At 35.8% G+C, this 144,179-nt stretch overlaps 4 protein-coding genes across 4 annotated transcripts in view; 1 reads left to right on the top strand and 3 right to left on the bottom strand.

Moving 5' to 3' along the window:
- LOC121415238 (28S ribosomal protein S36, mitochondrial-like) overlaps window positions 1-3,642 on the top strand; it is a 17,216-nt gene extending 13,574 nt beyond the window's left edge. Inside the window, exon 4 of the mRNA XM_041608420.1 lies at window positions 1,953-3,642. Within this exon, the coding sequence (XP_041464354.1) occupies window positions 1,953-1,970 (18 nt within the window). The 3' untranslated portion in view covers window positions 1,971-3,642. The remainder of the gene's footprint in view (window positions 1-1,952) is intronic.
- Window positions 3,643-73,772: 70,130 nt separating this feature from the next.
- On the bottom strand, window positions 73,773-76,678 carry LOC121415237 (adenosine receptor A2b-like). The gene has a single exon (XM_041608419.1). It carries the CDS (start codon window positions 75,598-75,600, stop codon window positions 74,239-74,241), a length of 1,362 nt encoding a protein of 453 aa, XP_041464353.1. The 5' UTR covers window positions 75,601-76,678; the 3' UTR covers window positions 73,773-74,238.
- A 12,176-nt stretch (window positions 76,679-88,854) lies between these two features.
- LOC121415234 (protein SpAN-like) lies at window positions 88,855-93,684 on the bottom strand. Its single transcript, XM_041608416.1, has 7 exons — window positions 93,369-93,684; window positions 92,411-92,648; window positions 91,920-92,134; window positions 91,483-91,686; window positions 90,756-91,106; window positions 89,981-90,501; window positions 88,855-89,072 (listed from the first exon to the last, which is right to left on the bottom strand). Exons 1-7 carry the CDS (start codon window positions 93,453-93,455, stop codon window positions 88,943-88,945), a joined length of 1,746 nt encoding a protein of 581 aa, XP_041464350.1. The 5' UTR covers window positions 93,456-93,684; the 3' UTR covers window positions 88,855-88,942.
- A 4,938-nt stretch (window positions 93,685-98,622) lies between these two features.
- LOC121414863 (protein SpAN-like) lies at window positions 98,623-137,861 on the bottom strand. The gene is made up of 14 exons (XM_041607915.1): window positions 137,556-137,861; window positions 135,997-136,252; window positions 135,305-135,510; window positions 134,216-134,419; window positions 133,183-133,536; window positions 132,247-132,812; window positions 130,845-130,888; window positions 125,522-125,583; window positions 124,547-124,784; window positions 124,055-124,269; window positions 122,956-123,159; window positions 122,265-122,615; window positions 121,483-122,003; window positions 98,623-98,773 (listed from the first exon to the last, which is right to left on the bottom strand). The coding sequence occupies exons 1-14, from the start codon at window positions 137,643-137,645 to the stop codon at window positions 98,644-98,646; spliced, it is 3,441 nt and encodes a 1,146-aa protein (XP_041463849.1). The 5' UTR covers window positions 137,646-137,861; the 3' UTR covers window positions 98,623-98,643.
- Between the last annotated feature and the right edge of the window lie 6,318 nt (window positions 137,862-144,179).

Genomic DNA, 144,179 nt, shown 5'->3' with positions numbered 1-144,179 from the left:
AGAAATCAGGGAATTTCAGGGTTTTCTTGAAAAGGTGGGATTCCTGAGTGGATCCTGGAGCATTTCACAAAGCAAATAGTGATTTCCACTGACAGCTTTGCTCAGAGCCAATCAGACGCAAGAACTTCAGTAGCTTGTAACAAATAGTTAATGAATATCACTGACTATTTGTCTCATGAAGTACCTCCTTGGTACCCCTTGCATACACCTGTCTGCACAGAGGATATTATGTTGCATGAAAGGTCTTGAGAGTGAAATCTTGGTGTGAAGTTCACTTTTTCGACATGTCAGGTACCCTCAATAAATCCCATGTCTACTGGCCGTAACTATTAATATTCTTAGGGCAAACCATTTTTCTGGGGAACACATTCTGTATTATGGAACAAATGAAAGAAAGAAAAAAAAGGCATTACATATCTACAGCCAATGAGAGGGGCAAGGCTTGGGCATTCAAGATCATGTCCCTTGATGTTTGTGGCTAAATTTAAGCTGTGCCATTCAACACTAGTGCCGGAACATTCTGTGATCCGTTTCATGGAATTTGTTCTAATAAAATACAATTCAATTACCGGTACAGTTAAAAGCTACTGAAATCCTTCAATTTGATTGGCTGGTGGTAAATTTGTTATAAAAGTTGTGCCTCTGTTATAACAAGTCTTTTATGAACAGGAACCAGATCAGACAAAGGTTTGGAGGGGTGTGATTTATTGGAACTGGTAACTCTGTTCATCACACTGAGCATCAGGGTTTTGTTTCATATAGACTTACTAGTGTAACAAATTTATGCAAAATACCTTTAACCAGTTTACTATCAACTGATCACATTAAATGATTTCAGTAGCTTTAGATTATTATTGCATATTTGTTATTTTAAAAAGTTTGATTGAGCTTGCCCATGGGCCCGTTTTATAAAGATACAAAAAAAGTATAAAACATTGTATGTATATAATGGTTACTTGGGTTACTAGTTACCATGAAAATCTTGACTGTTTAAATGTTGAACCTTGCGTGTGATGTATTTGTTTTCAGAGATTACATGTTACATTCATGTAATCCAGCCTTTTGGCTGTTAATTGGATTTAATTAAAATAAATACCCTTTATTTTCATTTCATTCATATCCACTGTGAAAATCACAATGTTTTGAAAAGCTCTTTAGATATCTATGTGGTTTGTATGTATGTACATGCAGTGTGACTAAAGGAAGGTATAAGCCACAACCTTTAAGAAAATTCTATCCCCCTTCCCAGGGGATATTTATATGATATTGACTGGCCTTGAGGGGAACATCAAATATATTGCCAGCAAAAGAATCATATTGGCCCGAGTCTTTAGACGAGGGCAATATGGGCCATTAAAGGGCAATATATTTGATGTTCCCCGAAAGAATAGCTGGTCAATATTTTTATTATCATCCAAATCAGATATCTAGAGCAAAAATCATAATGGGGATATTTCTTTTGAAAATAGAGTCCTATTGTGTCATGTTAATATCGGTCTAGGCTCTGCATCTTACCATTATGACGTTCTTGCAAGCGCTCGGATCTAGCGTTGTCTTTATTATGACGTACATGTATATTTTTGGTGCACAGATCCTTATGAAGCGTATCTCTTTATACGCATCCTCCAATGCCCGGATGTGAGACTAGGGAAAATACAAAGCTATATTTTGCATCGTCTGCATGCAAAGTAAATTTGCGCATTGAGACTGATAAAAGTACGAACAATATACCTACCCTTCCCAATATTCAGAAAATGTAGGGCAATACGGTTTTGTTAATGACAAGCTCAGATGTCTGATACGGGTGATAATGAGTTTTAGAGTTTGGGACTCAATCTCTTTCTTCATATTCTGCACGATACACTGACAGTAATATTCAGTACATATTTTGTAGTCATATTATGTTTATTTATTCATATTCTCTCTCTTTTTTTCTCTCTCTCCATATACAGAGAGGTGGACCTGACTGAAAAGCAAATGCCACCATATGCCAGTCAGACTTCCCCTCACCAGATTTATCATCTTCATGTGTAATATCAGAGAGTTATATCTCCTATTTTAATGAAATCAATTGTTACATCCATAGGCATATTTTTATCTGCATTATGCAACAGTGAATAAGGTCACATGAATCCATTTATAATTTTTGTGATGGGTACTAGAAGAAATTTTAAGAGTATGGAATGCTGATCGAGGGCTCATTAAAATGAGTATATTATTTGTAGGAGGTTGCATGAATGGGGGGGGGGGGTCAGCAGCAGGCACTGATTCTCATAGGCCTTGTACAGGGATTACCTGGTTCTAATGGGCAATGGGTTAACATGGGTTGACTGCTGAATTCTGCTAGTCTCATAGACTTCATACAACAGCTCGCCCAACTTTGTTGTCCTAATTGATTTCAAAGGATATCAAACAATATTGTATGTTTTCTTAAAACTGATGATCTTTATGATAAGGATCTTATGTGATGTAGTATCTACCAATTGTTGTGTAGTTCATAATTGTGTGATACATGTTGTTGCTTTTGTGTTTATTCCTTTCATCTCTCGTCTTCAAAGAATTCATCATTATCACTTGTGAACGGTCATATTTCAGTAAGTGTTGCAATTTATGAAGCACTGTGATAATGACTATTCATGATACAACAAGATATATATCTATTATTTGTAATTTACTTGTACTTAAGGACTAGGAAGTACATTACCATGCTATTGGACATGCGAGGCCAGTAAAATTGTTTGCTCTATGAATTATTTCCAGTGACACCACGGTTGCAACTCCAAGCTGACCGATCGTTAGAAGATTGGGTATAATGTAACAGATTTGGTCGGTCTGGAGTCCATATTGTTTGTGTGACTGGCACATTAATGTTATGTTAGCAGTGTAGTATATCATAGTGTAGTAGGTTTCACGGTTACACCACGTATCTTTCTTGCATTGGGCAGGTGTTGGTCCTGAAAAGTGTACTATATCATATTGCAACTTGTGTAATTGTTTCTCTGATACACGAATATCTTAGCAGTTGAAAAAAAAGAGGATGGAATAGTCAAAATGATGTGATGTAGTTGGCAAGTATTCTTTCGCCAGAGTTATGTCTTATATCCGATGTCGACCCAAATGTTGCACTGGTCGTATGTTTTCATCATTATTATGCATGTAAATAGAATTTAATATATTCAGTTGTATCTGTGGACGATAGATTTATTAGAGTAATGCCACCAAATGAAGCATGCGGGACCGAGTGTGATGCATGTTTTCTATGTATGCTCTGTTGTACATAATCTTTCCTAGCTAGGTTTCAACCTAAAGAAGCTGAGAAATGAAGGGTAGAAAATATTATTAAGATTTTCATTGTTTGCGATCAAAGAAACAGTTCTGGATTGCATATTTTATGTTTTTATACATTGCAAATGGTGTGATGTGGTCATGATATATGACTTGTTTTTTCTTTTGCCCATTGTTATGGGATTAATGCCCATTCATACAAGTTTTATACCTTGTTCTATATGATTATATGATTGTATGTGAAATTTGAGCAATTTAGTTTCAAATATTACTCTGTGTACAGTTATCCTGCTTAGTTTGAAAGGTTAAACTGTATGCTGAGCCTGAACTTGAATTAAATCTTCTATGAAAACCTTAGAAAGACTGTTCTGTAGATATTCCATGTGATGGCTTAGAACAAATTAAATGCAGATGTGAGATTAAATACCCTGGTCTGTGATAATATATGATGCCAATATGATGAGAGCTCTTTGAGTTGATTGAGTTTCTCTTGAATCAAGTCGGGACTAAGGCCAGTGGCATTGTTGATTTTGTGTTGCAGTTGCCCATCATCCTAACCTGTGGTAGTGGTGGTGTGTGTCCTTAAAAGATGTTAGTTGTGCTGGCGATAGCCTTTATTGTGGTGGTGGTGGTCTTCGTGGTTGAGGCCATCGGTAGTACTAATGGTTGTTGAGATGGTATTGATGAAGTGATCAAGTGGTTCTTGGATAAGTGGTGCTTGGAGGGAGGGAGATAATATTATGTTGCAGTGGTAGTGGTTATCGTGTTTTAGAGATGGTAGAAATGTTGTTGGCAGTGGTAGCTATGATTGCGGTAGTATGGTGTCAGAGGTGATGTCTTTAATGGCGATGGTGGTTGTAACAATATCCAAGTTTTACTGTTTGATTTACCAAGGCCTTCTGTTGTAATATTTTAAAGATTTTGTCATGCTCTGATTTTTCTCCATGTCTCATCTCTCGATATTGATATACATCTATGTACTTCATTATTGTAATTGTTCTTTCATATTTTTTTCCAATACCAGGGCCCCGTTGCATAAAAGTTACTATTATGGTAAGTTTGTCATCCAATGGTAACTACCATGGTAACGCTGATCAACAGCCAATCAAAATCAAGGATTCCATGGTAGTTAACATTGGATGGCAAAGTTACCATAATGGTAAATTATGTGCGACGGGTTCCAGGAAAAACTTCAAGATGCGAAACAGCATTTGTTATTTTGACGTTGTAAACCTGTTCAGATATGTATGAATGAGTAACTAACTAAATAAATAAACAATGAATAAATAAATATTCAGAGATGAGTAGCTGGGACTGAAAGACGAGTGATTTAACTTCAATAGCTCCCTCTCTTGACCCAATCACTGAAAACAAGCTGTTGAGTGTTCTAGGTCTAGTACACTGAGATAAGTTTCCTTTTATTTCCGTGGTCTAGTATAACAAATCGTTGGTTTTGGTGTTAATGGACGGTTTAGGGTTTCCCCTATTTCCTCAATCGGGGGCATTGGGAAATGCTGTTCCAATTAATGCTTAAGATTTAGCTCTAAGGAAGTGATTAATGACGTAGTTAGTAGCTCTTTTAATGATTATATGGTCGAAATATTATGATATATACCCTTACTTTACAACTTTACATGTTGTTGCTGAAATTCGTTCTTTTTATTATCCGTAAGAATTTTTGAAGATCTTATATTTCTGTCATAAGAGACAGTACCGGGGTATTCTGATAGGAGGGGGGGGGGGGGTGCAATCGAAAGATGACGTCACTTGTTTTCCTCAATTTAAGAAGAGGTTACCACACCCACACACTTTACAGTTTATACTCTTAGTTCTTCTGTCATTTGCTTCCTCATTTTCTCCTTTACTCATAATAATAATAATATTAATAATAACGATGATAATAATGATTATAACAATAATAAAATAATAATAATAAAAATCCCAAGGAGTGCGGGCCGAGGTAAAACTTGCCCCCTCGTAACTCCGCATCCCTTCCAAGTATGAGCGGCGCAACTGGTGTGGGTGCACTTTTGTTATATTAACATGTAATTAAATGTCCATCAATTTGTAATTTTTCTGTTTCTGTTATTGTAACTCCCGAGGGAACTCGACAGGACAGTCTTAGCTGGTGAAATGCCAAGCTGGTAATTAACGAATTACGTACACAGGAAATATTAGTTAATCAGGCATATATGGGGTGGCTCTATTTTATCCCTGTTTACCCCCCCCCCTTTCAAAAATTGTATCGCGACCCCTGTGCACCCTCAGTATAATATGGTATTGAGAGCTGTCATAAAGGTATTCTTAAAGGACAAGTCCACCCCAACAAAAAGTGTATGTGAACAAAAAGATAATAATCCAACAAGCATAATACTGAAAATTTCATCAAAATCGGATGTAAAATAAGAAAGTTATGACATTTTAAAATTTCGCTTAATTTCACAAAACAGTTATATAAACATCCTGGCTGGTATGCAAATGAGGAGACTATGACGTCATCCACTCACTATTTCTTTTGTATTTTATTATAATTATGAAATATTAAATATTCTAATTTTCTCCTCATTGTCAAGTGAAACAACGATTAATTCCTCCCTGAACATGTGGAATTAGCATTGTTTAATACTATATGGTTCAGTAAAGTTGGTCCTTATTGTCAAATCTATAAAAAATGAAATATTGTATAATTCAAACAATAAAATAACAAAAGAAAAAGTGAGTGAGGGACTTCATCGACTGACTCACCTAGTTGTGCATATCACTGTTTTATGAAAAATAAGCAAGAATTTAAAATGTCATAACATTCTTATTTTACATCCGACTTTGATGAAATTTTCAGCACTATGCTAGTTTGATTTTTCTCTTTTTATTTAAGTCAGCATTTTACTGGGGTGGACTTGACCTTTGATAACTGTTTGTCATACCTCTTTGAGATGAAACACTGCTGTGATTGGAATATATTGGGAATTCTGAAGGACTGTTTCTTCTCTGTCATGATCCGCAATTTGAACCCCTGAAAACTGGTACTCGGGGCATGCATTTGAAATGAGTCAAAGGACTTAAAACATGAAATTGTGGAAGAATAAGTTTGACAAGCACGGCGACACAGATTTTCACAAACTACAAACATACCGTCATGACTTTGTATCCGTGTATCTTTATTTCAAAGTGTTCGTGCTTTATTACCCTATAGTCATGATAGTATACAGCAAAAACTGTGGTGTTAACCGGTGTACATAGAGGACCACACCAGTTATTTAACACCGGTGTTAAATTGGTAGTGTTAGTTTTACACCTACATGTGTTATTATAACACCTATGGTTGTTATATTTACACTCTTTCGCGTTATGTTCAATCTCTAGGGTGTTATTTTAACACCTCAGGGTGTGGTCCTCTATTAACACCAATTGGTGTCAGTTTTAACACCACAGTTTTTTCAGTGTACATGCTTGGTATGCTTTCGGATATTCAAACGTGTATGACGCACTCAATTAGACTCAGATGTGGCTTAACTATATTCTTATTATCATAATAAGGTCTCAACATTAATTAGTTTTATTGTTTTAAATCGTTGCTAGGCAACCATGTATTGCCAATGACGTTAAGCGGAGTAATGAGATGGAAAGTTTAAAAGGATGAGACTTTGGTCCATTAATTGCTTGCATTATTTTGTAAATTGTCAATTTTCCGAATTACCTACATAAAGTTGCACATGTAAATCTCCTTGAATTTTGTTCCTAATAAAATTAGATCTTCATTCTCAGCCTTCCAAAGGTTCTTAGCGAAAGAAATGGTGTAACCACGGAAATAATCTTTTAATCTTTTTCTATTGGGTATAACATTTAATTCTCAACTTGCATATATAGGTCGCAATCATATTGAGGCTCAAATTTGGCTTTAAATTTATTTTTAGTACGAGTTATAATATTTTATGATACCATTTTTTTAATCCACCTTTCTTAAGAGTGAGTTATTTATCTTCCAGTTAGCATGGTTAGGAGCACCACGAAAGGCATTGCGCAATTAGTGTATTGTCTTATTAATACCACAATGATCTGGACACATTGAGACCGATTTAATGGACATGTTCTTGAACGAGCCAGAAATATATCCTCGGGGATATGACATTCTCAGATACTTACCTTATATTGTTGTTTGGTTTGATTATTTTTTTTCTCCAACATGAACCATCTTGAGCTTTTTATAACGAAATAGCTCTTTGGTTTCTTTAAACTGTTTCGTTACCTATCACGTCTACGCTCGGATCGTTTACACAGATAAAAATATCTCATATAATTCAAACATTTGAACCAGAAGGCTTAAAATCATACAGAATCATACAGATGTAATTTGTAAGGAAGAAATATAAAATTTTCAGGGAAAACATAAAAAAAAAAAATCAACGTTGTTATTTCATAGATGATAAGTAAATGGGCATGAATTTGTTCAGATCTAAAATGTAGAGACATCATAGGCCAATTAAAAATGTATTTAAAATCGTGGGCTCGGTAACACAAAGATTAGCGATCAATCGCTAAATGAACTGACCAATCAAGATCAATGTTACACACGCATTTGACGCAAAATGCTGACTAGGAACAAATCAGAATTGTTCTTTCATAGTTGCTATTCATCGCAAACCTTTGTGTGACGGACCCAGTGTTTCACCAACGTTGACATTGATTTTGATTGGCTGAAAAGTACTGTTACTATGGTAACTGTCAGATAAAACAGGGGCCCGTTTCATAAAGGACTTACAACTGTTGCCATATTGGCAAATACCATGGTAACAGGGCTCAGCAGCCAATCAGAATCAAGCTTTCCATGGTAGTTGCCATAATGGCAAAGTTACAACAGTTGCAAGTCCTTTATACCCCTTTTCCACTAGGGCCAGGACAGCGTCATGACAAGGCGCGGAATGTACTAATTGCAATCCGCGACCCTTCCGCAACCATGGCAACCTGTCCGGACATTCCTAGGAGTGTCCGCACGCTGTCCTAAACCCTTCCTGGTGTTCGGGAAATCAAAATTTGCCCGCATCCAAATTTTGGTCGAGACCAAAATTTGGACGCGGATATTGAATTCCTGACACCTTCGGGACCCTGTCCTGACGATGTCCTGCCCTTCCTGAACCCTTCCGCGTCTTCCCGAAACCAACCGCAATCAGGTAAGCTTCAAGAAGGAAAGAAGAAGCAATGCGGAATGTTTCAGGAACACGCGGATTGGAATAAGAAGGCAAGCGGACAGTTTCAGGAACGTGCGGACAGGAATAGGAAGGCAAGCGGAATGATTCAGGAATGTGTGGATCCAATGCTAATATGTATGGAACGAGTACACAAGTAGCAAAAACCATTTGCAAAAGCACTACAGGGGGGCAACGGGATGATACAAGACAAGAAAATAACAAAAAGTAGTACGGGGTCAAGGGGCCTAATTAGTATTTACTAAACAAACCAGAGAACCTAATATTTCAAGCAGTGTTTTAAACATAATTACGCGAGCGCAAAGCACGAGTTGACTTTTTTTTTTTGGGGGGGTTACAGACTTGAAGGAGGAATATTTCAAGCATTTTCTACTGATCTAAAAAGTGGACTTTTCAAATATTTCTTGCAATAGTTAAGCTGACAATGATGCGCGCAGATTATTTTGTTCTGTACTGAACAAAAAAAAGATGTCTCATGCAACGTTTGATTATGAACTTGATTATTTTAATGTACTCGACTGCAAAAAAAGGACCGTATAGGCAGCGCTTGACTTTACAAATAGGACAAATATCATAACAAAATTAATAATACATACAGGTGTAGATTTCAAACTGAAATTCAAGTTTATGTTCCTATTATATTTTAAGCACTTTGTTTGATCATGAATGAGGTGTCATTAAAAAGAAATGATAACAATAAACGAGAGCAAGTTTATAAATATCGCTTTTCTCAGAACGGCAAAAACGATTTAAAGCAGGGGCAAAACGATTTACCCCAGGATTCATTTCAATCCCGCATGAAAAGTGCACAGTTTCAACACCCTGGGAAGCATTCTTTGCATTCATCCAAGCCTAAAAATGGCGCTGGCAAATTCAAGCATACAATATCTTTCGCTTCCAACCGGGTACCCATTTAGCACCTGGGTGGAGAGTGGCAAGGTATGCAATACGTCTTGCCAAAGGACTAATTAGACCGCGGTGAGAATCGAACGCACGACTCTCCGTTTACAAGGCGGGAGTCAGAACCACTACACCACGACTCTTTACAAAAAAAATAGGCCTTCCTGAAAAAAGTCGTGCACAGAGCATGTTTCTCATAAACATAGAATATGAGCGCGAAGCGCGAACTTACTTCTTTTAAACATCAAGGACGAAAAAAAAGACGAAAAGACCTAAGTATTTTTCGTAAAAAATGAACAGCATGCACAATCTTCTTATGATTAAACTATATTGAATGTATGAAGCGCGAAATGGACCATTAGTTTTTACAAATTGAACTAGCTGAAACGCTGATATTCTCCCCGTCTGCAGGTCTGTCAATTTCTTCACTCTTCTTCCTTTTTTCCCCTCTTCTTTGGTTGCTCCATTTTTCCTATTTTTACGCAGTCAATAGGGCGTAGCGATCGCATTCGGCCTCCTGGAATTGCCCATTTACATTTTCTTTCTTAGTCTATTTCAATTGGTACAAGAGGAGGCAAAGGCGATTAGACACTGGATTCACATTTTCGTCTAAAAATTAAAACTGATATTTCTAATCTTACACTTTCATAATCTCGATTAATTATTTTCTGTTCATTATCGCGATTTCCTTTTCCTCGATTCTATTTCACCTTATTTCTTTTCATCTCCTTTGTTTATTCCTATTTCTTTTGTGCTGTTTTGTATATATCTTTAATACTGGGAGGGGTAAGCCAGCAGCAGGTAGAGGAGGGCCGTATCAGCACGGCACCCCTTTTTCTTTTCCCCCACATCATTTTTTTAAGTTTCCCTTTCCATTTCACTTATTTTTGTTCTGTTTGTACTTTTTTAAAGGGGGAGCAAGACCACCTCACCCCTTGATCCGCATGTGCCTGTCGAATGCAATTTGCATCCTAACTCCCTGTTTTCTTCCTCTGTTGTAATATATGATTATGTATTAATTTGTAGAAAAATTATAAGAAAGTAATGTTATAAACAGAGCCCCAAATTTGCTATTATAGTATTAGGGGACATGAATATTTGCCTTTCGAAAAAGTCTCCTTTATCCCAGATATATGATAATATACTTAATCTAAGTGGTTTAAGCCAACTTGTAAAGCTGCCCACACGTACAACTCAGACATCTTCCTCCCTGATAGATCACATATTATGTAATAAAGTAGAGCATATTAGTCAAAGTGGTGTTATTGACCTAGGTATAAGCGATCATTCATTAATTTACAGTTCAAGAAAGATTGTAAGGCCCGTATTTGGGCACCACAGAACTGTATCCATCAGGAGATTAAAAGGTTATAATGTAAACGATTTCAACTTAAATTTATCCCGATCAGACTGGTCCATGTAAATATGGCTTGGACAAATTTTAAATCTATGTTCTTATCAATTATAGATATGAGCGCACCTCTGAAAGAGGTAAGAATTAAGCAATCAACTGAAAAATGGATGAACCATGAAATTATTGTTTTAATTAAAGAGAGAAATGTAGCTTATAAAAGTATGAAAAGGAATCTTGGCAATTTAGACCTTGAAAGAAAATATAAAGTTTTAAGGAATTTAGTTCAAAGGAAGGTAAGAAGTGCCAAAAACGAATACTTTCAAGAAAAAATTGAAGAAAACAAACATGACTCGAGAAAATTGTGGAAGAATTTGAAAGGCTTAGGTCTAAAAAGTAAAAGGAAATCTGACAAAAAAAACGGTTATTAACGTGCAAGGTGAATTAAGTCATGATAAGGCTAAAATTGCAAATGAGTTTAATCGTTACTTTACGACTGTGGCCGACAAGCTAGTTTGTAAATTATCAGTAAATACAAACAAATTTCATGCAGAAAGTGACCAATTTCAAAAGTTTTATGAGGAAAAGGGTATTTCAAAAAGTAGGGTTTTGATTTTTCCCCTGTTGCAGGAAAATTTGTTTTAGACGAACTAAATAGGTTGAAAATATCAAAAAGTACTGGTCTAGATATGATACCCGCAAGATTTCTAAAAGATGGGGCAAGAAATTTGTACAAACCTTTGAATTATGTTATTAATTTATCTCTTATGTCTTCTACCTTTCCTGATGATATGAAATTTGCAAAAGTTACCCCGCTACATAAAAAGAAAGATAAAACTGACGTTAGTAATTATAGGCCTATAAGTGTATTAAGTGTAGTGTCGAAAATCTTGGAAAAATCTGTTCATGCTCAAGTGGAGAAATACTTTCAAGAAACCAAGCTAATATATAAATTTCAGTCCGGCTTTCGTAACGGATATTCCACTGAAACTTGTTTGATACATTTAACAGATTTTATCAGGAACGAAATTTCACATGGGCGCATGGTTGGAATGGTTCTCCTAGACTTACAAAAAGCCTTTGATACTGTAAATCATAACAAACTTTTAAAGAAATTAGAAGTGATGGGTTTAGACTCTGCATGTGTGACATGGTTTAGATCATATCTATCTAACCGTCATCAAGTAGTTACCATGCAGACGGTTCTTTCTGATTCACTGCCTATCAAATGCGGAGTCCCTCAAGGAAGCATTTTAGGCCCCATTCTTTTTATGTCTTACATCAATGATATGTGTACTTGTATTAACGAATCTAAATTAATTTTATATGCTGATGATAGTGTCTTGCTATATTCGGATACAAATCCCAAGATAATTGATAAAAAACTTAGTGCAGATTTGGCAAATTGCATTGAATGGATGTCTGACAACAAGCTTAGTTTACACGTTGGGAAAACAGAAAGCATTTTATTTTGTTCGAAACGAAAGTTAAGATATACACACGGTTTCAAAGTTTCATATAATAATCAGGTAATTGACAGAAAAGATTCAGTGAAATATATGGGAATTAATTTAACAAGTAACCTATCATGGACGGGTTTGGTAGACTCAATCGTCAAAAAAGCAAATTCGCGCTTGAATTTTTTGTATAGATATCAAACCTGTTTGAATATGAAGTCTAGACGTATTTTATGCTTTGCTTTAATACAATGTCTATTTGACTATGCTAATGCGGCTTGGTACGGCAGCCTGGGTGTTACGGATAAGAAAAAAATAAGAATAATCCAAAATAAAATTGTGAGATACATAAATGTTTTAGGACCAAGAGCACATGTCGGATGTAATGAACTTGAAAGGGCAGGATTACTTCATGTAGATCACAGATCACAACAATTAGTATTACACCACGTGCATAAAATATTCTATTCGGATACATTAGATCATTATATAGCAAATAATTTCACCCGTGTATCAAATGTCCATAGGTACGGTACTCGAAATAGTAATTTTAATTTTATATTGCCAAAACGTGAAGGACATATAGGGAACACTTTTTATTTTAATGGCATCCAATCTTGGAATGCTCTTCCCAATAAAGTAAAAGCAGTTAAAATATTTCCTCAGTTTAAGAGTGCATTAAAGAAGCACCTAAAACTGGAAGCTACTCGGGAGCAATATTACCATTAAAAACCACACATTTTGTACTGTTGGTTTCTACTATTTTAGATAATGTATACATTAGGCATGTTAAAATATGATCTTGTTTCACATATCAGGAGGATTGTTGTTTGCTTCAGATGTTTGCATATTATTTGACTGATGGATATGTATGTATGTATGTATTTTATTATTTTTTTACCATATTCCAGTTTTGTTACAATATGTTAATGTTTTATACTAACTATAGGACCCCATTGGAAATAAGCCTTTCGGCTTTCATGGGCTATCCTGTCAAGGTATTCTTCAATTTCATTGTAATCTCTTGTGATATTCTTGACGAATAAATCAATCAATAAAATCAATCAATCAATCAATGAACATATGCAGTCTTTTTAAAGTTTCCTTAGTTGAAAATAATCAAGATCTGAGATAATTTATTGCTTTGTATAAAAATGCACAAAATCTGCTTTCAAAAAGTGAAAACTACGTTACACCGCTAACACACTTTCCTTTATCCTACATATTTCAACTATCAAATAATGCGCACGCGAAGCGCGAGCTGAACATTTTGTTACATTTCGGCCTAAAGACTGGGCATTATAAGCACCTTTTAAAAGCATGGCAGGAAAGGAGTATGACTATACACTTGATGTGAGCGCGAAGCGCGAGCCGAAACGAAATTCGACATCTCACGTTTTGTAAATCAGGAAAAGGATGGATAATATTCCTACATTAATAATAATATTTGGTAATCTGATCTGAAACTGGCACAAGATTCGTATCTAAATAAACATGCGTGCGTGTGTTTAGATCCAGACCTAGAATCTGGACATTCTAATTACATTCTTTATTGTAATATCAATAATAAGAGCGCGATGAGCGAGCTAAAGATATTTGATATTTCGATCTAAAAAAATAATAATTTAAGCGCAGTTACGAATTGGATATGGATCTCGCTTAATAAATGATGCGAGTGCGAAGCTCAAGTTTATATTTTTATCACTATCATCATTATTTTATCATTACTTATATTTTGAGTTGCGACCGGGACATTTTAAGGACATTTTTTGTCCGGAAAATGTTCATATTTAGACCATAAAATCTAATTATTTTTACAGAAAACTATAAAATCTATTTGTAAATCAAACAAATTGAAAACTTAATGTCCGAGAAATGTTTTGTATTTTTACTTCAAAACTTGATATTTTAAGCTCAAAATTAAGTCTATTGAGCAAGTTATGTATCTCATAGATTAGGCAATGCGAGCACAAAGCTTGAGCGAAAATTTAACGTAGTGACATAACATACTCCCCCCCCCCCCCTCATCTTATTTAATTCACTCGTCTCAAATGCCCCCCCCCCCCTTCCAAAAAGTGAGGGGACGCGTCGCCCCTGTACCACTGGGATGTCCACCAATGTATGCAATTTGATTTGAAATAAAAGAAAATCCTATATAGTCTTTGTAGTCGAAGAAAACCCAAATAACATCCCTAAATTCATTAAGAAAAAACATGAATGATAATTTTTATGGAGTATTCGCAAGTTGTCCGATTGTCCTAGTCCTTGAATTTACCACTCGTGACGTTGTCCTAAATGTCTCCGGTTCTGTCCTAATACGATCTGCATGCTGTCCTCACCGAACGCCGACAAATTTATTTAGATAATCTTGTCCTAGGATAGTCCCAGGAGTGTCCTACGACAATACGCGGACAGTCCTGGTTGTGTCCTAGGACAAGATCATTTGCATAATCTTTTACGGAATTTGGTTGCGGACAGCATGCCGAAATGACAAAAGTAGCTTCCGCAACCCTTCCTGGTCTTGTCCGCGCCCTAGTGGAAAACCGCCTTTATGAACGGGCCCCAGGACTTGCAGCTAGGTTGTGGGATAAATCTTCCGACAACTCCTTTCTTTCATGAAAAATTCAGGAATGATTTTTTTTGTAAACCCCCGTAGGAACTAGCTGTCAACTGTCGAATTCATAACACAATTACACTGCAAACACTCCAGAGAAGTGTTAAACAACACCAGTTTCGTTTTAGTCTTACATCAGATAGGTGTTTATACAACACCAGTTAGTATTAAAACAGCATCGGTTTGATTCCAAACTGATGTTTCAATACTTCTCTGGTGTGGACATATAGATTCCGGGCTGGTGTTAAATCAACACCAGAGTTTTTGCAGTGTAATTATTAATTTTATATCAAATATATCATTTTGGTGGTCGCTCGCTTCCTTTATTCCAAAAATTGTTTCGAAAGAAGATTAAGAAATAGATGAGATGGATAGCCATTATCTGCTTCCATTCCATAAAATCGATGAAGCATGGTTTCGTTCATTTTGATGAGTGCTCAAATAATAATTGAATTTTCCATCAAGCTGCTATAATACCCCCACGCATATTTATTTTTCTGGTTTCTCTTTCCTGAGATTTTACTCTGTTTTGCGTTCATTGAGTGATCCAATTACAGGAGGCAATTCCGGTCAGTTTAATGGCTCAGACGTTGAGTATTTGGTGTTATACCGTCATCATGACGTTAGATATTATTGTTTTCTTGCCATCTAGCCCAATTGAAAATTTGTTGTTTGCATTCATCCCCTATGATAATGACACTAATTACAGGGGGTGAGCGCGGTCACTTTTATGGCAAATTTGTTCTATATCTTTTATAGCATGTTCATTGTGACGTTTGATACACGATTGTTTTTTCATCAAGACAATTCAAAATTTATTGTTTCCCTTCACCGTGTTGTTCATGCCCTGAAATAATGGTTACACTTCGTAATTCCGAAGGTTCGTAATTCCAAAAACAAGTAAATTGCCTATACCTCGATGTTCGTTAATCCGAAAACCTAAAAGGGTTCGTTAATCCGAATATTTGTGGCGTTATTCCGAAGGTTCGATAATCCGAAAACGAAATAAGGTTCGTTGTTACGAAGGCTCGTTAGTCCGAAAACGAAATAAGGTTTGTTAATCATTTAGTTTTCGGACTAACGAACCATCGGAATTACGAACCTCATTTCTTTTTCGGACTAACGAACCTTCGGAATAACGAAACTTAGGAATTACGAATGTATGCGGAAATAATCTGGTGCCTTTCTCTTCATCTTACCGCAAATGTGGACATCAGTCACGTAGGATTTCGATCCATTTAAATCCTGGTTTATTTCGAAACATCTTCATATAATAAGTAGGCCTAATCGATGTTGTACATGACTGTGTCTGATCTTTTTTTTTTACAGAAATTGGGACAATGACTTCAAGTCCACTGCTGAAACCAGTTCATTTCGTGGCTTTATGATTGGAGTCACTTTCACATTTAATAATTTACGACGTTGCACTTTTTTCATCCGCACAATGACCCGGCACAATGCAAACTTATAGCTGCTATATATCGAAATCGGATGATATCCCCCATGAATAATTAATCGGCTCACAAAGCAATGTTCGCGCGCCTGCCAGGGATTGATTGATACGGTTAATTTCACATTCAATTATCCATTGACACAAACTTACAAATGAATTGATATCTGGTTCGAAGAAATCTCCATTATCCCTTTGTGCATAAAAGTTGATCATATTAGTCGAGAAATTCTAGTTTGCTTTGGGTTTTTTTTTCTTACAATTCATAGCGTCATTTTGAAATATGAACAAGCAAGCTCATTTCTACAATCATGTAAAAATTGAAAGCCAGTTAGCATGATTGCTTTTTCCATAGTTAATTTCAGATTACCATGATGGGGCCAAAAATGTCATAGAAGTAATTAAAAGTTTGAAACTTTATTGGATTCTCCTACACGAAATAGGCGTTTTTATTTTTTTTGTTTTACCTTCATTTTTTTTTTGGGGGGGGTGGGGGTGCATGTCATAGTAAAAATTAGCCATAAGTCATGGGCTTGGCTTATAAGGTATAAATAAAAGGGAAGATTGCTTATTCGTGTTACTATATCCGGCCATATGTTGGTATTAAGAACGGTGATCTCATTGCCCGACCTAGCTCCGACGCTCGATAAGGATCTAAGGATCAAAAATGGTATCGATAAAAATGTTGTTGGCTTAAAACCTGGTGATGTTAATCCTAGCACCAACTTTAGTTCACGTTCATTGTTCTACCTGGCATTGTGTTGATAGAGAGTTTTGGCCACCACTGGGCAGGTGCTTTCTGGAACGTTGAGAATCAGTTGTCAAAAGCCCTCCATGACAAACATGACGAAGGAGCCTTTGTCGAAACAAAACGGCTGTGTCGTCCTGCACTACGGACAAATGGCATATTTGCATTTTTGTCAGCTCCGAATCTTCAGACGTTCTTCAGTCCTGGTTCACCCACATTCGACAAAGACCTCGAAGCTGTTCATAGTGATTTTATTTATTTATTTCGTTTTATTAACCCAGGTAACCCCATCAGTGGACTAACACTGTTTTTCTTGGGGGCCCTGCATACAAGTAACAAATACATACATATAATAAATACAAACAATAAAAAAGTATTTTAAACAAGGAAGAAAATATGTTCAAAGAGACAAGCAACCTGCAGGACATACACCCTGATATACTGAAATACATGTGTGTATGTAAAACAAAAGTCAAGATCTATATTGTGCATATGCAAATCCATAAGTATATATTCCCTATGATCATATGTTTATTGATTAATTTTGTGTTTACTTCATTTGACGGGCATTTTAAATAGATTTATACTATGTTGGAGAATATGTCCCCGTTGGAATTGCGAAAACTCGTTAGTGACTAAGCGAAACCTCCGACCAATAACGAACGTCATAATGTTAACACCGAATCTAAAGGGACACATTATTCGTATTGCTGATGAACTGGAATCTATGATTACTGATTATTTTGTACGGGGCAACAATCTGATGAACATTTTGGGTCCCGTATCATAAAAAATTTGTTATTAACTATCGGCCAATCAAATTGAAGGATTTTAGTAGCCGTTAACTATTATCATGATTATTGCAAGTTAGTTATTAGAACAAGGTTTGTGAAACGGGCCATGATCTATAGTAGATGTTAACATACCTGAAAATCCGAAATAAATTCGTTTTATCAGCCCCCTCCCCCATCTCATCTCCCCCCTCTGTCTGTCATTCTCTATCTTCACTCATTTATTATGCCACAGTCACACAAGATAAACCGGTTCGAAACCGATCAAATCCTTTGCGTTGTTTCGAACGGGCATCGGTCGGTTTGGAGTCGGATTCATTTTGCCTGACCGAGACAGATTTCAGATTTCTCGCCCCTCGGATGCCATGTTGATTTTCTGATCTCTCTATGCGCTATCATCACAGTTTGATAAGGACTCTGTAGCCAGCTGAAATAATAAAGTGTATGATTATTAAGTCCCTTCTGAAACGTCGTCGAATATTCCCTACTATTTTATAAGCTACTTTTGTTGCGACTCCCTAAAACCAGAGGACGAAGATCTTTAAAGTTTTGTTGATTGCATATGTCCGATTGATGCGTCCGATTTGAAGTGTAGTGCAGTATTATAAGCTCAGTAGATCAATCTACACTGTAAAAACTGCGGTGTTAAAACTGACACCAATTGGTGTTAATAGAGGACCACACCCTGAGGTGTTAAAATTACACCCTAGAGATTAAACACCACACCAAAGAGTGTAAATGTAACAACAAAAGGTGTTGTGATAACACCTATAGGTGTAAAACTAACACCATCAATTTAACACCGGTGTAAAATAACTGGTGTGGTCCTCTATGTACACCGGTTAACACCACATTTTTTGCTGTGTATGAATTCTAGAAAAGGATTGACTTTGAAATCTTAGAGATTAGGATGTTTAGCATTTGAATTATCCGGTCTATACATTATAAGAATGACGGCTTATGACATGAACGGCCCGTCATAGTTGCCAACTTCATCAATAAATGGAGAGATCCCCCTACTGCAGACATCATGAAAATCACAAGGGTAAAACTAATAGGTGTCACTTTATCAACAAACCAAATGACATTTACGCACGACCGATATCGCTGAGAAGTCTATAAATAGAATTTCCATATTTTCGTCATCAGTTTAATCTGCCCTGTCTATAATCATGGAAATGGCTACGTCTATGGATAGACAGAACAGATCTCTTATTTTTTATTATTTCACTTCCGTGTTTATGATATGTTTTGTCTCTCTCTTAGAAATTAGAAATCCGACAAGGTGCCTAAAAATAAAATACTGAAGACAGTGATATTTTTATCGGGTTTTGTTAATCATTTGGTTTCGGCAACACATTATTTATTTGTACTTTTCACCGTTTTAATCATTACCTAGGATTTGTTTTTGTTGTTTTTACTTTGTACTTTTGTTTTATATTTCTCTCCAATGAAACATGGTCGAGAAACAATTTATTTATGAGACAGAATATAACGATTCTTGATCATTTATACATAATTATAGTTCTTATTAAATAATTTACTTCGTATTATTTCAAAATTGCATTTAATTATTTCTGTCTACTAAGTATTAATATTTTTAATCCATGTAATTATTTCTATTAAAAAATAATGCATCTTTTGTATTCTCTCAAGTCTAAACAAATCTGGGGATCTAAGGTGGTGTATCGAAAAAGAAACTTGCCGTTTATACCTATTTTTTACCTTTGCCATTTTTACCTCTGCCACTTCTACCTCTGCCATGTTTACCTATCCCACTATTACTCTGCAATTTCAAACCGAACCACTCCCCCCCCCCCCCCGCAGCCATCCCGCATCCTATGCTCATGCCTACCAAAATGAATATCTGAAATATCATTGTTAGGGATAATTGGAGTCCGGAGAAAGGAGATAATTGCTTTTGACAAATTTGGCAAGCAAGACAACAACAAACGAAAAACGGAAGTATTTTGAGAAAATAAGAGGCACGTGTCCCTTGTAACACCCCCTTCCTCCCCCTTAATTAACCGGCCCCCTCCAACCATGCACGGACTCTTTTTTTAGTCGATGTTCATTAGCAAAATGACACTAATGCGAGTTTGATTATTTACCCTGGCTGATATTAAAATGAAGCTGGTATGGAATGAAGCATTGGTATGTCAGTCATGTTAAGCTGCTCAGTATAGACATGTTATATCTATGGGCAGATAATGGTGTGTCTACCCTAGGTAAAATATGGCGTTATTATCATCATCATTATTAGTAGTAGTAGTAGTAGTAGTAGTAGTAGTAGTAGTAGTAGTAGTAGTAGTAGTAGTAGTAGTAGTAGTAGTAGTAGTAGTAGTAGTAGTAGTGGTGGTAGTAGTAGTAGTAGTAGTAGTAGTAGTAGTAGTAGTAGTAGTAGTAGTAGTAGTAGTAGTAGTAGTAGTAGTAGTGGTAGTAGTAGTAGCAGCATTAGTAGCATCATTATCATCGTTATTATTATTATTATGATTATTATGATTATTATTATCATTATTATTATTATTATTATCATCATCATCATCATCATTGTACTACACGAATCCATCAAGGGCCTCGGAACTGGGGGTGGCTCTAGTGGAAATAACACACTGTCACACAGTGTGACCACGGTGTGTTCACAGAGTGAAATGTGTGAAAATATTGTTCGCACTGTTAAAATGCTCAAATTCAACAGTGTGAAGATATTTTCACACTGTGGACACCTCAACAGTGTGTTCACACGGTCGAACATATGAATATGTGATTCACACTGTTGAAATGCTCAAATTTGACAGTGTGAAGGTGATTTCACATTGTGTTCCGCACTGTGAATACACTGTGGTAATTGAACACTGTGACCTTTCCAGTAAGTGGGGGGGGGGCGGCTTCAGTGTACATATACGTAAAAATAACCATCTTATTGTGATGGGCACCCCTCCCCCACTTAAAAATAAAGAAACGTTCCGCGGCCCCTGCCCACGAAGAGTTTTATGGAGCATTCATGATTTTCACTAATTCGTTCTATGCAGGATAGAAGGAATTCATTCGTTAAATAATAGTCAGTGAGAATCGCTGACTGATTGTTTTATGAAAGCTCCACATGCAGTAGTCTTTGATGTACATGCATAAACTATACTATCAATATCACTTTAAAGCCTATCTTTTGTGGTTAATCTAAAAAAATTGCGTAGCACTATTCCAATTTTCATTACTAGGTTAATGCTTGTGCCCTTAAAACGATGATGGTGTGAAGGATGATTAAAACCAAAATGTGTTTTAATATCCGATTTCACATCAAAATGTATTTTGATCGATTGCCCGATCCAGTATATATCGGTATATTCATGTCTTATTTATATAAAAACAGCTCTTTTTTGCAGGATATAATCCTCCTCAGCAGCTTTCTAGTATATTTCCTAAAACAACAGGGACCAAAATTTATATTACTAAGAGAAAAAAAAATATTGTATTGTGATGATGATGATGATGATGACGATGGCGATGATGATGATGATGATGATGGTGATGATGGTGATGATGATGATGATGATGATGATGATGATGTGTTTGAGAAAAAAAAATGCAGCACCAACTATTTTGTTAAGAATTTGAACATGAATGTCGTTGCAAAAGAAAATATTAAGGTTGCTTTATATATTAACGATTTCACATCAAAATGTATTTTGATCGATTTCCCGATCCAGTATATATTAGTGTATTCATGTCTTTTTGATATAAAACAGCTCTTTATTTCAGGATATAATCCTCGTCAGCAGCTTTCTAATATTTTTTTTTATGATGATGATGATGATGATGATATTATGACAATGACGATGGCGATGATGATTATGATGATGATATGTTTGAGAACAAAAATGCAGCACCAACTATTTTGTTAAGAATTTGAACATGAATGTCGTTGCAAAAGAAAATATTAAGGTTGCTTTATATAATAAATAGAACGGGTTGAATAGGTCAGATCCTGCAAATAAGCCCAATATAACGCCACTTAATAACCTTTTAAGATAAATGTATACCCTATGGTGGGGGCCTGCCCTAAATTCAACACTCAATCTACGTCCCTCGCGATTTCCTAAAATGAGTTCACTGATAATACACTAATTAGCAAGCAGGCGTTTTCGAACACTTTCCCGTGTCAACTAATTTATTTCTCCGGCCAATCCAATATAAGGAGAGATATTTTCTCTGATTGCTCCGACGGAATTGTTTTCTTCTCATCAGTGGCTTGGCAATTAGTTTCCGGTATTGTGTAAAACGATACGATGGGGTTGACTGTACCACCATAAGGGGTGTTAGTCATACGCGCTACTAGCAAAAAAAAAGGTGTTCACCTTCTTTTTTTTGGGGGGGGGGTGTCTACGTAATGTATTTACATTTTCTCATGTTAATTTCACTGTGTATAACGAGATATATTGAGATTGTTTTTATATGCAGGACCCCAAGGAGGGCAATTTTTATGTTGATCCTGTTAAAATATTGTTAATAAATTAATTAATACCATTTCTCTTGATATTGTTCGATTTCATATAAAATAAATATCTGAGGGAGGGGGTAGAGTTGATGGAGGGTCTTCAGAAAAGGATTGTTAATGGCTTCATTTCATCTAGGTTAACTGTTTGTTTTTTATTTATTTGGGAAAATCACCTTTTAAAATCATATTTGTTACTCGAAAAGAGCAGGAGTATGTTGAGATTGTAAGTATAGAGTTTAATGTAGCACGCTTTACTTGGGGAGCTACAGACACTTGGTATACATACATATTTAAAAAAAAATAAGTAGCAAGTTTTTTTTTTAATTCTTTATTATCTGATTAAAGTGCTTCCAAAGAGAAAGAACATTAAATGTATATTGCTAAGTATTTTATTAGTTGTCAATTATATTTACTAATTTATAAAAATATAATTTCAAATTTATATGGTTTTTCATTTTTCTTTATGTCAAGGAATGGAAGTTATTGAAAAAATAAAAACCACTAGATACAAGAAATATGCAACGATATTAACAGTATATACATTCTGATCTTTAGTAGATGTTAACATACCCGTAATTCCTCCCCTTCCCACCCTCTCTCCCCCTTTCTCTCCCCCCCCCCCTGTATGTGTTTCTAGCTCTGTCTGCCTCTCTCTCTCTCTCTCTCACACACACACAAACACACACACACTTTACCCACACAAACCCACACACGCCGACTTGCCATTCCCCTCCTCTCTCTCCATCTTTTATGTCACCCCTCTTCTCTCTGTCTATCTATCATTTTATTTCCCTTCCCCTCCCCCCTTTCCTCCCCCAAGATTCCCCCACACTCCATCCCTCCCTCAATCGTTCCCAACCATCCCTCCCTACTAGCACATTCAATTGCGACTGTAATAGACCCACAGTCAATAATTACAACTTTTCTAATTAAAATATTGATCTTTATAATGACCCTTGTGTAATAATACAAAGCAGCAGTCACATCAACGAAACCGAATCCAAAGCGACAGACGATTTGCCAATCTAAATATAACGCAATGCCTTTGATCGGTCAGGAGTCGTGAGTGTCGGTGTAACCGTGATATTAGCTGTGACTTGTGACCTCTGGATGATGAAATGAATGTTATTTTTATTTTTAATTATTCTCGTGATGGTGTAAATAGAATGGACTCGGTACAACATTCGATCAATAGATTTCAATATTGTTCATAGCTTCTCGTGAGGTACACAGTGCCTCAACTGTCATTCGGTATATACTTTATAGGGACCTTAGGCTGGGGGCTCTGGACCCCAAAAATGTTGTACGACAAAAGAGAGGGATAAAAAGATGAAGAAAATGGAAATTGAAAAGCGTAAAATATGGTATTATTTTCTGAGTAGCATGTCAAAAGCTGTACAATAAAAGTTCCATTTTAAAAAGGTCATTTTTTTGTGCTTGCTTCGCTCGCTCCATTACGCCATGTTATGCCCCTCAAAAACTTTAGTTCATTACGCCATTGGTAATGATAGACGCAGAATGGTTATTGTAATCGTCAATGTGTGTGGTGTCATTAATTTGTGATGTCAAGCTGACTACTTTATTCTGGAAATGATTGAAGTCTTATCCCAAAAGGCGACCTCATCAAATCATGATGAATTCCATAAAAGCTCCCCAAATCACACTGGGATTTTTTTTCCAAGGACGCCATTATTCGAAGGAAAAAATGAATCGGCAAGTTATGGCGCGTCTCATAAAATCACTTTATTTTTTAAAATCACCTCATTGGTCATGTGCAAATATTGGATAGACTCATTACGTAAGTAGATTACTTACACTGACGTGTGAAATGGAATAGGGTTCTTTAATTAAACTTATACTTCGGAGGTAGTTGCTATCGCTAATAAAGTTTTCGATCATTAATAGCGACATTCGAATTCAGTGATTTTTTTTTCGCTATCAGTTTAAGCAAAAACGGTTACATACGTTTTAGGAATTAGGGAAAAACGCAAAGTTTATCATATTGATAATTTCATACCTTGACAGAAGTGGTTGTTTACTTTTGTTTCCATTTAATAGTTAAAACCAATTCATTATAGCTGTCTATCCATAACAATGTATAAAGTATGTAGTTCCATATAAACTTATAGTAATATAATATAATATATAGTACTCATGAGGCACCAATTATTCAGTTGCTTATCATGACTGTGACGAATCTGACATTCATTTGCTGGTATAGGGTGTCTTTCTACGGAAACTTTGAAATGTTTGGCTGAAAATTCCATCCAAATCGGATGTAAAATGAGAAAATTATGACATTTTAAACTTTCACACAACAGCTGCACCTCCTGGTCGGTATGCAAATGATGGGTCTGATGACGTCACCCACTCACTATTTTTTTGGTATTCTATTATATGAAATATGAAGTATTTTTAATTTCACCCCCCCCCCCCCCCTTGTCATGTGAAATCGAGTTTTGTTCCTCCCTAATCATCTTGAATTAAGATTAATATGTAGTTTTAGTCAAATTTTTACATCATTGCCAATTCTGTAAAAATTTGAATATTGTATAATTCAAACAATGAAAAACAAAAGAAACAGTGAGTGATGGACGTCATAGACTCTCTCATTTGCATATCACTGAGTTGTGCATATAAGTGTTTTGGGAAAATTTTGAAATGTCATAACTTTCTTATTTTACATCTGATTGTGATGGAATTTTCAGCGTTAGGCTTGTTAGATTTTTCTCTGTTGATTCAAATGATCATTTTCCTGGGTTGGACACTTCACCTACACAAGAAATGATCACCAGTCGTTCGTAAAGTCGTTCGTAACTTACGAACAGCTCTATGAAACACCCATCCGGTATAAATGTCACAAGGTTTATATAAAGTCTAAATATTTACATTGACCTTTTTCGTTTCGTCAACCTGAGGTGACGATAAAACCACTAGATCATGATCGTAAGGAGCTAAACCGGATTTTAATGACACAGTGACAATCTGTTGTTGCGTGAATGAGAGATATATTGTAGTGTGTCTTGTTACTATGATCTCGGCATGAAAGATTTCGACATGAATAAAAGCCTATAAAACATTTAGTTTATTTTCTTAAAGCCTGTCTACAGATTTGGTTAAACAAAATGAAAACGAAAATCCACGTTTTATTGTTCGAAATAGAAACAGTAATCTTGAATAATTCGAAAAATAATGTTTGCCCAATTATTGATCCAGACAGCCACTGTGCAGCGCCAGATCGACGTTTGTTCTATTCCCTAAATCGTTAAAACTCTAATTTTTAACGTCTCTTGGTCTGACGCGATCGGGGCTTGAGTGTCGGTCCCGACCTCCCGATAAGACAGACGCTCAAATAAAAATTGAGCCAACACACGGGACAGTTTGATAGTCATTTATGTAAATCGAACGCGGAAATATTACACAAGCGGAGCAGTTATTGAATGCATTTTATACCTATTCGAATTTAAATATCGTGTTTTTCCTGTCGTTGGGATTTAGACATAAATCTAGCACCCTCTTTTGATAATATTTTATTCAAAATAGCCATTTGAGCAATTGCTTTGCATTGTATTAGGATAATAGAAAGCTCTTGCAAAAGGAAATTCATACACTGATATTTTCAGCCCACTCCATTCTTGACGCACATATTTTATTTTGATCGGGTGGGCAACCTAACGAATTAAATTTTGATGTAAAATCGGTAAATGTATTCGATGAAGCACTATCTTAGTTTATATTCTTCAGACCACAACCGATTTTGAAAACAGATATGGATCAATTTAATCGTAATTTTCATGGAGACATATGAAATGTTTCTTACAGGTTCTTTCCCAGTCGATACTAGTATAATCTGCTTTTTTATTTTCAATGCGACAAAATGACATGATTCGTGGGTTCTTTTATGTCAGAAAAGACACACCATACATTAGCTAATCATGGTGAATTCATCTACATGTACCCTGCATTATTTTGGATAATTATGAAAGAATTCTGCCAATTACACGATAACGCTAATGGATATCTTTCATTAACGTCACAATCTGGACCTGCTTTTGGTATAGCCACATAATTTGTGCGGCCTACATTATTCTATTAGTATTGACAAAGAAGACAAGGTATCGCATTAGATAAGCAATTTTGTTAAACATGAAAGTAAATGTTCCTCCTTATTGATTTTTACAAGCAGGATGCCGTATTTTATTAATTAATGTGTCATAGAATCAAGCCCTATTACATTAATTTCCATCTCTGGCACTCAAGCCCGTTGGCTCTCTCTCTCGTGAATTACTCTGGATTTAGCAGGTCTGCAGCTGTAATCCACTTAAAGGACAAGTCCACCCCAACAAAAACTTGATTTGATTAAAAAGAGAAAAATTCAACAAGCATAACACTGAAAATTTCATCTAAATCGGATGTAAGATAAGAAAGTTATGGCATTTTAAAGTTTCGCCTATTTTCAACAAAATAGTTATATGAACGAGCCAGTTACATCCAAATGAGAGAGTTGATGACATCACTCACTCACTATTTCTTTTGTATTTTATTATATGAAATATGAAATATTCTTATTTTCTCGTCATTGTCATGTGAAATGAAGTTTCATTCCTCCCTGAACACGTGGAATTCCATTATTCTAACATTTTGTGCTTCAGGCAAGGAGGTCCTAATCGTCAAATTCATAAAAATTGAAATATTGTATAATTCAAACAATAATCATCGACTCTCATTTGGATGTAACTGGCTCGTTCATATAACTATTTTGTTGAAAATAAGCGAAACTTTGAAATGTCATAACTTTCTTATTTTACATCCGATTTTGATGAATTTTCAGCATTGTGCTTGTTTGATTTTTCTCTATTGATTCAAATCAAAATTTTTCTGACGTGGACTTGACCTTTAAGCGTTTCAAATAAAATACATTCCAGTAACCGATTTACCTCACCAGAGTCGAGGGAGTCAAAAGTAAATAGATATCTTGCCATGATTTGTGTTTAGCTGATATGCCATTCATTCTGTTCGAAAACGGTAACCGAGTTAGGCCTCAGTCACGTCAGCGATTAATGCGCTCATCATCACCTGTTTGGTTTAAATTCTGAACTCAAGTATATAACTAAACCATCAGTGGCGTATCTAGCGGGGGGGAGCAAGGGGGCACGTGGCCCGAGCGCCACTTTCAGGGGGCGCAAAAAGGGGAGAGGGGCGCGAATAAAGAAAATGAAAAGAAAAGGCAAAGGAATAAAGGGGCAGAAAAGGATACCACCAAAGGTGATTAATACATACCACAGTCCTGTGCTATTACCATGATAATTCATTTGCTTACACATTAAAAGATATAATATTGCATGTCTTTGCCCAGGTATGAATATTCGCGCCCAATTTTAATAAGTGATATACTTATTCTTTTCCAAAATTCCAACAAACACTCCTTATAAAAGATCTTCACCTCTAGCTGCGGGTTTACATTTTGATACGTTACTCTTCATTAACTCTTACAAGCAGTTCTGAAATGCATATTTTGTTTTGTTTTATAAAAAAAATGTTAAAGCCTTCCATTACGCGCTGATTTTAAAAGGGAGATACAGATCTCTTTCGTTAATTTTACAAACAATCATTAACATGATATAAGGATATAAAAAAGCTCGCGCTTCGTGCTAGCATTACGCCGATACCTATCTTTTTAATGAATTCCTGTAAATTGTCCTTAAATCTATTCCTTTTTAGGTAAGTATATTACAATCGTCATTGTCAAAGACTTGTGCAACAATTGGCTCTCCATATAGTTAAACCACAACTTTAGAAAAGCGTTTTAATTAAATCCGAGTTCAGAATACGGGGAACTGAGTTCACACACAAACCACACACCCATCCATCAAAACAGCAAAAACTGCGTATATCTAATTGCATTAATGACTGAAGAAAAATAATAAATAGACCAACAAATTAATAAATGACCTTAACGCCTCTCTGATCTATTATTATGGGAATATAATCTACATGTTCTTGGATTCGTAGTATTCAAGCGTATAAATAGTGTGCATGCGTGGGTGTATGTACGTTTGTACGAGAGTCTATGACTTAATTTCCAAAAGCTGACCGACGCAGCGCCAACCATGACCTTTTTAAAATTTTCTTTATCATTCTAAATCCTCCTACTTACATATACGGAAATCAATCATCCATCATTTGGGATAATGATAATTTATAAATTGACTCAAGTCAATAAACAATCTTAATTTGATGCCCAAATTCAGGCGGTTTTCATTTAGAACTTTTTCAAGTGAGTTTGGAAATTTAATTTCGATAAGTATTTATTCCAGCGTCAATGAATATAAACCATAGTGCAAAATGCGATTGCGTAGTATATTTCCGATATGTAAACTATGATGGGCGGGAGATATTGAAATGTAAATGATCATTTCAACGTTTGGTCTTTTTAAATGGCATAGAGCATGTTCAATGGGTTTCAATTCATTCAGTTTTTGTGATTATTATTTAACTGTGCCTATGTGAGTTTGTTGTGAAATTAATATCAACATTAAAATGTAACATGATGCAGTTATATATCCTTGTATAGTACATTGAAACAAAATAAATGTAATTCTCTTTCCTTTTGACCACTAGAATGCATGTTTGCGAAAAAGACTTCTTCCTCTTTCATGACCATTTTATATTTAAATGAATAACACATATTAAGATTCTGATTAGAATCACTACGTAATACAGTTATTCTAATCCATATTTCTTTAAATTTTCGTTTAGAACAGACTACTGATGCAATATTAAAATGTTAACTATAAACATTTGTACTTACGTTTTTGTAAAGAATTTCGAATTCTGGGCAAGCCCACATTAAATCTGTATAAAAACGAGACTGGTCCTTTTAATTCTACGCTGTTGGTCAGTATAAGAAAATAAATAAATAAATAGATAAGTAAATAAATAAGTATATAAATAACAGTAGATAGAGTGACCTAATGAATAAAAATGTTGTGAATATGAGAACATAATCGGCGCACAAACTAGGACGGGATAAAGACATATTAAACTCAAAGCTAATTTTGTAATGCACAGTAAATAACAGCTACTGTAGCAATGAATTTTGTCACCTTCTCGCGTACTCAAACTTGCCTTGAAAGCTACACGACCTCTCAAGATTAAGTAGAGTAGACTGTTACTTAAGGATGTAATATGATATAATAACTAATGGTTTGAAGGCTGACAGACACCATTTAAATGAAAAGATACTGGTAGCTAATCTATGAGACCATATACTGTGCGATGTGCAATGTGTCTATATAATCAAATATTATTTTATTATGTACATATTGTATTTATGCGTAAATACATTGTGGTTTACATGCACGGGGCCCTTCATATTCAATAGTAGCGAAGATCAAAATGAAAATGAGAGGGGGTAAGTGCAAGATTTATACAAGATGTTTCGGACGTCTACTATTCATCAAGATCTCAACTAATAAAAGTGACAAAAGTATGTATTAATAAACTGTGGTATAATGATATCAAAATTAGCTAACCAAATTATATAAGTGATACAAAATATATATAGTTGCAAAATAATATAGGGGCAATAATATAGAAAACGCTTGGAATGGCATAGAGACGTTATAATCATAAAGTGATTATGAATTTTACGAAAGAATTGTTAATTATTATTCTGTTATTATTATCATTAATATTATTATTATTATTATTATTAAATAGTCACTAAATAATAGATAATAGTAATAATAATCAAGTAGGAAGAGATGTTGTCTCCTTGGCTTACCTCATAGATTACAAAATTGTCTTTTATGGTCAGCTCTTTTGGAATAGAATCGCTTATACTATCTTTATACCCAGTCATTCCCAGTAATGGAGCCAACAAGTTCGTAAAACTATCTATCTTGGACGGTCGCAATGATTACCATGTGACATTTATGACCTTGTTCAATAAAGAAGGCCGTGATTAAAGACTGCAATCTTGGAACCTTGGTAGAGTTTGCTCTGTATCTCATTTTTTTAAACTCGATACAAACGCAGCGTTTAAGATTTCATTTAGGACAAATTATTTGAAACCTTACATGATTATCTGTTATTTTTCAGTTAAACATTCGTAGATTTCCTTCATTGTTGCACTTTCCTTGAATATTTATACAGTAGAAATAAACACAGATCAAACAATAAGAAAATAAACAATTTGTATATTTCTATATATTTGCCTTACTGAAATAAAAAGGACTTTTTAGTTTGTGAAGGAGTTCACGCGAGCGCGCATGAACATGATGTATTTTGATGCGAGCACGAAGCGCTAGCGACAATTTTTGAAGTACTGACGTGGAAAAGGGACATTTAATGCCGCTTCTAGCTCATCAAAATGCGAGTGCGATTTTTTTTTTCATATTCACACCTGAAAATTTTGATATTCAAACAGGTTAGTTTAAGCACGTTTTACAATCATGATCAGGACGTGTATTTTAATAAACAATTAAGACGACGGCCGTGATCTGGCAAAACTACGTATCTCCTTTTTTGCCATTCCGAGATATTCGAGCTTGAATATTTTACATTGCTTCTTTTGCTTTTCTTGGAAAAGTGGAAAATGGTATATCGATTTTTTTTTGTTTTCCTTTGATCTGCAGAACTTATATAAGCTATTGGCACCAAAAACTAGTTGATTTACTCATTTAATCTTCTAATTTTCCACTTTTTTTAAAACATACGCACTTTTGCTTGATAAAATCGATGACACACTCCGAGCTTTTTATCAGGCAAAACTACGTATGTTCTAACTTATCAGGCAAAACTACGTATGTCACAAGGTACGCGGCCGCGTGGCAAATGTTTATCAGGCAAAACTACGTATGTCACAAGGTACGCGGCCGCGTGGCAAATGTTTATCAGGCATGGCAAAGTTAGAAATACGTAGTTTTGCCGGATAAATCACCTTCTTTTGCGGCTATATTGTTCTGGCAAAACTACGTAAGTAGACTTACATAGTTTTGCCTTTTAATTCTCGTCAAAGCTTGAAAAACTACTTTTGTAAGTCGACTTACGTAGTTCTGCTTTTTAAATTTAGTGATTTTTTTAGAGAATTTTACAAAAACTGCATGGTTTCGAATCTCCCAAAATAATTGGAATTAGAATTTGAAATTTTGACAGATGAAAGACCGTATTCAATATCATAAGAAACACTAAAAAACTGAAAAACGCCAAAAAAATGACTTACGTAGTTTTGCCAGATCACGGCCGACGAGCGCGAAGCACGAGCTGAAAATTGTTATCGGCCAAATCCCCTTCCTCTCAATTTATGACGTTTCTTTTTTCTTTTAGATTATCTCCTTTTATTTATCCCTTCCTTTTCCTCTTTTTCTATTCATTCTCTTTTTCCTATCCCCTATCCAATCATGCCAATAGGGGACCGCTTTTCCTCTTGTTTTTTTTCCTTCCCATTTCCCTCCCACTACGTTTCCTTCTCTTTTTCATTTTTAGAGGGAGGGGGTGGGTTAAGGTCCTCTCGCCCCCTGGAAGCTCAGCAAGATTTCTCTTTATATCGAGTCAACCGCCCTTTCCCCCTTTTTCTTTTTACCCCCATTTCCATTTCCCTTCTCATGCTTCTCTTTCTCTCTTTTTCTCCACTTTCTTTTACAACTCCCTTTCTTTCTCCTTTGTTTTATAAAGTGGTAGAGATAAAGGCTCTAGCTTTTACCCCCCCCCTCCCTGCCCCTTGCCACGTTTGTAATGTCGGGTTTTAAAGGCTTCAACAGTTCAGAGGCACGAGTCAGTGTAATTTACCCCACGATATGGAAGCTCAGAATAAGTGAAACTTTCATTCCTTACATCGGCTTAATCAAACTAATTGGTTCGACTTAATCAAAGGATATATATCGAGCGTCATTATGTAAAAAAAAATGAATGAGGATCGCAAAACCCATTAAAAGCAATCTATTAACAAGGGTGGACATTGTGGAGCTCAGAATAACGATGTACTCGATGTCCATGTTTCGATTTATGTATTAGTATAGTACGTGTACATCATGTGAACTGTTTCGCATTTTTCATTTATGGTTGGATTCGTACCACTGGCGGATCCAGGAGGGGGGGCACAGCCGGCATGGACCTGGGAAGAGGGGTGCTGGGGGTGAAATTTTCCAGGGGGTGCTGCGTGTATTATTTTCCATAGGCAGCACCCCCACGAAATCAGGTTCCCCTCTGTATTTTTTTTCTAATATGTTATAATGTACATAATTATCACATCCGACAATCACGAATAATTTACTACCGTCTTTCACAAATTCCAATTCCAACATATACACAACAAAAAAAGTAAGTCCCCCCTAAATCAAATTGCTGTAACTATTGAACCAAATCATTTTGAGATATGATATTTCATGGGTAGTTTTATACACTCAATAAGCAACTCCTGGGGAAAAATGAGATTGATCGGTTGAGTCATGCATGAGTAATTAAAGATTGAATTAAAAATGACCATTTTTGAAAGTCACAAGAGTCGTTTTTCAGATTGTGCAAATACAAAGTTGGGCAAAAATTGTATTTAGGTGAATTTTATGGTGTTATGCTGTTTTACTATCCATCATTTAACCACATCAGACTAAATTTTGATATCGTATGTTCATGGTTTAGTGAGCACGATGTATTGCAGGGGCCGCAGAAGCGGGGGGCTGGGGGACTTCAGCCCCCCCCCCCACTATTTTCCATAAGCAAGTACAAAAATGTAATACGATTGTGATTTTTGGCATGGTCAGCCCCCCCCCCCCCCCCCACACTTTGAAAACTGCTCTGCGGCCCCTGTATTGTGACGTATCATCATAGGGATTTTGGGGTAGTATCTTCTACAACTTGTTAGATCATGTTGAAATTTGAAAATGTTGATGGCTCCCCCGATTATAGGCCCCTCCCCCATCTAAATTCTGGATCCACCACTGATCTGTCCATACATTGAACTGATCCTGAGAAATTGTTAGGAAAAGAACACATTTATGCAGTATAAAGAGTATTCATTCCTAAATTTTCGAATGTGATCGCTCAACCATGAATTTTTAAAGTTCGGAAAGTGTTTGGTGATAGAAATGATGGATCATAAAAACAACAGCAATTAAAGACACATTTAAAACCAAATTTTCCCCCAATATTCACTTTATTACCCTTTAAAATGAGTTTGTGACATTGAAAATACCAATTTTCCCACTTTGATGCGTGCTCGCTCATCCATAAATAAACAAATCGATTTCATTTTTGCACAGAATTCTGCCCATAAGTTGATAAACATTACTGCCAAACGACATTGCTAAAGACAGCCTTGAAAAAAAGTTCCACCATATTGAATAAGGGGTTACGTATGCTTAAACATTATGTACCCATAATGTACACAAGTCTATGAGAGAGGAAGTCAAAATTTTAACAAATATGAAATGAGGGTTTGTTTCATGGACGGTTTTTGTTACTTCTGCCAACAGTTATTTCATGAAACTTCGCACATGGCTTCAGAGTAGCACTATGCAAAAGGTGCGCACACAAAAATAACCATTCGATACGGTACAGAGTGGGGCCAAGGCCTTGAACTTTCTTCTCATTTGCATAATTTTTTAATATTGTGTGCTCACTGATGCATTAAACATCGGGATTTTCATAAAAATCAAATCAAATGAACTGTGCAAGGAGTTGTGTGACAGATATCCATAGTTACAAAATTGCATTTTTTCCAATAACGTAAAAAAGAGCTAATCACATTCCATATGTTCATTCAAGCGTAAATGTTTAATTTGACACCTTTGAATCATTGAAGCATGTTCATTGGTCATGAACATAACGAAAAAGTTGAGAAAAGATCATTTTCAGTTACCAAAATGAAGCAATACTTGCCTACGATATTTGAAAATCGCATTTTTTGTTTCCAATAAATGTTCATTGAACCGTGAAACGGTGAATATTGTTGGAGATAGTCTTCCCCAAAATAACTGTCATCATATTCTAGCATTTTTATTGAAATAAATGTGTAAAAATCCAATTATAGCAAATTTGGACTTGAGTTTATTCAACCGTGAAATTTAGCTAAAAAAGTTGTATCGTCTTTTAGAAAGTACCTTTTACAAGCCTTCTGACTATTTTTCATGATGAAAATGTGGAATTAGTTCCAATAAAATGGAATCAAAGTCATGATATTTTGCTTGTGACTTTTGAAAAGTGACATTTTTGCCTTCTGACGGTGCTCACTGAAGCATGACGTAAGATACGTCCACAACATTTACTCAGAGGGTAGCTTATAAAATTACCTACACGCTCATGTAAAAATATATCAAAAACTCGCCTTGGTTCGGAAATTATTGATGTTTGTTTAGGGGGGGACTTACTTTTTTGTTGTGTATATATCCCGCCTATCGCGACTCAATCAAGCTCCGGACTCCGATATAGACGTGGTCGCGCGCAGTATGTGATAATCATACTCACTATAGCAGTGAGGGACACGGGTGTGGTTGGACTTGATTTTTTTTGCATGATCAGCCACCAACCTTTGGATCAGCACCCCCCCCCCTTCCCTACACACACACACTTTCAAAAACAAATCCAAGAGCCCTGCTATATGAGACATTCAAATATTTAAGTAAACTATTTGATTGTATTTGTTACTTCCTTCTTATTTTTTTTCCTATTCATCATAAACGACTAATCTGGTAGACTACGTAAGGTAAGCTTTTTTTTTTAATTTTCAATCTGTCCCTTCATCTGATGTTCAATCTGTTCAATCTAAATAGGTCATTTTGGTGCAAACAGATATTTTCGCCATGAGATTACCATCTACGTGAAGAAGTGTGTTTTGTGGTAATTAAGTTGAGCAAAGATTTTTGAAGTGATTACTGATTGATAAGATTTAAAAAAATAACGCGAGCGCGAAGCTCGAGCTGAAATTTTGAATATACTGACAAGAAGAAGAACCTTTTAAAGACTGCATTTAGTGACTCATGAATAGGATACGGGCTATATATCTCACCAAGCGAATAATGCGAGCGCGAAGTGCGAGCTAAAAATTTGTGATATTCAAACCAGACAAATGGACATTCATAGGAATTTTATTTTGCCAGGAACAGAATGACTTCCTTAATAAACAATAATTGGTGCGAGCAAAAAACACGAGGCAAAAATGTGTGATATTCCAACCTATAAACTATACTATTTTGTATGAACAGGATATCTTACTAAATTATGCGAGCCGGCGAAGTGCGAGCCAGAAAATTTTCTCACCTGAAAATTGGAGAATGAGTACTTTAATAAGCAATAATTGATGCGAGCGTGAAACACAAGCCCAAAATGTCTGATAGGCCTATTCCAACCTGAAAACAGGGCATGCTATGCATTATTGTAACCATGAACAGAACGAATACCTAATACTAAACAATAATTGATGCGAGCACGAAGCGCGAGCCAAAAAAATTGTGAATTTATAACATAAAATGTATTGTTTCCCTTCAAAAAGAGTATTTCATTTTTAAAAAAGGCATTTTCTTCCTAAGGGGATTTTTGGAGGGAGGGGGTACTCCCCCCCCCCCTGCCCCCTCCCCAATTCCACCGCCTCTGGTTTAGGCCACTCCCTTACTGAACCGAACTGGTTAATCAATTGCACTCTTACAACTTAAAATCTTCTACCAGCGTGCAGTGACTCTTCACTTTGCTGGCTTGCAGCGCCCAGCTGCTGTAGGCGTATTTCGCCAAGAGCTCAGTTCAGACAGATTTTACTGAAAAATAATGCTAAATATTTTTGCATAAGAGGTTCGTTATGTTGTTGAAGTTAATTGTTGTCTCTTTTTCTCTCATTATTCTTGTACCTTTGTTGCTTTTATTTTCAATTTCGAACGCGTTCTGATTCTCACATCCACCTATTTGACTCAATTTGTAGCTTTTTTTTTCTTTTTTGAAATATTCTATTTCCCTCTGTCTCGGGGAGGATGATCAATCTGTAACATTAATTGCTGCTTATTTTTAAAGATATTATGCCTTTCATTTTATTAAATGGGAAATCTTCACCAACAAAATGCTGATTTGAATAAAAAGATTGTTAAAATCAGACAAGCACAATGAAGCCGAAATTTTATAAAAAGCTAAGACAATTTATATTTCATAGGTGGGGGAAACGATGGCATCACTTATTCACTATTTTTTGTCTTTTATTCTATGAGCAAACATCTATTTAAATACTAGAGGGGTCTATTCTTTTTTGTTGTTGTTGATGGAAACAAAGTTTGATTCACCCCTGAACATTGATGTAACTACCTTGATTTGGCAATCATATTATTGTCAAAATAATGTGCAGAAATTAAATACTGTATGATGAAAATAATGAAAGGAAATATAGGGGAAAAGTCATATCTCCGTTATGTACACAGTTGCTTATTGCCTCTTTTCTAATTTCTTCATTACCAAATATATTCCCTTTTCCTTATCTTACTTGTTTCTCTATACTATACCTCCTTTATATACCTTCCTCCCTTCTACTTTTGGTCACAGTAGTAATATTTGATAATATTCAAAAGAAATGAAAGCCTCATTAAACAAGAGATGATGAAACTTCATGGACCTTTTATCACCATTATCCTTCCCCATTGGAAAGTCTGCTAATTGAGCAATATGAGACTTTTCAGAAAACCAAAAGTCTCGTAACTACTCCATTAAGTCTTCGCGCGGTCATAACGCGTACTATTGCAAGTGCGCGCAACCCACCCCTGCCAAATAAGGAAAGGGTCACTTAAGTGACTTTTTCAAAATACTAAAATACTAATTGAGCGCTAATTGACTGCTAATTGAGCTTAAACCCAAGGGTTTAAGCGTAAGGTCTTGTAACTCATAAGATTTTTAAGCACAAGGTTTTGGTCAAACAAAAGGTTTTGGTTAAAAATAAGGTTATTAAGCTTAATTTTTTAAGGATAAGGATTTGATTAAGTATAAGGTTGTGATTAAGTATAAGGTTTCAAAGCACAAGGTGTTGGTTAAGGTTATTAAGCTTTATTTTTTAAGGATAAGGATTTGATTAAGTATAAGGTTGTGATTAAGTATAAGGTTTCAAAGCACAAGGTGTTGGTTAAGCATAATGTTTGATAAGGCATAAGGTTTTGGTTTGGTCAAGCACAAGGTTTTGGTCAAGCACAAGGTTTTGTTAATTATAAGTCTTCGATTAGGTATAAGTTTCTTAAGCACAAGGTTTTGATTGAGTGTAAGGGTTTTAAGCGTAAGGTTTTGATTAAGTATATGGTTTTTAAGCATAAGGCTTTGATGAAGTATAAGGGGTTTTGGTTAAGTTTAAGGTTTGATCAAGCATAAGGTTTTGGTAAAGCATAGAGTTTGGTCAAGCATTAGGTTTTGGTCAAGCATAAGATTTTGGTTAGTTACAAGGTTTTGAAGCATAAGATTTTGATTAATTATAAGGTTGCATAAGGTTTTGGTTAGTTAAAAGGTTTTGAAGCATAAGATTTTGATTAAGTATAAGGTCTTAAGCATACGGGTCTGATTAAGTATAAGGTTTTTAAGCATAAGGTTTTTAATCATAAGGTTTTTTAAGCATAAGTTTTTGAAGCATAAGGTTTTTAAGTATAAGTTTTTTTAAGTATAAGGTTTTTAAGCATAAGGTTTTTTAAGTATAAGGTTTTGAAGCATAAGGTTTTTAAGCATAAGGTTTTTAAGCATAAGGTTTTTAAGCATAAGGTTTTTAAGCATAAGGTTTTTAAGCATAAGGTTTTTAAGCATAAGGTTTTTAAGCATAAGGTTTTTAAGCATAAGGTTTTTAAGCATAAGGTTTTTAAGCATAAGGTTTGGTTAAGCATAAGGTTCGATCAAGCATTAGGGTTTGATGAAGCAAAAGTTTTTGGTAAAGCATAGATTTGGTCAAGCATTAAGTTTTGATCAAGCATGAGATTTTGGTTAGTTATAAGGTTTTGAAGCATAAGGTTTTAATTAAGTATAGGGTCTTTAAAGTATAAGATTGTAATTAAGTATAAGGTTTCAAATCACAAAATGTTGGTTAAGCATAAAGTTTGATCAGGCATAAGGTTTTGGTTTGGTCAAGCACGAGGTTTTTGTTAATTATAAGTCTTTGATTAGGTATAAGTTTCTCAAGCACAAGGTTTTGATTGAGTGTAAGGGTTTTAAGCATAAGGTTTTGATGAAGTATATGGTTTTTAAGCATAAGGCTTTGATAAAGGATAAGGGGTTTTGGTTAGGCATAAGGTTTGATCAAGCATAAGGTTTTGGTAAAGCATAAAGTTTGGTCAAGCATTACGTTTTGGTCAAGCATAAGATTTTGGTTAGTTATAAGGTTTTGAAGCATAAGGTTTTGATTGAGTATAACTTCTTTAAGCATAATGTTTTGGTTAAGTATAAGGTTTTTATGCATAAGGTTTTGGTTTAGCGTAAGGTTCGGTCAAGCATTAGGTTTTGGTCAAGCATAAGTAAGGTTTTGGCTGGTTATAAGGATTTTTAAGGTTTTAAGCATAAGGTTTTGGGTAAGTATACGGTTTAAATCATAAGGTTTTGGGTAAGTATAAGGCTTTTGAGCGTAAGCTTATTGTCAAGTATAAGGTTTTTAGAAAATGTTTTAGTCAATGATGGGGGTTTTAGCCAAGGGTTATTGATAACACAAAGTTTTGTTCATTATATGATTTTTTAGCATATGGTTTTGAAGCCTAAGGTTTTTAGCATGAGGCTTTTTTACGCATAATGTTTGTTTATACCTTAGGTTTTTACCGAAGCAGTATGTTTTATGTAGGCATATTGTTTCACTTAATTGCAAGGTTTTCAGCAAAGGGCTTTTGTTAAGCATAAATATGCATAACTAACAATACATATGTTTTTTTATATAGCGTCTTTTCCATTTTGATTAAATGCCCAAGGTGCTTAGAAGCAAGCAAGTACAAAAGAAAAGGTGCTTAGAAGCAAGCAAGTACAAGAGAATTACAAGGGAGGACAAATGGCTGTCTTCAAACATGCTGGCGAATAAATGCAATTTCAGATTGTCCTCAAAGGATGTTGCAGTTTGAGTTCTTCAGCTCCTGTGTTAGTGAATTCCACAGGACTGGTCCGGCATCAGCAAAGGCTCGATCGCCCAGAATTTTTGTAGATAGTGGAAAATGCAAGAGACTAGATTGGGATGATCGCAGTGTGTGTGCAGGTTGATAGTGGTGTATAAGAGACTTGTTGTAATCGGGTGCTGATTCATTGATGATATGATAAACCAAAAATAGAATTTAAAAAACTATACGATCCTCTAAGGGCAACCAATAGAGGTCTTTAAGTACAGGAGTGATGTGATCGTGTTTATTTGACATAGAAACAATGCAAGCTGCTGAATTCTGGAGTTTTTGAAGTCGGGTAATTTTAGAGTTTAGGTATATTAAAGAAAAGACTGTTACCAAAACCAAGACGTGAGGAGATGAGTGAGTGCACAAGTTTCTATGTTGCAGAACGAGTTAAATATTTTCGAACGAGACCATTGTTACGCAATTGATAGCAGACAGATTTACAAATACTTGTGACCTGATTTGACATTGCCATTTGGGAATCGAAAACGAAATCGAAAATGAATCCAAGATTGCGGCATGAATAAGAGAGAGAGGAACATGGTTACTGGCAGTGAAAATGAAGTCTATGTTAAGTTTACTTAATTGAGATTTGGAGCCAAAAAGCATGAACTCACATTTACTGTCGTTTAGTTGCAGTGAATTCGATTTCATCCAGGTGTCAATAGCAAAAATGCAATTTTCCAAAATGCGCAAAGCTTGGGAAGCTTGAATTTGGTCCGGTGGAAAAGAGACAAAAACCTGTATATCATCGGCATAAATATAGTAATGAACAGGGTGATTTTTTAAAATATGGCGAAGACCGCGTAGGTAAATTGAAAATAAGGTAGGCCCGCATACAGGGCCCTGCGGTACTCTACAACCTAATGACCGTGAGGAGGATGTGAAACCATCATGAACGACAGACTGTGAATGGTATGATAGGTAAGCTCTAAAGTTCTAAACCATTAAAGATCCTGGTCCCGGATACCTAAGCGTGCAAGGGTATTTACAAGTATCGTGTGATCTACTGTATCGAAGGCCGAAGACAGATCTATTGCTGTGTCAGATCCAAAGTTTATATTCTGCAATATAAAAGTAGAAACGTTTATGAGTAGAGTCTCAACACTATGATGAGGTAGGTAAGCCGACTGAAAAGGGTCAAGTCAATTGTGTTCTAACAAATATTCGTGCAGTCTAGTGAACACAGCTCTCTGAAGGATCTTAAACAGAAAGGGAAGATTGCAAACTGGACGATGATAATGATGGTTGTACACAATAGACGTATAAAACTTAAGGGTCTCTATGCTTGTGGAAAAGCGGAAAATGTGATTGGAATCGTAGACAAAGAATTGAGTAAGAATTAAAACCTTAGATATGCATACACAAAATCATAAAATATTAAACATTGCACCTATCTTATTTGAACATTCTGTAAAAGGTGTGTAGTATTTGATAGAATATAACATTGCTCAATTTTTGGTAATGCAATATTTCTTCGGGGGAGAGTATTCCACTGTGCTGAATCCGGCCCTTGCCCCACCCCTTTGAGATGCACAAATAAAACCTGTAATGTAAAATTGCCGTTAAAACAAAAGTGTGCCCCCACCCTTCGAAAGTGAAAACCTATTATACACTGAACTCCTGAAGAATCAGGCGTTTCAGACTAAATAAAGAAAACTAGAAATCTATATGTTATCTCCATGTTGAGAATAATAATATTCAAACATATTACCAATATCATCGCTATTAATTGGCTGGTATCTCATGCTGAAGCGGCTTGAGATGTTTTTCTTCATTTTTCTTTCATAATCATTCCCACATATCAATAATAAAAAGACTGCTTCAAGTACTCGCACCCTCCAAGGACTACTATGGCAGAATTGAATCTACTACCAGTATAGACACACATGAAGCTAAGTCGGTTGATGGTTTTAAGTGGGGCTAACAAAATTCAAATGTTTTCTTTCATTCGGGGGGGGGGCACATCATTAATTCAAATTCATCACTAGCCACACACACCTGCAGCAATTATATCCCGATTGAGGAGTTTACCTGCAGTGACATGAAGAAGAAGATATCAATTCACGATTAATGTTGCAGCTGTTGCCATGTCTTATTTTTCATACGATGTTATTTCTTCGGATGTTGTATTGTTTTTATACGACGGCACGCAGCTTACGGTATAAAAGGCGCACGCAGCGATTGTCCACTTCTTTGCTTGACTAGAAGGTGCAATCGAAACATCACAATTCAGTTTGCTGCATCGTGAGACAACAGATTATTTCGTTTACCGATCCAATACTACCATGATGATTGATGATCATCATCTTCCGTACTAATGTTCATAATCATGTGAAATATGTAAAGTCAATATCACCGATAATAGTTTTCCTTGGTCAAACAATAGCGTAGTTTATTAAGGCGAAATTTAACCCCAGTCTCGATTCCGATATTAGGGAGGTTTCGCAACACAACGCATACGCTTTTTGGAACGGTGAGGATCTATTGTCAAAAGCCCTTCATGTCAAAGCAGTCTTTGTCGAAAATCGGTGAATCAAAACAGCAGTGCCATCCTAGATTCTGGGCAAACGACATATTTTCATTTGTTGTCAGCACCGAATCTTAGGATTATTTGCTGTCCTGGTGGGTGTTTCATCAACATTTTTGTCCGACAAGTTGTCAGATCTGACATCTTTCTCTGACTCTGATTGGCTGTGAGGCACTGTTACTATGGTAACTGTCGGATAAAATGGGACTTGTCGGATAAAACGTCCGACAAGTCCTTTCATGAAACGCTCCCCCGGTGGGTGTTTCATAAAGCTGTTCGTAAATTAAGAGCAACTTTAAGAACGACTGGTGATCCTTTCTTGTGGTAAATGATATATTCATTGGCAAAGGTTTAGCGCATAAGAAAGGATCACCAGTCGTTCTTAAAGTCGCTCTTATCTTACGAACAGCTTTATGAAACACCTACCCGGCTCACCAGTTTACCAAATGGGTACCCGGTAGGATGCGAAAGATATTGTATGTTTGATTTTGCCAGCGCCATAATGTGGGTGCGATGAATGCAAGGAATGCTCCCCAGGGAGTGGAAATTGTGCTCTTTTCGTGCTTGATTGAAATGAATCCAATGACCGGGGTAATGATATGCTGTAAAGCGCTTTGGGCCCTCAAAAGCTGTCCATACTTTACAAACTGCGGACATGCATAAAAAGAAAATGCAGGTCATTATTTTGAAATCAAATACAGAGATACAGTATTTGCATTTTTTAATATTACTGGCATAACGTGATACAGAATGTCAGTTTGTGTATCTAAATGCTTACACTGTTGATAGGAAACTACAAGCGGTATTGGTGATGTTCTGGTGAAAAATTGAGTGGTTACGCGTTCGAAATTGAATAATACTAAATAGTGAAAACGCTAACGCTTTAAATGTTTTAAACAAGTGTTTGACATTCTAAACAACATTTTTTTATATTTGATTCTCAATAAATTGAGCATATGGTTGTTTAAACTGTAAAAAACAACAATGTTTAAGTTCATATGGTAAACTGCGTTGTATAAAGAATTAAAAAAACGTTACTTTGTTTAAACATTACTGTGTAGAAGATAGTTGGAAAGAAGATTCTTGTACCAAACAATATTTTTTTAATTGTTTTACAATGTCTTCCGGAAGTCAAGCAAAGCTTATAGTGGTAACCCGATTACATGGTTTAAAAACGATACATCAAAGAAATTGTATGCTTGTAATTAAAGACACTTTTTTTTAAATACCTCTTTAATACAAATCAATTTTTCTATTGCATAGACCTACTCTGTTAATTGTATTTGCCTAGTTAATCTGTTTATGAAAAGGTTGCAAAAATCAATAAATGAAATGAAATGGTAAGAAGTGGTGGGTCAAGATAGAACCCTGTGGAACTCCAAATTTAATAGTTTTGGGGTTGACGATTTGCTGTAATGTTGTAAATTACTTCCTGTCAGTAAGATAGCTCCTGAATTACTCCAATACGTTCCCTTTTCAAGCGAAATGAATCGATTTCGAACCCACTTTGCTTGGCAATGAGGTCATTTGTTTACTAAAGAGAGAACGCGCTCGGCCGTTTTAAAGTAAAGATATGATAGTTCATTTGTTTTAGAGGTAAAATGCAGTTTATTATTAGCACTTTTCCAACAGTCCGCGACTATTTCACTACAATTATCATAGTCATATTGACTGGATGTTGAACAAATTTCCCACTATAAATATTACATTCACAGTCTAGACACGTCGAATTACGAACGAACCACGAGGCTCTTTGCGTTATTAATTTTCTCAGAAGGGGAATGAAAATGAATAATGCAAATGCCCAATAATGCGTATAGCACCTCGACCCTAATCAACAAACCAAACGGAGAAATGAAAGCTATGTGGTTTGAAGCGATGGGTGGTGCAAAGGGAATAGAAAAAATGAGAAGAGGATGATGGTAATGGATGGGGATTGAAAGGGAAAAGAATGAACGAGAAAAAAAAAGTGAAACAACCTCCTTGTGCAACTGTGCCTGGCGATGATGGCACTTCAACCCAAATCAACAAACCAACCAGAGAGATGAAAACAATGTGGTTTGATGTGGCGGATATAGAAGACATTCCGAATGTTCTAATGAAAACAATGTTCATAAATCATAATACATTTTAACGGCTTTATTGGGCGATTCCATAGGCGGCGGAAGTGGGGGATTGGGGGTCCTGGTCCCCCCCCCCCCTAAATTTGAGATGGACGGTCCCACCCTAATTATTTTTATTTATTTTTTATCTTTATTTTATTTTTTTGCTTGTCAATTTTGTTTCCTGCGTCTCCCCCCCCCAAAAAAAAATAGGTGAACCCCCCCTAAAATTTTGGTTGATAACTTTTTTTCTCTTCTTTTTTTTTTTTGCTTGTCAAATATTTTACCTGTGTCCATCATAAACTTTTAGGTGGACCCGCCCACCTAAATTGTTTGGCTTCCGCCACCAATGGGCGATCCCATACTAGTCGAAAGGGACCTTCTAGTCTCTTCGCAGAATGCTTTAGCAATAAAATATTATTTTTTGTCAGTGATAAAGTTAAAGGGGGTAGTCATGTAAATAACCGATCACCAACAAAAATAAATGTTTGAATATTGGTGAATGAAAGGTTATAATGTCGAGTGTCGTACGGGACTCAGAAATGACCCGTACGACACGCAACATTTTCATCTTTAATTCACTCATGGACAGCATATGTTTATTGGTTGTCATGTTTTTACATGACTACCCCATAGTACGTTATTATTACCACAAAAGAAAACTCCTCATTTGTGTAGGCAGCAGAGTGAAAATTGTTGTGAAAATAACTGATTTTTCTAGCATGGGAATCGCCCCATTGCATTTCACCTTCCCGCCCTTTTATTTGTTTTAGTTGTTATTTGTTTAACCTTTATCTAAATGTAACATTTTCGATGATCTTGATGATGACTGATGATACATGTATATATCTTAACGCAACAATATCTGCGAAGCGTGTCGCAGAGTAGTTAGGTATTTTCAACCCGTAACCACTCATAGAACATTCCGCGAAACTCTGTTAATTCCAATAGTCATGGATGATATTCACTCTCAATTACATTCACCACTGGCGGACGTTCGAACAGCTATCCTTTTGTTCAGGTCGATGTTCTATTGTTTCATCGCCATCACCCCCGCATTGAATCGCGTGACGTCACATCTCTACCCCCATCCTTTTAATGATCTGTAGAAGACTACACTTAACAGAAGTGAGAGGGAGATGGATAGATCTAGCAGCCCCCTCTCATTCTCAGAAAATTAATTCCGACTCCCGTTTTCATCCAGCGCTATACAAACTGACGGTTCGGTGATTTGAGTTTGAGACAAGGAGGTGAACCGGATCGCATCCCATTGACGGTTTCCATAGCAACGTAAATTGTCGCCACTGATGAAATGGGGCCTGGTCTCCAATGACGCTAAAAGCTTTACTTTATTAATGTTCCTCAATCGATATCCCGTAATTTGTTTTCAAAATAAAAATGACTTTTCTACCGCCTCTTCTCATTATTTGGTTCGGTGTGATAGCGCACGTGATGTTTTATTATTAGTAGTAGTAGTATTTTCAGTAATATTTTATTTTTCTATTATTTTTAAAGAGCTTTTATGAGATCAGTGGCATTGCTCCGAAGAATAAGCAACTCCTCCCCCTTTTCTTTCCCTCCCCCTCCCCTCCTCCTCTCCTCTCCCTCTCTCCCTTTCTATCTCTATCCTTCTCTGCACAATGACGCATTTAATGATTATATATAATAATAATAAGAAGAAGAAGATTAAGAATAATGATAACACTTGCACATTTATATTGCACAATTTCTATAAGTATATACTCAACTGCGCATGACAATAATGTTATTATTATTACCCCGGATATAGCCGTACTGTCTATAGTAGACCGGCCAAAACGATTTTTTATACTTTGGACGGCAAAATTTGTTAATGCTTGCTAATGCTTGGCATCCCAGCTAAAAGTTTTGCAAAAATACCCAGGAATAGCGTGTGGCCGGATGCCAAGTGCACTTTTGCGTGAAAGTATCATTTTTAGCGTAAAATCTGAAAGACTGTCGAAAATCACGCATTTTGATATTTTGACGGATTATCATCATATTTTTTATTATCTTTGATATGGAATTGCTTTTATTCAGAGTTTCAAATTATAAGTCTACTAAATATGCATTTCAAATTTGAATATTACACACACATATATGGCAATATGAAATATAAAATCGTGATTTACTCAAAATAAAGGTTTGTAAAAACTATTAATGGTATAATGTTTGTGTTCCGCATCTCAATTTCGTCAAGATTTAGTGCTAACCGAATAAATACTTAATAATTGTTGTCATGACACATATAGTGAAAACAAATATTGAAATAAGATGCAAGATATATATCATTTTATGTTATATATGCGAAATATAACAATGCACATTATTTTATCAGATGCACATTTCTGATAAAAATAAACAGCGCACAATATTATATCGATATTGCACATAGCTTATATCAGTGCGATACTCGTCATGATATTATATAGGATTATGTTTGCTTTTGTAGAGTTTGATCTTCTTGCTATTTCCGCGAATGAATTGGTGCTGAACTTAAATCTACCTGTGGCGATATTCAGAAATAGGTCTGATATTTAATTTGCCGTTACCATGGTAGCATTAATTTTACAGAAATATCTATATCCAAAATCATAGAAAACATACATGTATGAATAAAGCGATTGAATTAGCATTTTTTAACCACTCTGTCAATCTACATTTTACTTCAGTTATTTGATTATCAAAGTATATTAAAAAAATGGCCGTTGCACGGCAGTACCTATTTTTTGTCTCGCCGGCATACTAGCAGAGCAGGACTAAAGGAGCCACTTCTCCGGTGGAGGTGACGGTAGTTTTGATATAACAGCGTCATATCAACCTTGAAATCTTAACCAAAGTTACATTTTTCAAAATTTCATTATAACTTTGAACGTATAGAAAAAAATTAATGACATCACTGAACTTAGGCCATATGGGGGTATTTTTTTAATGTCATCATAACTTATTATTTTTATTGATCCAGTTAAAGATTACACTTGAACATAAGGGTATTAAAGTATCATCGATTATTTTGCACAAATTTCAGTTCACATGATCAAGGTCATACGTTATTTAGGTTCGATGAGCTATGGATGGCGTTTTTGTGAATAATTATTAATTTCAGTTGTTTCCAATGTCCTGCTGCTATAATTATTATGTTAAAATATGAATAATAAATGTTATTTGGTCTTTTGCATTGCAAATTATAATTTTCATTCAATTCATTTTACTTCATCAAAGTTTTTGCATTTGCTATTATCACAGGTCCATGTTGTTATACATCGTAGTCTAAGACGGGGGCCGGACAGCCCGACCCTGCAGCCCTTGACATACCAATGCCCTTTTGGGAAATGCAGTTGTACGACCATACAATATATGCGCTGGACGCTGGTCATTAGCCTTTAGATTTGTTTGTCATAATGGTCGTGCGATGGCATTTCCCAAAATGGCAATACACTGTGATGAAATGATTTTAAGAATTGAAATGTGAACTTCAAAGGACAAGTCCACCCCAACATAAAATTGATTTGATTGAAAAGAGAAAAAAAATCCAATAAGCATTACACTGAAAATTTCATCAAAATCGGATGTAAAATAAGAAAGTTATGACATTTTTAAGTTTTGCTTAATTTCACAAAACAGATATATACACATCCTGGCTGGTAAGCAAATGAGGGGTCTATGACGTCATCCACTCACTATTTTTTGTATTTTAATATATGAAATATGAATTATTTTAAGTTTCTCCTCATTGTCAAGTGATACAACGGATAATTCCTCCCTGAGCTTGTGGAATTAGCATTGTTTTATAATATATGGTTCAGTCAGGTTGGTCCTAATTGTCATATAGATAAAAATGAAATATTGTATAATTTAAACAATAAAAAACAAAAGAAATAGTGAGTGATGGACATCATCGACTGACTCACCTAGTTGTGCATATCACTGTTTTGTTAAAAATATAAGCAAAACTTTAAAATGTCGTAACTTTCTTATATTATACATCCGATTTTGATGAAATTTTCAGCACTATGCTAGTTTGATTTTTTTCTATTTATTCAAGTCAGCATTTTCCTGGGGTGTATACTTGACCTTTAAGAAACTACTCTTTTGGTATTTCAAACATCATTCTCCACAGATGAAAACTCTTAGCTCATGCAAATGGTTATTGGCCGATCTATTTTAATTTCTGGTCTTATGAATTGTTCATTTAACTGATTAAAGAGACCTCAGTTGCATGAAATAATGCCTTCTACATTCTAAAATTGGGGAAATGAGCTACGGACACTGACATAAGCCTTTTGATAGAGGATGCATGGAGGTGATGGGAGAAACTTGCCCCCCTCCCCCAAACAAAAAAAATCAAGAAAAGGCATAAACAATTGAAGCAAAATAATCGAAAGCTTGTTGGGGAGGGGGTCATTTACTTATATTCATTAATTTTTATCTGTTATTTATACATCAATATATATTTATTTATTCATTATTGCCTCAATTGAATGTAATTATTGTAATTTCAAACATTTTTTTTCTTAATAAACACAAATTCTTCCCTTGTTTAAAACGATTGGTCAGTCAGCTGCACTCACCAGCAGCGTAGCTAGGATTTTATCAACAGAGAAGTACGGGGGCGGGGCTTGGTATTTTGCAGGGGGTACCAAAATAGATTCTCACAAGCACAATTAAGTATCTGACAAGTCCTATTTGAATAATGCGAGCATTTTTTTTAACATGCCATGAAATTAATAGCTGAAAGTTAGAAAGTTACACAATTCGTAAGTGTAATCATGAACATGATTCATATTTAATTGAAATGTTATTTTTTTATATTCTGACATTAAAACGGAGCATTTAATACATTTAAAAAAAAATCTATAGGCTTTTGATGTGAGCGCGAAACGCAATCTGATATTTATATTCCAATTCGTGAACTGGACATTTTGATGAAGTTTTGAAATAAACAATATTATAATCTGTTTAAAAAGAATCCAGTACAAGCCGAGTCGTTTTTTTTTATTAGAAACGAAACATTCTAAGGCGCGATAGCTCAATCGGTAGTGAGGGGGTTTCGAATTCCGGTGGCCTGGGTTCGATTCCCACTTAGTGCGCTAGTGCCAAGTAAAGCATTTAAATGCCTTATACTAGTAATGGTAGTAAGGCATTTTAATCCTCATTATAGGTCCCTCGGAGAGTACCTTAAGCTATCGCTCCTCTAGTTGCTAGCTTAGAAGCATTCACGCTTTCTTAGCAAATGAGGTAAAATAAAAATCGTCAAATCATGAACAGTGATCAGTATTAAATTATAGCATTTGATGCGAGCGCGAAGCGTGAACTGAAAATTTCGAATTGAATGAATGATTTTGAACATGTTTTCAATGTGGAAAAAGATGAATATCTTACTAAACAAAACCGTTAGCGCAAAAGCGAGATACTTACAGCTCCATGTAATCTTTTCGGACACTATACATGACCTTAGAGAGCGGGGGAGGGAGGGGCAGAGGCAGTTGCGGCCAGAAATTTTGTAATTCGTTTTTAAGTACTTATTCATGTAATTATGTTTATAATTTACAGTATCTTCAATTTTACACTCAAAATTCCCCCCCCCCCCCTCCCCGCTAAATTTTGCATGTCCCATTTCGGAAATTATCTCTTCCACCTTACTTAAAAATTATTTTGATATTTGTGACATTAGAAACGATCGATATTCAATAGATGAACCAATTTAAATCGAAGAATTTGAGTTGTAAAAAACTAAGAGCTATTGATAGTGTTCACAAACTTTTATTTCGAGTAAATCACGATTTTTTGTGTCATATTGCCATATATGTGTGTGTAATATTCCAAATTGAAATCCATATTTAGTAGACTTATAATTTGAAACTCTGAATAAAATGAATTTTCGACAGTCTTTCAGATTTTACGCTAAAAATGATACTTTCACGCAAAAGTGCACTTGGCATCCGCCCGTACGCTATTCCTCAGTATTTCCGCAAGACTTTTAGCTGGGATGCAAGGAATTGACAAATTGTGCTATCCAATTAAAAACTCGCTTTATTATGGACTTATACATGTAAATAAAAACTCGCTTTGGTATGTACTTATACATGTAATTATGTACATAATGTACGGTATTTTCAATTTTTCTTTCAAAATGCGCCCTGGTAAAATGCACATTGTCTCCTTTCGGATAACATAAAATGAGATATCTACCATCTTACTTGAAAATTCTTTTAATATTTGTGGCACTAGAACATTTACTATACATTCGATGGATAAACGCATTTAAATCGAAGAATTTATGTTGCGTAAAAAAACTTCAAACTATTGATAGTTTTCACAAACTTTTATTTCGAGGAAATCGCGGTTTTATGTTTCCCTGTGCCATATGTGTGTGTGTAATATTCAAATTTGAAATGCATATTTAGTAGACTTATAATTTGAAACTCTGAATAAAAATAGTTTCATATCAAAGATAATCAAAAATATGATGATAATCCGTCAAAATATCAAAATGCGTGATTTTCGACAGTCTTTCAGATTTTACGCTAAAAATGACATTTTCACGCAAAATTGCGCTTGGCATCCGGCCGTACGCTATTCCTGGGTATTTTTGCAAGACTATTAGCTGGGATGCCAAGCATTAACAAATTTTGCCGTCGAATCCTTATCTAGAGCACTTTTTGAGGTTTGGCCGGTCTACTACTATACAGCCGGTCTGGCATTCGATGAATTTCTTCCTGCCGGGTACCCATTCACCTCACCTGGGTTGAGTGCTGCACAATGTGGGTAAGTTTCTTGCTGAAGAAAAACACACCATGGCTGTGAATCAAACCCACGTCATCAGATTGACTAGTATTGCAATCATTTTGCTATCATAGCATGTTTTTAAGAAATGGGGGCCATGTAGTCGATCTCGCTTGTGCAACCATAGTGGCTACACGTATGTCATTACTTTTGGGAGTGGAAACGGGTTCGACACAACATCCCAATAACCCCCCCCCCCTTCCTCCCATAAAACATGTAAAAGCTGTTGTGCGTGAACTATCGGAACATGAATCATGTTAGTTACAACATTAGGAGAAGAAAATTGGGGTCTACCCAATTAATCATCCAGTGACCTATGTTTTTCATTGGTATTTAATCCCAAATCGACCCCCCCCCCCGCGCAGTGATTTACTATCAACGTCATTTTACAGACTAGGACGTGACCCCGTAATGGTTAATGACAACTAAATCCTGCTAAAAATAGAATCATATGACTCTGCATGTCTAAAAAAAGAGTATGTGTGAGGAAACTGTGTAAAATTACTTTCATAATAAAGGTCGGCTTGATTATAATCAATATTTATGAAAAATGACCCTTTCATAATCACTCTTGTCCATCTTATTCATTACCTCTTTTGTCCATCTTTTTTTCACCCTCCTCCTGCTTCTCTTTCGCCATCTGTTTTATTTCCACCCACGAACATGACGCCAATAATAGTGATAAATCACCATTATTTTATTATCACTTATTGCGTGTTGCCTGTATTGAATAACAACTTCAGCTAATAATGTCAGCGAGTCCGGCTCATTAATGTCACCACACAGACTACTTCGAAACAATGAAAATTATATTGAGGCCAGTCTCTGTTATATTAATAATGCACTTAAACAATGACAACATAACCTTAATTGAGTCAACTTCATTATATAAATTGCACCTCATTGTTTCTAGTTTCACTTTCAGATAATTAGCAAGCTATTCAGCTCATGATACGAGGCAGGGGTCCTTAATAACATGAATGATAGCCCAGTGTTAAACTAAATTATATTAAATTTTGTAGTTCTGCCATCAATCATAGTCATTTAACTAGTATGGTATATTAGATGGAATAATGTAAATAATATTCTAACAACAATTCATTCTAATAAATATGAAATAAAGATTTATATAGAAAGGTGCAGGGGTAAAAAAAGGGGGAATGGTAAATATAGGCGATATATTGCAAGAAGTCAGATGGAACTATTACTAGAAATTACATGACTGAATTAAGAGTTTTAACTTTGAAACTTGTCCAAACTCGCCCCCCCCCCCACTCCTCTCTCCCTCTCTCTCTATCTTTCTGCATTAATTCTCTCTACAAACCAACATTGTACTGAAACTTTTTTACTGTCTGCTACCAACAGAAAAATGAGAATTTATTTGCTTACAAATTGATTGTATTGTTAATGCTCATCAGGAAATGAACTTGTTTGCTCACATGCAGCTGCAACATCCATGCTCTCACGCGGCACAGGGATACTACAATAAAAGAACATGATATCGTTCATCATCATAGTCCAAAACTAGTTCACACATGCATTTTTGAATTGGAGTCTGCCACAATAACATTAAACAACCTGCATTGATTTGTACACAACCTGGTTAACTTCATTGTATATGAACTTGACGTTGTTCTCTAAGAGTTAGGTTAAACAAAATGTTTTGAGTAAAGTAAGCTTTTAATTCAATTCAATTCATTTATTAACCATATAAAAAAATCAAAATACAATTTAAGGTAACACAAATGTATGTTGCAACACATACAATAAGTAAGTATAATTTATACATTCATGTAAAAAAAATCAACATAATATTAAAGAGGGAAGCAAAAATATTGAAATCTTGTAGGCAGGTGCCCCTTTACAAATATCAAATTTAACATAAATAATTCATTTAAAAAGCATTGTTTAAAAAGCATTGTTTATCTTTTAAGCAATTAGTATTATGAAGTTAACATTGTTTTTCAAGTTTCAAAACGTCTTTTTCAAATAAAAGCCGATCGATCAGTTTTTACCGTTATGCCAGTGGTTGTGCAAAGCGCATATCACCCCTAATCATGCTAATTATGCTCAGTAAAATGGGCTGTTTAAAAGCTTATACAACGCCGTTTACTATATGAATCTTGAGTGGTTGTTTTACAATTTAACAGTTTTAATAATCATCCTTATTTATTGAAGATTAAGTGCAAAAATAATTGTTTAAGATTTTAAACATTTGTTTCAACTGTTAAACAACTAATGTCGGTTTCATAGTGTAAAAAAACGATGCATAAAAATATACAGCGGTTTTAACGTGTAAACATTTACATGTCACAACTCAGAGACAGTTAGGTTGATGATAAACTTACAGACCATGACCAAGCTATTATAATTATCACCATGATGATCATATAGACGAGTGCTTAAAAGGGCAAATAATAATAAGGAATACCTCTAATTTCCTCTTTTCATCCTTTCTCGTCTTCAATTTCCATTTTTTGCCTGTATTTCCTTTTCCTTTTTCATATTACACATGGTGAAGCGTAAACCTTCCCCACGTTATGAACTCCACCATGTAAACCTACAAAGATCATCTCAATAATAATGACATGAATGATATTGGACAAAATGAATCCTCTGTGTGTTTAATATTATGCGTTTGGAAATATATATTTTCTGTTTTCTGTTTCAGTTCCACATCATAATTTGCTTTTTTTTAATCAAATTATCACAATGTAGGGGACATGTCTATCAGCCATTATACCATTTTTTCATAGTGCAAAAGCAGGTGGCGCAGTTAGATCTTATACCTGTAATAAAAACAAATTGGCACATTGATCAATGTACTAAAAAAAAAATCATTCAGACATATTCTGTTTTATCTTTTTTGCCCCCCCCCCCCCCACCTCTCAATTATCATTATCCGTACTGTGGTGCAATGGTAGCCATTCCTAGTTTCCAACAAAATTGATCATGCTTTTCAAGACCAAATCTGTGTGGATAGTTCGGTAGGTAAAGTGGTGGTCCCGAGATCCGGGGTTGTAGATTCGAATCCCACTTTGTGTGCTAGTATGGTGAGGAATTTTTTTCTCATAGCAATCTGAGAGAACCTATTGAAAGGCCAACGCGTAAGCCCTCTGGTTACTATTTCATCCTTTCTTATAGCAGTTAGGTAAAATAGTCACCACCAACTCCAAAAATATAGACCTACATGAATTTTTCACTGGCAGTAAAAAAAAATGAGGGGGGGGTTAGAAAATCAAGGTAAAATTTCAATGCTAAATTGCTAAAATCAAATTAAATATAAAACAGCTCTTTTTGATGTGATGATTCAACGAACATGAATGGAGTGAACTTTGAACAGGGAAATTTCTAATAATGACAGGCTAAGTTCCTCATTGGCTATAGTATTAATGGTTTAGCATATACAGATGCGGAAATTCTCACATGGTATTTGGAGAGATGAACAAATTATTTTTAAAAAATATGTGAATTGGTGGAAATGCGGAAGTGTGTTATTGGGCAGCGAGCGGTGACAATGTCATGTTTATACAATACACACAGGTCTTACAATACATATACCTTGAAAATTAATAATAATATATTAATATTTATATAAACGATGGTATAATTGTTATTAGTGTTATAGAGTGCATCGGCCTCGATCCGCACATCTTACAACTTGTTTACAAGCTGATGGACCAAATAGCATTTTACTTTTTCTACTTATTTTCTGAAAATGTAAATGAAAAATACCTTTTATTTGAGGTGCAAATTAAGAATAACAATACTTATATAACAATTTTGGATGATTGCAAGTTTTTACCTTGAAGTAACGGCCAAATTACGACTAGATATTCGAGTCATTTTTATTCTAATAAAGATGGTAGCATAGTCAGAGGTCTGAACATAAGAATTCGATTAAGAACTTTACATACTTCCATTACTCAATATTGCATCAAATTTTACCTTTTTTCCAAAATCGGGTAGAAGACCAATCGTAAAAATTTGAATTTGTAAGGTGTGCGATGGCCTCCAGTAAAAAAATCCTAATTCAACTATTACTAATGCATATTTAAAAGAATTTCAGTGTCCGTTCGCAATTTTATAGTGGGTCATATATATATATTTTTTCAATCGGACCAACCTCCTCTGAAGAAAGTATTTACAATTCATTTGCAAGGCATAAATTTTCATTTGACACTTTCGACCCAGGTGAAATAAATGTTTATCATGGTATCGGGAAAGCTTCTTGTCACAGCTATTCATGAAAAAGAATAATTATGGATAAACATTTTAAAGCCTTGCAGCCTGATAAAGTGAATGCAAATCATTTCACTAAAAGTAAGTTGCTACTCCCCTAAAATCCTCATAAATAAAAGTGATACTTTTTTTTTTACAATACTACCGTATTTCAATTTCCAGCATTAACAAAAATCCTCGAATTTTCATAGATATCAGCATGCCTGGTTGCACTTTTTACTTTCCAAAACTATTCGAAATTAATTGCTTAAGAAAAAATATTGATTTAGGGGTATTCGCTCGCTTCGCTCCCTCCCTCGCAAATTTTCCATAGTAGAATACATCCTATTTGAATCCTAGCTATCGAAAAATCCTCGCCTCATTGCGCCATTATGCCTCGTTATTTTGACTTTTTATTTGATTATTATCATTTGAACAGACTTGCCCTAGACCCAGATAGAGTACAGGTCAGTAAGATAAGTTTTTCCTGGTCAATACTATTTTTAATTCTGTTGTCAACCTCTAAAAAGGGCCGAGGAGGAACAACTTTATCGAAACGCTAGATAAACACTTTTGATGTGGTAGAAATGCGTAGAATCACGCGTAAAATCACGCCACATCCAACCATCATCAACGGTCATCGTAAGGAATCTATAGCATGTTATGGCATTTTAGATACTTTGATAAACGATATCACTCCTTTAAACTGGATTTCCATATGTACATTATATGCCATTCAATCATTATTAAGCCAAATATTATATTAACTGTATACTTGTTATTTTTTGTACTATGTATTGATATTGTAAATTGACCCATTCAGCCCTGCTGCTGGTCATAATATGCATAAACCAATTAATAAAATAATGAAATAAAATATAAGTATAAATTTTAAGAGTGCACTTTATTTTAGCCAAGGAGGAATCTCCCGTATATGGCCCTTTTTCTATAATTTTATGGAATTCAGCAGAATCAAATCTGGTTCATAAATCATTTTTCATTGCAACTCGGTTTTACAAAATGTAAGTTATTTCTATTTAAGCGTTAAAAAACAGCTCTGTAGTAATATTGTTGCATCAAGACAAGGAAATTGATCAAATCTAAAAGACCGAGGGGTTTTTTTTATAGAGATTTATTGCATGTTTACATTAACCATTCGTTTAAAATCCAAACTCAACAATTACTCAAACAACCCCCAGATACAGATCCGTAACACTTGAAATCAACCATGGAAGCCATACTTAGAGATAGAAAACACTCCATTCCAAATGTTAATACATATTCAATACCTTCTGCATCATGCACATAAATCATGCACACGAAAAAAAAGACAAGCGAAACTCTATTTTCGGTGCAGTACAAAGTCCAAGTTCATAACCCTCAAAATACCGAATCATTCAACATTTTCACCCCACACCCCCGCCCTCCCCCCCCCAAAAAAAAAATGGACGGAAGGGGTTGTCAAATGAGGAATTTCTGAAACGGAGCCAGGAAAAAGGTTGAGTATATATACAGGGGAAATATAATGTTGAGATGATTCCATAAATCTATTTTGTTACCATGGGAACGCATGCCTAGCAATGCAACCAGATCTAGTAGATCAAGGTAATGTTCTTTTTACCTGGTAATCGCGTTTGTCATATGTTTCCGGGTTTCCTCGAAATTTGAACTAGCCGTGAGAGCGACACAGTTATAAAACTCGACAAGATTTATATATTTCAAAGAAGAAGGGAGAACATGCCAAAAATGACTGTTATTTCTCTGACTTGGAGATATTAGTACTTCATTTGATAATCCCCCCTCTCTCTCTCTCTCCCTCTCTCATTCTCTCTTTCCCTCTCGCATTTTACTTTGTTTGTTGGTAGGTGGTATATGTCCAGAAAATAGTCGTGATATCAACATCATTTTTTTTGTAGGATGAATCTATCATTCACAATTTAAAAATGCTGTTAAAATTATTAAGCACGTTGTTTCAGACCGTCAATCTAACTTTTTAAACACCTTGTGTAAAATTCTCCAGAAGACGACAAGAAAGTTTGTCGAAACGTCGAGTTTGAGTGGTCATTTTCAGGAACAACACTTGCCCAAGAAATATACAGGCATATGGTGTACCGTGAAACCTGCGCTGTAAAAACTGTGGTGTTAAAACTGACACCAATTGGTGTTAATAGAGGACCACACCCTGAAGTGTTAAAATAACACCCTAGAGATTGAGCATAACACCAAAGAGTGTAAATGTAACAACCATAGGTGTTGTAATAACACCTATTGGTGTAAAACTAACACCACCAATTTACCACCGGTGTAAAATAACTCGTGTGGTCCTCTATGTAAACCGGTTAACACCACAGTTTTTGTTGTGTACTACACTATTGTGTAAAATTTGTTTAACATTTAAAAGAGTAGTTGTTAGAGTGACGGGTTTTCCATGCTTAATTTTTTTTAAAAGCGTGTTGGTTTTTGGGGGGAATGTAAGAAAGTTACCCCCCCCTTACTTTGAAGAAAATATTAAAAAACCCATTCGAATCATACAAGTTTACACAGCAAAAACTGTGGTGTTAACGGTGTACATAGAGGACCACACCAGTTATTTTACACCGGTGTTAAATTGGTGGTGTTAGTTTTACACCTATAGGTGCTATTGCAACACCTATGGTTGTTACATTTACACTCTTTGGTGTTATGTTCAATCTCTAGGGTGTTATTTTAACACCTCAGGGTGTGGTCCTCTATTAACACCAATTGGTGTCAGTTTTAACACCACAGTTTTTACAGTGATAGGTACTGTAATCGATAGCATGTTTTCTTGGAATGACGAACGCAAGTCTGTTCTATCAAAGGCTCAACAACGTATGCATTTTTTCAGGAAACTTAAATCTTTTAATGTAGATAGGACTATCCTTACTTTGTTCTTCAAATCTGTCATCGAGAGCGTTATATTATTTAGTTGTGTTGTCTGGTACAGGGGTTGTCGAAAGAAGGATCTCCGGAAGGAAAAATCTTAGAAAAATCTGAGAGAATCCCCAAACAAGAAGGAAAGATCAACGGTCAAACCCAAAATTTAGACGATGCCTGTAAAACAAAAATTGTATACGAGAAATACAACAAATACTGAAAAACGCAAATCACCCATTCTTTTCCGATTATATTTTCAGGCGTTCAGGTAAACCACTTCGGTCACTGAACTGTCGCACTCAACATTTCCTAATCCTTCGTTCCCCGGCCTCTCCATTGGCACATACAATAATCTCACTCTACCGGACGATCTTCTTTACTTATCGTCTTTACTTTTACACCTTTATTGGAAAAAAATATTAACATTATCCTGAAGAACTTCCCTTGTATTTGTCGCTTTCTGATGCAATTTGGCATAGTTGTATCTATGCATGTGATACATGTAATATAAAATGTGTTATTACAAATGTGTATAATGCGAGCAAAACAAATTTCCATGTGGACAATACAATGAAATTGAATTTAATTGAATAAAGCATTATATCAATCGTTTATTACCATTCATGACAATACGATATGGTTGTGAATGTAAAGGAGAAAAACTCTCAGCGGAAAAATTGCTTGCTTCACACTTCGGATTAAACTTATATTCGTATGAGCATAACTATCTGATATAACATGACAAAGCTTTTTGATATTGTCAACATAAGCTTATCCATACGTGTATATATGTATAAAATAAACAAATGGGGAAATGAACTCACAGTCTGTCACCAATGACTGAGCGCCTATCTAATGGATCGTGGCATTTCGGACATACAGACTGTCTGCCATGTCATAACTTTGAAGTTTTGTTATCAATAACCGTCTACAATTGACTCGGCATGATTATATAAAGTACTGTGACATATTTAAAACGGTATATCTAGGCCCCGTCTTACAAAGAGTTACGATTGATCCGTTTAATCGGAAGTATATTTTTAGTTTGATTTGATTTTATATCTGCATTCTAGATAAATATGTAACATAACATCTAGGTGATACAATTAAGTTTTACAAAACAATAAAGCAATAGTATATGTAAATCCATCAATGTAAATTTTTTTCTTCAGGGAATTTGCTAATGTCCTTTGAAAACAGAAAGAAGCAAACTGAATTGTCAAGAAAACAGTGAATGTATGAATATACATAATTTCTAGAAAATATTTTGGACAAGCATGCATTTTAGATGTTGACGTTGCTGGTTTTCCTTCGTAGAAGCGATTGATCGGATCAATCTTAATTCCTTTTAAGACGGGCCCTAATCCCAGCAAACAATCATACAGGAGCAAAAATCATTTGCATGGTTTTGAAATAATATCGAAAAAAGGCAAATACTGTCGAAACTGTTCTGGGGGAAAATAGGCAAACTCAGAAGGGTCATAAAATTCTTATTTTACATCCGATTTTATGTGTTATCCTTGTTATTCTTGTTATTCAAATCAATATTTTGGTGGAATTTACTTCCCTTTTTAAACATGATTTTTCCCAATACTGCATTGGTCAATTTCCTTTTAAAGGCTTGGATCGGTTGGTTCATCGTTCCATCGTCCGAGTAATAACTCATCATTAGAATCTCACTGCACTGTAAAAAAATTGGGCAATATTTTACCCAATATTTTGCCCAACGTTGGGCCGATAGTCAACCCTACCAACTACTGGGCAATATTTTACCCAACGTTGTTGGGGCATTAATGTGCCCAACTGTTGGGTAATATTTTGAACTACATTTTGGAGGACATTAATTTGCCCAACTTTTTAATAAAGTTATTAACCCAACATCTGGGCAAGGCCTACACTCACTTCGTGTACCTGGTCCGTGTCGATCCGGAGACCTTATCCGAAAGTGCTTTGCATGCACAATAACGCTGCATACAAGTGCAAGTGCATATCTCAAGTGAGTGAAGCAAAAACAAAACAGCGTCAGATATATGTCATGTATGTAGGCCTATTCTGACAAATTCCTTACAAATTATGCTTAACGTAAAGTCCAAAATAAAAAAAATAAAAAAACGTTTAAGCAACTCATCTATGAAAGATTCAGCGAGGCTCCCCAGCCCCCAGTCATCTAGAAGCTCCTCCATATCTTATCGACCGTGTGTAGCATGCTGCAAGCGCAACTCGTGATCGTAAAGTTTCGCAACATTTACCACTCAGCAGGGCAATTACTAGCCCAACAATTGGACATCTGTATTTTGGCAGCGGCAGAGTAAAAATTTGCCTAAGTATTGGGCACATAATGCCCAACAAAACAATAACCAACGTATATATTACCCAACCAAAAAATGACCAACGTAAATTTACTCTTTTTTTTCACAGTGTGGGCAAGGGATATGTATAATTAACAATATATCTAATCATACCGTTATATAACCGCAATGAGTAGCGGGCCTTCAATCCGTCGCTGTGTTTGGATAAGATTTGAAACCTTTGCTAATCGACTCTGAATCATCCGCAGTATCTATGCAAGAGATGAGGGTTGCACCGTCTGCCGGATGTCATTGCTTTATTTCTATTTATTAACATTTACATTAAAGGGGACTATCTCTCTGTGTGTTGTTATATGAAAATTGCAATTAACCACTAGCGTACCTACGGGGGGCAGACTGCCTACCTGACGAGTCACATATCCCATGCAAGGAACCTATATCCCTGCCCCCCCCCCCCCTGACGAGAAATTGAAGACCTTCTTTTTTGCTTGTCAATTTTTTTCTGGCACGAAATCTTTTATTTGTGGTTGAAGACCTTTTTTGTCAATTTTTGGCGGACGACATACATTTTGCCCCCCCCCCCGTGGAAAATCCTAGGTACGCTTCTGTAATTAACACACACATCACACGCAACCAACTTTTTGTTGTATATATTATTCGATGTTGTATATACCGGGTATTGTGGCTCAGTGGTAGAGCGTCGGCATCATGGACAGGAGGTCGCAGGTTCGATCCTCGACCGAGTCATATCAAAGACTTATAAAAAAAAATGGGACCTTCTGCATTCTTGCTAGGCGCTCAGCATTTAGATTGGTTATAATTATTATGTTATGCAGGGCCCGCTGGTAGAGCAGTTTCATAACTGAAGATCCTACCCTGGGTAAATAAAACGTTATTATTATCATTATCAGATCTGTCCGTTTTGCCAGCTGTCTCTTGTGAGCTTAGTGTCAATGTTTCTGTTTCTGTTTATGGTAACTCCCGAAGGAACTCGGCATGGCAGCTTTTTGCTAGTAAACGCCAAGCTGGTATATAACCAATTACACAATGAAACATTTTACGTCTAATTTAATCAGGCATAGTGGCTGACCTTAAAGGCGACAGATATTACTGTTGGGTCTTTTTTTCAATGTGGAAAGCGGGGATTCGAACTTACAACCCTGGGATTATGAGTCCAGTGCTCTAACCACTAGACCACGTGGCCCGAGTGTTGTGTATGATTATTTGTTCTCTGTCTGTTCCCGATAGGTTCAAACAAAAAATAAATTGTTATCATATCCATATTTTGTTACGTTTTTCTGCATTATCACACCAAAGGACGACCAAAATTCCCCTTCTGAATCTCAAGTCAGCATGAATTGCTTCGGTCATACTTTTGTGGGTATATACACTGTAAAAATATTGGGTAAAATTTTAACCAGCATGAGGGTAATTATGTGTCCAACCAATTTGGGGCAGTATTCTACCAAATGCGGAAAGCATATTGTCCAGTAAAAATTAAGCAGCTATTACCTTAGAATAGGCATAATTTTCATCACACTGGATAGATAAAATGCCTAAAAGAAATGCCCAATGTTGGTTGGACATAATTTCCCTCATGGAATATTTTTACCCAATATTTTAGAGTGTACTCACTATAGATGTAGACGGGTCGTAGAGATGTAGAATATTGTAATTGTTTACGGTTGATTCCAAATGAGAAGCCATCCGATCCACTATCCGTTAATATACCTACTGTAAAAAAATATTGGGTAAAATTTTAACCAGCGCGAGGGTAATTACTGTATGTGTCCAACCAATTTGGGCAGTATTCTACCAAATGCGGAAAGCATATTGTCCAGTAAGGTTAAAACAAAATAAGCAGCAATTACCTTAGAATGGGCAAAATTTTCATCACAATTGATAAATAAAAATGCCCCCCAAAAATGCCAATGTTGATTGGACACATAATTTCCCTCATTTAGCATTTTTACCCAATTTTTTTTTTTAGAGTGTATGCAAAGTTAGATGATTATGAAGACAAGTCAACAGGGTCATGGTCAGAATATTTATATCTCAAGGTGACGTCATATTTTTCTCAAATTATTGAATAACGGAGGTAATAAAAGTGTTACATGAACTAATCCTAGGGATAGATCACACATCTGACCCACCCACCCCCCCCCCCCCCTCCCACCCATGTTGCTCCGCGCGCCGCTACCTACGCAAAGTCAATTACTACGGTGATTATAAATGAATAATAATAACGTTTTATCTACCAAAGGTAGGCTCTTTAGTTAGGAAACTGATATCTACTATATGTTAATATTATCAATCTAATTGCTGAGAGCCTAGCAAGAAGGCAGAAGGTCCCATGTTTTTATTAGTCTTTGGTTTGACTCGGCCGAGGATCGAAGCCACGACCTCCCGTTCATGGGACGGGCGCTCTACCACTGAGCCACCATGCCCGGTTATTATGAAGATAGTGGGTTACCATGAGATTGGAGGAAGTCACTGACTAAAATCTCCGTGGAACCATATACAGCGTGATACATTTATATTTTTGTTTACGTCATTTACGTTCACAAAGCATGCATTTATTAGTCGTACGTCCAACATCAACAAAATCATATGGCGAAAGGTGTAAAACTAACACAACTAATTTAACACGGGGTAAAATAACTGGTGTGGTCCTCTATGTACACCGGTTAACACCACAGTTTTTGCTGTGTGGGGTCTACAGCAAATACGGTAGACCAGATGCTGTTTGTATTCTATCAGATCAATACGTATTAGCAAGCGATGTTGACACCCCTACGATGTGTCAATGTTTGAGGAAAGGCTCTTGGTTAAAATTCCATGAATGAAATGAAACTCTGCATTGGGATCCTGCATAAAGCTGGAGCACTTTAGTTTGTATAGGTTCATAGGCCTTTTTTGCAAGCGCACCGTCCATTACGCAACTAGCTGTTCCGCCAGCTCATGGGGCCTACGTGCGCTACTCCCAAACCCACCAAACCACGGAGGGTTGGTATCAATAAGGTTTCTTTCTAATTGGACAAAACTTCAACCGAAGTGGGATGATCTTACTCTTTGTATGTTATATTATATTTAGAGGTCTATTTAATGGCTGAAATGTTCACTCAAGCACGTTTTATTACATCTCGTTTTTTGGTGGTAGTTTATGTAGTACTGGTAGCTGCTCTTTATAAAAAGGCCATCTAGCACAGTTTATTATTTTTATTTCATATAGAGCAAATGCTGGTAGAATATTTTCAAACCGATAGTAATCACGTAATAATGATGACTTTCTAAATATATATTCATATGTACATAACAATGGGCATGTTAAAGCTGGAATAGGACGGAATATGTGATAACGCGTATACTAATCTTTATCAGTATCAACACTTCTCATAAACTGATCGATAATTTGTCCCATCCCTCAAACTTCTCATTGATCAAGTCGTGTCCAAATAAAAAGGATCTTATTTGAAGTATTCACTCGTGTTGCATGTCACTTTCAACCTAGATAATAATAACACAGTTATTGTATAGTGCATATAACGTCCCTTGCGCGCTTCCAAGCCTGGAGCCTTTTACAGCGCGGAAGCATTTTCAAGGAATAAATTCCTGCCAGGTACCTATTTACCTCACCTGGGTTGAGTGCAGCACAATGTGGATAAATTTGTTGCAGAAGGGAATAACACCATGGCTGGGATTCGAACCCACGACCTTCTGTTTCAAAGTAAGAAGACTTATCCACTGGGCCACAAAATATGTTTAACCATTAGTCCTGGTTTATAGGTCCTGGTTATATGAACAGGAGCCAATTTGGGTGGCAAATTCTCAGTAATCATGATTATGAATTGATAGACAGTGGTTAGAGCATTGGACTCATAATCGCAGGGTTATGAGTTCGAATCCACACTCTGCCATTGTCTTCACTTTGATAAAAAAAAGGCCCAAGAGCAATATCTGTCGTATATAGAGTCAATGGTTAAGCAAGACGTAAACTGTTTCCTATAGGTAATTTGTTATAAACCAGCTTTGCGTTTACCAGCGAGACTCTGCCCTGCCGAGTTCCCGCGGGAGTTACAGAAACAATTGGATTACACAGTTGAAAAACCGTGATTTTACAGAAAAAGAAGATTTTGCAGAAAGCAATATCAGAATCATTCTGTAAATTCATAAAACATGACTTTTTCTGCAATTTAACAGGACAGGTCTGTTTAAAAAGGGGGAAAGTGTATTTTATTTAAGGAAATTTGTAAGATTCCATACACCAAATACCATTTCCTATAAGAGCATACGCAATCTGGTACGATTACAGGTGTTCTCGAGACTCTGGTTCAAGAACTTCTTTTATAACAGTGTACGTGTTAATAATGGTGTAAATGTTGGAAGCACGCCCTTCCCTTGTTAGCCTACAACATCGAATGTGATATTTAAAGAATTATACAATCTTGACTTATGAAACGGACCCTGGTGAATGAAATGAGTTACAAACGAACTTTAATTTATAGAAGTTTAGAGTTACCGGCTTTGGCCGGCTTTGCAATCACCTTTATGCACTGTCACACCAAAAGTCCCGACTGCAAACCGACCGAGGAGGTGTCAATTCGATATAAGGTACTGACTATGGTCGGTCCCGAAGCGGATCCATTGATGTGACTGAAGCGTTATCCGGTGACCTTCCGGTAGTCCCAGAATTGTTTCCGATTTTATATCCGGGAACTTTTCAGATTCAAATGCTTCCTGCTGAGAAAGTGATTGCATACAGATCAATGGTTTATTTATTACTGTGCTTTGCTCGTCCAAGCAGTTCTACAATGATTCGGGATTTCCTCTATCTTTACATGATTATAGGGCTCGATTTGTGAATTCTTGTACATCAATGTCGCAATTTCTTATTTAAAAGAACAAATTAACTTCTTTAATTTGTGTAGGACTGTTAGTAGGCCTATATTACTGAAGAACGTCATTTACAAACGCATCATTGGATATGCTTCTTTGATCATGATTGTAGGCCTACGTAGCTACGTTGTTTTTTAGTGTTTTTTTTAGGGGAGGGGGTGGGGGGTTACTGCATGTGAGGTTTGTAAAGTAGCGAACAACAAATAGGGCGTGACGATTAATTCGAAGCAGTCTGACATTAACTCCATGATATAGTTTTATAACCTTGATTTGGGTGTTAAGATCAACATAGCGACCGTTTACTCCACAAATTCACAGTGGGATTTGTATAGGCCTATAGAACGCACAAGGTCGTGTGATTTTGGTGGAACAAGAGATACCTCAAAACAATACTCACTTTAACATGTTCGAAGATATTCTCCTCGTTCTAAATAGAAGTAACACAGATTACATTGTCGGAGTATAAAATACACATATTCAATTTTTTCCCCATTTTCCAAGTACTGAACAGACACCAGTTGCTGTCCCTATATTGATTGTCTCACGCTAAGTTCGATTTTTCACTCGACTTTCTATTGTGCCAGGATTATTTCATTGTTCATTGTTTTTATCAGCGAATAAATTATACAATTAGTAGTATTAAAATTAGTTACTGCTCCTTTTTAATAATTTGAAATATTTTAGTTTGATTAATATTACCATTTAAGTAACAATATTTGTTTATTTATTTTACTAAGTATTGTTATCTTTGATTTAGATTTTGACTATATTTTCATGTATGATGTGATGATTTATGTTATTCGTTATGTTTTCACCAGGTCATTGATGAAAAACAATTTTATACTGATCTTTTGTACCTGATTAAATATGTTCTAATAAATAAATAAAGTCTTAATCCCTTGCTGTTGAACGTAACACCAAATAGTTTTGAAGTATAACAAAATTAATGTTCAATGGGTGTTAATTTCGCACCGTAAATTTTCAACAGTGATTGGAAATGAAAGGTGTGGTGCTTTATATACACTAGTTAACGTTACAGATTTTGCTGTGGATATGGAGTAGAACCTTTGTCGAGTTTTTTCGTGATTGAATGAATAACTTGTAAGAAAGAAGTGCTATTATTTTCTTTTTTGCTGGTAAGCGCATGAACGAATAAGGTGATTACTGATTACTTTAAATGATATATCGGATGGCTCGTTTCTTTGTCATTGAACATGGTTAGTTGGCTGCTTTGAAAAGATCATTTTTAGAAACAGACTTCAGACGATAGAGTGGATAAGATATGCTTATCTACCTCTATTACCGCGGCTAACGTTATTCGTTGGTGTAGTCTGAGAACAGCAAAATTGAATAAATTATTTAAGGCTGATTTCCCCTGACGACTGACTGATTCCATCGGCACGAAGTTGTTTGTAAAAGCAGAATAAGGATACATGAAATTCCATAGAATTTTTGTTTTCATGAACAGGTTTAAAGGTCAAGTCCACCCTAGGAAAATGTTGATTTGAATTAATAGAGAAAATACAAACTAGCACAACGCTGAAAATTTCATCAAAATCGGATGTAAAATAAGAAAGTTATGACATTTTTAACTTTCGCATAAATATTTTTCGCAAAACAGTTATATGCACAATTCAGTAACATGCAAATCAGACAGTCGATGATGCCCTTCACTCACTATTTCTTTGGGGTTTTTTTTCATTGTTTGAATTATACAATATTTCATTTTTACATATTCGACAATAATTAAGGTCTACACCAGAGAGGCGTTGAAACAACACCAGTTATAAGAATCAAACCGATATAGGTTTGACAATTAATGGTGTAGCTTAAGTGCCAAATTGGCGTTAGCCTATAACGCCAAACCGGTGCTGTTTCAACACTTCTCTGGTGTGGACCTATATAGATACCGGGCCTGTCCACAATTAAAAAAAAAATCAGGTGTTGAATTAACACCGGCCCAGAATCTAATCTGTCCACACCAGAGAAGACAGTGTTAAACAATGACCAGTTTGGTTTTGGTCTAACACCAGATATGTGTTTATACAACACCAATCAGTATTAAAACAGCCTCGGTTTGATTCCAAACTGGTGTTATTTCAATACTTCTCTGGTGTGGACAGATATAGATCCCGGGCTGCACTGTAAAAACTGCGGTGTTAAAAGTGACACCAATTGGTGTTAATAGAGGACCACACCCTGAGGTGTTAAAATTACACCTAGAGATTAAACATAACACCAAAGAGTGTAAATGTAACAACAAAATGTGTTGTAATAACACCTATAGGTGTAAAACTAACACCATCAATTTAACACCGGTGTAAAATAACTGGTGTGGTCCTCTACGTACACCGGTTAACACTACAGTTTTTGCTGTGTGGTGTTAAATCGACACCGGAGTTTTTGCAGTGCGATTCTTCTTAATGTGATAGGTTAAAATTGGTTTGACTTTTAAAAAATCTGAGCTAGAAGGTCACACTTGTCACCTGTATCTGTGATATGTTACAAAAATGAAGCCCAGAAAAAATTGCGTTCGAAAATAATTATTCAGTGCTTCAAAAATTGAAATATAAAGTGACCGGAAACACCATCTTAATTTCATTCCATACACTTATGTGTACTATTAAGGTGTCTATAAGACGCCTATTTACAAAATTGGGGTTTGCCTTGTAGTTTTCGCTTTTCATTCTCAATAATGGTTGTTTGCAGGGTTTATTAGTTCTAATACATGCACTTGTACACATGTTTCTTCCTGGTTTGAGAATTTTTTAATCGGCTGCTCACAAAGTTACCAATACCTATAAACTGTCTGTTTGTCTTATTGATTTTCCCCTTTCACGATCAAACAACATTGAATTTTCATAACCAAGAATACAATAGATCCTCCTTATATCGATCCGTTCCCATAAGGATCTCATATGCATCATTATCACTTCGAACGCATATCCCTATTCTTAATCTCTCTCCTCTTCTTTCTCTCTCTTCCCCTCTGTCCTTATGTCTGTTTGTCTCTCTCTCCCTCTCTGCCTATCTCTTTCTCTCTCTCTCTGCAGCTTATTTGATGAAATAATTAAGCAACCTACCTTATTTACGCATAATTAATTACCATGTAATAGCCCAGTCTGGCAGAGGTTACACTGATTTGTTCGTTTCATTTTCTTTTTTTCGTTTCGTTTCTTTTATCATATTTTCATTCTTATTCATCTTCTGTACACACTTAAAATGTAGGGCAACATACTGTCCACTGTAATGGAGCAATGCATGTTTGTAAAATATATATTCTTGGCAATTAATATATCCCATTGAGCAAATTTATTACCCAATTATTAGTTTTGATTACCCAATTTGGGCCGGTTTTAACCAATAGTTGTGTGGACAGTGTGTTGCGAAGGGTTGGGCTTTTTTTTGCCGAACTATTTTAAGAATGCATTCTAATCGAACAGCGGTAGTGTGTTTTGAAACCAGTTGAAATAGAAATTAAAATCTATTAATCTAAGAATTTCGAAAGGAATTTTTACAATTTTACACTGTTCAAGTTCTGAATTAAGTGTGATGACAAATGCACTTTGTTATCGTAAAATATTAACCAAGAAATCATGACATATATTGTCTTCATGAGAATAATCACTATTTTGAGAGATTGGCAAACAAAATCACAATTGATTTCATCCCTTGGGAGAAAACTGACCTTATGAAGAAGCTCTTCTATTGACGATTGACTTTGCCATTTCGTATCTCTATTGAGAGTGTCAATATCCAACTGACAGGCAATCACTCAACCTGATTAATTCATCGAAATCATAAAAATAAAATTTAGAAACAAATGACTGTATTACAATAGGGATTTTTCTGTTTTGTCTTTTTTTATTTATTCCATTAAAATGCCATACCGCAGCATCGAATGTAAAATACACTGCGCTGTATATACACATACTTTTATGGAAAACAGACACAAAAATGGTAAAAAGTAATCGAGAATTATTTTTCTAGTATTTTTTACAATTTTCCCTGAATCTCTTTCATATCTGGTAGCCTTTTGCTTTCATTAAATATAATGAATGTACATTTTATTCATTGATGATTTAAATAATATCTTATGATCTTTCGAGTTGAAAGACAAAGACATATAAGACCATTTGTATCAATAATATTAAACCGAAAAACTCGACACACTGCAAAAAATTCCGGTGTTGATTTAACACCAGCCCGGAATCTATAATGTCCACACCAGAGAAATGTGAAACAACACTATTTTGGTTTTGGTCTAACACCAGATAGGTGTTTATACAACACCGATTAGTATTAAAACAACATCGGTTTGATTCCAAACTGGTGTTGTTTCAATACTTCTCTGGTGTGGACATAATTTATATAGATTCCGTGCTGGTGCTCTTACAGTGCTTGTATAGTGACTGCACTACGAGTGCTGATTTTCTTAAATTTGAACTAGAAAATCAGCACTTGTAGTGCAGTCACTATTCAAGCACTGTAAGTGCTAAATTGGCACTTCATTTTTACAGTGTAGATAAACTTTTTACTACAGAAATAAGACTATAGTAACAAGGATAATCCCCTGGTATGAAGTAACAAATGATATTATATCAATGATATGAAACGGATTAATGATCACCCGGGCCAAAATGTACCCTCTGAAATTAAGTGCTAATTTATCACTAATGTCCTTATATAGTGACTGCGTTTTGAGTTTTGATTTAGTCATTCAAATTTGAACTAGAAAATCAGCACTCAAAGTGCAGTCACTATACGAGGACATTAAGTGCTTAATTAGCACTTCATTTTTTAGAGTGTTGTTGGTCTAAATTCTCAGATAGTCCAAAACCACACGAGATAAACCCATTTGGTCTACTATCAAATGCCGTTTGGTCTAACACCACACTTGGTCTAATATCCACCTCGTCTAATTCACAATAAGTCTGACCCCCAGTTGGTCTAACTTCTACTTAACCCGTTTATTAATCCACTTTGTCAAATTAAAATTTGGTTTCCAAACAGTTCATCTAACCAAACAGACTAAATGATTGAGCATAGCCCAACTGGATATTAGACCAAATGGTAGATGGGCTAAATTGCGATTAGACCAAATGGTTAGTAGAGCTGCAGGTTGTAGACGAACTAGTCAATGCTGGATGAAACGAAATGGAAATTCGACGAAGTGCACTGAAAAACTCAAGTGTTGATTTAACACCAGCCCGGAATCTATAGTATGTCCACACCAGAGAAGTGTTAAACAACGCCAGTTTCGTTTTGGTCTAACACCAGATAGGTGTTTATACAACACCAATTAGGCATCGGTTTGATTCCAGACTAGTGTTGTTTCAATACTTCTCTGGTGTGGACATATAGAGATTCCGTGCTGGTGTTAAATCAACACCAGAGTTTTTGCAGTGTGGGTGTGTAGCCTAAGTGGCAATTTAAATGCTAGTGATTTGGTAGTGTTTTTTTTTTACCTGATTGCTAAGGAAGCATGCATGCTTGTAACCAAGCAATCAGAGGAACAGCTTAAGGTCCTCTCCGAGGGACCTGGTCATGAGGATTTATGCCTTACCAAAAGGGCAGTCTATAGCTCACCAAATGGGAATCGAACCGAACAAGGTACACAGTTAAAACGCTGTTTAAAGTTTCGTACAACGTTGCTTACTATATAAACCAGTCCTTACAGTAGTTGTTTATAAACAAACAAACTTGATTTTTTTAAGAATTAAGTGATAAAATTTAAACTTTTTTGCTTAAGACTTTATTGTTTTAAGCTGCTTATACTTCTAGTCAACTCCTGTAAGGTTTATATATAGTAAATAGCGTTGTATGAAAAAAAAATAATAAACAGCGTTTTACTGTGTACAACTCGGATAGAGATGGGCTTCGATCGTGGACATGGCGGGAAACACAGAAAACACTTTCTCTTTAAGTCAAACAAAATATTAAAATATCTGTTATTGTATAATGGGATGAAGTTTAATGATCTTTTTTGCTTTGATTTCTTGTTAAGTTTAACCCAATCAAGGGGTAGCGAACTCTGCATAGTCATTCTCGATCGAACAAAACCGATTAATTGTACATACATGTAAGCGGATAAAAGAAATGATTTCAAAGTATTCACTGCTATACAAAACACGTTTCTTGTTTCCTCGACACAATACATTTCAAACTGTCAAAACTTGGGTGTTAAAACTAGCACCAGTATAGTGTCCAGCAAGGACCACACTCTGCTAAAGTTACAACCAAAAGGGGTTTTCATAGCACCCGTATAGGTGTTGAACGAACACTAAATTTAACACCGGAATGAAATGACTGGCGTGGTTCTCTATGTACACCGATTTACACCAAAATGTTTGCTGTGTAAGGATTTAACGCTCAGAACCAAAAGAGCGAAAGTCATTATAACAAGTTGATATTTAGAAAATATACAGAAAAAATGTGTTGGGGTTTTACAAGTGGTGAGGTACATGAATTTACACGTAGGATGATTATGTAAGATATTCTTACCTCCACAAAAATTGGAATAACGACCCTCCGCTTAAAGTAATACGACTGTCCTCGGTTAAACAATAAAGCAATAAAATAAATACAGGGATTATTCCGAGAGGGCAACTTAAAATAAACCTGCTTTACATGACTGATATGTTCGAAAGAATTTAACAGAATCATAGAATTCTTGTATTTACTGCAGGTCGTCCTCAATAGGTGATACATTTCACGCAATGGTAACTTCTATTATACTGCGAATCTCAATTTACTATTTCGTTTTATATTAAATTAATAAAAGCTGACCCCTAAATTATTCAAAGTCATTCAGGCTTAACTATATTCGTTCAAAATCAAACGGGTGAAAATAAGTAGCAAAAGGGTGATTATTACAAATAGATATTTTTAAGTTGATGGCTTTACTAGGAGGCATTAAGAATGATATATTAAACATTTAGACATTCAAAGTTTTTGAATAGCGAACCCCCACTAACGGTATTAAATATTAGTGTCCTCGATAAAAAATAAAATCACATTGTTTCCATTTCGATTCATCATTGATTAAGATTTTTAGTAGGAAATAGGGTAAAAAGGCGTTTTACATTAAGAAGAAATTATATAAAAGCAAATAGCCATTTTGTTAATTGCACTTCGTCCTCATATACGGTTGTGCTCAAAAGTAAATGAACCTCACCAGAAAATTAACATAATTATTTAAAGTTTCAAGTTCTGCCATGTTTTAGATACTTAATTCTGAAGTCAGGTGATAAAATATTACATTCAATAAAGTTTGTTTCTCTGCATGGGCTTGCCGGACACTATTGTACTATTGCTGAGTGTTTGCATTCAACAGTCGGCATGAAGGAGTGCAATATGTGGTGGGGTTCTCAAACTTTTGAGGACAACTGTGTAGGTGATAGAAAATTTCATGATTTCCAATATTGAGTCAATGTTTTGGTTTACACTTTTCGAATAACAGCTGACCTTAGGAATTCAAAGCCATTCAGGCTTTACAATATTTCTTTCAAGATTTACTTTTCATCCTAAATTAGTATTTGATAAGGTTTTCGGTTTGGGTTGTTTCTTGTAAATCTTTAATATAAGGTGTGCATTCCAAATACCTTGTACGTAGGAGCAGATACATGTAGGCTTTGTTTTTACCTTTTTTACAATTTTTTTAAATGAAATATTAAAAAGAAGAATTTCATGCACACTAAGCGTACATTCTTGTAAAAAAAGGCAATAAAAATCGAAGTTTAAAAATATCGCATGACTGCCCATACGGCCATGATAGTGTCGGAGTTGTTACCTTCATGTCGCATGCATATTTTACATGTACATTCTGTGGTGCTCGCCGATTTATACCCCACCCCGAGGCCCCACCCCAACAACAAAAAAGACACTAAAGATAATTATCAGAATCATTATCATTGTTATGCCTCTGACAATATTTTCTACCATTTGAAAGCTCTTAAAACGAAAGACATGGCATAAATCATTACTCACTCAATATTTAGCAAGAATTTACATTCGAAAGTTTCAAGAATAATTATGTTGCTTTTAAATACTCTGTCAAAGAAGAATTCAAAAGAAGTCAAAATTACAAGTAAAACACTAAAAACGTTTAACATGTAAATACCAAGATGTGTAAGAAACAGTACTGGAAAATTATTAAATTTCTATTCTTATTGCGTGACATATCTAGTAATATTGATTTTCGAATTACAAATAATTAGCCATAATAATCTACCGTGGTAAAAAATACTGTCATTTTAATTTGCGCTTTTCCATGAATCCTTATATCAAATCGACTTTGTTTTTATCCAATAAACGCTATTTTTATTTAGATTTGACGTGCTGCAGTATGCCTGCCATATATCGATAAATAGAATGAAATAATCACTGAAATCATGGAAATATTTTATCATTGACAAAGATTATCATTACAACAAGATCCATTTCACTAAATTTCTTTAAAAATCGAGACACATCAATTGGTAAAATGCGTTCGAAAACCGCACTCAAGAACGATAAGGAAATTCTTCTTCATCAGGCCCATCTCACAAAGAGTTGTGATTGATCTGGGGCCCGTTGCAGAAAGAATTGCAATCAATCGCAACTCTAAAAATCATGCGAAACTTGATTTTCAACCAATCAACAGCGCGCATTTTTGACTCGCGATTGATTTTTTGGCTTGCGTTTAAACGCAACTCTTTCTGCAACGGGCCCCTGGTGCCCGTATAACACAAAGCATAGCAATGATCGTAAAACAATTTCTACGATCGATTGCATTGACTACAATATACAATCAATCGTAAATATCAAGCGTAAGATCAATCTGTTGTGTAACGGGACCCTGACCATTTCCAACTATGGAAATCCACCAATGACATAATTTATTCCTAAAGAAAATGCACGCAACATCCCTTTGGAAACAAAGAGGAATATAATACATAGAATTATCAAAACAGTGACGCATGTACATGCAATACTTTATATCATATTTTTCTATGAAAATGGGAATTGAAACACATTCTAGATTTGGGTATCCCTGGCTTTTCCATACTTGTGACAGATACCGGGGATAGATACCACGAATATACATTCCATGTCATTAGTAATGGGTCATACCATATCACGATCGCTGATTACAACATTGATTTCTCCTTCTTGGAGTTCAGTAGTACCATTCGTTGTCAAATCTACATTACTATTCGATTTCATGTCGACATCGCCATTCGATTTCTTGTCGACATCGCCATTAGATTTCATGTCGACATCGCCATTAGATTTCATGTCGATGTCGTCATTAGATTTCTTGTCGACTTCTCCATTAGAATTCGAGTCGACATCAGCATTAGACTTGAAGTCGACATGAGCATTAGACTTCAAGCCAACAGCACGTTTACGTTTTAAGTCTGCACTGTTCGACGACCCTTCGAATACACTAGGCCTTTGCGATGAGGACATGGTAGACGCTGTCCGTTGCATTTCGGGCTTACCTCCCGTAACGCATCTGGCAACATCCCTTATGATCCTTTTGAATGCATTGCGGAAGTCCTTGCTCCTGTGGGCGTAGATCAAGGGATTCATAATAGAGTTGGCATAGTAGGCCATCGTTGGTCCTATGGAAAGGTCTGGGTTGTAGCCAGTACCGCTAGAGTCGACAAATAATATAATACAGATGGGTAACCAACATATGGCAAAGGCAATGACGACGAAGGCAAGGGTCTTAGTGGCTCTGATCTGTTTAGCTCGAGAGCTTTGAGCAGTTGGTGCTCTATGACTGTTCCGCATCATCGATGTCATCCTGGTTCGAAGTTTATGAGCCTGGTAGAAAACGTAGCTATAGATGATCGACGTCACTATCATTGCCACCAAGATCATCGACGACGGTATGTAGTTCCAGAATATTTCGAATACCATCTCGTTGACGTCGATTCGACCGATCTCAACCAGATGGAATAGAATGACGACGGTGAACATGTACGGAATGATCACCAACATGGTTATCAACGAACCCTTTCTCGCTCTCCTTCTGGTTATCAGCGATTGGTATTTTAAAGGTTTCGCCACCGAGACGTACCGGTCGATGGATATCAAAACAAGATGAACGACCGAGCAGGCACAGCAAGTTCTTGCGATAAAACGAAAGTAAAGGACGACGAGGTCGTCGCAGTAGCTTACGAACCAAAAATAGGCGGCTGGTATGGAGAGGGTTCCGTTGGTCAGGTCAGAGACGGATAGACCGACGACGAGGACGTTGGTCGGAGTCTTGAGTCGTCTCTCGCGGTAAACGGCGGCCATGACGAGCAGGTTCCCTGGAACGGCTAACATCGTGATCAGTACGAAAGGTATCAAGTATAACAATCTCAACGGTTGAAACTCACATTCCAATCGAGTCATGTTACTAGAGTCTACCATGGGTATCGAACCCATGGCGTGTACAGTCGTGAGCATTTCCATGATTGGTGACAAAGTCGGCATCCAATCGACTCCTAGGACAGACGATCACATTCAAGACATCGGGGAGTTCACCCTTTTTTTCTGGTCGATAACCATTTCCATTTCTGGATATATCATATCGATTTGTTAGTACCCCACGATCCAGATAGATTCAATACTGCGGCGAGGCAGCTACGTAATAATCACGACGTGTAAAACGGGTGCATGAATGCAAATCGAAACTTTCAAATCGATAGAAACCCCTCATAAACGTCTGGAACTTATAAAGGATCCCTCGCTATAGCGTCTGCTCAGCTACTGAAACAAGAGTGTTCCAAAGTATATTCCAGGTGTCTCTATCGAGTGCCATTTAGGACATGTTGTTTAATTTATCGTTTGTAAACAGCCAATCGAATCGGATATTCCAGTTTGAAAGCAGTAGACTGATGTATCGGTTATTTGCCTTCCGTTTTTGTAAGTCGCAGTTGGGTGAGAAAAGTTTTCTAGTGACAAGCGAACGATCCTGCTCCACGCTCTGCGATTAAAGTAGTGTGTGGTTGTGTAGTTTGTGTATTATGTACTAGCTCCTGTTCGCGGCTCCTGCTGTGCGCACGAATAGCGTACCCGCATGTTATAATACGTACTACCACCCTTTCTCAGCATCGTACGTGACGTCATACTTACTTGTCAGCTAAGGCTTCTAGGCATAATATAACCAGTCAACCGTTTGAGTTTTCACAAAAGGTTCACATTTAGTGTTTGTGTTTAGTTTAGAAAATATGACTTGTTTCTGGAACACGACATTGCCATCAAAACATCGCACTCGATTTTTTTTAGCACTTATTCGTGCAAAGAATACATTACACAGTTCAATCGTACTTTGCTTCAAATTCGGATGTGTTTGTATACCGTTTCATGGCCAGTGGCTATCTATAGAGTTGATAAACTTCTTAATCTGCTTAGCAATGCAAGCAGCTCTCGGTCAATCGGAACACCGGCAATTTCGTGAAGTCCTTAACAAATAACAACTTAAGTCGCGCTATGTAGTGCAAAGGCAACTGTCAACGGAATCATCTTCAATAGAGAATTGCCCAGATTTCCAATTTAAGAAAGAGATAAAGACAAGAATTGAGGAAGAGAGAGAGAGACAGAAAGAGTATGATTTTTCTCTTTAAATTTCGTAGATTGAAAGTCAATCTATAATAGATTTTGGTCTTATTTAATTGAATAACATTGAATTATACTTCAATCCAACTTTGGACTGGTCCCCGATCGCAATCTATTCCAATGTAAGGAAGTTAGTAATTTTTCAATTTATGTTATATCATTCACATATCGCTATAATCGGGGATTCTCCCTGCGTCATTGTAATATTCTTGGCGATGAAAGCAGTTTTTCCGTTTGAACATTCCATTAATGCCCTCAGATGATAAAAGTTTGAGGGTGTTTTTTTTTTCTTTTTGATGTTTTTTTTACATCGGAAGACGATAGCTTAATTGGTAACAGTGAACTGTCAACGCATAAAAAGAAGGAAAGATACAAAATAAGCGGGTAGCCAAGTTAACGTATTGTATAAAATGACGTATATGTAGGAATCGTAACCTTGGAGAAGCTTACTTTCAGTATTGAGTGAAAAGGTTAAGAGTGACTTATGTATAATAATAATAATAATAATAATAATAATAATAATAGACAGTTCTTGTATAGCACATAACACATTATAAATAACGTCTCTATGCGCTTCCAAAGGACTTGGATATTATTACCCTGGCTTTAGCCCCGCAACCTTTACAGCGATGTGGCATTTCAAGGAATAAATTCCTGCCAGGTACCCATTCACCTCACCTGGGTTGAGTGCAGCACAATGTGGATAAATTTCTTGCCGAAGGAAACTACACCATGGCTGGGATTTGAACCCACGACCCTCTGTTTCAAAGTCCGGAGACTAATCCACTGGGCCACAACGCTCCATCTGTATGTATACACAACGCTGTATCTGACAAATTTTCTAAATCGTGAGGAATTAAGAACCAAAATGTGGTTCCCTTATGCTCCATGTATGTATACAATAAATATATAAAATCAAATATATATATATGTATATATAATTGAATAAATCAATTATATATATTGGACACGGATGAGACAAAAAGAGACAGAGAGGTTATGCATTGCAGTTTCCAACAGAGTTTACTTCTTGGAATTAAGCCTTGCCTTGATTAAAAATTGGGTCTTTTGCCCAACGTTTTTAAGAGTATACAAATAGGGTCTGTATAAGACGGGACTCTTCCTCCTTTGAGCTTAACATTTTGTTACTTTAATACAATTTAGAGGTTGTGATTTTATCGGTGACACGACATATGCTGTTTGCTTATTCTTATGTATTGTTGAAAATTGAATATACTTGTATATACTTTTGTCAGTGGGATGTGGAAATCAAATCAAATGCTAGCAGTAAATATCATGAGCTTAGGCCTATAATACTACTACTAATAATAATAATCATCATGATAATAATAATAATTATTATACATTTATAATTCGTTTATAATGCGTCATGACTGTCAAAGATTGTTTTTATTTTCATACTCGCAAGGAGTGGATACACTTCTTCAGACCATTCTGGCTTTATCATCTCCAAATGCGAGCAAATATCAAAACATTTCTTTTAAAACGACTGATCAAGACCCTCTCCTTAGAATATGTACCGAGACGATGTAAGTGATACAACCGGTTGTTCATTTTCAGATGATGATAATATGCTGGTATCATGAACCGTAAACTAAATTAATGGCAGGCGATGATTTTAAGGAGAATGAATTCCCTGAAAAATAGTTAACTTGTATGAAAAAAAAATAACAAGGTATATCCGATCAGTCTACGTTGGTCAAACATGTCAAACAAAACTAAAGCACGCTTAGGTATCATGCACTATATATGGTTCCGATCTAATTCTAATGTGAACCTGGTGTGCATGAACATTGTGAATGTAGTTCATTTTGTTTGTCGCCCATTCACCGGACATTTGCAAATGCAGATTAGTTCTCAAAACTGTATGTGTTTCTAATATGCTTCAGAGCTTTGTGTTCAAATTTCACGAAACATTTTTGCCTCAAAATTGACGTTTTCTTAAAATTTTCGTAGGTGCATGGGCCTCGAAAAAAAATCTGAGAGTTAAAGTGGTCCTCGAGTAAAAAAAAAGGTTGGGAATCGCTGCTCTATAGTGAACATGGTGAATAGAAGAAAGGAACCACCACTGCCCTAGATAGACTGCCATTAATGATAGGGATTAAAGTCTATAAAAAAAACCTAACATAATAAAGAATCCGGGATGTAGGGGTCGAGTCGAAGAAAGGAGGGCGATTATCTATAGGGGAGTGCATTGCGACTACTTTTGTTACTTAACAAGTAATTGGAAAGGTGGTGTCGGATTATCCTTGGCTCAATAATTCTGGGGACGTGTCTTACATTCTACAAATAAGACCTGCATTAACTATTAAAGTGATTGGTTAACATTGGTTTGACTTTAAAAAAAGCTGAGCTAGAAGGTCACACTTGTCACCTGTGTCTGTGATATGTTACAAAAATGAAGCCCAGAAAAAATTGCGTTCGAAAATAATTATTTAGTGCTTCAAAAATTGAAATATAAAGTGACCGGAAACACCATCTTCATTTCATCCCATACACTTATGTGTACTATTTAGGTGTCTATAAGACGCCTATTTACAAAATCGGGGTTTGCCTTGTAGTTTTAGCTTTCCATTCTCAATAATGGTTGTTTTCAGGGTTTAGTTCTAATACATGCACTTGTACACATGTTTCATCTTGGTTTGAGAATTTTTTAAATCAGCTGCTCACAAAGTTAAACAATACCTTTAACTGATTAGTGAATCATAATAACAGAGCAATAAGAACCTGGGGAATAAGAATTCAAAAGTCTCAATATTCAAGAATTAGTCGCTCCTTTTCAAACGGAAAAGAACATGCATCATATGGCAATCGTATAATAATCCCAATAGAAATAAATTCTAAACATTTTTTTTTAAATATAATAACCATCCAAAAAAAAATTAAAGGTGTGGAATTTGTGAGAAAGAGGTGATCTGTAAACATGACAAAGGCATTTTTTCTACACAAATCACCTTTTTTAATATACGGGATGATAAAGTAGGCCTAATTGTACAAAATATAAGGGGGTTATACAGATCTATAACTTATGTAATGGCACTTATGGAGAGTAATTTTAGTGGACATTTTCTTTCTTACAAGCGAATTATTATTCTTATTTTCTTTTTGTGTGAGTCTCCTTTTTTATTCGAGATATAAATGGCGGAGTGGATAAACCAAAATACTGCTCACCGATTCAGTCGTGTTGACCTGATTAGTTGACTTTGAGGTCTAATGAATAGAGCAATCCACCCCATTATCTCTTTAATTATACCTCCGTTTGGACAAAGTGGCCCCCAATTTGCCTTAAAAGGGGTGTTAAATATTTGTGTAGCTCGAATTTAGACAGTGGCGTACAAATTTTATAGGGGATGGAAAGGGTCTTTCAGAGGATGTGGAAGGAAGAATGGAAGAAAGAAATATCCTTGACAATTTAATTCGAGAACAACAACCAAAACGTCCAAAATTGTCAGAGTGTGAGGAAGTTAAACCAAGTTCAAGATTGGTGGGTGGGTGTGTGTTTGTGTCTCAATTTTCTTTTAACCTATATATATCATATGTGATTATTTACGTCTAGGACCGACCTTTTACGTCACCGTCCGAGAGACGTGACCGGGGATCGAACCTCGAACATCTGCATCAAACACCCAGTTTCACACCGGTGTCCCAAGGGATGCACCTGCTCCTCAGTGCTGGCGCGTATTTTATTTTACACATCGCAAGTTCTAATCTTCATGGATACATACACCCCTGAGTGTACTGATGAAATGGTCAATGAAATGAATTAATGGCTGGACGGCTAATCAATCCCTCACTTAATCATCATCTGCATATTGTAACGCGGTGTTAATGGTATGGGCACTTAGTAATTGAAAAGAAAATGGTACAAAAACAATGAACTATGTACATTTCAATCAGGATTGTATATTACAAAAGGTTTTTTTCTGGAATTAATAATTATTGTGCTTGATGACCTTTCTCCCTCTCGCTTAAAATTGTCATTAACATCTCTGAGTACTGGATTCGTTGATTTTAATTGTTCACCTTTTGAGATTATAGGTTAATTGCTACCCGTTTTAGAAAAGGAATGGATCTATCATTTCGAACGAGCTTCGTTTTATTTTCTCATGTATTTATATTTTTTATTAAGGGTTATATGAGGATCGCAAAGGCGACCCTTCGGAACTGCTAGGTATTCTTTATTCTTCATTTGCTGACCTTTTTCATATCTTTATCCATATTTGCTCATGTTCCAATAATGGTAAACATGAAATGCAAGATAATTGGTCATGGGGAGCACGAATGTTCATTAAATATAAACATGATAAAGGCACATTGACAAAGGCAGAAATCGTCCATCACATTCTAGAGATTGAGTAAACTCTAGAGGATATTACTAACTTCAAATCAATCAATTTTCAGTTTATTTTGTTTTCATAACCTTAATGAAAACATAAAATACAAACAGAATTTGCAAATAGAAAGAGAAGTCATTGATATTTACACGATAGATCAGTGGCGTACAAATTGGGAAAAAAAATAATTAATTAATAGATAAAAAGAAAAGAAAAGGGAGAAGGGTAAAATGTGATATTTTTATTTTTTGATATTGTGTCAAAATCTATTGGATCTTTGTAACGAAAATGTCTTTTTTTGCTCGTTCGCTTCTCTCCGCTTGCACCTTTTCATAATTTTTGCCCGATAATCTATATCTGGACCCCTTAAAAGTTTTGGCTCATTTACGCCACTGCTGTAGAATGAAATAACATACACTCTTAATAATTTAGAGTGGGCCTATTTGCATCTCAGAAAACTTTTTTCGTTTGAAAAGTCAAAATGCGTTTTAGGGGTATTAGATGGCTACTGCGTTACGGCGCATTCGAGAGGGCGGGTGACGGATCAGCCATCCACACCCCCTCCCCACCCCCGAAAAAAAATGCACACACCAGAAACACAACCACTATAACCACCTTAACCCCACCGCTGTCTTGCTCGCACCTTTGCTCGCACCTTTCCTCACACCCCCCCCCCCCCCCTTCTAGTTTGTGGCCATCCACTCTAAACAAGTTCAGTTATGATTGAAAGGGGGGTGTTTGGTACCACCATGGAGCTATTTTAGCTCCATGGTACCACTACAAGACCTCTACCACCGCGTTTGCAACATGGAGCTATCAATAGCTCCATGTTTGCATCAACTTGTAGTTTGTTAACCACTCACATACACGAGACTTTACCCCATCCCCTTTCTAACAAATCCCGCTCCTGCCACAAACGCACATTTCTTGAATTACAATAGGCGATACTTCACACTTGAAGAAGAAAATGAAAATAAGTCAAAGTGAAAAAAGCTTGAAATAAAGGATTTATTGCACGTATACCTTGAAATTCAATGCATTGATTTTTCTTCTTCTATTTTTAATATTGAAATGTGTGGTGTACCAGGACAAGTATATTGATATCATATTGTTTTTTTTTCCTAGATATTTAAGTCATAAATCAGCAACCCGGATGGTAACATAATAATTGTCTAATATTTCATCATGTTGAAGGTTTTAGCAAGTACGTTCCTACAGGGGTTATTTTCTCAGTTTTACCATGCTTACGAATATGATTGATTCCATGAAACGAGCATTGCGGGAAAGACCAATTTTCAGCAAAGATTATACGTCCATCATGTCCATCAGGTTCTCTTTTTTTATTCATTCGAATTCGAAAAGATCATCAATGTTTCATGCAGTTTGTAATTTTATATTTCGATTTCTGATGAGAATCCTTTTAACAGGAAGGAGGTGGAACATAGTTTCTAGAAAGTAAGGCCATGGTTCATCTTTTGGTGTTTAACATGAAAATTACTTTCCAGATGTGTATTATCCGATAAACTCTGTTTTATTCTTTGATGGTTACCATAGTAACGGTAAGACATCTAGGCTTCTCAGCCAATCGAAAACTAGGAAAGTTTTCAGGCGACATTTTGTGAAATGTTTTCATGTTGACGTTTCCTCATCATTTGTCATCCAACAAATCAAATCTGGTAACCTTCTTTTTTCCTGGTTATGATTGGCTGACAGGCACACGTGTCTGACTTGGTAACTGTATGTGATAAAACAGAGTTTGTCTGATAAAAACACCCGACAAGTCATTTTATCAAACACTCGATTGAACTGATTTTCTGTCATGAATACAGGGCTTACCCAGGATGCTCGGTAGAGGGCGACCTCTCTCTCTCTCTCTCTCTTCTATTAATTATCACATACCTGCATGTTATTTTGTATGTTTTATATCAGAAATTGATTTGAAACTACTAATGTTTCAATAAGAAATTGTTAAGACATGTGTGTAGATTGAGGCGCAGAGGTTCCAACCCTCTCCGTATTATCAGAAGGGTGTGCACGTGTTCGAATCCCACAGCGATCAAACCACCTTTTATGGTCCCTGGATACACACTATCCAGTGGAAATTAGGTTTGACCCGATGCTACATCAATTGAAGCGAATCACTTTTTTTTATTCATTTGTTTTTTGGCTTGTCAAATTTTGTTCGTACCAAAATCATTTCATTTTGGAATGATAAATCGTTTTTCTTTTTTTTTCTAGACAAATAACCTTAATTTGGAATGAACATTTTTTTTTTTGCTCGTATTTTATTTTTTTTTTGGGGGGGGGGAAGGGGGTAAAACCTTTAAGTAAAATGCAGGTAAGACAGAACCCGATGATTTGGTAAATCAAAAATTGCTCGGAACGTGCTTGAAAGAGTGCTTAACTTGACCCATTTCAGATAAGATAATAAAATATTTTCAGCTCGCGCTTCGCGCTTTCGTTATTAATTTTCATTAAAAATGTATTAGCGTTACCAGATTCTAGGTCTAAATTTGAAACACGCACACGCGTGTTTATTGAGATGAAATATTAAAGCAAACTCGTCAAAGAACGCAGTGTTGATCTGTTCCACCAACCCATACTCCGTATTGGTTTATACTTGAAAACCAATGAGGTATGTATTATCTCAAAGTGTTTGACATTCGCCTTCAAAACCATGGCAGCAAAACATTCCTAAGAAAATGAGATCAAGGGTTAGTTTCACATCGAGTAAAAAAATTGGTAACTACTCGGGAAATGTTCAGGGATTAAAAGATAATAAAATTCACAAACATCGAAAACATAAACAAAAAATTATATATTTTAATATTTCAATTGGAAGCCAAATATTTTTACAGAATAAATTGAAGAGGGGGCAAAATCATGTTGAAATTGGGGTGAAAATTGAGAAGATGCCATAAACTTTTTAATTGATGCAAAATAAGGGAAAGGGTAACTTTCCCTAATTCTGGAAATATCAATATGATATCGCTTCCAAAACATCTTTAAAAATGGCAAAAAAAACACCAAATAAACCCAGATTTTCAAGAGGTTTTTTTACTGACAGCGCCTCACACATTTCTGTTATATTGATTTTTCAACAAGAAAGGCTGCCAATATCCATCAAAACTCTCAGTAATCCACTTCAATATTGCATTTTTATCTTTTTATTTCATTCATGCTCTCATTCATTAATCTTTACTTTTTAGCGCTTCTAAATATTCATTAGTATGACGATGACTATCAATCATTATTAAGCACTCGACTAGAAGTAGGAAAAAAATTATGTTATATCAATATCCTAATTGTTCCTGAACAGGTAGGGAAGTATAGCTATGATCGTCCTTATTTATTTCTTTGCCATATCCCTCCTACGGTTTCCTAGTACAATTCCAGTGTAAGCCCTGAATTATCGAGACATACTTACTTGACTTTAAATCCAATATTAAAAAAAGGAAAAGAAAGTACTAAGAAAAAAATCGTGGTTGGATAACGGGAAAAATCGTAAAAAAAACATTTACGATAGCGAAAATAGTTATTATGACTGGTTGCCAAATAAAAAGAAGACACCCCCCCCAAAAAAAAAAAATCCCTAAATATCCCGAGCCCACAAATTAGTGTTCAAAAGGTTGAAAAGAGGAAAAGACAGCACGGGAAGAAGCACCTTTCTCTAGGCAGTTGTAAAGGTAAATTGCTGTAACAGAGAGAAAAAAGTGCAGAATTATCAAATTCATTTTTTCTTCAAATGTTTTCATTTTAAAGTATCTGCACAAAGACATCGCAAGGTGACCCATTGTTTGATTTTGGTTGAAAAAAAACGAGAAAAACGGAATTAAATAGATGACAAACAAACTCGATAGATTATTCGATACAGAATGTAAGATTTAAGACCACAGTAGCCAGATAAGAGCTCAATAAAATTCAATCTAGACACTCCCATTGTTTTATTGTATTTGCGATGTTGCAAGTCGTATCCATAACAAATGGGCTGCTTGTGCATGTATAAGAAAAAAGAAACATAAATTTTGATTTACGAGGAAGGAAGTGTATCGTTTACATGAAACATGGAATATATCTTTCAATCGGCAATGTCAACGTGAAAGTTGATATCCACTTCAGAGAAGCATTTCTGCAGGGTGACCCAAGCGAATTCTTAGAAAAATGAAATAATATTGGTAAAGGTTTGAGGAAAATTATTCCAAGAATAACAAAGTTATTAGAATTCTAATTTCTTATTTGTGACGTCATATGAGAGCATTATCTCACATCGTTTAGTAAAAAAAATGGAAATATCAGTTCTCTCAGAAAATTGAAAGTAGCTTTCTCAGTACCTTCAATTTATCAATGTACAAATCATTTCAAACCCTCTCCTGAAAGAAAAAAAAATGGTCAACACGAACCATCAAATTTTGAGATTTATGTTTTGTTTTATTCGATAACATTATGGGGGCAGATGCTCGTGTATATGACGTCACAATGAAAAATGTAAATTCTAATAACTTATTAATAAGTGATGGATCTTCCTCAAAATTTCACCAATATTTCATATTAATCTTTTCTACTATTTTGATAACAAAATTTTCGTCAGGGTGAACATTCCCTTTTAGTTATTAAGATTCCATAAAGAATCCATATTCAGCTGTATGTGTTCATTCTGGGGGGGGGTCCCATCTTATTATGATATTTGTTGTTGTTAATACATGGACAGACAGAGGCAGAAAGAGAGAGGTGAGAGAGAGGGGGAGAGAGAGGGGGGGAGAGAGAGAAGGAGAGGGGGAGGAGAGAAATGTAAACCGACAGACAGTTTATATTTCTCTCCCCCCCCCCCCTTATCATATCACGGCCCCGTCTTACAAAGAGTTACAATACAATCAACCACAGCTATGGAAAGCCAGCAACGTCATCATCTAAAAAGCATGTTGGTTCACATATTTTCTAGATATGATACACATTTTTAAACTTTCATAGTTTTCTTGAAAATTCAGTGTGCTTCTTTTACGTCTAAAAAGGATATTGTACAAATTTCCTGAAGAAAAAAAAGTATGATGTTGATGGATTTCCATATACTTGAGGTTGATCGGATCAACGGAGCCTATGGGGATATATATATTCCACCAGCCCCACTCCCTCCTATGCCCCCATCGTGAAGGCATTTCGGGTTACTCTGTGAAATTTCAAGTTCATGGTACTTGAGCAGTAGGGGGTAACCAATCATGGCTGCTTGGGAACTCATGTTGTTGACAAATATGTTTCAAGGAATCTCCCCCACACTGCATGTAATACGTCACACGTATGGTCTTAAATGGGTGATGTTTCATTCATTTTAAATACCACATTATTTTAGGCAGGAAAAGTTTAGAGAAAGTCGGAAAGAAGAGGAGGGAGGGTTAGAGAGATTCGGGGAGATGGTAATGGGGAAAAGGGGAATCTGAGAGAGAGAAAGAGAAGGGGAGAGAGGGAGAGACACGGATGGGGGATATTATAAGAGATTTACAGTTTTACAATTTTTCTTGTTAATTTGGTGGTGAAGAATTGTTTGACGTAGTGTGATGTTCATTTCATTTTTTTTTAAGCAGGGGCCGACCTCGGGCCGACCTCAGCTAAGACTGTTCTTCCGCAGGGCTGTGTTATGCTCATGGTTGTCTTGGGGGAAGGGGGGAGGTCTAAGTGTACTTTGTCATCAGTAACTAGGGTAGGGAGCCCATTGAAAATAAACCATTATGTCTTCCATGAGCTATACCCTGTCGCAGGCTGTGACTATATTTTGATACTTTATGTTTCTATACTTGTTGAATACCTATTAAAATTATACCTGGAAAAAAAAATCAATCAATCACGATCGAGCGAGCAAGGTACGGGAAGAGGAGAAAACAACTGTTGAAGGGACAAACATGATTATGAAAGAAAGATGGAAGTAGCAGTGGAAAGAAATGATCTAGAGCATTTTTTGAAGCGTGTTTTTTTTTAAGACAGCAGTGGCGGATAACGTGGCTGGCGCTATTCTATTTCTCACCGCCAACCAACATGACCAAAGAATCTCCGTTTGTATACCTTTATTTTATTCTTTCATTCCCATCTTTACCTCCCCCTTCTCTCCCTCCCCCTCCCCTCTCCCTCTCTTTCCGCCCCCCCCCCCCCCAGCTTCCCCTTCTCTCTTCATTCGCCCCATTTCTCTCCTCTTTTTTTATTTATGCTTCTAATTGCAGCTCTTACTTTTCTTTCGCCAATAATTATTTTCCACGCCTCTCTACATTTCATTTCTATTTTCTCTTTCTTTCTCTCCCACTTTACTCCTCTTTATCTTTGTTTCTCTTCTCGCCCACTTTTTATCTGAATTCGTGTATAAGCTTTCCCCTCTCTTTTCTGATAACTTGGCATGACTTAAGTCTTAAATCTTATGCAGTATTCCAATTGATGTTGTACTTTAAATTTGACTATGTATTGTTTGATTTTGTTATGCTTTGTGAACTGAAAGTGAATAAATCTAAATCTAAATCTAAAATCTAAATCTAAAGTGATAAATGAAACACTTGTACGATATCATGTATTATAAATAATGTTTAATTCATCTATTATAGAAACCAGCCGTACCTGACGGAAAATCACACGATAATATACACGTACATATATAAATTCAGATATGATATAAATCGTAACAAATAAAAAATTTCAAATGCAAAAGTTAAAAATTGCAATATCGAATTTCATACATTTTCTTAATGTCATGTCGAACTTAGACAAAATGTTTGTTTGAAACCAGCCGTCCCAGACGGAATATTTATGCACATCAAAATATAATATAAAACATTTACGAAAACAAAGGACGAACTCTTTTCTAAATTACACTTAAAACCTAATCTTAAAACATATTTTGAAAAAAAATGACACAAACAATTAACAAATTTTTATGAATTGGCGTTGAGAGCAAGATGATGGTTGAAAAACATAAGTTGATAATGAGTTACAACAAAATAAACAAGAGGTTTTAAATCTAATAATATCAAAGTGTCTTGCATTATTTTACAGGCATTTACTTTAAAGTTTAACGCAAACGATTGTCATGAACTCAGATTCTCATGATCTATATATATTTAGCCAAACAATAAAATTATCATATCACATTATCATCTTACTGTACGAACAGGATGTCTCATTCAATATTTTGGCACTGTTATTATTATTGAAAAACTGAAAAGAAATGTTTCTCACCATCTTGGTTATGTATAACTCTTCCGCATACATTCGTAATTCGGAAGCTTCGTTATTCCGAAGGTTCAGATATTCCGAAGGTTCGTAATTCCGAAGGTTCATTAGTCCGAAAACGAAATAAGGCTCGTAATTCCCAAGGATCGTTAATCCGAAAACGAAACGAGGTTCGTAATTCCGAAGGCTCGTTAGTCCGAAAACGAAATGATTAACGAACCTAATTTCGTTTTCGGACCAACGAACCTTCGGAACAACGAATTAACCTTATTTCGTTTTCGGATTATCGAACCTTCGGAATAACGAACCTTCGAAATAACGCCACAAATGTTCGGATTAACGAACTATTTTACGTTTTCTGATTAACGAACATGGAGGTATAGGCAATTTACGTGTTTCGGAATTACGAACCTTCGGAATTACGAAGTGTAATCAAACTCTTCAGCTCAAAGGAGAATTAAGAGTACAACAAATTTAAAATAAGAATTGCACTCTGTCTTCAAGAAATTTATAACATATGCAAAAGATACAAGCAAAAAAAGTGCTGTATTTCCATTATAATTGAATTGTCAAAATAATAATGTCGAAGGAACATTTCAAGCATTTTACTTTTTATCTCATTTTTTTCTACTATATTTGTTGGTAAATGAGGGATCGAATTACAGATCGATTGCACGATAGTCTGCTCTGAAGCCGCGACTAGTAACAGACCCATCTGTCTTCAGTGTTAGTTCCATCCTGTTACCGATTGACACCAAAGAAGCGGCTGGATACTCAGAACCACACATCCTGGAGAGGAAGAATAAAGAAAGGGAAAAGGAAAAGGAATGCCATAAGTATTTTTGTTTGATTTACGTACATATATCCAGAAAATCATGTGTGTGTATTTGAGTTTTGTCAGTCGTGTATCAATCAGAAATGATTATTTACGTCTGGGACCGACCTTTAACGTCACCATCCGAGAGACGTGACCAGGGCTCGAACCTCGAACCTCTGCATCAATTTGTAACTTCCCCACAGCTTGGATTACAGGTGCACGCCACAACGCCCATTATCAACCATCATTATATATAATCTATTTATTAACATTAAACTGCAGTTAATCTAAACAAGTGTTTTCATAGTATTATGTGTTGAAATTATTAGAAAATGATTATAAAAATCAAGCAAAATATTGAAAAAAAACATGATTTCAAATGTAGTCCTTCCTAGAACAAGGTTTACAATTGAAATTAAGATCATCTACACTTCAACTATTTGTACACCGAGCCCACATGTAGCAAATCGTGTTAAATTCAAGGACATGGCTACTAATGACACGCTCGATGTGTCGTTTGTGTATTTTTAATACCATCGAGGTTACCTAAACAAAATTACATGTTACATAATTATGATAGTGATGTGAGAACTTGTTTTTTGATAAACCATCCTCACTTCAAAACCATGAACAGTCAATATTACTAGGCATTAGTACCAGTCATTAGCAAGATCACGTGATGGATTTCAGCCAATCATCTTATTGGGTTCCATGTCACCGCTTTATAACCGCCATTATCCACGGGGTTAAGTAACAGTAACAGATTTTTCAATATCATACCTTATTGTTTTTTTCAGAAGGGTATTTCAAAATTTTAGGCAAAGCTTCATTTTTGGTGGATAATGCAATAACGTGATACTAATGCAGTGAGCAAACTTACTTCATAGGAACTTTGACACCGTCTCCGAGATCGATCTCCAGTGCGTCCCATCGGCAAGAACTCTGATCCTCCAGCGAGAAGTCTGCGAATGTCAGCTCAACCCGACGATCAGCCTCCACTTCGATCACGTAGACGCACCGGAGATAACAGCTGTAATCTTCGGGATAGTTTGGTGATGCTAATGAACCTTGGTTGTCATCAAAGCTTCCTCCACATGTTCCGACGACAGGAGGATTGGTAGTTGTTTCAGGGGTGGTAGTTGGTGCCTCAGTCGTAGGAACACCCTGGATGACGTAGGTAGCTTTGAAACCACGCCCAGTGATGCTGTAATCAGATGTGAAAGAAACCAACATCTGGTTGCTGCTAGAGATCTGGACAGGGGGTAAGGTGCTACCACAGAACTTCTCTCCGATGGCGTTGATATCGTCTTTGCGAACCTCGACGGAGTCGTAGCGACAGAGGTTCTCGTTTTCGATGTCCATGTCGACGAATGTCAGTTCAATTGTACTCCCTGCAACTCCCTGTTTAAAATATGAATTAAAATAAAGGAAATGCTATTAACAATTGCATCGTTAGCAATTTTTAATATTATGATTTTTTCTACTCATATCTATATTTCTTCTTTTGAACGATCGATAAAATCTTTTATAGTGATTCGTAAGGTTTGTCATCATTTGGAAAATGCTAAATCTTTTACAGTATAAAGGTAAAATGACACACTGTCTTTATTGATTTCAATCTAAATTAAAATCATAATGAGGATATAAAGTCTCACCTCAATAAGGTACATGCATTCCTGGTTGTTGTCATAGTTACTGGGGTAGTTTGGTGACGTAATCTCTCCCTGTGTGTCAGTCAATCTTTGGTAACATGGTGGTGTAGTGGTAGGTTCACTTCCATCCTGACACAAGTCACCACTGTAACCTGGAGGACATACACATATACAGTTAGCATCATGGTATCCTCCGTTCTGACATTGCTCAGAGCCCGAACATTGATTGTCGCACCCGTAGATGAGGTTGGCTAGGATGATGTCGGCGTTACTAAGACCAGCTCGGTTACCAAGGAGATGCATCTGAAGAGGATCGATGGTCGTGATGGTTGGTTGACCATTCCTTGAGAATCCCTGAAACAGAAAGAAAGGGAAATAACTCGTTATCAATGTAATCAAGTGATCAAGGTAACATTAATTACAAACTGACATATTAGCGACTCCAATCCAGTCCATGATCTTATCACCAATATGTTCCACACTCGGTCAAAGGAGCATATGTGAAGGGGACTGTTTGTTCATGATTTTAAAATTGATTCATAATCCATACTAATTCCTTTCAATTTGTATCAAACTTCTTATATTTTATTAAGTTGATCTGGTTTCTAAAACACACAATATCCTCAAGAAATATTAATATATTCCACGTAAAATGTTGACATTATGTAATATTCAGTAGAAGAGTACAGACCGATCTAATGCTAATAATAATGATATAACTTTTGCTTACATGTGATCCATAGTGCATGACGGAGCCGATGTCGTACTCGACGTTGCGTGTCGTCACATAATTCCAGTCATATTTTTCGAAGTTGCCTTCAAAGCCGGATTGGATGTTTTCAAAGTGGACATTGATGTAATCGTCTCTGTCTGGTCGAGATTGTTCGTGATGGAACCCTATGGCGTGTCCGATCTCGTGAGCAACAATACCGAGCTGTAATTGAAGAACACAAACATAGGTGGTTATTACGCCATTTTTCTTTATTTTGTCAAATATTACGAAAGTATTTTTCTATCACATCTTTTGTTTTGCAATTTGAAGTAAAACAGATATTAGAAAAAGTCATGTTGAATATCTGTTATCTACTGTCTCACTTTTTACACAATTGCTGTTATCGTGAGTCCTTCATTTTCGAGAATATCTTGTGAAAAAAATACAGGACTTACGTATTCGCATCCTGGTCCGATGGATATCTGTTGTTCGCCATTAGCATGAAAAGAACCCCTTCCTACCCAGGACCAGCAACCACTACCCTTGATGAAAGAAAGATATGTGTTATGGCCGAGCTGACTGGCATGCGAGGAAGTTCGTGGTTCGAATCTCAAGCATGTATGCTGTTCCCAGTGGTCCATGGCTGCACGAATCACCTGGCTATCACCACCTAGTGAATGAAAGTAGAATATTTAAAAATGTTATAGGCAACTTCATAATGATATACCATATTAATTTCAAGAAGTAGTTTAAAGAGTGATTTCAAGTTTATTAAACAGTAATCACATTTCCTTCATCAACCTGATTATTTGATGAAAATTTACTTTTCTAATCTGAAAGGACTTCGTATTCAACTTCATTTAAGCTCTATTTTTTTTCTCAGTATCAATTAATCTATTTCAAGCTGGTCGAAGTTTGATAGAAACATAACATTGTCAATTCTTACTTGAAGATGGTGAGATTTCATAAGGAACGATGTTCAAGGTCCAACGAGCATTCTGATTGATGACAGCTTTTCTCTTCCTACGACCAGCCTTCTGATCATCGATGGCCTCTTCGATTTGTCTCAGTTGATCTACTGTTAACATCATGTCTCCTTGAAAGGCTCCAGGAGTCGGATCCTCATCGATGGGTTCGTGGTGTTGTGGGACGCTGTCCTGCGGTTTCTTAGGAGGAGGCATCTCCTACAAAGCAATTGACAATCATTTGTTATCAATCAGTTATATCATTTTGTAATCGAACATTTTCATATACTATGTTTATAAATACTGTCAATGAATAATGTATTATATGTTGATTTAGGTTCAAGGTTTATTCATATCAACATTTCACATTTTCAACAAAATCAATAACTCAATACAAACAAAAATATTATACAATACAAATTATCATGGATAAGTATATATAAATATCGTAAAATATGAAATATATACCTAATATAACCGAATTTATATACTTCATGCATTCAAAATTATGAACTCACGTTGTTATTCTTCGCAACCTTTTGTCTAACATCTTTGATAAAACCGAATTGACATTTTTAACTTAGTAATTATGCTAGCAATAAGAATTTGTCATTAATGTAGATGTTTACATTTGTTGCAGTGCCTTAGGTAATATTTGTACGAGTTAACGAAATACAAAAAAAACATAATCCAATCTGCAGTGTGACAACTGGTCGAGCAGCAGAACTGCTGACTCTTGACAACTTCCTTGCGCAAGACTAATACGAAAATTACAGAATTCACCTGTTAAGGGGAGAAACATAATTTGGCAACCTTAAGTATCCGTAAAGTGAACCCCAACTGCGTAGATTATAGTTTAAAAATAGAAGATATAGTCAGTAAAGAGAATTAAGGTTTTAAAAAATTGACACCGATTTTAACCGATAAAGTATCACTTACCTCAGGAACTTCTTTCTGAGTGGTTGGGGCTGCGAAGATACACTGAGCTATGACAGCTAGGACTGTCAGTAAAAGTACAACTTTCATCTCGGTGAGTTCTTAAGGTGTGTCTTGGTAGAGAATTGCTATAGTTGCATCTGTGTCAGCGATTTACTGATTTCTTGAGGTACGATAGCGATCTTGATGTCTTTTGTCCCTTCTTTGTTCGTTTCTGATGTCTTGTTCGTCAACCTCGAGTTCTTCTCCGATGTCTTCTCTTTATTTCTGGTTCTCTTCTCTTGTTAGACTCTTGGTCCGTATCTGATGAATCTGGTCATCTCCGCTCCTATTTGTACCCTTCCTGACCCGTCTGGTCACCACCCTTTGACCACTCTTGCGCATCACGAACAATGGACATCGGACCTTCGTCATCATACCCTATTGTCCGGGAGGGGTGACGGCAGTCTGTGGTACCGATGTCTTCCAAAAATGGGCAAAGGCACAGAACATTAATAGATCTTAGAAAAAAAAATCGAACATCTCGCGAGGATGATTCATAATACTGCTTCAGTGCCCAGATGAAAATAAACTTAAAAAGAAAGTTGCGTAGTAGTAATTAGTCTACATATGAAGTCGCTCTCTAAAAGTCATACTTTTATTCTGTTCATAATGTCAAATTAAATCGGAAAAGCAGGACCAGATATCGATAATTTTGAATAGCTTAATGCCAGTAGATGTTGATATTCCGATATTTGTACCCATGTTTAACTTTAGAAGGAATATGAATTTTAGTCCACACTATTTTGTGAAATGCAACGTGACAAAATCATTGTATAAATATATATATATATGCATATGATTACAATTCTCATTTCAAAATATAATTATTTCTTCGAGAAAAACGTTTTGTTGTAGGGTTGAATTAATATGTACTGGGTGAATGAGATGGCAGCTAGCCTTCCATAAAAGTCATGTGACTGAGGGTTAACCAAAAGATTGCCATAAAAAAAGTATCTTGATTATCAATAGAAAAGCATCATCACCATCATCATCCTCTCCATCGCCTTCATCTTCACCATTTCACCGTCATCTTCATCCTTATCATCTCCATCTTCATTGCTCAAATTACATTACTGCTGTTTTTCATAAAATGTACTGTATATCGATTCTGCTGTATTAATGTATTATATTAATCAATTAGTTTAAACCTGGGGTTGTCATTTTTTCAAGCAATCTGCTTATGATGACAATCCTTCTCCTGCAAATTGTAAATGTTAACTAATTTGGTATGAGATCAGTTTTGTTTGTAATGATAATTTTAGTACATTTAGTTATGATTCATGCCAAAAAAGTTCTCAATATACTATGTTTGTTATGTTATGGAAAATGTATTATATACGAATGATGTAATTGCAGAAGTAAACAATAAAATCAAATCAAATAACAGATTACCGGGATGTGTAATCGGGGCCGATCTAGGATTTTCTAAAACGGGTGGGGGCAAATTTTCCCCGAGGAAAATTTGACGAGAAAAAAACCCGTTTTTACCCTAAAAAATAAAGTAATTTCGTCCATGTAAAATTTGACAAGCAAAAAAAGGTCATCCCTTGTGTATGTACGACATCTCCCACTAAAGTATTTGATTATGGCTCTCAAAGATGTGCCCCCCCCCCCCGATCCGCCACTGTTTTCACAGGATTGTTAGTCAACGTGACATGTTAACTTAAAGGTCAAGTCCACCCCAGGAAAATGCAGACTTGAATAGATAGAGAAAAATCATACAAGCATAATGCTGAAAATTTCATCAAAATCGGATGTAAGATAAGAAAGCTATGACATTTTAAAGTTTTTAAAGCATCTTAGCACATGCAAATGAGAATTAAAGTCGATGATGTTCCTCAATCACTATATTTCTTGTTTTTATGGTTTGACTTACATTTCACTTTTTACAGATTTGACAATAAGGACCAACTTGACTGAATCATAAAATGTTAAAGCAATGGTAGTATCACATGTTCAGCGGGGAATCAAACTTTTTTCACATGACAGTGATGAGAAAATTAGAATATTTCATATCATAAAATGCAAAAGAAATAGTGAGTTGGTAATGTCACCAGTCCCCTCACCAATCAGGATGTGCATAGAACTGTTTTGCGAAATTAGGCGAAACCTTAAAATGTCATAACTTTCTTATTTTTCACCCGATGTTGACTAAATTTTCATTGTTATGCTTGTTGAATTTCAAATCAACATTTTGTTGGGGTGGACTTGCCTTTGAATTTTAATTGTACCATTTTTTTATGACTCCAAAGAATTTTGTTCAATAAAACAAATGTAAGTATTGAAGCATGACATCATTCTTGGGTCTCGTTCCCCAAGAATACAAGCTTGACAAGGGGGTACAAACATTACGTAATGCGGTGTATTCATGCCCTTCGATTGATTCGGTTTACCTACTAAATATCGCATACGTGATGAGCATGCGATACTGTGACGTATACGATTTTATGACGTCACGATTTTTAGTCAACTTGTCGCGAATGATATTCCTTATTTTGTATTTCGTTTCCATTAAAGTGGATGGATGGCGTATAATTATTTCCATATAATATAGATAGCGTCTTGTTATCGAAGCTATAAATGTATAATTAAGTCAAGATGTGGTATGTTTGTATTTCGACATAAAAATGGACCCTACCCTGAAAAGAAGCTATAATAAATTAACTCTGGTGGTACGTTGTGTCTGCAACGTATGATTTCATTTTTCTTGCTTTGATATGCAAATCTTATTATTACAATTTTGCGCCAATTCAGCACTGATTTTTCAGTGTTCCCTTTTTCCTTTAGCCATACCGTACGTATCACTCAAAATGGGGAAGTGGCCAGATTCCGAAAATTCATATTGTCCCGACATTATCACCTAATGATATAACTTTTCATTTATATGTCCAACGCTTTTTTTTTTCTTTTTTTCAACATGAATGTGTAACTTTTATATGAAATATTTTTCTTGTATAACCCCGACTTTTCTGACAAAATAATGGGGGCACCAATAATAAACAAATGAAGTCTATGGATTTAACTCACCAAGAAAAATGTCTTGCCAAATTTATTGATGATTTTCGTCTATTAAGTTTATTAATTTTTAAAAGCATGATTTTTCCTCCCCCCCAAAAAAAAAAAGTGAGATTGAAAATGATAATAAATTAACATAATTTAAGTTAATATTGGCTCTATTTTGCTGTTGTTGATTACTTCCTGAATCACTTGGATATAGATGCATGTTAGTAGGATTATGTCAAGTTATTTTAAGTCTCGATTTATTTCTATATTTGTTTATTATTTAGTGAGTTGTGACAAACCCTTTACGAAAAAGGAATGTTGATGCCGGATCTTTAGATGCAGTGAAGGGTGAAAATATCTTGAGTGAATTTATTTACTACTCCTTATAAGGATACGTATCGCTTCATCTCACATCATTTGATAAGCTTCCCATAATCCTCTGCCATTCATTTACATTACACTTGTTTACTAAACCCAACAGTGAGTTTAGGTTAGCTGGACACCTAAGTGAATTTCTCATTTCTCACACCGCCCAAACGTTGTTGGAGCGGTAGGGAGAGAGGGTCGAATTTCGCTCACAAAATTGGGGGAAAAATCGAAAAAAAAAAATCGAAAAAAAAAAAAACAATCGAAATCGAAAATGGTGAACGGTAGCGAGCGGTGATGATTTTTTCTCTCCGCTCCACGACCGCTCCAACAACGCTCGGGCGGTGTGACCAGGCCTTTAAGTTTCTCTTTTCTTATATTTTTAATAGGCCCAGTGTTCTTTCTTCTAATTTTTTTTATATAACAGAAATTTACTTTTCATATATGTCTTATTCTTTACGACACCCTTTTATGCTCACATTTTCCACATGTATTTTCCTTATGTATTTTCCTTTTGTATTTTACCTACTCTCTTTATTAATTTTTTAAACCACCCCCCCAAAAAAAAAATCTTCTGGAATCGTGCCCAAAGTCCTTCTGAAATGCACAAAAAATACTTTTTCATGACTAAGTCCGTTTCACTTTCCGTTTTCAAAGGTTTCGACTATTTTATAGAATTCCTGTTTATTTTCACACCATCACTTTCTCTTTACCCCACCCCTCTCTTTCTCTCTCTCTCTCCCCCCCCCCCCATCCTCTCCCCTCCCTTTCCCTCCCTCTCTCTCATTTTGTCCCTCTTATACACACTCTCTCTCCCTCCCTCTTCATCTCCGTCGCTCTCTCCCTCATTCTCAAACCCCTCCATCATTACAAACAATTCAATGATCAGGAAGGATCACCGTAATATTCAGTTGTATTCATTTTTATTCCAAAATGTCATTTTTTTTAAATAAATAGCACATTTACATAATATATACAACACAATAAGCATTAAAATATGTCCCTGGGACCCGTTTCATAAAGATGTACGGCTTTTGTCATTATGGGAACTACTGAAAACTTTGATTTTCGTTTACTGTAAGGTCGTGTTACCATGGTAGTTGCCATAGTGACAAAGCCACCATTTGTTATAAGTCTTTATCAAACGGGTCCCTTGTCCATGTTAGAGTTAAATAAGAAACATTTCGTCAGTAAAATACCAGACAAGTTAATAATTGGCAAAGAAATAGCTAATGGGCAATTCCATAAAAATATGTACGTCCGACCCCCTATTATGTGGGGCCTTCAGGAAATTTTCTGTCTCTGATTTCTTGTTCTTTTGACAGTCAGTAATGTTCTCAATGGTCCATGACTTGGTCAGTTTATGAAGTGAAGTAAGACTTGAGAAAAATGTGGGTCGGACGACGTTCAAAAAGGTTGATTAGTTTATGGAATTGCCCTAATGTAAACCTTACGGTTGTACAGAAAGAAGATTTCAATCCCACCTTGCCCACAGTCGCCTACCAGCATATTGAAAAAAAAACGATCCTTTTTTTTGAAAACACAATCATGCACAATTTTGAGGACAGGTTCCGAATCGTTAAAATTAATTACAATCATGAAAAAAATTCATTGAATTTCAGATTTAAAAAAATGACGAATGTCTAGAGTCACCAATATGTACTTAAACTAGACGCCGGTAACAATGATTTTGGTATCGTAAGTGATACTCAATGCAACCTTTTTTTTTTGTTTGAGAAAATGTACCCATAACAAGAGCGACTTTGATCGCATCGTGTAGACTACAGTGGTCATGGTGAAATTGAAATCCAATCTTGAACTTGATTTTTTTTTATCGAAGGAGTTCTTTAGTTATTCGATCGTCGAATCAGAGATCGATTGCACGGTATCTCGCCAAAAAGCCTCTATCTCTAACAGATCCATCTGTCCTCAGGGTTAGTTCCATCCTGTTACCGATTGACACCAAAGAAGCGACTGGATACTCAGAACCACACATCCTGGAGAAGAAGAAATGAAAAAATAAAAATAAATCAAGAAATCTATTTTAAAAAAATTTACATTTGGGATTAGACCTTCATGAATTGTTTGGAGAGAGTATATTGACGCAAGTCTGAGCAAATCAACATTAGCTGTGTGTGTGTATCTGAGTTTTGTCAGACGTGTATCAATCAGCTATGATCATTTACGTCTTCGACCGACCTTTTACGTCACCATCCGAAAGACGTGACCAGGGCTTGAACCTCTGCATCAATTTGTAACTTCCCCACAGCTTGGATTACAGGCGCACGCCACAATGCCCAGCTGATGAAAAACATATATTTTGTATAAAATTTGATTTTTTAAAAACATGGTTGATATCGTAAATTGACCGGATTTTAAAAGGAGCATCTTATTTCCAATAATCTGTTTTAGTATAACGCATTTGAACTAATGATATGAATCATTTTTTTACAGACAAAGAGCATGGAATTGATTCCACCTGCTCTTTGACACCTGGGACCCGTGACACAAATTTAATCGATTAATCGTTCGCTTGATTTTCACGACTGATTGTACATGTTAGTCAATGGAATCAATCGTAGAAAAATGTTCTACGATCATTGCCAAGCTTTGTGTTACTGGCCCCTGATGTATCCTCCAATTTGCTTACACCAAGATAGATGAATGATGGACGCAGTTTTATAATACACACAATCCGTAAAAAATCATTATCATTTTCACTTTACAAAAGTGGATTAAAGAAAATGAATCATTCATTTTACTTATTTGGCAGAGAGAGATTATTCTACTCTTGTCAATCACTTGCTTAATCGCAGAGGACATCGCGATACTTATTGACATCATTATAATGAAGTCATGTACCAATTAACGTAGATGGTAGCAACACCGACAAAGTGTTGACGAACTCTGTATGCGTTCGTTGTGATGAACTTTAGATCGCAGAATGTACGTTCAAAGTCAAGACCAAGAATGAGTAAAATAATTTAGGAAGGTGAACACAGAAAGCAACTGATATGATAAACCAGTTGACTAGTGAATTCTGTAATTCCTATTGGTTTCTAAACAGGACTTATCGTTTCTGGTAGGCAGAAGCGTATTTTCGAAACCACTTCCCACACGCTTTCTGGAACGTTAAGAATCTTTTGAAAATGCCCGTCAACTGACAATGGCGAGATTAAATCTCATTGGTAATATATTAAGATTGATGAGTTAATATTTGCTCTATTTGTCAAATTTCATTTGTCAAGAGTCCACGAATCTGTTGCTTTGATTCACCGATTTTCGACAAAGGCTATTTTGTCATTGAAGGGTTTTTGACAACAGATTCTCTACGTTATAAAAAGTGTCTACGTATTTATTGCAAAAATGCACAGCAAAAACTGTGGTGTTAATCGGTGTACATAGAAGACCACACCCGTTATTTTACACCGATGTTAAATTGGTGGTGTTAGTTTTACACCTATAGGTGTTATTACAACACCTATGGTTGTTACATTTACACTCTTTGGTGTTATGTTCAATCTCTAGGGTGTTATTTTAACACCTCAGGGTGTAGTCCTCTATTAACACCAATTGCTGTCAGTTTTAACACCACAGCTTTTACAGTGTGCCATAATGTGTTCACTTACTTCATGTCGACTTTGATACCATCTCCCAGGTTAATCAGGAGTCTATCCCACTGGCAAGACGCTTGGTCCTCGAGAGCAAAGTCCTCGAACATGAGTTCAACTCGACGACCACCACCCACTTCGATAACGTACGCACATTCAAGATTGTTATCATAGTCGCTAGGGAAGTTCGGTGATGCAAAACGTCCTTCCTCATCGACAAAGTCTCCGCCACAAGTACCGACCACTGGGTCACCGGTCGACGCCTGCAGTGTGGTCGTCTCCGTCGTCGTCTGTACGGTGGTCGTTGCCGCCGTCGTCGTGGTCGGCGGCCTCGTTGTTGAATCAATCACGATTTCGTAGGTAGCTTTGAAACCACGCCAGGTGATGCTGAAATCAGATGTGAAGATAACCAGCATCTGGTTGCTACTAGAGATCTGGACGGGGGGTAAGGTGTTTCCACAGAACTTCTCTCCGACACCGTTGATGTCGTCTTTGCGAACCTCGACGGCGTCGTAGCGACACAGAGCCTCCGTTTCGATGTTCATGTCGATGAATGTCAATTCGATAGTGCTCCCTACCGGTCCCTGAAAGCGAAACCAACAGAAAAAAATTAGGTTAGATTTTATTACAAACTCTACTTAAACAACTTCAAGATTGTTTATATTGATTTTGTTTTAGATTAAGATTATTCAGAGGAGCACTTCATGAAAGGACTTGTCGGACGTTTTATCCGACAGTTACCATAGTAACAATGCCTCTCAGCCAATAAAAATAAAGGAAAGTTGTCAGATCTGACAACTTGTCAGACAAAAATGTTGATGAAACGCTCCCCTGGACAGACATGGAAAAGTACTAATCTCTGCTACATTGGTTATGTTTCGAGGGAGAGAAATCATTGTCGATTTTTTTTTTTCAAATCAATATCTGAAAAGAAATAATCAAAATAAACAGTGATTCATCTGATTTTAAACTTACATCGATCTGGTACAAGCAAGTCGCGCCATCGTCATAGTCCCCGGGGTAGTTAGGAGACGTCAGAACCCCGATGGTCTCGGTGAACACGTAGGAGCAACTTGGCGGAAGGGTTGGTCCGCCACCTTGGCACACGTCGCCGCTATAGCCAGCAGGACACACGCAAACGCAGTCGTCGTCGTGATAGCCCTCGTTCAGGCATTCGTCGGCGTCGGAGCAATCTTCGACGTTGTCGCACTCGTAGATGAGGTTCGCGAGTGCGATGTCGGCGGCGCTGAGACCGGTCCGTTGACCGAGGCGACTGTTGAGTAGGGGATTGCGGGCTGTGATAGTCGGTTGACCGTTTGAAGAAAATGCCTGAAAAGGGAATGTAAATGCATGAAGAAGGAAAATTAGAATAATGATTAACATCTATATTAATCGATGTAATTAGAGATTCTTTTGAATATCTCCTTGGTGAAAATCAAATATTTTGTTACATACTCTGTTTGCTGTATTTCCTTTGTTAATTTGCTTACATGTACTATTTGCCTTTACGAAAAAGTTGCAGAACGTCAATTAATCAAAAAGATTTACAAAATCAATAAACCAAAGTGAATGAGTAATTAAATCAATTAATGAATTGAGAGTTACGATTGGTCCAATCAACCGCAACTATGGAAAGCCATCAACGTCAACATATAAACACATGTTTGTTCGAAATATTTTCTAGATATGATTGATATCCATACTGTCATGTACATGTGCGATATTTGTCAGCGGATGAGGGCGCTTTTGTGTAATAAAAGAAGTGTTCATGTAATTTTACAAATTTTGTCTCTATTTTCGTCTTTTTTCTGTTTTGTATTGTTGATGAAGTTGTTGTGATAGTCATACCAGGAAGGGTATTCTCTTAAGCTCCCCTCCCTGATATGACAATACATTCATATTTTCCTTTAAAACTCAGTGTGCCTCTCTTTGTTCACAAAGGACATTGTGCAAATTTCCTGAAGAAAAAATTATGACATTGATGGATTTTCATATATACTTGAAGTCGAACAGATCAATCGTAACTCTTTGTAAGACGGGACCCTGGTATACTTACATAGCCTCCATAATGCATGATAGAGCCAACATCGTAGTTAACATCCTGTGTCGTCACAGTTCCCCAGGAGTACTTTGCAAAGTTGTGTTCCCGACCGGACTGGATGTTCTGATAGAAGACGTTGATGTGGTTGTCTCTGTCTGGTCGAGATTGTTCGTGATGAAACCCGATGGCGTGTCCGATCTCGTGAACAATGGTTCCAAACTGTAAACAGAAAATTAAACCTTGTATTGATGATCGCGACTATGACTATACACTAACATATTTTAGCGTAAGTGTAAATATGTTCCTTTTTTAAGAATCAATTTTCTTATTGAAACTCATGAAAAGAAAAATAAGAAACGAAATTATGTTTGATGTATTTGCCCTAGTTATTTAATTAAGCTAATCTCATATGTCTGAGGGTATTTATTTCAATTGTCACTTGTAATTGTAATGTTTACTTCTTTTGCTGAATAAAATAACAACAATAATACTGATGATAATAACAATGATAGCAATATTGATAATAGTAAACATGATAATAATAATGATAATGATATTCAAAAATAATATCAATCTCTATTCACGCCCTTTATTTTAATGTTTAAGGTTGTTTGAGTGACTTATCTTGCTTTGCCTCCACCCCGATAATTGTGGAAGCACTTAGATGCTTTTTTATTCCTTCTTTCAATACCCCCTTAAGCATTTCATAAGTCAATACTCGATTGTATACTTGTTACGTTTAATTTAATTGAACAGAACAATATCTCGTTCCAACGCCTATCGATATCCCAAGATGCTATTACGGTGGAGCCAATGGGTGATTTCAAGTTCAGTGCTGATCTTTTAATGCTGTTGTTAGATCAATATTTATACATGAACATAATTTACATAACACCAAACATGAAATGGCGTTGGGTCCTGAAACCTCATTTAGTGTTGAGCTGTCACACTGTGATCTGGATGTTTGTGTAGACTCAGAATAGGTTTTATAGCTAGTAAAACGCGATCAAAATTGTGCTTTCAAAAATGTCAACATCAAGACCAACATTAGACTTGAAATTACCCAATGTTAATTTCAGATGACGTCAATTATTGTGAACTTACGTAACCACATCCGGGTCCTATGGATATCTGTTGCTGACTTGGGTAGGATCGTCCAACATGCGACCAACATCCAGACCCTCGGAAGAATGAGATATACGACCCGTGTCGCAGCGTCCTGGAGTGTGACGAGGTCCGGGGTTCGAACCTCAGGCAGGTGTTCTGTTCCCAGTGGTCCATGGCAGAGCGAATCAAGCTAGATATCCCACCTAAAGAATTAATCGTTCGTCGATAGAGATGAAAGGGATAGTGTAAACAAAACCTACCAAATCTTAAAGACATGATGAGAAAATCTAAGACCCTTCCATTTTTAATTAGAATTTGCAACCACTCTACCGATTATCACAGAGTTATATTATAGATAAAATTACAATGAAATAAAAACTAAAACCAAGTAGACAATGATCATTTTAGTCAAATTCTGCAGATTTTGAAATAGTTTGAAGTTGCTGTGTAATCAATGAATAAAATTACGAATATTCATAACAAAACGAAATAATAAAAATGATAGATGGTCATATAGATACGATGTGTGTTCAAATTCGATAACCTCCCATAGCATTTATTGATAAACCAATAAAGCCCCCAAATCAACGCAATTATATTTTCAAATGAGCCAAAGTAACCGGATAAGGAAGAAATAGTGAATGTAAAACAAGACTTTCGCCAAACACGGGTCGAAAACATGGACTTACTTAGAGACGAATCAATGACGTAAGGGACGATTTTGAATGGCCAGCGTTTGCTGTCATTATTTGTAGCTTTTCTCTTCTTACGACCAGCTTTCTCGTCGTCGATGGCCTCCTCAACTTCCATCAGCTGTTCTACTGTCAGCATCATGTCTCCCTGGAATGCCCCGGAAACCGGCTCCTCGTCCTTGGGTTCCGGTCTTGGTGTTTTCTGGAGTCCTGGTGCCGAAGTTTCTGAGGGCTTTACAGGAGGAGGCGTTTCCTAAAAAGGGAAATGTATGAGAGAAAACGCTATTTATACGAATGATTTTAAAATGGGGTCTAGGGTCCTGTCTTACAAAGAGTTGCGATTGATCAGATCAATCACAAAACCATGGAAAGCCAGGGGCCCGTTTCATAAAGCTGTTCGTAAGTTACGTAAGACTTTGCACACGACTGGTGACCCTTTCTTGTGCTATATGATATATCCCTATGTAGCTGACTTATGTATAAGAACATGTTCCAGTCGTTCGTAAAGTTGTGCGTAACTTTACGAATAGCTTTATGAAGCACCGCCCTGCAAAGTTAACATGTAAATGCATGTTCGATAAAAAATATATCTAGATATGAATATAGGCCTATATCCATAAGTTCTTTGATTTCTTAACAATTTGGTGTGTTCTCCTTTTTTACATAGGACATTTTGCAAATTTCCTGTAGAAAAAGTTATGACACGGATGGATTTCCATAGAGTTACGATTGATTGGATCAATCGTAACTCTTTGTAAGACGGTGCCCAGTACTAGGTGAAGAGGTGTCTCCTTACAGGGGAAATATGAGAGAGATATCGCTGGAATGTATGATTGTAAATTGATTTGCCAACAACAACGAATGTATATTGAGTCAATAAAATGTACAGAACATCCGTTTCAAATGTTGTGGAATATTACGAATGGAAAAGTGGTCTGACAATTCACTTTAAGAATCAAATTAATGTTTAAATTGCTAATTGTTTTTCTTTTACTTTTTGAATTCTGATGATAAGCTCGAGACATGATATCCATAGTACACTCGACTCGGAAAATTTGTTATCAATTTGTTACGTTATTAAATAAACATGCAGTCCACAATACCACATCACAGACTTCGTCACCCAATTCGTCAACCAAATTCGGCATTTATTTTGATGCCATATTCGGCAAAATAACTCGTCGGATTTTCAAAATCATTGTAGTTTTGCGATCACGGCATATCAAACAAGAACCCTAAATGCAAATTTATACTTAAATATGTGGGGCCATATTCTTAATTTCGGTTTAATTCAAACTCTGATATAAATATGGAGTTTAACTATGAATAGCCTTTGGTGACATATATCTCTAGCTAATAGTACAATTCCAATTTGTGACCTCTCATATATCTAATTGAATGAGAATTATTACTGACATTTTTTGGTTCATCATTAAGACATGAAGAAAGTGCCAAATCAAGATAGGGAATATACCATGTAAATGGAACTTTGACAATTTTGGCTTCCCACAATTTTAAGACAGATTTATTTATTCATATTTCCTTTATAAAAAGCAAGGTAGTCCCATTCAAGCAAGAAGCCTGCTTTACAAGGGAGCCCTGCTATATCATTCACAATTCGAACATTATACAATCACAATTGTACAATTAGACCATATAAAAAGTTATACCGGACCTCAAAATAATAACGATACCATCGATAAATGTTAAAATATGAATTACAAATCTTACCATGGGTGCTTCTTTCTGCTCTCCCGTTGGAGCCGCGATGATGCAGTTGGCCAAAACGGCAACTCCTAGCAGAATGAAAATTGATTTCATCTCGATGAATATTCTGATAACCACACGGTTATTTAAAAACACATGTGAATTATAACAGGATGGTAAATCACTTTAATAAGAGCGATTGAGAAATGAAGCTCCTCGTTTTTGGATGGTAACTGGTGGTTTAAAAAATGATCTCAGCACGCTCAGAAAGTCAGACGCCAGCTCTAAGTTTGTCGATGTTTGAGGATGTCGAGTAAATCTTGAAATATGGTTTACAAGACGAAATCCATGTCTATATATAGCCCCTATCGCAGTTACACAAGTTCAGTGTCACACCCCACCCCCTATTCATTAAAGTAATTACCACAGACAAAGGTGACCTTTTCTTTCATATTTTGATTAACAATAGAAAGCCCATCTGGTTTCAGGCTTAGTATAGAACGAAAAAATCCTAAAGTCAGAAGCAATACCAACCAGGATATGAAAATCCTTAATAGATTGATTGATAGGAGAATAAATAATAGGCCCGGGGATTAGCTTGGGATTAAATCCGTAGCAATTAATAACAGGATGTAAAATTGGCTTCCATCGAGAAAGTTACATAATTGTGGATTTTTAAGGTTACCTAAAAAATAAAATCTATGCCTTTGAGATTGAGTAACGGAATGGATAATCAGGGTTGATGTTCTTGTTCTACCCCCAAACATTTGTGGTATAGTCTAGCTATTTTTTTATATTGTGGTGCTGCTGTAATTTCAAACCTTAGAGAAAAAAACCTAAGATTTTGAAGCATTCAAAATGTTCTTGATATTTGTGGAGGTATTTTTTTATTATTATTATTTTAGCGCATCAAGTTTTTTAAAGAAACTGCCGGGGCTACAAAAAACATTAATCGGTAACTATCAGATTTCAACCTGCACACTGAAATTGATGAAAAAAAAAATGTTGAATAATAAACACGCTTGTTTGTTGGATAAAGTTAAAATTGTATACATTAGGGCATGAATTTGAGTAAGGTTAGGCCGAAGTAAATGTATGAAGTTATCTTTTTTTTTTCAATTGATCGCGCAACTTCTGGTCTGGTCGGCTCCGAGCGGGTAAAATCTTTATATCAGTTTCTGCCGTCACCTCCATAAAGTCAGCTTCTCCCGCTTTTCAGCTCATTACTATAAACAACCATAATTTGGGGGCAAACAGGTTCCTAATTTAAAAAGAGGAAGGTATGGAATTCGTGTCGTATTAAATAAAAAAGTACAATATTTTTTTTATCAAATTGTATTAAACTTCATGTCATTTCCCTGTATACATTCATCTCCTGTCCTGTTTTGCGCCCTCAGTTTGAAATTTTGAATGACACTTAAGTTTCTTTATATTCAAAATGAAGCGCTTCAGGATAAGTCAAAAAAATTAATCATCCTTTATTATATAGATAGATAATTTCAATAAATCACAGAAGTTTCAACTTTATGCACACTATTTTCCTTGTAATGAAGTTCAATAATCTTAGAAAATCAATTGAATTAGAGACGATTGGGTATTAGAGATATCTACATTTGATGAAACGTCCGCCCTTTGAAATTTCAGAGTTTCATTGCTCATCGCGGGGAGGAAAATCTTCCTCTACCAATCTTCTCCTCTGTTTTGCGAGTTAAAAATATGCACTGATGCTAAATTGTTTGTAATCAAATCTGATCTTTCCAAAGAAAGTTTCAATATATCTTTGAGAATACCCTTTTCACGGGACCCTTTTTATGGCAAGAAAAATTGATAAATCACTTTAGCTTCCGCGCTTCGCGCGGAGTTATTATCATTTTAATTTCCTCCATTGTATACCTCTTTTGTGCGTTTACAATCACTTTTGAAAACAAGGTTCAAAATCGCAATATAGTCAACCGAATTGGAGGTACTAGAGACAAGAGAAACGGCTCCTTTTCATTTTAATTTATGAAACACTAAAAGCTTCGCGCGGGAGGGGGAAACTCCCCTCCCTGCACCCACCCCCTAGGGAGCGCGCTTTGTAAGTGTTGGCACGCTTCGCGTGCATTTACCGCCCCCTCCAAAATAAAATCCTGGGGTGGTATTCTGTAACTCTGTCATAACTTTTGTCATAAATTTTGTCATTTCTCTCCGAGATATGACACCGCTATGATTGTCACAAATCGGTATTCTGAACATTGTCTTTTCCCTGTCATATCTCTCAAAGTTCCCACCCATCTTTTCGGAAGCAAACCAATCAAAATCATCGTTAGTTCCCAGTTGGAGCCCTTCTAGCCAATAGGAAAGCCCCGTGGCAGGTAGGGCGTATCCCCAAAACAGTTGCTGGCATCGCGCAACTACGCGTATATTGATGCGCTTAATTACAAAGAGAGACAGGGAGCTGTGAAGAATTTTAGAGGAGAATTAGAAAAGTAAAGAAAACAGAGAAAAAAGGAGGAATAAATATGTAGGGCCTAACTAATTGTAGCATGAAAAAATAATTTTGAAAATTGTCATGGAAGATGAGTGAAACTAATACCACAATCTAATCTAAATAATATAATTATTTGCTTGACATTCAGTCGGCAGGGTATCGGGATATTTGGTACTAAAAGATATGACAAAATTTATGACTGCTACCCCCTGTCATAACTTTTGTCATATCTTTTGCTTGTATAAAAGGATTACGCGCATTTAAAGCCGCGTATTTTTGCTGCGCGCTAAAGAGAAGAGACAAAATTTATGACAAATTTTGTGACAAAAGTTATGACATCCACCAGAATACCGATTTTGTCATATCTCTGAGATAAGATAAAATATGGAGAAAAGACAATGTTCAGAATACCGCCCCAGGCTACGCGGTTGGCCATATCATGAGTGCTACGATCCGAAGGACATGTAGCATCGACTATGATTCCAACAAACTATTGACAAAAAGGTTATGTTTTCAACGCAAAAACGAGAACATTTCTGCTCGCTCGCGGGTCATGACCGCACTGTTACATACCCATCCCCACTTAAATGTTATTGTCTTATTTGCAGCGCTGAAAAACAAATCATCACCTCCCCCCGCTCATCACTTTTTAGAGACTGGGCGGGAGATTTTTAAAAAAATCAGCTCGAAAACCCCCCCCCTTTCAAAAATCCTGCGTACGCGCCTGTTCAACACACACAATTATGTTCCATTATTACTCAATATTGTGTAAACCTTTCTTTTCAAAGAATGTTTCCTAAATAGAGTTGTGAATAACTTAACAAATTACTCACGAGAATTCTCATTATTCCTTAAATCTGATAAACCCAATAAAATTAAAGTTTACGAACATTTTTAACTAAAATTGAAACGAATTTTCCAACAACTAAAGGAAATCATCGTCTTTTTTTCTTTTGTTTATAAGATAAATGCTGGTCATTTTATTGTATTATTAGCCTCTCTAGTTAATATCATTCTATTAATGTCAACTGTTTTTATCTAATTTTATAATAATTTATTTTAATCAAATTCCATAACTCACATTCATATGATATTACACACATTTTGGTTGTGGAATTCATATTAGAACATGCGTCAAAAGTTTGATTCTGATATTCACCCAATCTTCTGGGGGAAACACAATTGAATTTCAATTTACATTCTCGTTGAAAAAAGGCAAAGTTAACAGATATACATAAGATATAGAAAAGGGCCAATGCATATGACAAATAACCATATTTAATAAATTTCAATTGGATTAAATGACTCATTTTTATTTCAACCCGCTGCTCTTACAAGATCCATTGTTTTACTGTAATGTTTCTGTTAATTTGTTTTCATCAAAAGTTCATCGTAAATTAGGAACCTGCTATCAATAAGCATAAAATAAATATTATCATTACTTTCAAAAAAGGAATCGGGTATCATTTACTTTTTGAAGGTATGAAATATTACTATTCGATATCAAGTCGGATTTTGTACCATTTTGTAGAATGCTATTTTCCCCCAGTATTTTTTAATACCTTTTTATACTAAAATTCTCTAGAAAAATCGTATTACTGTTGAAGATTTTTTTTTCATCTCTCAAAATATTGCAATTCTTTATATACATGGAGGTTTGGCATCCTTGCATTTGCCTTTTGTGAAGAAAAGTACGTACATGTATACATGTATTTATGTATTATTTTCATTTGCGCTTGCGCATTGAACATTCTTCAGTATAAGGCAAATTCATGGAGGCCGAAGCAGCCGTCTCTCCTATTGGCGGTTGAAATAAAAAGACAAAAAGGATCAAGAAGACAAAAAAGAAGAAGAAAGAAAGAAATGAAGTTGAAAAGAAAGTAAGGAATGATAAAAGAAAATGAGGAAGAAAATTGAGTAGAAGAAAAGGAGAAAAAATTACAAATAGCGCTCGAATTGCCTCTTTATTGGTATGCTTATCATGTTAAAAAATAACGACTATGTGACAAATTCTTTTTTTTTATGACAATGTGCACAAACTATTTCGGCTCACGCTTCGAATTATCACTATTATGTTTCAAAGGGATACTCCGGGCTGAAAATATTCAGTCTAAATATTTAATCTAAATAAATAGAGTAAAATTCACAGAGCAAAATGCTGAAAATTTCATCGAAATTGGATAACAAATAACAAATTTGTTGAATTTTAAACTTTAGCAATATTTTGTGAAAATAGTAATTTTGCCCGTTATCATAAATAGTGATGTCATACCCCCACATTCCTTTTTCTTATGTTATTCCATGAAATCATAATTGTTTCATTTTTATACATGTGTGAATGATGTGTCTCCTTTATAATGAAATAAGTTTCAGCAATGAACATCTAATGCACTAAATCAGTTGTCAATCCAATTTTTTCAGTTCTTGGTAGAACAAAAATTTGAACAAACCTAATTTCATAAAATTTAATACAACAGAACAATTGGGGCTATGACATCATCAATTTACCATAAAATATCAATGAAGACATGCCTAGAACTGTTTTACCGGAGTAATGCAAATTATTTCTTGTCCGATTTTGGTAAAATTTTCAGTGTTTTTTTTTTCTTTATTTTTCTTTATCTGTTTAAATCATATCATTATAAGCCCGGAGCATCCCTTCAAAAAATGCTTGTCTCGTTTTCAAGTCTAAACATAAAAAAATGTTCCCGTGGGGCTTCGCGTTCGCAATAATCTTACTTTGATGTAAAAATGAATTAAGCAGGGACCGCCGAACGGTTTTGAAAGTGGGGAGGGAGGTGAGCTGACCATGCAAAAAAAATCACAATCAGGGCCCGTAACACAAAGATAGCAATAATCGGAGAACATTTTCTACCTCAAATCCATTGACTACAATGTACAATTAATCATTAAAATCAAACGTACGATTAATCGCTTATCTTTGTGTTACGGGACTCAGATGGTAATTTTTATGTTTTGGTACAGTTTTGAAAAAAAACGGAGAGAAAGAGAAAATAAACCTCAAAATTCGAACATTCCTGGATTTTTCTAAAAATAAATTGAATTGAACTAAACAACTTTTGTAAAATGGCAAGAGGAGTTCAGCAGAATTAAAGTAGTTCTTACATGCAGTGGCGTAGCTACCTGCCCCCCCCCCTGAGATTTGGTGTGCCCCCCCCCCCCGTTATCATGAATAGTGATGTCACACCCCCACTTTCCTTTTTCTTATGTTATTCCATGAAATCATAATTGTTTCATTTTTATACATGTGTGAATGATGTGTCTCCTTTATAATGAAATAAGTTTCAGCAATGAACATCTAATGCACTAAATCAGTTGTCAATCCAATTTTTTCAGTTCTTGGTAGAACAAAAATTTGAACAAACCTAATTTCATAAAATTTAATACAACAGAACAATTGGGGCTATGACATCATCAATTAACCATAAAATATCAATAAAGACGTGCCTAGAACTGTTTTATTGGAGTAATGCAAATTATTTCTTGTCCGATTTTGGTAACATTTTCAGTGTTTTTTTTTTCTTTCTTTCTTTTTCTTTATCTGTTTAAATCATATCATTTTAAGCCCGGAGCATCCCTTCAAAACATGCTTGAATGTCTCGTTTTCAAGTCTAAACATAAAAAATGTTCCCGTGGGGCTTCGCGTTCGCAATAATCTTACTTTGATGTAAAAATGAATTAAGCAGGGACCGCCGAACGGTTTTGAAAGTGGGGAGGGAGGTGAGCTGACCATGCAAAAAAAAACACAATCAGGGCCCGTAACACAAAGTTAGCAATAATCGGAAAACATTTTTCTACGGCTAATTCTATTGACTACAATGTACAATTAATCATTAAAATCAAATGTACGATTAATCGCTTATCTTTGTGTTACGGGACTCAGATGGTAATTTTTATGTTTTGGTACAATTTTGAAAAAAAACGAAGAGAAAGAGAAAATAAACCCCCAAATTCGAACATTCCTGGATTTTTCAAAAAATAAATTGAATTGAACTAAACAACTTTTGTAAAATGGCAAGAGGAATTCAGCAGAATTAAAGTAGTTCTTTCATGCAGTGGCGTAGCTACGGGGGGTAGCTACGTGCCCCCCCCCCCCCGAAAAAAAAATTGGCACAGCAGAAAAAAGGAGAAAGAAGAAAAGAAAAAAGGAAAAGAAGAAGAAAGACGGAAGAAAAAAGAAGAAGAGGAAATTAAGGAGGAAGACGAGTGAATGAAATAATTTGAGGGGAAGATTTGCAAAAAAAATCTTTAAAAAAAAATATGTTACTATATGAAATATTTGGTTGCGCTTCGCGCCAGAATTGCCCCCCCCCCCAAAAAAAAAAAACACAACAAAAAAAAAACATGTATTCAGAATGCCTGTTCGATGAGACTAATATTTTGCTCAATAGGCTGATATGTAGCAAGTATTGAAGTGAATATACAAAACATATTTTAGCTCGGACATCGAGCTTTCATTATTTTTTTCATTTACAAATTTAAGTGCTCTGTAAAATGTCCGTTTTGGGGGTCTACATATCAGCATTTTAAGCTCACGCTGCGTGGTCACATTGTTTGATTTGCCAAGTTCATATTGTCTACGAGTATTTCATAATGTTCCATTAAACAAATGTATTCAGAATGCCCAGATTCTCGGTCTCAATTTAAAACATGCGCGATAGCCTGCATGTTCTTTATTTGTAATGTACTTTTATTAACCAGTTTCACATCAGAATATCACAATGATTGTTTTTTCACGCTTCACGATCGCATTATTAATGATACCCAATTAACTCTATCCTATTTATGATTTTCAAAATATGAATAGAGTCTCCTGCTTTTAGGTCTAAAATCTCAATTTTCTTCCTCTCGCGCTTCGCGCTCGCATCAGTTGTTTAGTTACATACCTATCCCATTTATTTAAACAAAGAGTGCTTAGGTCGGAATGTCAAAAAAATTTGCTCGCGCTTCGCACTCGCATTATTGAAATATATACCGCCTTCGTGGGTAACAGTAAGCAGTCCTTAACAGTTTCCTTTTGATAATGCTAGAACAGTTAATACAAATTAACAAATTTTTTCACACAGAACAGTGCCCAGAGTATTACATTTTCAGGACAAAATACATGAAAGTAAAAAAAAAAAAATCGCTTGCGCTTCGCGCTCGCACTTTTTATAAAGCTTATGAGATTATTTCATGTTTATGTTGTTTTATAAGAATAAAACTAATAAGTGACTGATCGGGGAAAATATAGGTGAGGATAATTCGGGCCCCGTCCCCTATTGTCGAAAGTCGGATCCGCCCTTGTGACACACACACCGGAAAAAATGGCCGGTGCCCCCCTGAAAAAGCAAGGACCCCCAGTGCCCCCCCCCCCCCCTAGGAAAAAAATCCTAGCTACGCCACTGCTTAAATGTATACTGCATTCGTCATTATTTGCAAATTGCCTTACTTGGCCACCACCCCCTTTACTTTTATACCATATCATATTCTGTATTATAAACCTCTCTTTAAGAATGTCGAATACGGTCCCCTTGTGCCACTAGAGACAACCATGCCTCTCAAAGCAGTCCATTTATCTATACTATAATGGGCTTGAAATGCCAGGTTTCACAGTCGAAAGTGACATGAAATATTTGATTTGATTTTATTGTTTTCTTTTGCATTCATTTCATTTGTATAATACATTTTTCCATAACATAACAAACAAAATATGTATATTAAAAACTGTTTTTGGCATGAATCATAGAGAAAAATATAATTCTATAGAAATATGGTCTACTACTAAATTTTTACAAACATAATGTATCAGTTTTTCATGATTGTCCATATTTCAGCTCGCTTTATGTGTGTTGGCTCAGTTGGTAGAGCGTCCGTCTCACAACCGGGAGGTCGGGGGTTCAATCCCCGCCCACGTCAGACCAAAATACGTTAAAAGATGGGAGTTGCTGCTACCCTGTTTGGCGTTCAACAATTAACGGGATAGAGCCTCGTCGATCTGGCGCTGCACAGCGGCTGCCGGGCCCACGATCAATTGGGCAAACACATTTTTTCGGAGTATTTAATTTCTGGTGTCTATTTCGAACAATGAAATATGGATTTTAAGATTTTTTTTAAAGATGTATTTTGTGGGTCTAGTTTCATGTTCCTAAATTTCTACAAATAATTCTTAGAAATGACTTCTGGTCAATATATCCCAAAATTTTTGCTCACGCTTCATGCTCGATTTATGTCATACCCTAATTCAATTCAATTCAATTCTGGTTTTATTGTGAAAATGGTACATGACAAAAGTCCGAAGACTCATATTATCATATTTACAAAGTAAAAATGTACATTTATATTATTAAAAGATTACAATACATGTATATCACAATTCTAGTGCTAGACAAATAATCAACAAATAAAGCCAGAAAAGTCATCTTGGACAATCTCAAAAAAAAAGATTTTTAAAATTGATTGAAATTATAACATTGTGAAACTATCATTGTTAAAATTAATACTCTCGAATTCCTTCCGGCGGGCCTGACTATGTTTTTGGATAGGAGGCTTTAATATCAGTCCCCATTACTAACCTATTAGGTAATTATTTTATTTTCTACAAGTTAAAAACAATGGTTAACATTTTATATACAACGCTGTTTCCTATACGAACCGTACTGGAATTGTTTCCAGTTTAAAGAAAAATGCTTAAATTATTGAGAATTGATTATTGAAAATCAAACGTTGTTGGTTAAGATTTAATCTGTTTAAACAAATGCTGTAATGTTCATTTCAGTAAACAGAGTTATTTAAAACAAAATAAACAGCGTTTTTACTGTGTATGTACATTTTCAAATATATATTTATCATAACTTGTATGCCAAGCTGTACTGCATAAAATGATTGAAATTACAATTGTTGTAAGTGCTGAAAATAAACGAAACTAAATGGAATGCTATTACATTATAGAAATCTAAACATATATGATTGATTATAGAAGTATGACGTTAATTATGAAACTATGAATTATCAAGTTATCTAACAGATTATGAGTCCGTTGACTTCTGACTCATGCGAATGGGTTATGCTATTGGTACAAAATCTCTTTTAATTGACGTGATTATCTTCCTATTGTCTTATGAATGTGTATTGACCAACATGATCTGTCCGAACGGAACCGATTCTTGGGTGGATTAGGATTAGGATTAGGACTATGAATAGGATTAAAATTAGTTACTCGGTCAAAACCATGCTTTGTAAACCGTGCGTTTTCTCTGAAGACATTCAGTTCATATCCATTGGTCAGCATGAACTGTGACTCAGAGAAAACAGTAACAAAAACAAGGACCGTGTTATGACATAGACAAACTATTGCCCAGTCATGAAAACCTTTTGATCAGACTCTGCGTCACAATCAAAAGAAGATAAATGCTTTTGTTTTTTTAAACTTCAAACTGTTATGGACATGTTATGTCAATGAGTATTAGTAGACACATCTGTAAAAAAAAATGCTTACGAAAGACCGATCTTATATAACTTCGAATGTTTGTTTGTTGCCTTGGTGACGTAGATACATTCTACGTCTTGTTTTAATGGCGGTAAGTCATAAAAGATAATCGTTTAAATCGTCTCATGAGAAAATGATCTCAATGATATTATATCCCGATTGTGAAAGTTTGATTTCTCTCTGTAACATTAACAGCTTATTTTTGTAAACGCCGGAATAGTTAAGGGGAATCTTAACATTTTGAGGTCAGTGACGTTGTAGAGTAGGTATAACGACCCCCCCCCCCCCCCGAGCACGGTCTAAGGTAAATCAAGCGAAAATGTTCAAGGAACCATAAAAAGTCACAATGATTATGAAAAACAGTACCTGATTACACATTGATATAATTTACTTTGTTTACAGAGTTATTATTTCTCTTACATTTCAATTTCAACGATAAATGATATTTTCTGGAGAAATATATGAAAAAATGAAATATCGTCCTTCTTTGTATAATAACAAGATGACCCAGTGCATGAACATATTTCATGAATTGGAAATGAATAACATAGATTTGTTTCAAATTAATATTCAATATGATTTTATTTACCGTGTTTGTTCAAATACAGCAAAAACTGTGGTGTTAACCGGTGTATTTAGAGGACCACACCAGTTATTTTAAACCGGTGTTAAATTGGTGGTGTTAGTTTTACACCTATAGGTGTTATTACAATACCTTTTGTTGTTACATTTACACTCTTTGGTGTTACGTTTAATGTCTACGGTGTAATTTTAACACCTCAGGGTGTGGTCCTCTATTGACACCAATTGGTGTCAGTTTTAACACCGCAGTTTTTACAGTGTAATTTTCAAATGTTTTTGTGTGTTCGAATGACCATGATCTCTTTTCTTTTTTGGGGGGGGGGTAAGGGTGGTAATAACAAAGCATTGCATACAATGTACATAAAGTTATGTAACTTAGAAAAAAAATAATATCAAAATTTTTGCCCGATGTGCTACGCATGCAGCATGCAATCAGGGGCGGATCCAGAATTTTCCAAAAGGGGGCATATATATCCCGAGAAAATATTTGAAAAGCAAGAAAACAAGTTCTTCACTTTCAAAGGGGGGGCACTTGTGTTTCAACGGAATTTTTACATTTCAAATTTTAATTTTGCCCCTCAAAAAGGAGGGGGGCGGGCCGCCACCCCCTGGATCCGCTAATGCATGCAATCAAGGTTCAATAAATAGAGTTTCAAGTTTATTTTTTATTGGTTTCAAATCCAAACATAAAGGATTACAATCAAAATAAAATGCATTTTTTAAAAACAATTATCGAACATAAGTTACAATGATAAATTAACATTTCTAACAATAAACAGAGTCAAATTAATAGATGAAAGAGTAATACCTCTATGCTTATGTTCATCACTGTCAAGTAAGCCACTGTGTCCTCTTTGAGGACGAAAAAAAATTGCTGGCAAACACATTCAAAAAATGTTTTTTTATTCAAAATATAGGGTAGAATGATTATTTACATAAACTATGGGTTGTTACAATCGATAATGTCGCAGCAACGCATAATGTCACAGTCAACGCCTAATGTTGTCACTTTTCTTCTGACGCATTACGTTACATGTCACAACACATTATGTCACAGCGGTATTTGCTATATGACTCGAGTTATAGATAAGATATAAACCAGTTGCGGATCCATGGGGACACAGCCGACCCGTTCCCCCCTTTTGAGAGCCACAATCAAGATTTTGATGTACCGGTTTGCCCCCCCCCCCTCTCTCTTCCTCCTATTATTTTCCTAGGATCTCTTTTTTCATGTTTTCCTCCTCTCTTTCCCATTTCTTCTTTTATTTCTATCCCCCCTTTTTTTCTTTTTTTTCCGCCAAAGGAAGAGACCGGGCCCCTCGGACCCCCTGGTATGTGTGAAAAGCATATAGGCAGAGTATTGTAATGTCTTTCCCCGTTTCAAATATGTGCTCTCATTGTCAGAGAAATATGTATAACACCAAAGCAAGGCAGAATATCTTTTCTCAGGGGGGTGTGCCCCCGCCCCTCCCCCGTATAGCTATGCTCCTGATGATAACGGATATAGAACGTTTGTTGCTCGTAATTCCCGTCTTATGTTGAGGATTTTTACCGGCTGAAAGTTCATCCGTTCTTTAAGTTTTTTGCAGCTCAAATCTTTGTGCGCTAATGAAATCACAGTGGACGGATCGATGTGCGATGGATAGGGCGTATTTAACACGTATGTAACGAATACACAACGAATTCATAGCCGTTTTCCAACGGATGGCAAGATTTCATATGCATCTGTAAGTGCAGTGAGACCGGGCTTTTTGACCTATGAGATTATGTTAGGACCACCCCTTCAAGGAAACAAAAACAACTTTGAGCGGCAGATCGTGAAAATATAGGTGATGTTTTTTCGTCAGCATCTATCATAAATCATGTAAATTAGATCTTTTGTTTAACTGAGATCAAAGTTGTTTTTTTGCTCGCTTTTGCTTTCTCGTAACTTTTGAGAAATTTTTCCGTGCACGCCATGTCGTGCCCCTCATTTTTGCTTTGAGCGTTTGATTGGAAACACTTTAAATCCTCAACCCAACCCCCCTCCCGCGCATCCGGCCCCTAACCGTGGACACTACACCGGGAGATATAAAAGGTCAAGTCCAGAGAAGAAAAAAAATCAAACTAGCATACTAACATAGAAAGTTCCATCTAAGTCGAATATGAAATAAGAAAGTTATCAAATTTTAATTTCATAGAATAGTTATTTTCACATCATGGTCGGTTTGCAAATGAGGAGAATGATGACATCATGAACTTACTATTTCTTTTTCATTTTATTATATGGAATATGAAAAGTTGTTTCCTTATTGACATATGAAACCAAGTTTTATTCCTCCATTAACATGTGTAATCAAAAAGGTTGTTAACATCTTTAGGTTTATAAACAAGAGAGTCCTTATTTTGAAATCTGTGAAAATTGAAATATTGTAGAATGCAAACAATAAAAAACAAAAAGCGAGTGGGGACATCGTCGACGCCGTCATTTGCACATCACTGAGTTGTGCAAAGGCCTATAACTGTTTTGTTAAAAATAAGCAAAATTTTAGAATGTCATAACTTTCTTATTTCACACCCGATTTTGATTTGATTTTCAGGCTTGTTTGATTATTCCCCTTTCTCTCTCCCTCTCTCTTATCCCTCCCATCTTTCATTCTTCACTTTCTCTCTTTCGTCAATCTCCCCATCACTCTTCCCATCTTTCTTTCCTTTTATATTTCTCAATGTATCACAATCTCGTTTGTAAACTCTCATTTCTATCTCTTTCCATTTCTTTCCAATCTCCCCCTCTCTCCTTCTCTCCTCCCCTTCTCTTCTTTTCTTTTATTATTTCTCAATGTATCACAATTTCCGCTCACCTATTTCGTTTGTACTCTCATTTCAATCTCTTTCCATTTTTTTTCCAATCTCTCCCTCCGTCTCCCCTCCCCTTTCTTTCTTTCTTTCTTTCTTCCTTTCTTTCTTTCTTTCTTTCTCCTCTCAATCACTCCCCCATCTATGACTTCAACCCCCTCTCTTAATACCTCTCAAATAATCTTTCTTCTGATCTTTCATCTTTTCACTTAATGTAATGAAGACAGACATAACATGAAATATATTGTATATGAAATATTTAATTAATCTCTTGTAGAAACCAGCCGTACCTGACGGATATACATAATCATATAATCTTTTCATAAAACATTGTCATCATTTTCACAATCATTTTCACACATAAAATGCAAACCTTTAAACAATAAAAAAAAATGGTGTGCAAAAGTCATTTCAAAATTGTGTATGTTTTTAACCAGCCGTCCCAGACGGAATTTTACACAAAAATTAAAATATACAAAACATTGGAAAGTAATCAATCGACCAAAAAAAAATGTTCTAAATAGTTTTAAAAAGCCCATCTAAACATGCAATGTTTCTTATTGAGTTCAATACGTTTTCCCTGAAATCACTTCAAACCATATACATTTTTTTCAACGAGCCGTCCCAGACGGATTTCTTTTATATTAACATCAATATATATAAAACATTTGCAATTATTCAAAGGACGGATTTTCTAAACTCTAGTTTTAAAAAATGCATGATAAAACATGTTCAATTTCTAAACCAAAATAAACTTTCATTAATTGGCATTTAATGTATTATGAGCAAGATTCCGTATTAAAAAATGAGATAATAATGAGTTTTAACAATAAAATAAATAATACATTGATATTCTTACCTAGTATATTTTTGGTCAATATCGTTCATTGTCATGTAGATAATCACATTATTACCAAAAGATATTTTATTTCACAATAATATTATGGCAATGTTGATGAGGATGGCAAAATTCAAGTTTCTCAATTAAAAAAGCTTGGCAATACAAGATAAAAAAAATGCAACAAATAATTAATAAATTGTCAGCACAAACGAAGACTCTGTCTCTTGAAATGATCAAAAAGTAACACAGAAAATAAGCGATAACAGGGTCCCGTAACACAAAGGTTAGCGATCGATTAATTAATTGCTTGATTTTCACGATTGATTGTACATTGTAGTCAATGTAATTAATCGTACGATGATCGCTAAGCTTTGTGTTACGATCCCCGGGACACATTTTTGTTTCATTGTCGAAATAAAATGCAGACTGAACTGTCGAGAGGGTTATGTAGTATGGACATAAATACTTTTCATAAAATATTTCACCGCGATATATTAAGTAACTGAGACGAGATTTTACAAATCTATTGCACGATAGTCTGCTCTGAAGCCGCTACTAGTAACAGATCCATCTGTCTTCAGGGTTAGTTCCATCCTGTTACCGATTGACACCAAAGAAGCGGCTGGATACTCTGAACCACACATCCTGGAGAAGAAGAAGAAAATAAGAAAAAGCAAACACATTAGCATTTTATGGATTGAAGGTATATACATATTTTTAAATATCACTACAATTTTTTATTATGATAAAGTTCTACCGCAGTATTAACATTATTTTAAATGTGTTGTACACCAACAATTAAAAGAGGTCATGAAAGTGAAACAGTGATATGAAAATATCTATCATCTCATTTTCATGTCTACAATCATGGGATTCGATTATTATATCAATAAAGTTTAATAATGAAAAAAAAATAAGCAGCACATCATATGTCATGCTAAGCCCTTAATGTAATAAATTCTGATTTATCTCTCAATTTTGATTTTAATTTGAATTCTTTCTACCTTTTAGTTAAATGAATTTCGTTTTTTTGAGACAAATTACCCAAAATACATTCACTCTTTGGAAAACGATTGCGAGTAAAGTCACAACTTTTATTACTATCCCACTTAAAAAAAAAATACCTGCCTCAAGTGTGTCGATTTTCAGAGATCCTCTTTAAACTTTCCTATTTGCTTTTTAAATCTCTTTTCGTCTTGGTGACTCGTGGTTTGGCGGGATTTTGGTCGCATTACAATTATTAAATTCATTTATGCTTTGAAACTACGTTTCTAAGTGGTTGGTAAGTTTCATATTTGGGGATTATTTGACAATGCAGTGGGCAAACTTACTTCATAGGAACTTTGACACCATCTCCGAGATCGATCTCCAGTTCGTCCCATCGGCAGGTACTCTGATTCTCCAGCGAGAAGTCTGCAAATGTCAGCTCAACCCTACGACCGGCCTCCACTTCGATCACGTAGACACACCGTAGGTTATTATCGTAATCATTAGGATAGTTTGGTGATGCTAATGAACCTCGGTTGTCATCAAAGCTTCCTCCACATGTTCCGACGACAGGAGGATTGGTAGTTGTTTCAGGGGTGGTAGTTGGTGCCTCAGTCGTAGGAACACCCTCGATGACGTAGGTAGCTTTGAAACCACGCCCAGTGATGCTGTAATCAGATGTGAAAGAAACTAACATCTGGTTGCTGCCAGAGATCTGGACAGGGGGTAAGGTGCTACCACAGAACTTCTCTCCGATGGCGTTGATATCGTCTTTGCGGACCTCGACGGAGTCGTAGCGACAGAGGTTCTCGTTTTCGATGTCCATATCGACGAATGTCAGTTCAATCGTACTTCCTGCAACTCCCTGTTAAAAATATAAGTAAAAGAAAGAGAATGTGATTAACAATTGCATTTTTACCATTTTTGAAGATTTTTTTTCTACTTAGATATATATGTTTCTTCTTTTCAACGATCGATAAAATCCTTTATAGTGATTTATTAGAATTGTCATTATTTGGAAAATGCTAAATCTTGTACAGTATAAATCATTATAAAAGTAGCATGTCACATTGTCTTTATTGATTTCAATCTAAATTAAAATGATAAGGAGGATATAAAGTCTCACCTCAATAAGGTACATGCATTCCTGGTTGTTGTCATAGTTACTGGGGTAGTTTGGTGACGTAATCTCTCCCTGTGTGTCAGTCAATCTTTGGTAACATGGTGGTGTAGTGGTAGGTTCACTTCCATCCTGACACAAGTCGCCGCTGTAACCTGGAGGACATACACAGATGCAGTTAGTATCATGGTATCCTCCGTTCTGACATTGCTCAGAGCCCGAACATTGATTGTCGCACCCGTAGATGAGGTTGGCTAGGATGATGTCGGCGTTACTAAGACCAGCTCGGTTACCAAGGAGATGCATCTGAAGAGGATCGATGGTGGTGATTGTTGGTTCACCATTGCTTGAGAATCCCTACAGAAAAAAGAAAATGAAATCAAAATGTTATAAATGCGACCAAGATTAATCACAAAATTAATATACCTCTTTGAAACAATCCAGGATTTATATATGTTATGTAAGCGCTAATATTCCAATAAGGGCCGGTGAGAATGTCTCCTTATGGTTGAAAAAATTGGTACAAGACAAATGATAAATGTTTTTTTTTTTTAATTAAGTTTATTTTCATTTATCTGTATTCTTGTCCTTAAATTATTTTAAATGAAATTGTACATATTCCACTTTAAATGTTATTTTGTTAAGTATGAGGGTCGAAACTGGTCTAATGTTAAATAATGATATGACGTCTCCTTACATGTGATCCATAGTGCATGACGGAGCCGATGTCGTACTCGACGTTGCGTGTCGTCACAGAATTCCAGTCATACTTTTCGAAGTTGCCTTCAAAGCCGGATAGGATGTTTTCAAAGTGGACATTGATGTAATCGTCTCTGTCTGGTCGAGATTGTTCGTGATGGAACCCGATGGCGTGTCCGATCTCGTGAGCGACAATACCAAGCTGTTATTGGAAAGAAGTTTAGAAAGAACAAGTGAAGCTTTCAATTAGAGATAATGTCACAAGATGGCATGATTAATAGACTTGAAACAATGAAAACTTCATATTTTTCAGATTCACACGTGTCGATAGTGATCCACATATACTTATCAGTTTTTTGGTTTGACTCGAGGGCCCCATTTTAGAAAGATTTTACCTGAACAAAATTGAATGACTTGTCTCCACCCATTACTACTCTATTTCCTAACATCTCCATTCGCACTCGTTTTCCCCGTTTGCTATGAAGGAGTGTTTGCAATAACTACACAGACGCTTTTTGGAACGTTGAGAATCTATTGTCAAAAGAACTTCGTAACAAAGAAGCCTTTGTCGAAAATCAAAACAGCAGTGTCGTCCTAGACACCGAACAAACAACAAATTTTGACATATTTCGTCAACTCTAAATATTAAGACTATCGACTGTCCCGGCTCACCATTTTTTTACAATGACATCTAAGCTGTTCTCACTCAACATTCCTTCTGGTTTACAGTCCTTTTCAGGACTATTCTCAAGAAAGAATACTCTATTCTCAAATCTCCACTTTCTCGCCTATCCACTTCCTTCTCTTCTTCTATCCACTGCTTCTATAACACTCCACATGGTGTACCGTAAACCACATCAGCAATTGTACATGCCACCATGCAAACCTTCAAACAACATCTGACATCTAATCTGTTCGTAGCAATTTGACGGGCATTTTCAATAGATCTTAAACGTTCTAGAAAGTGTCTGGGTAGTAGTCGCGAAAAATCGCGAGTAGGCCATATTGACCGTTAACATTATCATCAAATGGTAAGATATGTTAGAAAATCAACTAAAATGTGAAGGAAAAGATGAAGGAATAAAAGGTAAACTCACGTATTCGCATCCTGATCCGATGGATATCTCTTGTTCGCCATTAGCATGAAAAGAACCCCTTCCTACCCAGGACCAGCAACCACTACCCTTGATGAATGAAAGATATGTGTTATGGCCTAGGTCACTGGCATGCGAGGAAGTTCGTGGTTCGAATCTCAAGCATGTATGCTGTTCCCAGTGGTCCATGGCTGCACGAATCACCTGGCTATCACCACCTAGTGAATGAAAGTAGAATATTTAAAAATGTTATAGGCAACTTCATAATGATATACCATATTAATTTCAAGAAGTAGTTTAAAGAGTGATTTCAAGTTTATTAAACAGTAATCACATTTCCTTCATCAACCTGATTATTTGATGAAAATTTACTTTTTTATAATCTGAAAGGACTTCGTATTCAACTTCATTTAAGCTCTATTTTTTTCTCAGTATCAATTAATCTATTTCAAGCTGGTCGAAGTTTGATAGAAACATAAGATTGTCAATTCTTACTTGAAGATGGTGAGATTTCATAAGGAACGATGTTCAAGGTCCAACGAGCATTCTGATTGATGACAGCTTTTCTCTTCTTACGACCAGCCTTCTGATCATCGATGGCCTCTTCGATTTGTCTCAGTTGATCTACTGTTAACATCATGTCTCCTTGAAAGGCTCCAGGAGTCGGATCCTCATCGATGGGTTCATGATGTTGTGGGACGCTGTCCTGCGGTTTCTTAGGAGGAGGCATCTCCTACAAAGCAATTGACAATCATTTGTTATCAATCAGTTATATCATTTTGTAATCGAACATTTTCATATACTATGTTTATAAATACTGTCAATGGATAATGTATTATATGTTGATTTAGGTTCAAGGTTTATTCATATCAACATTTCACATTTTCAACAAAATCAACAACTCAATACAAACAAAAATATTATACAATAGAAATTATCATAGATAAGCATGAATAAATATCGTAAAATATGAAATATATACCTAATATAACCTAATTTATATACTTCATGTATTCAAAATTATGAACTCACGTTGTTAGTTTTCGCAACCTTTTGTCCAACATCTTTGATAAAACCGAATTGACATTTTTAACTTAGTAAATATGCTAGCAATATAAATTTGTCATTAATGTAAATGTTTACATTTATTTCGAATTCCAGTGCCTTAGGTAGTATTTATACGAGTTGACGAAATACAAAAATAAAACATAATCCACTCTGCAGTGTGACAACTGGTCGAGCAGCAGAACTGCTGACTCTTAACAACTGGATCCAGGTGTTCCTTGCGCAAGACTGATTCGAAAATTACAGAATTCACTTGTCAAGGGTAGAAACATAATTTGGCAACTTTAAGTATCCTTAAAGTGAACCCCAACTGGGTAGATTATAGTTTGAAAATAAAAGATAAAGTCAGTAAAGAGAATTAAGTTAAAAATTGACACCGATTTTAACCGATAAAGTATCACTTACCTCAGGTACTTCTTTCTGAGCGGTTGGGGCTGCGATGATACACTGAACTATGACAGCTAGGACTGTCAGTAAAAGTACAAGTTTCATCTCGGTGAGTTGTTAAGGTGTGTCTTGGTAGAGAAGTGCTATAGTTGCATGCAGTTGTGTCAGCGATTTACTGATTTCTTGAGGTACGATAGCGATCTTGATGTCTTTTGTCCCTTCTTTGTTCGTTTCTGATGTCTTGTTCGTCAACCTCGAGTTCTTCTCCGATGTCTTCTCTTTATTTCTGGTTCTCTTCTCTTGTTAGACTCTTGGTCCGTATCTGATGAATCTGGTCATCTCCGCTCCTATTTGTACCCTTCCTGACCCGTCTGGTCACCACCCTTTGACCACTCTTGCGCATCACGAACAATGGACATCGGACCTTCGTCATCATACCCTATTGTCCGGGAGGGGTGACGGCAGTCTGTGGTACCGATGTCTTCCAAAAATGGGCAAAGGCACAGAACATTAATAGATCTTAGAAAAAAAAATCGAACATCTCGCGAGGATGATTCATATATTTATACAAGATACTACTGCTTCAGTGCCCAGATGAAAATAAACCTAAAAAGAAAGTTGCGTAGTAGTAATTAGTCTACATATGAAGTCGCTCTCTAAAAGTCATACTTTTATTCTGTTCATAATGTCAAATTAAATCGGAAAAGCAGGACCAGATATCGATAATTTTGAATAGCTTAATGCCAGTAGATGTTGATATTCCGATATTTGTACCCATGTTTAACTTTAGAAGGAATATGAATTTTAGTCCACACTATTTTGTGAAATGCAACGTGACAAAATCATTGTATAAATATATATATATATGCATATGATTACAATTCTCATTTCAAAATATAATTATTTCTTCGAGAAAAACGTTTTGTTGTAGGGTTGAATTAATATGTACTGGGTGAATGAGATGGCAGCTAGCCTTCCATAAAAGTCATGTGACTGAGGGTTAACCAAAAGATTGCCATAAAAAAGTATCTTGATTATCAATAGAAAAGCATCATCACCATCATCATCCTCTCCATCGCCTTCATCTTCACCATTTCACCGTCATCTTCATCCTTATCATCTCCATCTTCATTGCTCAAATTACATTACTGCTGTTTTTCATAAAATGTACTGTATATCGATTCTGCTGTATTAATGTATTATATTAATCAATTAGTTTTAACCTGGGGTTGTCATTTTTTCAAGCAATCTGCTTATGATGACAATCCTCCTGCAAATTGTAAATGTTAACTAATTTGGTATGAGATCAGTTTTGTTTGTAATGATAATTTTAGTACATTTAGTTATGATTCATGCCAAAAAAAGTTCTCAATATACTATGTTTGTTATGTTATGGAAAATGTATTATATACGAATGATGTAATTGCAGAAGTAAACAATAAAATCAAATCAAATAACAGATTACCGGGATGTGTAATCGGGGCCGATCTAGGATTTTCTAAAACGGGCGGGGGGCAAATTTTCCCCGAGGAAAATTTGACGAGAAAAAAACCCGTTTTTACCCTAAAAAATAAAGTAATTTCGTCCATGTAAAATTTGACAAGCAAAAAAAGGTCATCCCTTGTGTATGTACGACATCTCCCACTAAAGTATTTTATTATGGCTCTCAAAGATGTGCCCCCCCCCGATCCGCCACTGTTTTCACAGGATTGTTAGTCAACGTGACATGTTAACTTAAAGGTCAAGTCCACCCCAGGAAAATGCAGACTTGAATAGATAGAGAAAAATCATACAAGCATAATGCTGAAAATTTCATCAAAATCGGATGTAAGATAAGAAAGCTATGACATTTTAAAGTTTTTAAAGCATCTTAGCACATGCAAATGAGAATTAAAGTCGATGATGTTCCTCAATCACTATGTTTCTTGTTTTTATGGTTGACTTACATTTCACTTTTTACAGATTTGACAATAAGGACCAACTTGACTGAATCATAAGATGTTAAAACAATTGTAATATCACATGTTCAGCGGGGAATAAAGCTTTTTTTCACATGACAATGATGAGAGAATTAGAATATTTCATATGATAAAATGCAAAAGAAATAGTGAGTGGGTAATGTCACCAGGGGCCCGTTGCTGAAAGAGTTGCGTTTAAACGCAAGTCAAAAAATCAATCGCAAGTCCCAAATGCGCGCTGCTGATTGGTTGAAAATCAAGTTACGCCTGATTTTTAGAGTTGCGTTTGATGGCAACTCTTTCTGCAACGGGCCCCAGTCCCGTCACCGATCAGGATGTTCTTGTTACTGTTTTGCGAAATTAGACGAAACCTTAAAATGTCATAACTTTCTTATTTTTCACCCGATGTTGATTAAATTTTCATTGTTATGCTTGTTGAATTTTAAATCAACATTTTGTTGGGGTGCATGGACTTGCCTTTGAATTTTAATTGTACCATTTTTATGACTCCAGAGAATTTTGTTCACTCAAAGAAATTCAAAAAAGTATTCAAACATGACATCATTCCTGGGTCTCGTTCTCCAAGAATACAAGCTTGACAATGGGGGTACAAACATTACGTAATGCAATGTATTCATACCCTTCGATTGATTCGGTATACATACTGAATATCGCATACGTGATGAGCATGTGATGCTGTGACGTATACGATTTTATGACGTCACGATTTTTAGTCAACTTATCGCTTAGTCTGGAATGATACTCCTTATTTTGTATTTCGTTTCCATTAAAGTGGATGGATGGCGTATAATTATTTCCATATAATATAGATAGCGTCTTGTTCTCGAAGCTATAAATGTATATAAGTCAAGATGTGGTATGTCTGTATTTCGACATAAAAATGGACCCTACCATGAAAAGAAGCTATAATAAATTAACTCTGGTGGTACGTTGTGTCTGCAACGTATGATTTCATTTTTCTTGCTTTGATATGCAAATCTTATTATTACAATTTTGCGCCAATTCAGCACTGATTTTCAGTGTTCCCTATTTCCTTTAGCCATACCGTACGTATCACTCAAAAAAAAGGGGAAGTGGCCAGATTCCGAAAATTCATATTGTCCCGACATTATCACCTAATGATATAACTTTTCATTTATATGTCCAACGCTTTTTTTTCCTTTTTTTTCAACATGAATGTGTAACTTTTATATGAAATATTTTTCTTGTATAACCCCGACTTTTCCGACAAATAATGGGGGCACCAATATTAAACAAATGAAGTCTATGGATTTAACTCACCAAGGAAAAATGTCTTGCAAAATTTATTGATGATTTTCGTCTATTAAGTATATTAATTTTTAAAAGCATGCGTTTTCCTCCCCCCCCAAAAAAAAAGTGAGATTGAAAATTATAATAAATTCACATAATTTAAGTTAATATTGGCTCTATTTTGTTGTTGTTGATTACTTCCCGAATCACTTGGATATAGATGCATGTTAGTAGGATTATGTCAAGTTATTTTAAGTCTCGATTTATTTCTATGTTTGTTATCTAGTGAGTTGTGACAAACCCTTTACGAAAACGGAATGTTGATGCCGGATCTTTAGATGCAGTGAAGGGTTAAAGCGTCTTGAGTGAATTTATTTACTATTCCTTATAAGGACATGTATCACTTCATCTTACATCATTTGATAAACCTCCCATAATCCTCTGCCATTCATTCACATCACACGTGTTTACTTAATCCAAAAGTAAGTTTAGGTGAGCTGGACACCTAAGTAAATTTCTCATTTCTTAAGTTTCTTTTTTCTATCTTTTTAATTGGCCCAGTGTTCTTTCTTCGTATTTTTTAATAATATAACATACATTCACTTTTTACATGTCTTATTCTTTACGGCACCCTTTTATGCTCACATTTTCCACGTGTATTTTCATTCTGTATTTTACCTACTCTCTTTATTTATTTTCAGCCCCCCCCCAAAAAAAAAAAAATAATAATAATAAATAAATAAAAATAAAAATAAAAAATGAAAATCTTCTGGAATCGTGCACAAAGTCCTTCTGAAATGCACAAAAATACTTTCTCATGATTAAGTCCGTTTCACTTTCCGTTTTCAAAGGTTTCGACTATTTTATAGAATTCTTGTTTATTTTCACACCATCACTTTCTCTTTATCCCCCTCCCTCTCCCCCCCCCCCTCTATCTGCCTCTCTCTCTCCTTTTCTCCCTCTTATACACACTCTCTCTTCCTCCTTCATCTCCGTCGCTTTCTCCCTCATTCTCAAACCCCTCCATCATTACAAACAATTCAATGATTAGAAAGGATCACCGTAATGTTCAGTTGTATTCATTTTTATTCCAAAATGTCACAATATTTTGTTAATAAATAGCACATTTACATAATATATACAATACAATAAGCATTAAAATATGTCCCTGGGGCCCGTTTCATAAAGATGTACGGCTATTGTCATTTTGTCATTATGAGAACTACTGAAAACTTTGATTTTCGTTGACTGTAGGGTCGTGATACCATGGTAGTTGCCATAGTGACAAAGTATCAATGTTTAAGTCCTTATTAAACGAGTCCCATGTCGATGTTAGAGTTGAATAAGAAACATTTCGTCAGTAAAATACCAGACAAGTTAATAATTGGCAAAGAAATAGCTAATGGGCAATTCCATGAAATATGTACGTCCGACCCCCTATTCTGTGGGGCCTTCAGGAAATTTTCTGTCTCTGATTTCATGTTCTTTTGACAGTCAGTAATGTTCTCAAGGGTCCATGACTTGGGTCAGTTTATGAAGTGAAGTAAGACTTGAGAAAAATGTGGGTCGGACGACGTTCAAAAAGGTTGATTAGTTTATGGAATTGCCCTAATGTAAACCTTACGGTTGTACAGAAAGAAGATTTCAATCCCACCTTGCCCACAGTCGCCTACCAGCATATTGAAAAAACGATCCCTTTTTCGAAAACACAATCATGCACAATTTTGAGGACAGGTTCCGAATCGTTAAAATTAATTACAATCATGAAAAAAATTCATTGAATTTCAGATTTAAAAAAATGACGAATGTCTAGAGTCACCAATATGTACTTAAACTAGACGCCGGTAACAATGATTTTGGTATCGTAAGTGATACTCAATGCAACCTTTTTTTTTTGTTTGAGAAAATGATAACAAGAGCGACTTTAATCGCATCGAGTACACTACAGTGGCCATGTTGGTATTGAAATCCAATCTTGAACTTGATTTTTAATTGAAGGAGTTATTTAGTTATTCGATCGTCGAATCAGAGATCGATTGCACGGTATCTCGCCAAAAAGCCTCTATCTCTAACAGATCCATCTGTCTTCAGGGTTAGTTCCATCCTGTTACCGATTGACACCAAAGAAGCGACTGGATACTCAGAACCACACATCCTGGAGAAGAAGAAATGAAAAAATAAAAATAAATCAAGAAATCTATTTTAAAAAAATTTACATTTGGGATTAGACCTTCATGAATTGTTTGGAGAGAGTATATTGACGCAAGTCTGAGCAAATCAACATTAGCTGTGTGTGTGTATCTGAGTTTTGTCAGACGTGTATCAATCAGCTATGATCATTTACGTCTTCGACCGACCTTTTACGTCACCATCCGAAAGACGTGACCACAGCTTGGATTACAAGCGCACGCCACAACGCCCAGCTGATGAAAAACATTTATTTTGTACAAAACTTGATTTTAAAAAAACAAGGCTAATATCGTAAATTGACCGGATTAAAAAAAAACATCTAATTTCAATAATCTGTTTTAGTATAACGCATTTGAACTAATGATATGAATCATTTTTTTACAGACAAAGAGCATGGAATTGATTCCACCTGCTCTTTGACACCTGGGACCCGTGTTACAAATTTAATCGATTAATCGTACGCTTGATTTTCACGACTGATTGTACATGTTAGTCAATGGAATCAATCGTAGAAAAATGTTCTACGATCATTGCCAAGCTTTGTGTTACTGGCCCCTGATGTATCCTCCAATTTGCTTACACCAAGATAGATGAATGATGGACGCAGTTTTATAATACACACAATCCGTAAAAAATCATTATCATTTTCACTTTCCAAAAGTGGATTAAAGAAAATGAATCATTCATTTTACTTATTCGGCAGAGAGAGAATAGTTTACTCTTGCCAATCACTTATTTAATCTCAGAAGGTATGAAGATACTTATTGACATCATTTTAATAAAGTGATGTACCAATGAACGTAGATGGGAGCAACGTCGACAAAGTGTTGACGAACTCTGTATACGTTCGTTGTGATGAACTTTTAATCGCAGAATGTACGTTCTAAGTCAAGACCAAGAATGAGTAAAATAATTTAGGAAGGTGAACACAGAAAGCAACTGATATGATAAACCAGTTAACTAGTGAATTTTGTAATTCCTATTGGTTTCTAAACAGGACTTATCGTTTCTGGTAGACAGAAGCGTATTTTCGAAACCACTTCCCACACGCTTTCTGGAACGTTGAGAATCTATTGAAGATGCCCGTCAACTGACAATGGTGAGATTAAATCTCATTGGTAATAAATGAAGATAGGTTAATAGGTTAATATTTGCTCTATTTGTCAAATTTCATGTGTAAAGAGTCCACGACTCTGCTTGCTTTGATTCACCGATTTTCGACAAAGGCTATTTTGTCATTGAAGGGTTTTTGACAACAGATTCTCTGCGTTATAAAAAGCGTCTGCGTATTTATTGCAAAAATGCCATAATGTGTTCACTTACTTCATGTCGACTTTGATACCATCTCCCAGGTTAATCATGAGTCTATCCCACTGGCAAGATGCTTGGTCCTCGAGAGCAAAGTCCTCGAACATGAGTTCAACTCGACGACCACCACCCACTTCGATCACGTACGCACATTCAAGATTGTTATCATAGTCGCTAGGGAAGTTCGGTGATGCAAAACGTCCTTCCTCATCGACAAAGTCTCCGCCACAAGTACCGACCACTGGGTCACCGGTCGACGCCTGCAGTGTGGTCGTCTCCGTCGTCGTCTGTACGGTGGTCGTTGCCGCCGTCGTCGTGGTCGGCGGCCTCGTTGTTGAATCAATCACGATTTCGTAGGTAGCTTTGAAACCACGCCAGGTGATGCTGAAATCAGATGTGAAGATAACCAGCATCTGGTTGCTACTAGAGATCTGGACGGGGGGTAAGGTGTTTCCACAGAACTTCTCTCCGACACCGTTGATGTCGTCTTTGCGAACCTCGACGGCGTCGTAGCGACACAGAGCCTCCGTTTCGATGTTCATGTCGATGAATGTCAATTCGATAGTGCTCCCTACCGGTCCCTGAAAGCGAAACCAACAGAAAAAAAAATAGGTTAGATTTTATTACAAACTCTACTTAAACAATTTTGTTTTAGATTAAGATTATTCAGAGGAGCACTTCATGAAAGGACTTATCGGACATTTAATCCGACAGTTACCATAGTAACAATGCCTCTCATCCAATAAAAATAAAGGAAAGTTGTCAGATCTGACAACTTGTCAGACAAAAATGTTGATGAAGCGCTCCCCTGGACAGACATGGAAAAGTACCAATCTCTGCTGCATTGGTTATGTTTCGAAGGAGAGAAATCATTGTCGATTTTTTTTTTCAAATTAATATCTAAAGAGGAATAATCAAAATAAACAGTGTCTCATCTGATTTTAAACTTACATCGATCTGGTACAAGCAAGTCGCGCCATCGTCATAGTCCGCGGGGTAGTTAGGAGACGTCAGAACCCCGATGGTCTCGGTGAACACGTAGGAGCAACTTGGCGGAAGGGTTGGTCCGCCATCTTGGCACACGTCGCCGCTATAGCCAGCAGGACACACGCAAACGCAGTCGTCGTCGTGATAGCCCTCATTCAGGCATTCGTCGGCGTCGGAGCAATCTTCGACGTTGTCGCACTCGTAGATGAGGTTCGCGAGTGCGATGTCGGCGGCGCTGAGACCGGTCCGTTGACCGAGGCGACTGTTGAGTAGGGGATTGCGGGCTGTGATAGTCGGTTGACCGTTGGAAGAAAAGGCCTGAAAGGGGGACGTAAACGCATAAAGAAAGAAAAATTAAAATAATGATTAACATATATGTTGATTGATGTAATTACAGATGTATTTATTTTTACTTCAAATATCTCCTTGATGAAAATCAAATATTTTGCTACATACTCTGCTGCATTTCTTTGTTAATTTGGTTACGTGTATTTGCCTTTACGAAAAAGTTGCAGAACGTCAATAAATCAAAAAGATTTACAAAATCAATAAACCAAAGTGAATGAGTAATTAAATCAAGTAATGAACTCTCTTACAGAGAGTTGCGATTGATCCAATTAACCGCAACTATGGAAAGCCATCAACGTCAACATATAAACACATGTTTGTTCGAAATATTTTCTAGATATGATTGATATCCATACTGTCATGTACATGTGCGATATTTGTCAGCGGATGAGGGCGCTTTTGGAAGTGTTCATGTAATTTTACAAATTTTGTCTCTATTTTCGTCTTTTTTCTGTTTTGTATTGTTGATGAAGTTGTTGTGATAGTCATACCAGGAAGGGTATTCTCTTAAGCTCCCCTCCCTGATATGACAATACATTCATATTTTCCTTTAAAACTCAGTGTGCCTCTCTTTGTTCACAAAGGCTATTGAGCAAATTTCCTAAAGAAAAAAATTATGACGTTTGTACACGGGCTATCGTATACTTACATAGCCTCCATAATGCATGATAGAGCCAACATCGTAGTTAACATCCTGTGTCGTCACAGTTCCCCAGGAGTACTTTGCGAAGTTGTGTTCCCGACCGGACTGGATGTTTTGATAGAAGACGTTGATGTGGTTGTCTCTGTCTGGTCGAGATTGTTCGTGATGAAACCCGATGGCGTGTCCGATCTCGTGAACAATGGTTCCAAACTGTAAACAGAAAATTAAACCTTGTATTGATGATCGCGACTATGACTATACACTAACATATTTTAGCGTAAGTGTAAATATGTTCCTTTTTTAAGAATCAATTTTCTTATTGAAACTCATGAAAAGAAAAATAAGAAACGAAATTATGTTTGATGTATTTGCCCTAGTTATTTAATTAAGCTAATCTCATATGTCTGAGGGTATTTATTTCAATTGTCACTTGTAATTGTAATGTTTACTTCTTTTGCTGAATAAAATAACAACAATAATACTGATGATAATAACAATGATAGCAATATTGATAATAGTAAACATGATAATAATAATGATAATGATATTCAAAAATAATATCAATCTCTATTCACGCCCTTTATTTTAATGTTTAAGGTTGTTTGAGTGACTTATCTTGCTTTGCCTCCACCCCGATAATTGTGGAAGCACTTAGATGCTTTTTTATTCCTTCTTTCAATACCCCCTTAAGCATTTCATAAGTCAATACTCGATTGTATACTTGTTACGTTTAATTTAATTGAACAGAACAATATCTCGTTCCAACGCCTATCGATATCCCAAGATGCTATTACGGTGGAGCCAATGGGTGATTTCAAGTTCAGTGCTGATCTTTTAATGCTGTTGTTAGATCAATATTTATACATGAACATAATTTACATAACACCAAACATGAAATGGCGTTGGGTCCTGAAACCTCATTTAGTGTTGAGCTGTCACACTGTGATCTGGATGTTTGTGTAGACTCAGAATAGGTTTTATAGCTAGTAAAACGCGATCAAAATTGTGCTTTCAAAGATGTCAACATCAAGACCAACACTAGACTTGAAATCACCCAATGTTAATTTCAAATGACGTCAATTATTGTGAACTTACGTAACCACATCCGGGTCCTATGGATATCTGTTGCTGGCTTGGGTAGGATCGTCCAACATGCGACCAACATCCAGACCCTCGGAAGAATGAGATATACGACCCGTGTCGCAGCGTCCTGGAGTGTGACGAGGTCCGGGGTTCGAACCTCAGGCAGGTGTTCTGTTCCCAGTGGTCCATGGCGGAGCGAATCAAGCTAGATATCCCACCTAAAGAATTAATCGTTCGTCGATAGAGATGAAAGGGATAGTGTAAACAAAACCTACCAAATCTTAAAGACATGATGAGAAAATCTAAGACCCTTCCATTTTTAATTAGAATTTGCAACCACTCTACCGATTATCACAGAGTTATATTATAGATAAAATTACAATGAAATAAAAACTAAAACCAAGTAGACAATGATCATTTTAGTCAAATTCTGCAGATTTTGAAATAGTTTGAAGTTGCTGTGTAATCAATGAATAAAGTTACGAATATTCATAACAAAACGAAATAATGAAAATGATAGATGGTCATATAGATACGATGTGTGTTCAAATTCGATAACCTCCCATAGCATTTATTGATAAACCAATAAAGCCCCCAAATCAACGCAATTATATTTTCAAATGAGCCAAAGTAACTGGATAAGGAAGAAATAGTGAATGTAAAACAAGACTTTCGCCAAACACGGGTCGAAAACATGGACTTACTTAAAGACGAATCAATGACATAGGGGACGATTTTGAATGGCCAGCGTTTGCTATCGCTGTTTGTAGCTTTTCTCTTCTTACGACCAGCTTTCTCGTCGTCGATGGCCTCCTCAACTTCCATCAGCTGTTCTACTGTCAGCATCATGTCTCCCTGGAATGCCCCGGAAACCGGCTCCTCGTCCTTGGGTTCCGGTCTTGGTGTTTTCTGGAGTCCTGGTGCCGAAGTTTCTGAGGGCTTTACAGGAGGAGGCGTCTCCTAAAAAGGGAAATGTATGAGAGAAAACGCTATTTATACGAATGATTGTAAAACGGGGTCTAGGGCCCCGTCTTACAAAGAGTTGCGATTGATCAGATCAATCGCAAAACCATGGAAAGCCAGGGGCCCGTTTCATAAAGCTGTTCGTAAGTTACGTAAGACTTTGCACACGACTGGTGACCCTTTCTTGTGCTATATGATATATCCCTATGTAGCTGACTTATGTATAAGAACATGTTCCAGTCGTTCGTAAAGTTGTGCGTAACTTTACGAACAGCTTTGTGAAGCACCGCCCTGCAAAGTCAACATGTAAATGCATGTTCGTTAAAAAATATATATTCTAGATATGAATATAGGCCTATATCCATAAGTTCTTTGATTTCTTAACAATTTGGTGTGTTCTCCTTTTTTACATAGGACATTTTGCAAATTTCCTGTAGAAAAAGTTATGACACGGATGGATTTCCATAGAGTTACGATTGATTGGATCAATCGTAACTCTTTGTAAGACGGTGCCCAGTACTAGGTGAAGAGGTGTCTCCTTACAGGGGAAATATGAGAGATATCGCTGGAATGTATGATTGTAAATTGATTTGCCAACAACAACGAATGTATATTGAGTCAATAAAATGTACAGAACATCCGTTTCAAATGTTGTGGAATATTACGAATGGAAAAGTGGTCTGACAATTCACTTTAAGAATCAAATTAATTTTTACATTGCTATTTTTTCTTCTACTTTTTGAATTCTGGTGATAAGCTCTAGACATGATAACCATTGTACACTCGACTTGGAAAATATTTTATCAATCCGTTACGTTAGTTTAAAATTTTTAGTTATCAATATCACATCTCATATTTCGTCACCCAACTCGTCAACCAAATTCGGCATTCATTTTGATGCCATACCCGGCAAAATAATTCGTCGAACTTTCTCTATTAAAACTTTGCAAGACAGAAATGAAGTTTCGTGATCACGACATATCAAACAAGAACCCTAAATGCAAATGTATACTTAAATATATCGGACCAAATTCGTAACTTAAATTTAATTGTTAGCTCATTTTACACTAAAATCTCTAATTAATGAGAATTATCTCTGAAATTGTTTTCTTCATCATTAAAACATGAAGAAAGTGCCAAATCAAGATAGGAAATACATGTATATCCGGTAAATTAGGCGATGTTGGCTTCCAACAATTTAAAGACATATTTAGACCGTATAAAAAGTCAAACCGGACCTCAAAATGGGCCTCTAATAGACACCATCGATAAATGTTTAAATATGAATTACAAATCTTACCATGGGTGCTTCTTTCTGCTCTCCCGTTGGAGCCGCGATGCTGCAGTTCGCCAAAACGGCAACTCCTACCAGAATTAGAATCAAATTCATCTCGATGAATATTCTGATAACCACACCGTTATTTAAAAACACATGTGAATAATAACAGGATGGCAAATCACTTTAATAAGAGCGATAAAGAAATGAAGCTCCTCGATTTTGGATGGAAACCGGTGGTTTAAAAATGATCTCAGCACGCTCAGAAAGTCAGACGCCAGCTCCAAGTTTGCCGATGCTTTGGGGATGTAGAGTAAATCTTGAAATATGGTTTACAAGACGAAATCCATGTCTATATATAGCCCCTCTCGCCGTTACACAAGTTCAGTGTCACACCCCACCCCCTATTCACTAAAGTAATTACCACAGACAAAGGTGACCTTTTCTTTCATATTTTGATTAACAATAGAAAGCCCATCTGGTTTCAGGCTTAGTATAGAACGAAAAAATCCTAAAGTCAGAAGCAATACCAACCAGGATATGAAAATCCTTAATAGATTGATTGATTGATAGGAGAATAAATAATAGGCCCTAGGATTAGCTTGGGATTAAATCCGTAGTAATTAGATAAGATTAGAAGCAGTTAATAACAGGATGTAAAATTGGCTTCCATCGAGAAAGTTACATAATTGTGGATTTTTAAGGTTACCTAAAAAATAAAATCTATGCCTTTGAGATTTGAGTAAAGGAATGGATAATCAGGGTTGATGTTCTTGTTCTACCCCCAAACATTTGTGGTATAGTCTAGTTATTTTTTTTTATATAGTAGTGCTGCTGTAATTTCAAACCTTAGAGAAAAAACCCTAAGATTTTGAAGTATTCAAAATGTTCTTGATATCTGTGGAGGTATTTTTTATTATTATTATTTTAGCGCATCAAGTTTTTAAAAGAAAATGCCGGGGCTACAAAAAAACATTAATCGGTAACTATCAGATTTCAACCTGCATACTGAAATGGGTGAAATAAAAAAAATGTTGAATAATAAACACGCTTGTTTGTTGGTTAACAAAATCAAGTTTCATGGACTATTTTAACGCTGCAGCAATGCGTACATCCGATCGTTAGACGCTGTTTTGCTCAACACACACAATTATATTCCATTTTTACTCAATATTGTGTAAACCTTTCTTTTCAAAGAATGTTTCCTAAATAGAGTTGTGAATAACTTAACAAATTACTCACGAGAATTCTCATTATTCCTTAAATCTGATAAACCCAATAAAATTAAAGTTTACGAACATTTTTAACTAAAACGGAAACGAATTCTCCCACAACTAAAGGAAATCATCGCCCCACCCCCCCCCCCCTTTGTTAATAAGAAAAATGCTGGTTATTTTCTTGCATCTTTAGCCTCTCTTCTGTATATCATTCTATTAATGTCAACTGCTTTTATCTAATTTTCTTATGATTTGTTTCCATCAAATTCCATAACTCACATTAGTTTGATATTACACACATTTTAGGTGTGGAATTCATATTAGAACATGCGTCAAAAGTTTGATTCTGATATTCACCCAATCTTCTGGGGGAAACACAATTGAATTTCAATTTACATTCTCGTTGAAAAAAGGCAAAGTTAACAGATATACATAAGATATAGAAAAGGGCCAATGCATATGACAAATAAACAAATTAAGAAAAATTCAATTGAATTAAATGACTCATTTTATTACAACCCTCTGCTCTTACAAGATCCATTGTTTTACTGTAATTTTTCTGTTAATTTCATTCATCGTAAATTAGGAACCTGCTATCAATAAGCATAAAATAAATATTATCATTACTTTCAAAAAAGGAATCGGGTATCATTTACTTTTTGAAGGTATGAAATATTACTATTCGATATCAAGTCGGATTTTGTACCATTTTGTAGAATACTATTTTCCCCCAGTATTTTTTAATACCTTTTTATACTAAAATTCTCTAGAAAAATCGTATTACTGTTGAAGATTTTTTTTCATCCCTCAAAATATTGCAATTCTTTATATACATGGAGGTTTGGCATCCTTGCATTTGCCTTTTGTGAAGAAAAGTACGTACATGTTTACATGTATTTATGTATTATTTTCATTTGCGCTTGCGCATTGAACATTCTTCAGTATAAGGCAAATTCATGGAGGCCGAAGCAGCCGTCTCTCCTATTTGCGGTTGAAATAAAAAGACAAAAAGGATCAAGAAGACAAAAAAGAAGAAGAAAGAAAGAAATGAAGTTGAAAAGAAAGTAAAGAATGATAAAAGAAAATGAGAAAGAAAATTGAGTAGAAGAAAAGGAGAAAAAATGACAAATAGCGCTCGAATTGCCTGTTTATTGGTATACTTATCATGTTCCAAAGTAACGACTATGTGCATGATGTGACAATTTTTTTAATGACAATGTGCGCAAACTATTTCGGCTCACACTTCGAATTATCACTATTATGTTTTAAATATTTAATCTAAATAAATCAAGTAAAATTCACAGAGCAAAATGCTGAAAATTTCATCGAAATCGGATAACAACTAACAAATTTCTTGAATTTTAAACTTTAGTAATATTTTGTGAAAATAGTAATTTTGCCCGTTATCATAAATAGTGATGTCATACCCCCACATTCCTTTTTTCTTATGTTATTCCATTATATCATAATTGTGAATGATGTGTCTCCTTTATAATGAAATAAATTTCAGCAATGAACATCTAATGCACTAAATCAGTTGTCAATCCAATTTTTTCAGTTCTTGGTAGAACAAAAATTTGAACAAACCTAATTTCATAAAATTTAATACAACAGAACAATTGGGGCTATGACATCATCAATTAACCATAAAATATCAATGAAGACATGCCTAGAACTGTTTTACCGGAGTAGTGCAAAATATTTCTTGTCCGATTTTGGTAACATTTTCAGTGTTTTTTTTTTCTTTCTTTCTTTTTCTTTATCTGTTTAAATCATATCATTTTAAGCCCGGAGCATCCCTTCAAAACATGCTTGAATGTCTCGTTTTCAAGTCTAAACATAAAAAATGTTTCCCTGGGGCTTCGCGTTCGCAATAATCTTACTTTGATGTAAAATAAATTAAGCATGGACCACCGAACGGTTTTGAAAGTGGGGAGGGGGTGAGCTGACCATGCAAAAAAAAATTACAATCAAGGCCCGTAACACAAAGTTAGCAATAATCGGAGAACATTTTTTCACGGCTAATTCCATTGACTACAATGTACAATTAATCGTAAAAATCAAATGTACGATTAATCGCTAACCTTTGTGTTACGGGACCCAGATGGTAATTTTTATGTTTTGGTACAGTTTTGAAAAAAAAAACGGAGAGAAAGAGAAAATAAACCCCCAAATTCGAACATTCCTGGATTTTTCAAAAAATAACTAAACAACTTTTGTAAAATGGCAAGAGGAATTCAGCAGAATTAAAGTAGTTCTTACATCCAGTGGCGTAGCTACGGGGGTTAGCTACCTGCCCCCCCCCCCCCCCGAAAAAAAATTGGCAGAGCAAAAAAAAGGAGAAAGAAGAAAAGAAAAAAGGAAAACAAAAAGAAAGACAGAAGAAAAAAGAAGAAGAGGAAAATAAGGAGGAAGACGAGTGAATTAAATAATTTGAGGGGAAGATTTGCATAAAAAAACAATCTTAAAAAAAAATGTTACTATATATAAAATATTTGGTTGCGCTTCGTACCAGAATTGCCCCAAAAATGTATTCAGAATGCCTGTTCGATGAGATTAATATTATGCTCAATAGGCTGATATGTAGCAAGTATTGAAGTCAATATACACAACATATTTTAGCTCAGACATCGAGCTTTCATTATTTTTTTTTCATTTACAAATTTAAGTGCTCTGTAAAATGTCCGTTTTGGGGGTCTACATATCAGCATTTTAAGCTCACGCTGCGTGGTCACATTTTGATTTGCCAAGTTCATATTGTCTACGTGTATTTCATAATGTTCCATTAAACAAATGTATTCAGAATACCCAGATTCTCGGTCTCAATTTAAAACATGCGCGATAGCCTGCATGTTCTTTATTTAAAATATACTTTTATTAACCAGTTTCACATCAGGATATCAATAATTGTTTTCTCACGCTTGACGATCGCATTATTAATGATACCCAATTAACTATATCCTATTTATGATTTACAAAATATGAATAGAGTGTCCTGCTTTAAGGTCTAAAATCTCATTTTTCTTCCTCTCGCGCTTCGCGCTCGCATCAGTTGTTTAGTTACATACCTATCCAATTTATTTAAACAAAAAGTGCTTAGAATAACCATTTTTTAAAGTCGGAATGTCAAAAAAATTTGCTAGCGCTGCGCACTCGCATTATTGAAATATATACCGTCTTCGTGGGTAACAGTAAGCAGTCCTTAGCAGTTTCCTTTTTGATAATGCTAGAACAGTTAATACAAATTAACAATTTTTTTTCACACAGAACAGTGCCCAGAGTATTACATTTTCAGGACAAAATACATGAAAGTAAAAAAAAAAAAAAAAAAACGCTCGCGCTTCGCGCTCGCACTTTTTACAAAGTTTATGAGATTATTTCATGTTTATGTTGTTTTATAAGAATAAAACTAATAAGTGACTGATCGGGGAAAAATATAGGTGAGGATAATTTCGGGCCCCGTCCCCTATTGGCGAAAGTCGGATCCGCCCTTGTGACACACACACCGGAAAAAATGGCCGGTGCTCCCCCCTGAAAAAGCAAGGACCCCCAGTGCCCCCCCCCAGGAAAAAAAATCCTAGCTACGCCACTGCTTACATGTATGCATTCGTCATTATTTGCAAATTGACTTACTTGGCCACCACCCCCTTTATCATATCATATTCTGTATTATAAACCTCTCTTTAAAGGGTAAGTTCACCCTGAAGAAAACCTTGTTGTAAAAATAGCAGAAAAAATAGTAAAAAACATTGGTGAAGGTTTGAGGAAAATCCGTTAAAGAGTAAGAAAGTTATTAGAGTTCAAAATTTTGGATTTGTGACGTCATAAACGAGCAGCTGCCCCATGTGTTATGTAATATAAAAATATGAATTTCAAATTTTGTATGGTTCCTGATGACTTAATTTTGTTTTCTTTTCATGATCGGGTGTGAAATGATTTGTCTATTGATATACAAAAGTTACAGTGAAAACCATTTTCAATTTTCTGAGAAAATGACATTTCATTGATTTTTTACCATTCGCAATGTGGGAATGCTGCTCGCATATGACGTCACAAATCAAATAATTGAAATTCTAATAACTTTTTAATTATTTGATGAATTTATCTCAAACCTTCGGCAATATTTTTTTTATTATTTTTTCTGCTATTTTTACAATAAACTTTTTGTCAGGGTGAACTTCCCCTTTAAGAATGTCGAATGCGGTCCCCTTGGGCCACTAGAAACAACCATGCCTCTCAAAGCAGTCCATATATCTATACTATAATGGGCTTGAAATGCCAGGGGAGGGCGTTTCATGAACATTTTTGTCTGACAAGTTGTCAGATCTGAAATCTTTCCTTGATTCTCATTGGCTGAGAGGCACTGTTACTATAGTAACTGTCGGACAAAATGGGACTTGTCGGATAAAACGTCCGACAAGTCCTTTCATGAAACGCTCCCCAGGTTTCACAGTCGAAAGTGACATGAAATATTTGATTTGATTTTATTGTTTTCTTTTGCATTCATTTCATTTGTATAATACATTTTTCCATAACATAACAAACAAAATATGTATATTATAAACTGTTTTTGGCATGAATCATAGAGAAAAATATAATTCTATAGAAATGTGGTCTACTAATTTTATAATTATCATAATGTATCAGTTTTTCATGTCCATATTTCAGCTCGCTTTATGTGTGTTGGCTCAGTTGGTAGAGCGTCCGTCTCACATCCGGGAGGTCGGGGGTTCAAACCCCGGCCGCGTCAGACCAAAATATGTTAAAAGATGGGAGTTGCTGCTACCCTGTTTAGCGTTCAACAATTAACGGGATAGAGCCTCGTCGATCTGGCGCTGCACAGCGGCTGCCGGGCCCACGATCACATTTTCAGAGAATTAAATTTGTGGTGTCTATTTCGAACAATAAAATATGGATTTTAAGATTTTTTTAAAGATGTATTTTGTGAGTTTAGTTTCATGTTCCTAAATTTCTACAAATAATTCTTAAAAATGACTTCTGGTCAATATATCCCAAAATTTTTTGCTCACGCTTCATGCTCGATTTATGTCATACCCTAATTCAATTCTGGTTTTATTGTAAAAATGGTACATGACAAAAGTCCGAAGACACATATTATCATATTTACAAAGTAAAAATGTACATGTATATTATTAAAAGATTATAATATATCACAATTCTAGTGCTATACAATTGATTGAAATTATAACATTGTGAAACTATCATTGTCAAAATTAAGACTCTCGAATTCCTTCCGGCGCGCCTGACTATGTTTTTGGATAGGAGGCTTTAATATCAGTCCCCATTACTAACCTATTAGGTAATTATTTTCTTTTCTACAAGGTAAAAACAATGTTTAACATTTTATATACAACGCTGTTTCCTATACGAACCGTACTGGAATTGTTTCCAGTTTAAAGAAAAATGCTTG

The sequence above is a fragment of the Lytechinus variegatus genome, chromosome 5 (genome assembly GCF_018143015.1).
Source record: "Lytechinus variegatus isolate NC3 chromosome 5, Lvar_3.0, whole genome shotgun sequence".
Classification (NCBI taxonomy): Eukaryota; Metazoa; Echinodermata; class Echinoidea; order Temnopleuroida; family Toxopneustidae; genus Lytechinus; species Lytechinus variegatus.
The sequence above is the reverse complement of the archived record's forward strand: the minus strand, read 5'-3'. Positions and strand labels throughout refer to the sequence as shown.

What these genes read in the sequence shown, in the direction of transcription:
- LOC121414863 (XM_041607915.1), bottom strand. Translation starts at nt 137,645, where the DNA reads ATGAATTTGATTCTAATTCTGGTAGGAGTTGCCGTTTTGGCGAACTGC. An exon ending in AGCAGAAAGAAGCACCCATG is followed by an intron (nt 136,253 to 137,555) that starts GTAAGATTTGTA and finishes TTCCCTTTTTAG; the next exon opens with GAGACGCCTCCTCCTGTAAA. An exon ending in TAGGACCCGGATGTGGTTAC is followed by an intron (nt 134,420 to 135,304) that starts GTAAGTTCACAA and finishes TTCTGTTTACAG; the next exon opens with TTTGGAACCATTGTTCACGA.
- LOC121415237 (XM_041608419.1), bottom strand. Translation starts at nt 75,600, where the DNA reads ATGCCGACTTTGTCACCAATCATGGAAATGCTCACGACTGTACACGCC.
- LOC121415234 (XM_041608416.1), bottom strand. Translation starts at nt 93,455, where the DNA reads ATGAAAGTTGTACTTTTACTGACAGTCCTAGCTGTCATAGCTCAGTGT. An exon ending in CTCAGAAAGAAGTTCCTGAG is followed by an intron (nt 92,649 to 93,368) that starts GTAAGTGATACT and finishes ATTGCTTTGTAG; the next exon opens with GAGATGCCTCCTCCTAAGAA. An exon ending in TCATGCACTATGGATCACAT is followed by an intron (nt 91,107 to 91,482) that starts GTAAGCAAAAGT and finishes TTTCTGTTTCAG; the next exon opens with GGATTCTCAAGGAATGGTCA.